General features: G+C 44.4%; 3 protein-coding genes across 7 annotated transcripts in view; all 3 read right to left on the bottom strand.

The window, feature by feature from the left end:
* il7r (interleukin 7 receptor) overlaps nt 1–627 on the bottom strand; it is a 9301-nt gene extending 8674 nt beyond the window's left edge. For 2 of the 3 annotated variants that reach the window (XM_061733520.1, XM_061733521.1), the window contains exon 1: nt 488–627. In XM_061733520.1, the coding sequence (XP_061589504.1) occupies nt 488–578 (91 nt within the window). In that variant the 5' untranslated portion in view covers nt 579–627. The remainder of the gene's footprint in view (nt 1–487) is intronic. The other variant, XM_061733522.1, reaches the window with a different exon arrangement.
* Nucleotides 628–36785: 36158 nt separating this feature from the next.
* Nucleotides 36786–121721, bottom strand: myo5b (myosin VB). Of its 3 annotated transcripts, none has more exons than XM_061734572.1 (39): nt 121640–121721; nt 96368–96478; nt 94916–95087; nt 94045–94189; nt 89800–89956; nt 87306–87449; nt 87151–87232; nt 85488–85595; nt 84749–84858; nt 84413–84678; nt 84254–84335; nt 83033–83173; nt 82825–82947; nt 80819–80902; nt 79709–79843; nt 79538–79635; nt 76520–76606; nt 76323–76434; nt 74250–74461; nt 72549–72705; nt 60269–60508; nt 59870–60106; nt 59644–59737; nt 57199–57329; nt 55285–55404; nt 55073–55207; nt 54894–54959; nt 52396–52635; nt 50245–50339; nt 47773–47971; nt 47592–47685; nt 46249–46386; nt 45799–45950; nt 45625–45711; nt 45398–45548; nt 43656–43950; nt 43393–43567; nt 41144–41224; nt 36786–39054 (listed from the first exon to the last, which is right to left on the bottom strand). In XM_061734572.1, exons 1-39 carry the CDS (start codon nt 121667–121669, stop codon nt 38902–38904), a joined length of 5439 nt encoding a protein of 1812 aa, XP_061590556.1. In that variant the 5' UTR covers nt 121670–121721; the 3' UTR covers nt 36786–38901. The 3 variants fall into 3 exon arrangements, with proteins under 3 accessions (XP_061590556.1, XP_061590557.1, XP_061590558.1); XM_061734573.1 differs by having other exon boundaries at nt 50245–50336; XM_061734574.1 differs by lacking the exon at nt 121640–121721 and adding an exon at nt 114551–114760.
* Nucleotides 121682–141689, bottom strand: LOC133454482 (adhesive plaque matrix protein-like). The gene is made up of 39 exons (XM_061733209.1): nt 141594–141689; nt 141372–141431; nt 131696–131755; nt 131466–131575; nt 131356–131415; nt 131196–131265; nt 131076–131135; nt 130896–130975; nt 130716–130785; nt 130526–130625; nt 130366–130425; nt 130236–130315; nt 130096–130165; nt 129926–129985; nt 129756–129815; nt 129576–129635; nt 129336–129455; nt 129176–129245; nt 129026–129045; nt 128826–128895; nt 128726–128735; nt 128486–128555; nt 128416–128435; nt 128336–128365; nt 128226–128285; nt 128066–128135; nt 127896–127955; nt 127726–127785; nt 127546–127605; nt 127306–127425; nt 127156–127215; nt 126996–127015; nt 126796–126855; nt 126696–126705; nt 126516–126525; nt 126446–126455; nt 126266–126385; nt 126150–126195; nt 121682–121878 (listed from the first exon to the last, which is right to left on the bottom strand). The coding sequence occupies exons 1-39, from the start codon at nt 141687–141689 to the stop codon at nt 121682–121684; spliced, it is 2529 nt and encodes an 842-aa protein (XP_061589193.1).
* Between the last annotated feature and the right edge of the window lie 2490 nt (nt 141690–144179).

Here is a 144179-nt window from a genome sequence, read left to right as displayed (position 1 = left end):
GGAGTAAAAAGTACAGATAATTGCATGAAAATGTAAGGAGTAAAAGTAAAAAGTCGTCGGAAAAATAATTACTCCAGTGAAGTATAGACAACCAAAATTTTTACTGGACAGAACTTGAGCTTTCAGACTGGTTTCCAGTCCTGCTGCTACAACATCCTCTCACATCCTCTCTGCTCTCAGAATGAAAAGACTTTCGTCTGAAACCAGACCACCGTTCATATGCGCTTTAACTCTCAACCTCTTTCTTATTGTTGATGACTCGCTGACTCCTGCAGAAGTGACGTCTTCAGACTTGACTTGATGACCTGTGGACCTGAGGGAACGATGTGACCCGACGACACCTGCAGACCTGACTGACTTACTGACTAGAAGCTGCAACTGCTGACAGCCAACATGTCAGGAATCTCTGAAAACGGCAAGTTTGATGTTGAAACTCTCTCAATATCTGTTGTCTGAAGGCCTACAACTTTCCCATGCTGAAATTTACCTGTCTTCTCACCTGAGTCCGAGTCTCCGCCCCCGCTCTGAGCCCCACATCCGACCACCAGTAGCAGCACGAGCAGCAGCTTGACCGCCATCCTCCGGCCAAACGGCACGCTCTCAGGGAGTTACTCACAATACTGTCGCTGTCAGCTGACAGCTGTTGTTTCAGCAGCCGAGCAGGAGGAGGAGGAGGAGGAGGAGGAGGAGGAGGAGGAGGAGGAGGAGGAGGAAGGAGGCGGGGCCAGCACGGGGAGGAAGGAGGGGAGGTGTTGGAGGGTTTGTGTCACAGGATGTTCTGTAAATCTGAAAACATGTCAGATCAGCACTCAGTTCCTGAGGCAGATTCAGAAATGCTTTTAGCCATCTGATTTTGTTTCACAGTTATCTCACATTAGATCATGAGTAGTAAAATAAATACAGTACTAAGTACCCCCTCTCTTCCCACATGATTGTTATTTATTTATTTAGTTGGGTTTGTTTTCAGGAAAATGAATCAGGGCCAAGTCCTGCAGGTCTGCTGTCCTGCAGAGGTGTCTTCAGTATTCACATTCATTACTCAGGTAGAAGTATAGATACTACAGTTTAAAAATACTCCTGTACAAGTTGAAGTATCAACTCAAGTTTTTTACTCAAAAGTATAGAAGTATAAAAGTAAAAGTAATGTAAGGGGGAAAAAAGCCATTAAGGACAAAAGCCATTGAAAATGAATGTATCTTAGTATAATGCAAATATATTAAAGAAGCATATATGTGTACTATTGAGCATTAACGTGTTTCAGAGAGCAGGAGATATGATGACTAGTTGCCTATAAGTATTGTAATGGTGCAAAAAGTCAAACTTCAGAGGCATGTTATCATTTATCCTAACCTTTATTGGAATGTACATCCAAGTTTAGTTACATATTAATACCAGTGTGGTGTTTATTGTTTACAGTCGTTTCATTTCCATGACTTTTTTTTCCTCTCCCATTTTTGTTTTTGTCACTTTTTAAGTTAAAAATGATAAAAAGGCAGACTCAAAGTAAAAGGGAGGATCGATCCGTCGATTTAACAAACACTTTATACATCAGATCTGCATCAGTCAAGCACAGAATATTCACAAAGAGTTACCAATAGGCTTTGGTTCAGTCAAACCACATTCACTCTATCCGGATGGAGCAATTTAACTGGATAGATTTATTTTAAAGGCTGAAATGAAATAGAGTAACGAGGCTGTTTTTAAAATGTAAGGAGTAAAAGTAAAAAGTGGTCTGAAAAATAATTACTCCAGTGAAGTATAGATAACCCAAATTTCTACTTAAAGGAGCTTGAGGCCGGATTGTGGCAAGATTTATGAAAAAAATCTGTATACATTTTAAGTTTTCTAGTAATAATGTCAGATGAAGCGTTCCAAACCCAAAAGAATGAGCCCTCTAGCGTATCTCTCCGTTGCCTTGAACAGGCTGTGTGCTGCAAAATGTGCTGCAATTCGGTCCCGAATTTCCCGCGCTGGGCTGCGGATGTGACGTCTCATGACGCTGCATGCACGTTCTCCCCGTTCTCCCGTGCCGGCTTCACTGTTGGCTGCAGTACCCCCAACGGCCGTCGTGGTGAAGGGTGGCGCTAGAGAGTCTCATTTCTTAAAAGGAGCCTCAAGCTCCTTTAAGTAAGGTAACAAAGTATTTGTACTTTGTTACTTGACACCTCTGCTGGAGGTTTAGATGTTTCCCAAATCCAACATGCCTGATGCAAATGAATTGATCACCATCAGCCGATCACCAGGATCTGATAAAGTATCCACTCATCCTTGCTTGAACATATAATCATTGTGTTTATTTATTTTTTTGACAATGTTTGCACCAGCTCTCCATCCTTGTTCCATCCTCGTATGTGATTCTGATTCAGAGTTGAGTCGGATTATGTTTTTTACGGTTGTTTCACTGCTCACAGCACTTAAGGTTACTAGAAGCAGCTGGAAAGGACCACCCCCCTCACAGTTCTCCAGTGTTTCCCAGTCCCCTGGCTGGAGGGAATGCTATGGCCCGCTGGCTGGACAGGGCCGTGTCCAGGGCCGTGTCCAGGGACATCCACACCCATCGGGGGAGGCCGGCCAAAAGGAATCTCAAAAGGACTGAGATTAGTTCTCCCCTTCATCCCTTCGTGGTCGCAAAAATGTTGATGTGAAAAAACGCTCTTTAATAGGTTCCTTCCAACCAGTTACCAATAATAAGACGTGAGAGATGACTCAGATTTCAGTAAATTTAATTAAACAGTTGCAAGTAAAAGGGTCAGAACATACATGAGGTGTCTCGATGCTGAATTACCATGAAACAAAGGAAGCATAATGATTTTAAGGGATAAAGGATAAATCATTCTTATGATTCGAGTAGACAAAAACATCTTTAAAGTCAGTGTCAATCTTTTTTTGAGCAGACTACCAGTCTGTACATTTAGGGCCTGATTTACTAAAGGTTTGCGTGTGTAAAAACGTGTGCAAACTTGACAGCACCCACAAACCAATGTGCAAGCTGATCTACTAACAGCGTGCAAAGAGGACTGCGCCTCTCAAATGCGCAAAATAGCACACGCAATTCATTTAGTACTTTTGCCCTGATGAATAATCAATATGGGGCGTATCCGCCAGAAATCGCTAAATACTGGGAGGGGAAGATGCAAATATCTCCATTTACCACACGCAATGAGATTTACCAAGCCAGAAAGTAATTGCGCGTATTGTGATTGCGTCTGTATTTAATACGTTTGAAAGGAAGGTGCTAATCTCCACATGCAAAAGGAGAAATATTTTATTTGAATGTTAAATCGAGTATTATTCAGCAAAAAGTTGCCACAGGAGGCACATTAATTTTTTTATTTGTGATAATAAATAAATCACGTGTTTTCATGGAGAAAAAGTGTTTCTTATTGTGCGCCTATACTTGTTCTGCAGTTGTCATACCCCGGTGTCGTGCAGTATTCAGCACCCCTGCCGTGAAAAGCACCCCCTCGTCTGACAAAAATGATATTCTCATTCCGTGTCACGTTCTGTTTAGCGTCCAGTTTTGTGTTAATGATTCATGTTTAAATGCGCTCATGGATTCCACAATAGTCATACTTTCACACAATCACAGTCACAAATAACAAAAATCGGGTAAATGGTTATTGATGTCATTAATTAATAGTCTGCTTACTGTGTTGTCTTCCATAATATTTGTAAATATATATAATATAAACTCCTAAGTATGTGTTTGTGTGAGTGTGTATATATAAACATATTGAAGTGTCAGTGTGTTGTTTTTTTTCTTGGTCTACTTATCATTGAATATACGAGGGGGTGCTTTTCACGGCAGGGGTGCTGAATACGGCACAACAATTTGCCTCTTCCACTAATATCTCTAACTCCAACTCGTCAAATTTCATTTTGCGCTTGTGACTATATCCTGCTTTCCATCCAGACTCTCCATGGCGCAAAGTTTGCGCCGCAAACCGTAAGACGCGCAACACCTCATTTAAATACTGCGGTTTGCACCTGTTATCAATTGCGCACGCAATCTTAATTGATCACCCGCAAACCACACAACAACAGCACGCGCAAACTTTTTCAGTGCACACGCAATTTAGTACTCTTTATTTAGGATCTTAGTAAATCGGGCCCTTAGTCGGGCCAAGGCTATATTTTACTGCTCTCAGCAGTTTTGGTTTAATCAAGTTGGCCAAGTTTTCCTTCACAAGAGTTAGCTGTTTAATCACAAATACGACTGGTTCCTGCAATCTGAAAGGACTGAAACCCTGAAAGGAGTCAGATGTGATGTCCCAGTGTTACTGGAGTGCTTGTGAACCAGACAGATGAGTGATGCTTCCATGCACATTTGTTTGGTAACGTTGTTTTTAAAATACAACTTTCCTGATTCAGCAGTGGTGACAGCAGCAGGGCCGATGCTGTAATGTACGAGCTGGCGGTAAATGTGACTGCTGGGTTGTTTTAAACTCCTGGCTGCAGAGCCGTGTTGTGTGCAGCCTCCGAGCAGCAGCAGCCGCCGGGTTTGTGTCAGGTTTCCTCTGTCACACGGCAACCGTGAGGCTCAGAGTCTAACCAGAAACCTACAAACCACTTCCTGTCTCCCCCAGATCATCAGGCTGCTTCTTAAATGAGGCCACTCTGTCTTGTTTACTACAACTTTTACGCTCAGCCAGGCGCCTGCCAACAACAGACTGTTACCTGTGACACGGTCACATGACCGTGGCAGAAGCACCTGCTGATCAACACACTCATCACATCTGAAGCACCTGCTGATCAACACACTCATCACATCTGACACACGTAGGTTTCGTTTTCCTTCAGACCCGTGTCGTTTCCACTGAACCTGTGAGGAAGGAGCATCAGTCCTGGTCTTTATCTACATCTATCTTCCTGTTTTGCACCATCAGCCCCCTCCACACGCACGCACGCACGCACGCACGCACGCACGCACGCACGCACGCACGCACGCACGCACGCACGCACGCACGCACGCACGCACGCACGCACGCACGCACGCACGCACGCACGCACGCACGCACGCACGCACGCACGCACGCACGCACACGCGCGCACACACACACACACACACACACACACACACACACAGGCCTCAGAGTGGTTAACTCATTTCCTTCACAGACAGTTTCAAGGTGCAGGAATGATTCTCGTAAAGATGCAGAATATGCTGGGAAATTATGATGAATTTGTTTGTGGTTCAGTCAACACTTTTTCATTTTTTCTTTTAGTCCTGAATAGTTACATGATGAATATTATCTGATTATAGTGGGTCTTGGACAAATAAAACCACAGATATCCCTAATTTTCACTGTGCTGTGATTCATTTTATAATTAATTTACTGTCGAATTTAAAATTCGACAGTCAGGTTAAGAAAATTTCCAAGAAGGTCAAACCAAATCTAAATTTATTTTGTTATATTCGAAGGAATTTGTCATGTCAAACTGCTTGATTATACATGCATGCAATGATCTTTTCACATTTGTCATATTGCATCACATCATGGTCATTTGCCTCTCCAACAACTCTAAAACCTATAATATCATTATACAAGGAGGCAATAAAAATGACGGATCAGAAACCTATGAGATGGCACCACTGTGAAATTTTAAGAAAACATAACCTTTTCACTTTTGAAAACTTTGTGAATCTTAAACTGGTTTTTAAAGGAGCTTGAGGCAGGATTGAGGCTTTATGAAAAAAAATTCGTAAACGTTTTAAGTTTTCTAGTAATAATGTCAGATGAAGCGTTCCAAACCAAAAAGAATGAGTCCTCTAGTCGTATCTCTCCTTTGCCTTGAACAGGCTGTGTGCTGCAAAATGTGCTGCAATTGTGGGGCCGAATTTCCCGCGCTGTCCTGCGGATGTGACGTCACATGACGCTGCATGCACGTTCTCCCCGTTCTCCCGTGCCGGCTTCGCTGTTGGCTGCAGTACCCCCGACGGCCGTCGTGGTGAAGGGTGGCGCTAGAGAGTCTCATTTCTTTTTTTTTTTTTTTTTTTTTTTTTTACCTTGTCTGCACACATATTATTGATTGATACCATGACGGTAGAAACCAAAAGTGTATATATGTGCATTATTACTATATGTAATATATACATATATATACGCACACATATGCGTACACATACATAAATATACACATACAAACCCAGTGTTTTTTTTTTGTTTTTTTTTTGGGGGTGGGGGGGGGGTGACGACATCCACTGCCAATCCAGGAAGCAGGAACACACGGAGACACACGTCAAGCACTGGAAATCTGCAACAAAAAACCACAAACAAAGCACGAAACCGGCACGGAGCCAACCAAAACACGAACAGCAATCGACCTAAATCTTGAGATCTGATCGCAGTCTGAGCTAAGCTATCGCTACCGCTACCTAAACCCAAAAACTAGAGAGCCAGCATGCAGGTGAACAAGCCAGTGTGTATGTCTATGTGTGTGTGTGTGTATGTATATGATCATGCGTGTGTGTGTGTGTGTGTGTGTGTGTGTGTGTGTGTGTCTGTGTGTGTGTGTGTATGCATGTGACTAAATGACTATATGTGTGTATGTGTGTGTGTGTGTGTGTGTGTGTGTGTGTGTGTGTGTGTGTGTGTGTGTGTGTGTGTGTGTGTAATAAACCAAACAAAGCTCCACCTGAAGTGTATCTATAGTGGGGGAGGGGGGGGAGCAACCCCACCACCCGCGAGACCAGAGGCCGACAAGGAAGAGCCCGGAACCCAGGCCACCGGCAACCCCACAGAGGGGAGAAGTAGGAGGGAGGCAACCCACCGCCTGCGAGGCCCCCCCCCCACCCGGCGGCGGCCGAGGGGGCCCGCGGGCGGGGCCCCCACGGCGCGGAAAGAAGCAGCCAGGGATCCCGCGGCGGCGGACCGCGACCCAGGCAATCCCCGGCCACCCGGTCCGGGCCGGACACGCGGCCAGGAGGCCCTCACCCTTCAGGCCAACGACCCCCACCCGGCAGGGGGCCAGCCTGCCCGGAGAGACAGAGCCGCCCCGGCCGCCGACGCGGGCAGGCGCACCCGTCCCCCACGAAAGTGGCCCTCCAAGACCAGAGGGGCGCCCCGCCGTAGAGGCAGCGGGGGGGACCGGAGACGGGCCCGGAGAGAGGGAACCCCCCAACAAGGCGACACTCGCGCAGGCCCGACAACGGAGGGCCCCAGACCCAGGCATCCCATTCATTCATCCATTCACCTATCCGATACCTATACTAATAATAATATAATATACTATACATAATAATAATAATAATACTAATAATAATACTAATAATAATAATAACCATCTTTGTATAATATAATATTGATAAATTATTAAGTTTTTGATGTCCTGCCAATGGAGGCTCAAATCCTCCATGGCAGGACCCTTCCATACCGCATTCTCACCGACACAGACATACAATCACGCACCGTTTCCCCCTCCCCGGGGGGGTCCAGCACCGCCAGAAGGCACCCCAGGCTGCACGGCGGGCCCCGCCAGGCCCGGGTAACCCGACCCACCTGTCCCAGGCCCAGGCCGGTGAGGGAACGCGGGTGATGTGGGACCCCCTCCCGCCCCTTGTGTTGAGTGCATGTGATTAATGCCATAAAAACAGGGAGGAGGGAGGGCCAAGTATCGATTGACACCGACCCCCCCCCCCTCCCGAACTACGTGTCCTTGTCAAGTGTATTTATAAAGTGTTGAATGTGCAGTGTCTAGTTTGCTGTTAAAACCGTGAGGCGGGGAGTGCCGGGCCACGCGGGACAGTGCCCCCCACGACCCGGACCCCCCGCCTTTCGCCTATGTGCGTATGAATCGTGTAGGGGGGGCAAGAGGGGGAGCGAAGGCCGAAGCCAGGAGGCAGGACCAGCAAAGCCGGCCCTGATAAGACACCCGCGTCCCCCCACCGGCCATCCAGTAGACGGGGGCCGGCCCTCCGAGCCGGGCCAGGGCCCCACCGTACCTCCACGGGCGCCCCCGGAGCCGCCGGAGCCCCCAGACGGAGGGGGAAACGGTCCAACATCCTCCCATTCATACTGACAACATAAGACATAGATACCTGGGAATGGCGCCACCCCGCCGCCGCGCCCGCCCGTGCACCCCCCGGTCAGGGGAGGCCCGATCCCCGGACCCTGCCCCACCCCCCCCCCCGAGGCCACCCCGGCGGACACCCCAAGGGTCACGGAGTCCCCACATCCGCAGGGGCACTTGGCCCCCGCCCAGCGACGGAGGACCAAGGCAGCAATGCCCCCCCAGCGCAGACAGCCACCCCCCACCCAGGCAGGACCGGGCCCTCCGGGTGGGACCCCCACGTCCACGGCCCAGCCCCTCCCGGGAGGCCCGGAGACGCCCAAGCCACCGCCCCCCCGCCCGAGCCCCCCCCACAGGCCCCCAAGGCCCCCACCGGCCAGGGACAGGACCCTGCGGCCCCACCCACCGCCCCCCAGGGGCCACCAGAGGCCCGCGCCCCAGACCCCCCAAGCCGACCCCCAACCCGACCCCCAACCCCAAGGGCCACGAGATCACCCCCCCCCCGCCCCCACTAGGTAACGAGGCCAATAATCGGGGACCACAGAGAGTGCAATTCAGCCGAGTGTTGTTCAGTGGAGGCAGACATTATCTCACTACTAATATGATCTGATAAAAGATTCCTAAAATGGTTAATACATAAACTGGATTTTTGTTTCCAATTTACTAGAATGGTTTTCTTTGCGATACATAAAGCAGTGAGAACCCGGTGTGTCCAATTAGGTTCTATTTGAATGTCTCCCAGCTGACCTAATATACATACCGTGGGGCACACTGGGATTCTGTGGTCGATCCATGTGGATAAATCCTCACAAATCTCCTTCCAGAACCTCTGTACCGGTGTACAGAACCATAAAGCATGCATATAATTATCTGGGGTGTTCTCTGTGCACTGTGAACAGATATTAGAGGTGACAAAGCCCATCTGGAACATCCTTTGTCCAGTATAATGTATTCTATGAAGAACTTTATACTGTATAAGTTGTAAGTTTGGGTTTTTAGTCATAGTAAACGTATTTAAGCATATTTGTGACCAAGAAAGCTGGTCGGTATTCAGAGAGAGATCCGCCTCCCACTTAGAGATCGGGAGAGAGACTGACTCGTCCAGTTTAGACACTAACCTGTAAAGTTTTGATAACAACTTTAAATTGCTTAGATTTAATAAATCTATTATCTTAGCGGGAAGTTGTAAGTCTAATTGTCTAATTTTGTATGTTTTATTTATTATGGCCTTGAGTTGTTGATACTCGTGCTGTAAATACCGTATTCCTTGATCTCTCCATTGAACGAAGTTAACCATCTTTTTATCATTTTTCACGATGTCTGGGTTGTTCCATATGGGTGTACGGTCACATGGAAAAAGTGAAATTTTAGCTACTTTAAGAAATTCCCACCAAGCTGATAAAGTTGTGCTAATATTAATGCTTTTGAAACATTGATGACGTTTGATACTTTGACTAATAAATGGTAACTCTGAGATTTCTAGTTCGTTGCAAAACACTTGCTCTGAGTCCAGCCATTGACTATCTAAAGGATGATCTTTTGACCATTTTACAATATACTGTAATTTATTGGCAAGGAAGTAATACTGAAAATTAGGTAGCTCTAAACCTCCATATTCTTTAGATTTCTGCAATGTCTTTAAACTAATGCGTGGAGTTTTATTTTTCCACAGAAATTTTGAAACACCTGAGTCCAGCGATTTAAACCAGGAAATAGGGGGTTTGAATGGTATCATTGAGAAAAAATAATTTACTTTTGGTAAAACCATCATTTTAATGGTGGCTATTCTACCCATGAGTGAAATGGGGAGAGAGCTCCATCTAGCAAGATCATCTTCTATTTTCTTTATAAGCTGAACATAATTTAATTTTATTAACTCTGACAGCCTAGGGGAGATGTTTATGCCTAAATATCTAATGTTCCCTGATTGTAATTGAGTATTGGATATATTCCTAAAATTGCAGTTCACGCACAAAACGGTGGAGAGTCTCATTTCTTAAAAGGAGCCTCATGCTCCTTTAAAGGAGCTGTATGTAAGAGCAATAATAAAACGAATCATAAAATGACCCCGATATGTCAACAGACATTTAAAAATCATGTTCATTTCAAATACTTATGTCACTGACAACAGCACTCAAGCCAGGATATTCCAGTTTAAAAAGAGGAGTTGCAGCCCTCAACTGATGTTTATGTTGTCATTTTTTGTTTTGGCCTGAAGCTCCACCCTCCACCTATCTCCCAATCACCAAGTCAGTATTGTTTCTGAAGCTCCACCCTCCACCTATCTCCCAATCACCAAGTCAGTATTGTTTCTGAAGCTCCACCCTCCACCTATCTCCCAATCACCAAGTCAGTATTGTTTCTGAAGCTCCACCCTCCACCTATCTCCCAATCACCAAGTCAGTATTGTTTCTGAAGCTCCACCCTCCACCTATCTCCCAATCACCAAGTCAGTATTGTTTCTGAAGCTCCACCCTCCACCTATCTCCCAATCACCAAGTCAGTATTGTTTCTGAAGCTCCACCCTCCACCTATCTCCCAATCACCAAGTCAGTAATGTTTCGGCATCCGGGTTGCCAGCTCGGCTCTAATTATCGCAGCCATGGCAGCCTACGTTCCTGCTGCATTCTGCAGCCTACCTGGCAACCTCTGGTCGGGGGGAGGAGGGGGAGGGTACACGCCGCTCAACAATATTTTGAAAGTGACTGCAGTACCAGTTTTGGCCATTTCTTACAGACGGCTCCTTTAAATGTTTCTATAATCATGTTTCTCCCCTGTTCTCTGAAGTCGTTGTGGCAGGGTGCGTGCCACGGGGGCCCGACCGAAGGACGGAGAGACCGAGAGTTTCGTGCAGAACCGTTTATTTAATAATCACCCACAGTGCACAAGCATCACAGCCTGACAGCAGCTCCTCCGAACCCCTTGCTGCTGTCCGGCTCCGCCTTATAAGGCAGGCAGGTGGAGAGAACCAGCCACTCAGGCGGATGGGACACAGGTGCGTGTCCCATCCACCTCTCCAACCTGCCACAGTTGTTATTAGGTAGAGTAACCACACGGGCCTCCACCAATGGTGATTGTCGTATCCCAAAGTATAAGACCTCTTTTGGTGAGTCTGTCTTTTCTGTGAAGGGTGCAAAACTCTGGAATTCTTTACCCACTAATTTAAAATTAGAAACACGTGGCAATATTTTCAACGGAGGACTCAAACCATGGCTCAAATCTAAACAACAGTGCCTACATGAATTCATGGGTATCAGCCACGTGACATTTTTTGTTGTCAGCGCCATCTTGAGGACCGACCGGGGACCATGGATCTATTATAAAACGCCGGGGACCTTCACGTCGCGCAGCCAATATGACGTCTCACCTAGGGTTGCCACCTTTCAGAAATAGAAATAAGGGACACCCCGATTTCAGCAGAGCAGGCACCAAAAAAAGGGACATCCCCAAAACTTCTAAAATGCATAAAAATGTATTTATTTTATATGAAAAAACAAAACGCTTTGATTTAAAGTTTAAAGTGCTTTAATAGCGGTGAACTTGCATGACTGTACAGACAGACAGCCGTACTAGCAACTGAAATATCCTCCTATGCTATGTATGTCCACATCGGCCAGGATGTAAAATATAGCCTACAGGTGAAGAATATGGTGTAAAAGTTAATTTATTTCAATAATTCAACTTAAAAGGTGAAACTAATACATGTATATTTATTACATAGTCTCATTACAGGCAAAGCAAGATATGTTAAGCCTTTATTTGTTTAATTTTGATGATTTAATTGTTTATTGATTTCATAATATATTCTATTTTTTTTAGATTTTTTATTTGGGTCCATTTGCATGTGCTCGCACAGGAAATCAACATCTCATCTTGTGTTTTTGGAATCTGATTTTCTGGACCCGTCCAGTGACTGCTGAGAAAGATCAGCTGACGACAGGGGAAAGTCCTTGTGACGGCATGGAGAGACAGCTGGCAGGAGGGAATAGACCCCAACGGGACAGTTCTGGGTTAGCTGCCCACCACTGTAGTCTCTCATGCTTTGCAGCACGTTAGAGACACCCCTCATTAGCTACGAAAAAGCAAACAAAGAGAACCCCCCCAGAGTCTGCGAGAGCGGGGGCGGAAGAAGACTCATCGGCTGACAAAATGGTAACGACTGGACCGGAAACGACTACGAGCAAAGATAGCACAGCGCAAAAGAACACCACAGCAACCAGCTCAGCAGCAGACCACAAGCTGCAGATATGTAGCTGCGGATGGAGGAAAGTAACATCTTTTCGGGGTTTGAGGATTCACCAGGGAAAGAAAAAGTGCTTGAGGGAAGAGAGTCAGGGACCTCGCATTGACTACTTCCTGCGGAAAGCGTCAAGTAAGTCGAATGAAGTTCACCAACTGGACGAAAACCATAGCTTGGAGAACATCAGCATCCCTGTCACGGAAGAGGAAAACTCAAGCACAGAACTAGTGGTGGAACAAACATCAGCGGTGGAACCCACCCAAACTCCCCGACCTGCAGTCGAGCGGAAACTCCAAAGCAACAGACTGCGTGTGAAGTGGCCCGGCGGTGCAGAGAAGAAGCTGTGGGAAACGGTGAATAATGACCTGTCCCTGTCCCTACAACAACTTCGAGGCACAGTGGAGAAGAAGTTGGAGACAATGGCAAACATCATCTATCAATACGGAGCAGAACGCTTTGGAGTATTGGAGGCGAAAGCAGCTAAACAGGCTCCCACTCCACTGGTCTCAAGGAGGCAACAGGAGATCAAGCGCCTCGTTCAAGAAAGGAGACAACTCAGGAAACTCTGGAAGAAGGCCTCGGAGGTGGAAAAGGAGGGCATAAGCGCCCTCCAAGCCGACATCAAAACACGCCTGGCATCCCTCCGCAGGGCAGAGAATTCACGGAAAAGAAGGAGAAACAAAGAACAAACACGAACACGGTTCTACAAAGAACCCTTCAAGTTCCTGAAGACTCTCTTCACCAAGGAGAAAAGCGGGGTTCTAACAACAACAAAGAACGACCTGGAGGAGCATTTGAGATCAACTCACTCGGACCCAAAGCGCTATGAACGCCTGGAAATCCCTCCAGACATCCCACCAATCGACCCCCCAGAACATCAATTTGAGACCGGTCCTCCAACGTGGAAAGAGGTGGAGAAGTTCGTCCATCGGTCGCGAACAGCATCAGCTCCTGGGCCAAACGGAGTCCCGTACAAAGTGTACAAGAACGCACCAGATGTCTGTAGGTATCTCTGGAGCCTCATGAGGACAGTGTGGCAGAAGAAGACCATACCCAAGGCGTGGCGTAGGGCAGGTGGGATCCTTATTCCAAAGGAGAAGGACGCAACAAACATCAGCCAGTTCCGCCCCATCGCCCTGCTTAACGTGGAGGGCAAGATCTTCTTTGGAGTCATTGCAAAAAGGATGGCCGAGTACCTGCACAAAAATGAGTACATCGATACATCTGTACAAAAGGCAGGAATATCGGGCTTCTCTGGGTGCCTAGAACATTCCAGCATGATCTGGCACCAGATCCAAATGGCAAAACTGGAGAAAAGGGATCTCCACGCGGTCTTCCTGGATCTGGCAAACGCCTTCGGTTCTGTGCCCCATGAGCTCCTATGGACCACCTTTGAGTTCTATAACATCCCGGATATCATCACAACCATGGTCAAAGACTACTTTCAGGACCTGCAATTCAGCTTCTCCACGCCTGAATTTACCACCTCATGGCAGTGCCTGGAAGTAGGCATCATGGCTGGATGCACCGTTTCTCCCCTGGCTTTTACCATGGCGATGGAGGTTATCATTCGAGCCTCGAAATGGGTCGTAGGCGGACAAAGACTCGGCTCCTGCCGGCGCCTCCCTCCCCTCAGAGCCTACATGGACGACATCACCACATTGACTACCACCGTCCCATGCACCAGGAGGCTACTCAGGAAGCTTGAGGAGAACATCAGCTGGGCCCGTATGAAGTTCAAACCATCTAAGTCACGCAGCATCTCAGTGGTCAAGGGAGTGCTTGTGGACGTGCAGTTCTTCATCGGTGATGACCCAATCCCCACTGTTTCTGAGCAGCCAGTCAAAAGCCTTGGAAGGCTCTACGATGCGAGCCTGAAAGACAAAGACCAGGTGGAGCAACTGCGGAATGACATCAGTGCAGGCCTAAAGGCGATTGACGACACTCAACTCCCTGGGAAGTTAAAGACCTGGTGCTTTCAGTTTGGTCTACTACCCCGGGTGTTGTGGCCCCTGTCAGTGTATGAGGTGCCCATCTCAACAGTAGAGAAGCTGGAGAGAAGAGTCACAGTCCACGTTAAGAAGTGGCTCGGAGTCCCTCGCTGCCTCACCACCATAGGCCTGTACGGAGACAGTGTCCTCAAGCTGCCCCTCACCAGCCTTACGGAGGAGTTCAAGTGTGCCAAAACACGACTGCAGATGACCTTGAACGAATCCAAAGATCCGGTGGTCAGGGAAAATGCACCAACCTTGGCTACTGGGCGCAAGTGGAGACCAGCAAGAGCAGTGGAGGAGGCAACAGCAGCTCTGAAACATGCTGACATCGTGGGGAATGTTCAGCAAAGAAGAGGAGGCCTTGGACTAACAACCAGCCGCCCGGCCTGGAGAAACGCCACTGCTCCAGCACGGAGGAAGATGGTGGTGGAGGAAGTGCGGCGCCAGGAGGAGATGGCAAGATCCGCCAAGGCAGTCTCCCTCGGCAAACAGGGCCTGTGGACACGGTGGGAAGGTGTCGAAAAGAGGAAGTTGAGCTGGAGGGATGTATGGGCTATGGAGGCAAGGAGGTTGAGCTTCGCCATCAGAGCCACCTACGACGTGCTCCCAACACCAACCAACCTCCACCAGTGGTTTGGCGAAGACCCAGGGTGCGTCCTGTGCTCCAGGTCAGCCTCCCTCCATCACATACTCACCGGGTGTAAAACCAGCCTCACCCAAGGACGATATACTTGGCGCCACAACCAAGTCTTAAAGAGCCTTGCTGCCACACTGGAGGAAAAACGATCCAGCATCAACACCCTATCTCTGCCAACAACTACCACCTCAACAACACCATGGGCAACGGCCTTTGTCCGTCAAGGGACTACAGCTACCAGGAGCAACTCCACACCATCGGAGAGAAGCCAGCTTTGCCTAGCACGTGATTGGAAGATGCTGGCAGACATTGGCAAACAGCTGGTCTTCCCCTCAGAGATCGCCACCACCACCTTGAGGCCTGACCTGGTGCTCTGGTCCCCCTCCCTAAAGAAGGTATACATCATCGAACTCACCGTACCCTGGGAAGATTCCATGGAGGAGGCATATGAGCGGAAGCATCTGCGGTATGCCGACTTAGCCGCAGAGGCAAAACACCGTGGCTGGAACGCGGAAGTCCGCCCAGTGGAGGTTGGGTGCCGGGGGTTTGTGGGAACATCCACCACAAAACTGCTGAGGGACTTGGGGGTTAAGGGCCAGAGCCAGCGCAGAGCCGTCAAAGCTGCATCAGAGGCGGCAGAAAGAAGCAGCCAGTGGCTCTGGCTGAAGAGAAAGGACCCCAGCTGGGCCCCAAAGTAATGTGCCAGGAGGTATGCGGTCAGTCTAGGCTTGACTCAGGGAATAGGACGCCCCTGCCACGCATAGTCCCCTGAGATGTCCACCACTAGACAATGGGTGACTCTCACGGCTAATTGGGCTCGGGACGCAAGCTGAGGTCTGATCATCCTACAGCTGGCCGCCTCTGGGGAGGGTGTATAGTGTAAAGGGCCGAAACACCCCATGACTCAGAGGAGCACTACTGATGATGCGTCCCACAATTTTTCAATTCTTCCCGATAATCTCCTTCCAGACTACATCCATCATTCACCGACAAGTCCATTTGCATGTGCTCGCACAGGAAATCAACATCTCATCTTGTGTTTTTGGAATCTATATCTTATGTCATCCTCTAATTTTATTGTATATTTTATTGTTTGTACTTTTTTAAAAGCCTCCTGTGGACAAGTGTTGTAAATTAGCATGTATGCTAAAACACTCAAACAGTGCATTTGGGTTGTCCTATGTAATTGTGATGTCCATACCAAATAAAGAAATAATAATAATAATTTAACAAAATCTTGCAATAGTAAGTACCCCCTTACCGACTACATAGGAACGTATTTGCAATCATGTAGCTGATCATCATCTTTGATGATCAGGGGCCTCATTCAAAATGGAGTGCGTAGGATTCATACTAAAAGTGCACGTACACCCAAAAGCCGAAAATGGCGGGCGCAAAAAAAAATCTGGATCTATAAAACCGCGTGCACGCACACTTGCAGGAAATGTTCGCTTTATAAATCACAGTCCAGCTGGAAGGTTGCGCAGCTGAATCCGCCTCATAGCCCGCCCTCTACACGCCCACTTTTTACCTTAAAAGCGTTATGCAAAGTAGTATTTGCATATGGATGAGCATGCGCAGTGGCTTCCTGCAGCCTGTTTGGCGTCAGAATGAATGAGAGGGTGACCAGCCACCGTGACACTGACTTTCACGGAGACTGAGATCTAGATGTTGTGGATGAGGGGACAGGAAAACGACATTATTTGGTGGTCACAGTAAAAGTTAGAATAAGTATATAAACAGTATGAAATAAAGCGAGTGAGTGGTAGCACGCCGTTGCTGCGCTAAACGCCGTGAGTTCCCCAGCGCAACAGGGGGACACACGTCCCCCCGTCTTTTCAAAATCATGTTTTTTTTCCCCTTACTTTTTACAGTTTAAAAACTAACGGTAGGCTCAGCCTTAGATCTAAATTATCAAGACACTGTATGAAAGCGATACGAGAACGGCCCCGCAGCCCCGCTTCACCCCCCCTCCCCCTCCTCCTCCCTCCCCTCAGAGCTGCTCAGGGCGGGTTTATGGTTCCGCGTCACACCAACGCAGAGCCTACGGCGTGGGTGAGCATCGCCGCGTACCCTACGCCGTAGGCTCTGCATCGTTTTAACGCGGGACCCTAATTTAGGCACCATACACCCGCACGTAAAGGTTTCACGTGCGCGTAAAACTCATTATATATATGAAAAAAAATCTGAGTCCCTTTAGGGGCTCCGTGGGGCTCCCTAAACGCAGCCCCTCATTTGTTCTGTCCTAAAGCGGTGGTTGAAGGAGGTTCCCGGCGTGTCACCGCGGCTGCAGCAGCACCAGAGTCCTGACTGACTGAGCTTCACACACAGAGGGACACGCTCAGCGCTATTTTATCATAAGTCTGATATATGTTGTGATATGTGATGACATTATTAAGAGTGTGACATGAATCTGGCTTCATTTCACCACCTCACAGCCTGCCTCGCCAGTTCCCCGTGTCTTAAGTAAATTCTTACGGGAGGGTCCGGGTTGCCGTAGGGATCCGCAGATTTTTCGGTTAGTTTTTTCTTTTTAGATCCGAGGCTTTGCGTAGATGGCGGCTTCCGCAACTTTCAGGCGCTTTATAGATGAGGCCCCTGATCATTAGCAGGTGTTCATCTAGAAAAAACTGTGTTTTGTCAGTCCGTGACAACGCAATTGGAAGAAGACGGAATTAGGACGGTTTGTTTGGAAGAGTTTTTTTTTTTTTCTAAAAAAAATTAATAACAAAATAAAAATAACAAAAAATAAATAAAATAAAAATAAAAAGGGTGCTGCCAGACAAGTGACCACAGAGAAAACACACAACAAAACAAGTCTCTTGCGAGTGGAAAAGAGAGTTAGATATCATGTCCCGCACTGAGCCAGAAAAGGACCCCAGACTCTCTCAAATCTATTTGGCCTGTCCGAGCCATGCAAGCGCAGTCTCTCCATCTGAATAGCTGACAGCATTTCAGTGAGCCATTGGGTATAGGTGGGTGGGGTGGCAGACTTCCAGTTCAATAAAATGCACTTTTTAGCCACGACCATCCCAAGTTGCAGAGCAAGCTGTGTTTCCTGTGGTAGAACAGACGTCTCAGTGGAGCATCCAAAGATGGCCAGTTCCTGGTTGGGCTGAATGAGTCCAGAGTAAGCCTTTGACAGCAGGTCAAATATGGCTAACCAAAAATTGTACAATTTAGGACAGAAACAAAACAGATGCGCTAGTGAACCCTCGGCAACATGACACTTATCACACATAGGAGACACAGATGGGAAAATATGATTTAGTTTTGTTTTGGAGTAATGCAATCTGTGAAGTACTTTATACTGAATTAACCTGTAGCGTGAGTTAATAGAACAACAGTGTATCTGAGACAGTGCTTCCTCCCAAAGTTCTGCTGATATTTCAGAGTTTAAATCTTTGGCCCAAGCTTCCCTGATAAAATCGGAAGAAACCGGATTAGTAAAGCAACTTACAAATTTGGACATCAACTTTTTGGAGTCCGGGGGGAGTAGAAGGGTCTCAAGGAAGGGATGGGTGATGGGAGTAGCAATAAAGTGTGTCCAGTTCTCCTTAATATAGTTTCTAACTTGGAGATAGCGGAAGAAGTGAGAGTTTGGAAGACTACATTTTTTGCTCAACTGAGCAAATGATGCTAGTTGACCGCTAATGTACAAATCTGAAAAGGTTTTAATTCCCCTCTCTCTCCATATTGTGAATACCCCATCCAACCGAGCAGGTAAGAAAGAGTTATTTTGACATATGGGCGCATGTATGGAGGCACTGGGAACCTGGCAAGCCACTTTTATTTGTTTTAAGATTCGCAAGGAGTTCTTCACGGTGAAGTTATTTCAAATTAATTTGGCTACTGGGGCAGACTCAGAAAACAAAAGAGCAGGAAGTGAAGACGTTGTAACTACAGCAGCTTCCAGTTGTAACCACGATGGACTCTCCTCCGTTTCATCACTTCCATTTTTCCAGTAGGTAAGGGCCCTGGAGTTGGCTGCCCAATAGTAGTGTTTAAAAACAGGCAATCCCAGACCACCATTTCTGGAGGATTTTTGAATGTGAACCTTGGATATCCTGTGTGACTTGTAGCCCCATACAAAAGTTAGTATTATAGAGTCAAGCTTCTTAAAGAAAGATGCATTTAAATATATAGGCAGGTTCTGAAAAAGGTATAGAAACCTGGGCAGACTCACCATCTTGATTGCATTTACCCGACCTATCATAGATAGGGGGAGTATTCTCCAAGACTCAGTATTATGTTTGAGTTTTTATACTGATTCGGAAAAGTTAGATTAGAAAAGATGCTTTGGATTTTTTGTCAGTTTAAGGCCTAAATAGGTGAAAAACTCCTTTGTCACTCTAAAAGGCAAATTTGTCAGGAAGTCGTCAGTAATTTGATCCGTTAAAGGCATGAACTCGCATTTTTTCCAGTTTATAGTGTAGCCAGAAATATTTCCGAAGGAAGTTATGTATTCCAGTAGGAAGGGTATGGAGACCGTTGGGTCAGCTAAACAGACCAAAAGGTCGTCCGCATAAAGAGTTACATGGGTCTCAGAATTACCTGATCTAATACCTTTAATGTGTGGATGTGCCCTAAGGCCAATAGCCAGGGGCTCCAGCGCTATATCAAACAACAGGGGGGACAATGGGTCCCCCTGACGGACTCCACGTTGCAAGGTAAATGGACCAGATCTGTCGCCATTAGTTCGAATGGAAGACTTCGGATTGCTATATAATATTTTTACCCATTCTATAAAAGTGTTGCCAAATTCAAATTTCTTCAGCGTTGCAAATAAATAAGGCCACTCAATCATATCAAATGCTTTATGAGCGTCTAAGGACAATATAGCTGCTCTATCATCCTCATGTTTGGAAGAGTTTCCAGGAGAAAAATGTCTTCTGTCTTAAAAGAACACAGAAGCTCGACTGAAGTCCACTAACCAGCAAACCTCTGGACAATGTACTATGGACAGATGAGACCAAAGTGGAGATGTTTGCTATTAATGTCCAGAACCATGTCTGGAGAAAACCAAACACAGCATTTCAGCAGAAACAGTTAATACCCACTGTTAAGCACGGTGGGGGAGGAATGATGGTCTGGGTCCTTGACACCTGTCAGTCACTGAGTGGACCATGAACTCCTTATCCAGAGATGAATAAGAGGACATCCATCTGACCAATAAGGAAATGATCCCAAGACAGCCGCAGATCTACATCACAAAGATGAAAAATAAAAGGATCAAGGTTGTGGAATGACCTGGTCAATGTCCAGACATGAAATTGGTTGAGATCATTTGGTGGGTCATTCAGACAGCAGAGTAGAAGGGATTGTCCAAAAACCCCAATTACATAAAGTAATGCTAGAAAGAGTAAAGGACCAGAATTCCTCAACAACCATAACAGACACCAATGAAGTAGGACAGGAAACATCCATAGAATTACTACTGCTTAAGGAAAAATGTATACAGAGTTCCTGCTGCCGAAAGAAACCTCTACTGAGAGTTGTTGCTGCTGAACGAAACATTTACAGAGTTCCTGCTGCCGAAGCAAACATCTAAAGAGTTCCTTCTTCTGAAGGAAACATCCACAGAGAATTCCTGCTGCTGAAGGAAACATCTACACCGTTCCTCCTACTGAAGGAATTATCTACAGAGAGTTCCTACTCAGTGGAGGCTGGTGATAAAACATTTTGGGGGGGGGCGCACTGGCAAGTGGGGATTACAACAAAACTATAAACTCTACTTGAACATAAATGTTTTTGTTATTTTTTATTACATATCACTACATATACTACATATACATATACTACATATACATGTAGCATATTTTACATAAACATATTTAAAATTTTGCAAGTAACAAAATAACATATTTGAATAATTTTTCTGATTTTTTCAGTTATTTTATAGAAATATTGACAGATATTATCTGAAAAATTGTGTGTGAAAAAATGTTATTTTGTTATTTGAAAAATTTTAGATTTGTTTTGTTGATGAGAAAATATGTTTCTCTATTTGTCTTATTTTTGTGAGGGGGATATATATTGTTTTTCGGCACTACCTTGTTCTCTATAGCTGATATAACATGAATTACTCCTATGTGGGATCAATAAAGTTCTTATTTTTGCCATCTGAGAAAATTAAATATATTATATTTGGTGCCTAACTGTTTCCCAAGTATATTAGCGTATGTGAATGAATAAATGAGACGTAAAACGTACATTTCTTTGTAGAAAGGCGCTTTATGAAAATAAGTCCATTTACTTGTATTAGTTTACAGCGCAGTCTTGAACATCCAATATGGCGACGTTGACGTATCACAGCAGCTCCATGGGAGGAGGAGGATAGATCATTCATGAGTGCAGCTCATGAATCAATCAGATTGGATGAAGAATGACAGAAAACACACTGATTGGCCAGGGGCGCAGAGAGCTGCGCCCGGAGGAGAATCTTTGAGTAACCAATTAGAGACCAGCATGAAGTCACATGGAAGAAAAGTTTAAGAACATACAATACACACTCATTTGGCCGGCGCCCCTCGCCATTGGAACCTATGTATTTCAGTCTGCACAAAAAACAACTCTGAATAAACCCAGCATGGGATGGGAAGGCTTGGAAAAATTAAAGGAGCTTGAGGCAGGATTGAGACAGGATTCATGTAAAAAATTCATATACGTTTTAAGTTTTCTAGTAATATTCAGATGAAGCGTTCCAAACCAAAAAGAATGATTCCTCTAGTGTATCTCTCCGTTGCCTTGAACAGGCTGTGTACTGCAAAATGTGCTGCAATTGTGCAGTTGCCTTAGGGAAAGGGAAATCTTTTTTTTTTTTTTTTGCATGACGCTGCATGCGCGTTCTCCCCGTTCTCCCGTGCCGGCTTCACTGTTGGCTGCAGTACCCCCAACGGCCGTCGTGGTGAAGGGTGGCGCTAGAGAGTCTCATTTCTTAAAAGGAGCCTCATGCTCCTTTAAGTCAGACACATTTTATGAGTGCACAGATGTGATAATTACTTTTTATTACATAATTTATGTGTACTGTGTTTATATATTTTTTTTCCCCCTGTAATTTTAAGGGAAAAAAAGCGCCCCCTATTGACAAGCCGCCACTGTTCCTACTTCCGAAGGAAACATCTATACGGATCTAAGAGCCGCTGGATCTTGGGATCTTGGGTTGCATCTGCTTAATACTGAGACCTGCTACTATCAGTAGATGGTCACTCGTTTTCTTTTTTTCACTCTCAAGCTCACAAGCTCCCCTGTCTTCTGCAGCACATGCCTGCTGTGGGTTGTGAGCATGGTGTTATGATCTGGTGGGAGGAACGAGGCCCGCTGGGCTCGTCGAGCTGTGAGCGTGGGCGGCCGCTGTGGTTAGCGGCTCGTTTTCAGCGTTCAGGCAGAGCGCAGAAAATCCTGGAAGAAAAGCAGGTCAACAAGGCGTCCTTGTACTTCAGAGAAAACCGTTGAACTTTTGTCTGTGAGACCATCACTGGGCTGAGGTCCTGCTCTGGACCAGCTCCGGACTTTAACACGATACGATGACGATAACACGCTCCTGCACATTCTCAGGGAGGAGGATCTCCCCCCGCCCCCCCGCCCCCTACCTCCGCTTCACCGCACGCCTGATGTTCCTATCTCCGTGCAGCCTCACAAAAACATCTTCAGCTGTGGTTTCATGTGTTTGGTCGCCGCCCTCTCAACTTGTGATGGGAATCTGAGCCACCTGCTTACAAGAGTGCTGTGGTTCAGGATCCTGGAGGGTTCGATGTAGCCTCGAGCCAGGAGCAAACATGAGAAACGGCAGCATCACTTGGAGCTCAGTGCTCGTCTCCTTCTCTTTATTTTGATTGGAGGTTCTCAGACACGGCTTTAAAAGCTTCATTTACCTCAAACACGCATGTTGGTAAAAAAGGAAGAAAAATCCAAGGCACTCGTCTTCAAATATAAAAAGCCTTTATTTAAATTGGCTATTTCATGTGGAAAGATTAAAAAGTGAGTTACAGCCCATGCGTTTCGGCCACAGCTTCCTCAGGGTGGAACACTCAATGCATTGATTCTCCTTAAATGGGATGATTGAAATCACCTGGGTAGGTGGGAGGACAAATACAAAACAAGAGAAATAACAGATAATGTCCAATAGATGGCTCCACCAATTATTAAACAATTAAATACTGGAGATAGGAGAAGAAAAGTAAAAAAAAAAGGACTGAAATCAATATCTTCATTTAAACCTGGGTGGATAGGGGCTTTCATTTGGTAAATGTAAAAGGTCTCTCTCTGCAGAAGTAATTTGAGTCTGTCACCACCTCTAATGTTTTTTTGAATACTTTTTAGGCCTTCAACCATAAGTGAACCAGGGTTGCTGTCATGTGCTTCAAAAAAGTGCTTAGCCATTGGGTAATCAAAATGTGCTTTTCTAATAGCATACTAATGCACAGAATCTCAAACCACGCTTAGTGCGGCAACCACAGGTAAACAACCACAGGTTGGTACCTTCCATTAATGGTCCCTCGAGAAAAGATGATAAAATAACGCACGCTTAGTGACATAGAAGTTTCTGAAACACGCAGTCTGGTGGAGAAACCTTCAGACCTCAGAGTGGAGCAGGATACCTGTCTCCGGGTGAACAGGTCTCACTGAGAGTTACACTCGTCACTGGACTGAAATTATTACGTCAGAAGGTTATGAAAATAGTATCTGATTTTCATTAGTTATCCTTCAGTAAGTTATTAGGGCCCGAGCACTTACAGTGCGAAGGCCCTATTGTAACTGTAGGAATTTTCTTTTCTTTTTTTCCCTCGTTTTTTTTTCTCCTTCTTCTGATGAAAGGAGGGCCTTTTTGCCCCCCTAATCGTGCCCCAAAAGTCACCAAATTTTGCACGCAAGCCAGGCCTGGCAAAAAATGTGATATTTAATGGTTTGCATTAATGGGCGTGGCTTAATGGCTCAACAGCGCCCCCTAGAAAACTTTGTGCCTCAAGCCCCACAATACGGTTTGACGTACATGCACGAAAATCGGTACACACCTGTATCATGTCGCAACTTAAAGAAAAGTCTCTTGGCGCCATGGCCGAAACCGAACAGGAAGTCGGCCATTTTCAATTAATCATGTAATTTTGGCGCAATTTATGCAATTTTTTCGGCCGTTAATGCGGCCCGAGGCGCAATGTGCACCCAGGTGTGTTATACATCAAAATGTGCGTCTAGATCCTGCGACGATGGGCATTACTTTTTTTCAGCGGAGTCGTGTTACCGTGGCGACGATTGATGCCAAAAAGCGCGCCCCCCCCTTCTTCTGATTGGTCTATATTTGATAGTTCCTACTTTCTGCCATAACTTTTGAATGGTTTGACATAAAGAGTCGTGGGGGGTGTCATTTCTGATATGCTTATGATGATAAGTTGAGTTTCATGTGAACAGCAAAGGCACTTTTTATAGTATTATTGACCTAGGAATGTGGGGGGAACCCGGGAGGCGGTGGCCATCGCTGCTTGCAGCTTTAATTATTATTATTATGCTTCTTTCTAACTGGGTACAAAAACATTTGTCCACATGTCTTCTCTGTTTGTCATGAAAGGAGACATTTTATCTCCTCTGTCAGACAGCAGGACGAGTTACACGTTGCTAACAGACACCTGAGGAACAGAATCAAAGCTGAAACTTGACATTATCAGGCTGAACTAAACCTTTGTCAGAGCTGATTTACATTATCAACACAACACTGATGTAAACAAAGGAAGACGCTGACGAGATCCTGTCTGATTAACAGGAAGACGGTGAAGAACAGAGGAAGCTGAAGATGTGAACGGGGCTGCTCCAGCAGTAAAGCTGTTGGTGCAAACATCTCATACACATTCAGGTTAGAATAAAATAGCCGAGTAAGTCGAACCACAGCTCCAAAAACATGTAAAACTGTGCAAAAATATAAATAAAAACACAATTCAGTTATCTGGAAATCTGATACATTTTTATTCACATTAGACATAGTAAACATATCAAATGTTTTAACCACACGTCAAACTCGACGTCTGTGAGTCAGAGAGGATTCGGAGAACGTTCATATAGTCGGTGTATAATCCAGGTCTGAGTCGCTTTAGAGACGTGGACCATAAAATACACGTACACCACTATATCAACATGTTATTACCTCAAATTAACATGATTCTTACAATTAAAGTTGCAATATGCAACTTCTGAGAGCTAGCAAGATTTGAAGTGGCACCTCCTCTAAGCCCCGCCCCCTCCTCCCCCTCCCGTCAGCGCTCCGTCCAAAGCCACGCCCCCACAAACTTTGGGGAACGCGCATTTGCAGGAGTCGAGTTTTCCAGGACATTTTGGACAGCACATTTTCAACAAAACTACCCCATGTCTCATTCACCTGTAAGTGAGGCCGGTTTTAGGGGGGGGCAGGGGTGGGCTGTGCCCACCCAAACGTGCATCCTGCCCACCGGCGTCTCCATCCCGGCGAGAGTGGAGAGCGGAGAGCGGGTGGCGGTGCGCCGTAGCCTACGGCGTCTACGCCGTAGCCTACGGCGCACCGCTCTCCACTCTTGCCGGGATGGAGACGCCTCCATCCCCACGGACCCCCATACAGCTTCCGAGCCAGCTGCTGCGGCACTTCATTGCGGCTGCTCGTGTCCCCGCGGGCTGCTGCTGCTGCTGCTGGGCGGAGAGTCCTGCAGCAGCAGCCCGGACTAACGGCGTGGTTTAAAATGAAGGCATCTGATTGGTTCTTTCCCTTCCTGCCAAGCCTCTGGTCTTCTGACCAATCCGTGCGCAAATAACTGATTGGTCAGAGTTTTTACAGGATTACAGCTTTCAGAGAGGATTGATTTTTTTCTTTCCTTTTTCTGAGCACATTATTCACTGGCTACTCTCAGGATGGAAGGACCATTTCACCCAGTATAACAATAAATGTTTTTGAATACGATTGCAATTAATACCTTTAAGTTCCACTGGACCAGCCAACATCTGCCTGTGGCTTCATCTGAGATATAAATGGGCTGAAAAATGGGGTCCTATCAGAATTCCTTTCAGTGGTTCTGGTCCAAGCAGCAGCATTACAACTTCCAGGTTAAATCAACAAGGAAATAAGAAAACCTGGAGTCAGTTCCTCTACTAACCACTATGGTCTGGATCCAGACCTGCAGTTCCTCTACTGACCACTATGATCTGGATCCAGACCTGCAGTTCCTCTACTAACCACTATGGTCTGGATCCAGACCTGCAGTTCCTCTACTAACCACTATGGTCTGGATCCAGACCTGTAAATCCTCTACTGACCACTATGGTCTGGATCCAGACCTGCAGTTCCTCTACTGACCACTATGGTCTGGATCCAGACCTGTAAATCCTCTACTGACCACTATGGTCTGGATCCAGACCTGCAGTTCCTCTACTGACCACTATGGTCTGGATCCAGACCTGTAAATCCTCTACTGACCACTATGGTCTGGATCCAGACCCTGGGCCATCAGGGTCTGGATCCAACAGTGAGTTCATCTCCATCGACCTTCATGTTAAAATGTCCAACTTTACAGCAGAAATAAACATATTTACAGTCTGGTACGAACAACAGTTTTGATCTCTGTGGTTAACTTTCAGTTCAATGATGAGTCTACAGGGGAATTTCATGTATTATCTGGTAAAAGTATATAAAACTACAAATTTTGGAATAATTTGGGCTTGGGAGCTTGTTGTTATCGCTTTAGCTTCTCAGCACTTAGAACTCGCTTTACTTCTGAGTTGTGAATAAACCCTGAACAGAACATGATTATTGTAAAGATAATACAAGGTTGTTTTTTTTATTTTTAACGTAACTGCACAAATAGACAGATTTGTTCTGGAAGGGTCCTAAACCCCCTCAATGTTGGTGCGAATCCTGGACCTCAACCAGAAGCAAGTGCTGAGTGATGGGTTATTGAGAGTCTACTATTATAACTTGTACAACATCAATATAATGAAGCCTGGTTACTTATGCAAAAGGAAACACCACGAACGATTATTTCAAAACAACATTTGTTCAGACCGGTCTCTGAAGCCACACAGGAACATCTGATGATCAGTAAACTCTGCTTTTGTCCCTCACAAGGTGTCCCTTTGCTTCCAATGGAGATTAAATGTAGGGTAAGTGATTTCTGGATGAGGTCACATCTTCATATTTGAACAAAACATTAACAAATGCTTGATATTCTCCTTCCAGTTGTCCCTGAGAATGAGCATGTTTTGTTTTGGTTGGGGGGCATGTGGTTTACAGAGTTCTGCATGAAGACTGAGGGTTGTTGTGTGGTGTCATGATCAGTACTGGAGTTGAGGGGGGATGAGGGGGGATGAGGGGGGGTGGCATCCCCCCCTGAAATAAAAACAGTCCAAATCACCCCCCTTGTAAAACTGCCATCCCCCCTTTCCATCCCTTATGTCATTTCATCAATGAATGTGGTTTTACTGCTATTTCAACATTTAGAGTCATCACCAGAAAAATAACACCAGAAAAATAACTTATTTGACAATTTTCACCTGTTTCAAGTAAATTTTCACTTGAAATAAGTAGGAAAATCTGTCAGTGGGACAAGATTTATCTTCTTATTACAAGCAAAAAAATCTTGTTCCACTGGCAGATTTTTCTACTTATTTCAAGTGAAAATCAACTTGAAATCTACTGAAAATTGAGTCTTGTTTTAAGTGTAATGAGATTTTGTTTTACTAAAATGAGACATTTTAACTAGAAATAAGACAAATATTCTTGTTAAGATTGTGAGTTTTTGCAGTGATCCATGTTACTTATCCTGTGAAGGACAGAGTCATATTGATAAGTTCAGAAAAGTGTTTTTTATTGTTGTGTTTTGATGTATTTCATGTAAGCCCAGTGGATATTTAAAGCTTACAGAAGGCTGCATTTAACTGCTGCTATGTCATTCCTGCAGTATTTCTGCAGGTGTTTTGGTCAGTGCTATTATTTGTAATATATTATATTATTTGTAATCAGCACAAATTATCTGTCCCCATATGATCAAATCCACCATCTCCCCTGATTTTTTTTTTACAACTCGAGTACTGGTCATGATGGACAGCTAGCAAATTCACTGAATGTGATTTTATATAACAGCATTTAATCATTTTTGTTGCTGATGGATTGGTAAGAGATTTTTATGTAATATGATAAAACACGTCAGAAAAAATCTCTTACCCAACCTTTAGTGGTGTCAGCGGGTTCTGAGTTTGTACCTGTTATCTCTGGAGCTCCTGCTTCAGAATGCACTGGTAATGTGGGCCAGAGCTGGGCCCACTCAAAACATTCAAATGTGGGGCTCCCTACCATCAGATGAGTTTTATTGCGTTTCTACAACAAAAATAGCTTTAAAAGTGGGATTACTGTCATGCTTCTGAGGAACGAGTTGCTTTTCTGTGATGCAACCAACTAGTCCTGTGAAGCAGAGACGCTCCAGAGTTAATGTCCCTCAGCTCGGTGAGCAGCTCCGGCTCAGCCTGCAGAGATGCTACAGCTATTTATGTCTCTACACCCAAACACCAAACCGCAGTGTCAAATCTCATCGTGCTGAATTTGAGTGAAGCCACACCAAAATCAGCGAGTCTTTGAAGCCGGGCCTCCAGTAGCCACATGAATGTCTTCTCTGTTTGCCCTCTCTACAAACATTGCTTCCTGCTGCTCCTCAGCTCTCGTTTATGCTGCTTTTGTATCTCCTGCTTGTCACGTCGGCCCCCACTAAGCCGGCAGAACCTTCTGTAGAAAGGTGTAGCTCGTTGTGCAAACAGGGTGAGGGTTGTTCAGAAATGACTTGTCACCACATCCTCTTCCTGGACACATAATCTGCTGACATTGTTTCACAATAACATGCATGTAGAAAGGCGTCAGATGTGAAGATGCTCAGGTGAAGCTGAAGAAACATGAAGCTAAAGAAACATCAGTTGGAGAAAAAAGAATCTGAAGATAAATGAAGGTGGAGAAACATGAAACTAAACAGACATGAAGCGAAAGAGGTATGAAGGTGGAGAAATATGAGGCTGAAAAATAATGGTGGAGAATCATGAAGCTAAAGAGACATGAAGTTAGAGAACCATGATGGTTGAGAAACATGAGGCGTAAAAAAAAAATGAAGAGGATGAAGAAACTGGAAGGTGGAAAAACCTAAAGCTGCTGAAACATGATAGTTTCCAAGATGTTGCCTCCTGCCAGACAGGAAGTCAGTGATCCACCTGCAGGTGGAGTCAGGCACGTTCAGCTGGGAGAGCTTGTCCTGGAGCAGAGCTGGGATGATGGTGTTAAAAGCAGAGCTGAAGTCCACGAACAGGATCCTGGCGTAGGTTCCTATGGAGTCCAGGTGCTGGAGGATGAGGTGCAGGGCCATGTGTAGCAAGGCTAGTGCTACGGGGGCCCGACCGACAGGATTGAGAGGACACGGAGTTTAGTGCAGAACCCTTTTTATTAACACCGCCACACGCCCAGGACACAGTGCACAAGCACCTCACACCAGCAGCACATCAGCAGATCAGATTCAGCTTCAGTCTCCCTTATAAGGCTGGCAGGGTGGAGAGGCTGACGGGCCACACCTGTGTCCCATCAGCCTGAGTGGCTGCAGCTCCTCCACCCTGCCACACCATGTTTACAGCATTGTCTACAGACCTGTTGGCTCTGTAGGAACTGCAGGGGATCCAGTAGTGGGTCGTTGATGTTCCTGAGGTGTGGCAGCACAAGGCGCTCAAAGGACTTCATAACCACAGAAGTCAGGGCGACGGGTCTGTAGTCGTTAAGTCCTGTGGTCCTTGGTTTTTTGGGGACAGGTATGATGGTGGAGGTTTTGAAGCAGGCTGGCACATGGCATGTCTCCAGGGAGGTGTTGAAGATGTCCGTGAACACCGGAGACAGCTGATCATGAAGCTGGGAAAACATGTTTCTGACCCCATGACCATCAGTACTGGATCCTCTCAAGGCTGTGTTCTCTCTCCTCTGCTCTTCTCCCTGTACACCAACAGCTGCACCTCCAGTCATCAGTCTGTCAAGCTCATGAAGTTTGCGGCCGACACCACCCTCATTGGACTCATCTCTGATGGTGATGAGTCCGCCTACAGGTGGGAGGTGGACCAGCTGGTGACCTGGTGCGGTCATAACAACCTAGAGCTCAACGCTCTAAAGACAGTGGAGATGATAGTGGACTACAGGAGGAACGCAGCCCCACCTGCCCCCCTGACCCTGTGTGACTCCCCAGCAGACACGGTGGAGTCTTACCGCTTCCTGGGGACCATCATAACCCAATTCAATTCAATTAAATTTTATTTATATAGCGCCTAATACAACAAAAGTTGTCTCTAGACGCTTTCCAGAGACCCAGAACTTGACCCCCGAGCAATTATTACATAAACAATGGAAGGTAAAAACTCCCCTAGTGGGAGAAAAGCCTTAAGCCAAACAGTGGCAAGAAAAAACTCCCCTTTTGGGAGGGAAGAAACCTGGACCAGGACCTGGATCATAAGGGGGGACCTCCTGCTGAAGACCAGACTGGGGGGTCAGGGACGGCAACAGCACAGCAGGCAGGTGGAAGCAGCAACGGGATGACCGGGGGTGGGGGCCGCAGGCAGGTGGAAGCAGCAACGGGATGACCAGGGGTGGGGACCACAGGCCAGCATGCAGCTCCCGAAGCCCAGGACCTCAAGTGGGAGCTGAACATCACCTCCCTCACCAGAAAAGCACAGCAAAGGATGTACTTCCTGCGGCAGCTGAAGAAGTTCAACCTGCCAAAGACAATGATGATGCAGTTCTACACGGCCATCATTGAGTCCATCCTCACCTAAGAAACTCTATTATCTTAACGGGAAGTTGCAGTTGTTGGGAAGTTTGTTGAAAAGGATAGGCAAAATAAGCCAAGAGGCTTCAGCCTATACCTTTTTGGTCAAAAAAAATGTGTACATATATATAATATATATATATATTTATACCTGTGTGTATACATATACAGTGTGTATATGCAAACATCTTAAAATGTAAATGACCAAAACAAAATAAACTAAACTAAAACTAAACTAAAATATTCTACACCCCCTCTCCAGTGGCTCCATGAAAGATGCCAACTGCAGGTTCACTCGGAGGTATCTGGGTTTACAGTTGTTTAAGTTCAATATAGTCCATAGGCCAGGGACACACATGTCTGTGGCTGACTTCCACTCGTGATGAGGAGTTGTTTTGACCCGATGGTGGTGGGTGTATCTGATGGTGGGGTGTGGTACCAGCTCAGGTGTAGGTCAGCTGTATCCAGTCTCCTAATCAACATCACTCCTTTAAAAACCCTGGCAGCTGGTGTCTCTGGAGAGCTGACGAGAACAATCTAATCCAGGGGTGTCAAACTCATTTTGCTTGGCGGGCCGGATTTGACCAATTTTTTTCTCGCGGGCCGCACGCTCAAAATAACAAAAACGGTGAGAAAATGTTTTTTTCAAATTCTTTTTTTTTTCTATTGTTATCTAATCCAATTTTTTTTTAGTTAATTTTAAAAGGAAATATGCACTTTTTTTTTTACACTCTAATTATGTAAAATATATTTCTTCAGGATTTTTTTTTTTTTTTTACCTTGTCTGCACAAATATTAATGATTGATACCATGACGGTAGAAACCAAAAGTATATATATGTGCATTATTACTATATTTAATATATACGCATACATATGCGTCTGGTCATCCCGCTGCTGCTTCCGCCTGCCTGCTGTGTGCTGCTGACTTCCCTGACCCACCAGTCTGGCCTTCGGCAGGAGGGTCCCCCCTTATGATCCTGGTCCTGCTCAAGGTTTCTTCCCTCCTAAAGGGGAGTTTTTCCTTCCACTGTTTGGCTTAAGGCTTTTCTCCCACTATGGGAGTTTTTACCTGCCATTGTTTATATAATAATTGCTCGGGGGTTTATGTTTATGTTCTGGATCTCTGGAAAGCGTCTAGAGACAACATCTGCTGTATTAGACGCTATATAAATAAAATTGAATTGAAATATGCGTACACATACATAAATATACACATACAAACCCAGTGTTTTGGCTTTTTTTGGGGTAGGGGGGGGTGACATCCACTGCCAATCCAGGAAGCAGGAACACACGGAAACACACGTCAAGCACTGGAAATCTGCAACAAAAAACCACAAACAGAACACGAAACCGGCACGGAGCCAACCAAAACAATAAGAGCAATCGACCCAAATCTTGAGATCTGATCGCAGTCTGAGCTAAGCTACCGCTACCTAACCTCAAAAACTAGAGAGCCAGCATGCAGGTGAACAAGCCAGTGTGTACGTGTGTGTGTATATGTTTGTGTGGCTGTGTATGTTTGCGTATATGTATGTGGCTATATGTGTGTGTGTGTGTGTGGATCTTTTCTTGAAACAGAAACAAGTATGTTTTTTTTTTTTATAGGAAATTTCATTAAAAGCAAAATCTTTCTTACATCCGAGAGTGTTTCTTTGTGATTTAGAGATTTTTCGAGTGTATTTATTTTAAAAAATTGGTGCGGATATTTACGCCAGTGTGCCTAAAAAGTCAGCACTTCTCTTTTAACTGTTTTACTTTGTCACTATCCTCGTATTCAAAACTGAAATTCTCCAAATAAATATCTTCTATCATCTTTTTTAGCAGTGATATTTTTCCTGTGAAAATATATAATAGTAGTCAGTTAATAAAAATAAACGACCGTCTACAAAGAAATAAAATTCGCAAATGCATTCTAGAAAACTAAAAAAATGTTGAAAACTGCTCTCTTTGTGGAATAACGATGGATTTGTAGAAGAAATATATAATCGGATATGCTGCGATTCATGGCAATTATTTATGCCTTCCTTTTTAGTAAATTAACATTCCGTTTTTTTGCGTCTCGTGGGCCGTATGAAAAGCTGATCTGATCACTCTGAAAAGAGTATCGAAATAAACAATGATTATTATGTCTGCTACAGCAATATTGTCTTCAGATGGGTGTTACGCTCCCATGCTGCAAGAGATTAAAGCTTGTCTTATAGAATATGGACGTGCTCCTGAGTTTGTATTCATTTTTCTAACATGCTGCAGTGTGTCATCAGGAAAACCAACCAGAAATGTGCAGCTGAAGTGGCTGTTGGCCCTGAGAACAGCAGGGGGACGGGATTCCCACAGCTGCTGTCTGACAGTTGTACCAGCTGTGAGCGCATGAGGCCGTCCGTGGTTTACCTGCCGCTCAGATGGCACAGAGCTTCAGAGCAGTCACCAGCCACAGACTGAAGCTTCAAACCCACCGTGGACCCCATCAGCTTCATGGTCAGGATCAACCACCAAGAGCCACCTTTGTTTTAGTAAAAAGTGTTGAGTCGGCTGAATTCTGCTGTCTGGAGTATAACCTGCCACTCTCAGATGAGTTTGTTCTATTCACGCTACTAATCTGAAGGTTCATTTATACTTTTAATTTTACTTGATTCAGTTAAATGAGACCTATTATGGCATCTAATACCTATTTTAAACAGGCCTTGAATGTCTTCAAAACAAGCTTTTGATTGTTTTTGCTAAATAAATTAGAAATTCAGCCTCTGAGTCATGTCTTTATCTTCCCATTCTCTAACCTCATTATCTATGCAGGATTCTGAGTGGGCGGGGCTATGATAATGAGGCTCTGTGCTGATTGGCTGCCTGAATGACTCGATACACCGCTACAAAAAAATGGCGGAAGCTCCAGCCGGCGGAGTTAGTTGTGGGCGCGGTTTCACGCATCGGAGGCCAACCGATGTAAATCACTCCCGTTGTTACGTAACGACAGAAGCAGAATCTTATTGGCTCGTAGATCCACATCACACTGGATCGCTCATCCGGGCGGCTGCACAGACATAGTGCGAATTACGGGGGGGTTTGGGGGGGTTGAAACATTTATCTGTCTTATCAGTGTCATAAATATTACAGTGTATTGTATTTTCCATATTCATGCCAGGAAGAGGGTTGTGGTGAAACACACACACCCCTAGAGTGGACTATACCATTTTTCAAGATAGATAACTCAGGCTCTCGTCCGATCTCAAAATGGGTGGCTGACCCTCTCTCTTAACAATAATCAAATTTCTTGGTCACAAATATGTTTAAATACTTTCACTATGACCAATAATTCAAATTTGCAACTTATACAGTACAAAGTTCTTTACAGAACACATTATACAGGACAAAGGATGTTCCAGATGGGTTTTGTCACCTCTAATATCTCCTCACAGTGCACAGAGAACACGTCTGATAATTATATGCATGCTTTATTGTTTTGTGTACCTGTGCAGAAATTATGGTTGTGAACATTTATCAATATGGCTCAATTACAGAATTCCTGTGTTCCCCGCATTATGCATACTATGTCACCTGGGTGACATCCAGATGGAACCTAACTTGGCTCACTTGGTTCTCACTGCCTTGTGTATTGCAAAGAAAACCATTCTAACGAACTAGAAACAAAAATCTAACCTACGTATTAATCAATTTATTATTATTAATACTGTACATGGAACAAGCAGTACAGTACCTGGTACTTGTGGTACAGTACCTGGTACTTGTGGACTCTTCGTTAGGCTGGTTTGAGATTGACCTGCTTCACGATCTCACGTCTGCTACAGTCATTGGCAAACTGAAGCGTCAATTTGCAGTCAATGGATCACCTCATACTCTAATATCAGACAATGGCAGGCAGTTTACAAGCCAATGTTTCAAAGACTTTGCCAATCAGTGGGACTTCACTCAGGTTACGAGTAGCCCTGAGTACCCTCAGTCCAATGGATTAGCCAGGAGAGCAGTCCGCAGTGCTGAGATGTCTTAGACACAAAACTGATGTTCTTCTCCACTTGTTGAACATGAGAAATATACTTTGTGACACCAAACTCGGATCTCCAGGGCAACGACTCATGTCAGAACAAACACACGCACAACGCTTCCTTTCTCCAAGAAGCTTCTCGTACCCGATATGTCGATCTGAGGAAGTCAGTGCTCAGTTTCTTAACAACAGTCTGGCACAGAAGGTGTTTTATGACAGGACAAGCCGACCTCTTCAGCCAACGATGGAAGGGCTAAAGAGCCTAGGTCTTATTTGGTTCAATCAGAAGAACAAACCTATAGGAGAATCATGAAACAGATTCTCCCTATGACTGAGCCTCCTCCAACTCTTCTGGATCCAAATGACTAAGTATCAGGATACTGGTCTCATCTCAGAAAAGCGCATCACCCTCACTGGACAAAAACACAACAGGAAATGGACTCTGAAAATGATAGGGTCCAAATTCCAGCTACTGGCCCATTGTTGATTACAAATGACAATCTCTACACAACACACTCAGGCCATGTCAGTAAACCCAACCCTAAATATAAGGATTAGGTCTCTGTGATTGTCTATTAAAGCAGCACAATGTAACTTTCAGCTTTTGTTGAGTTTGGCGGCTCCTTTGGACAAAAGGAGCCGCCTTGTAGCTTGCATTACGGAGCACAGGTCTTTCCCTGACCCTTTCCCTTCAACCCTTCCCCGACCCTGCACCCCAACCTGGGACTTGCTGATTGGGCCAGAGCTTCGGGAGCTGCGTGCTGGCCTGCGGTCCCCACCCCTGGTCATCCCGTTGCTGCTTCCACCTGCCTGCTGTGCTGTTGCCATCCCTGACCCACCAGTCTGGCCCTCGGCAGGAGGGTCCCCCCTGATGAGCCTGGTCCTGCTCAAGGTTTCTTCCCTCCTAAAGGGGAGTTTTTCCTTGCCACTGTTTGGCTTAAGGTTTTTCTCCCACTAGGGGAGTTTTTACCTGCCATTGTTTATGTAATAACTGCTCGGGGGTCATGTTCTGGGTATGGGTCTCTGGAAAGCGTCTAGAGACAACTCTGTTGTATTAGACGCTATATAAATAAAATTGAATTGAATTGAATTGAAAAGCGGTAGTGCTTTACCAGTAGTGTGGAAGGGTTCCTACCATCCACCTCAAAGTTACATAGTGCCAGTGAAGGTGATAAAGACCCCTCAGACCATGACAGAGGTTCATTAAACCTGTTGGAAGTTCATGTACCATCACAATGACTCTGGAAATATTATATTAAGGTGGAAAAGTTACATAGTGCTGCTTTAAAGGGCTATAATCAGGTTGCATTTACAATCTGTTACAACTTGAAAAAAACTGGTTGTAATTTCATTGTGTGCATTTATGGTGATGGTTTATGATGTATGTTGCTTATTACAGGTCCAGGAGTTTGCAGTTGAGACCATGATATCATTTTACTGCCTAATGTTTTGTGATTTTGGGCATGAGCTAAGGAGAGGGGGTGTAGAATATCAGGACAGAGTAGAGGATGGATGTATGGATTCCATCACAACCCAGGGGCAAGCTGGCCCGAGGGCCATCGCTCCGGCAACCAGTCAACAGAGGACTCCCATTCCCACCTTCACCTTGGATCATTCCAGGAACCGTTCACACCGACTAAAGGGACCATATAATAAACTGACGTTGCTCGGTCACGGATATGAGTTGACCCGTTAGTAACCGCAAGCAAACATCTGCATGAGAAGGTGGGCAAGTGCAGGTCTGAGCACAGTTCTAGTCCTGGTTTCAGTTCTACTTGTCCCAGTTTTAGTCCGTTAGTCCTGGTTTTAGATTTTATTATAGTGGCAGTCCATTAGTCCTGGTTTTGGATTTTATTTCAGTGGCAACACTTGAAATAAGGATGTTTGGACCGAATTTGATCAGGTTCTATGTAGCCTGTTGCTACCAGCATGAAAAAAAGGGCTCCAAAAGTAAAACATGCCACGGTGCAGGTGCACTATGCTTTCACTGTGGACTCCAGAAGCAAGCCCGTTAGCATTTAGCACCAATATGTTAGGATGTCGCTATTAGCTCCTTTTAGGTGTTTAACGAGACTGCACGACTGAAACAAATTATTCATAAAAAACAAAAAAGGAAAAACTTATCACAAATATTTGTCATTTATTTATTTCAAAAAACATACATTTATTGTTGTATTCAAGAAAGACAATCTCAAGGAAGAAATCTCTCATTGGAGCTTTACTCCAACATAACGGTCTCCAAGACAACCGAGGTGTCGGTGACGTTAGTGTGAACTTTCTCCCAAACAGTTCTGCGCTGACGTTCTCCAGACACCAAACAGAAGTAGTTTTACTTCATTTCTACTACAGTTTAACTTCATACAAATTTTTTTCCAGAATTAATTGAGTAAATGATATATGTAAGGGATAATGTGTACATCATCAGAAATATATGAACGATGCGAAGTCCATATATTTATGTTAATGTCACCTGGAAGGGCATTATCCCACTTATACCACGGTCACTTACCAAAAAACATAAATATTAAATCAGTTATTCATGCTTTAATGTGTTTTCAGTTGAAATCATTAGTTTTATAACAAGCCACAGCTGAGCGACTATTTAATCTCTCGTCTGCAGCCGTTGGAACCTGGTGAATTACAACGTTTTTTAACAAGCCATAACTTGTAGTCCGCTCAGCTCCGTTACTTTCTTTTCTCTCCTCTTCTGCATCCCAGTCATCAAAATTGTTAAATTCACCAAATAAATTAAAAGATGACAAAATCACTCATGTCTCCGTCCTGCGGTAGCCGGCTCTTCTTCTCTGAATCTCCGTTGCCGTGGTTACCACCTGGCAGTTGATCCAGAGCAATGATATTAAAGTAATCAGGCAATTTGACCAAACTTGTTTTCTAGGTGTAGGTTATCACTTATAACCTCCACCTGCCAGCCAATCAGAATGGAGTATTCACACAGACCGTGGTATAAAACATAATAACATGTAAAGCTCTTGTAATTGTCACATAATGGCACCATTGTTCAGAAACTGAGACACACTTTAGTTGGACATTAGTCTCTCCGACAGACAGTGAGATCTTTGTTTTGATATACAAATGATCTCATTTAAACATGAAAAAAAAAGTAATTTCACATAAATAAAAAGGCAAAAAGAAAATTAACTTTGAATGTTATAATTAGTGCTCTGCAATCGTCCAGTTACATGAAGAAAAGAGAGAATGAAGACGAGCAGCAAGTTTTTTTTGTTTGATTTCATTCCTACCAGCTCTCCAACAACCCGTTCATGAAAAACTTCACCCCCTTCCTTTCTTCACACCTTCACTCACCCATTTATATTCCAACATCCTCCTCGCAGACAGAAATTGGCAGATAAAAACAAGGTTTACACACGTGAAAACTTCACCAAGAATTGCAGTTTCTCTACAAATCCTCCAATTTGTTCATTTTTTCAAAAATTAGACAGCATCATCCTCTGAGAACCTGAGTCAGTAAATAATTGACGACTTTCTTGACGATCATCGGGCCAGTTTTCACTGGCTTTATGGATTATCTTCCCTCATGGTGACATCATCCCAACCTTGCTGTAGATATTTGGAATGCTAGGTATGTGCCAGCTGTTGGAGATGGCGCGGCGACGTCTCAGCGATTTGTTCTCGTATAACAACTAATTGCCAAAGGTCGACCACCAACTATTCACTGATTTGCCCTGCAGCCAGTCTGAACACTCGGTCACCTGGAAATCAGGCTTAAACTTTGTTGGCAGTTTTAGAGGAAGCAGTTTAAACCCTGAGAAGCATCACAGATCACCTGCTCACCTGCCGCCATGTTGGGGTTGGGGTAAGGGTTAGGAGTCATCTATGTAGCTCCAGTTTACCACTTGAATCATTAGATGTCGCCAGATCCCGCAAACAGTAAAGAAACTGCACTCGTTCATGTGGGTAAAATTGGAGATTCTCAAACGCGTGTAAATCTGAATTTATCGTCGAACCTCCTCCTGGAGCCTTAGGCAACTTGTCCCGGACCGATCAGCTCACCTCCTCTCACCTTCTTCAGGCTGCACCTGCTGTGACATCGTCAGTGGACTGCTTTACACACGGATAACAGAGATCCAAAGCTGTGATGAGTTACAGGACTCCAAGGGGGCCTGAACGCGGCTCACAGACAGTTGGACAGGCACTCCTCCGGGAATATTAAGACGTCTGAAAAAGGAGGCCGGTGTTGGGACGACCTCGGTCTGGTCACACCCTGGTGAGGAAGTCGAGGCCGAGGGAGGCGGGGATGTGCAGCGTGTCCAGGGTCAGGGCCGACGGGGAGTACGGGAAGTGGACGGGGAAGACGTGCTTGGTGTCCACCAGGAGCTGAGGACGCTCGGTCCTGTCCTGCAGGCATGTCTGCAGACGAAGACGACAACCAGGTCAGAGAGAAAACTAACAACAGTTGCAACCACTGGGTGACGATAATGCACTCAAACACTTCTCTATGTTTATATGATGTATACATTCATACCATTCATGATTATACTTAGACAAAGACAAACTATAGTAAGAGAACGGTGATGTACAGAGCTATGTATGAATGGAACTTACTTCCCAAACACTTTGAGCGAACTACTAGCATAAAATAATTCAAATTATTAGTAAAGAAACATCTCTTAAATAAATACATATAAAAGTTATTTAATTATTATTAAATGGCTATTGGTTTACTAAAAATGGTCATGGGTTCAAGTTACGATAAGTGATTATAACTTAAACGCATTTTCGATGACTATACATTGTTTGAATTGGTTGATGTTATTTAAAGAAGGTACTATTTTGTATTGTAAAAGCATTATATCTGTGAGTGTCAAAGGAGCACTGGTCTTATTTGACAGAAATCTAGAATATATTTTGTAGTAGAATTTCCTTTCCTTTTTTCTTTTTCTATACTACCTCTTTAGGTTTGCTTTTAATTTTTGTCTTGTATTGTATATTATGTGTCGGACCCCAGGAAGAATAGCTGCAGTTTTGCTGCAGCTAATGGGGATCCAAATAAAACTATAACTATAAACTATACTTTACTTTCTTCTCTGCAAATCTTGTATATGCAGATTTTTACTCTGGTTTCTCAAATCAGGTCCAACTTCTTTGCTGTCAGGTGTCTCTCATGTAAGTACTTGCTCCTGTTGAATCCTTTTTAGAAATACTTCTCTGTCTGGCCTGAGGAGATATTCAGGTTCACCGTAATCATCAGCTACTGTTGCAGGGACGGGTTCTTCTCTACGAGAGACAAGGTTTTCTCTGCCAGAGACACGTTCCTCTCCAGGGGCTTCATGACAAACTTGTTTGTAGCAGCTGGTCGCCGTGAATTCAAATTGTGAGTTTCTGCTTCATCTGCTTTTGAATCTGAGGGGATCATGAGGAACATAACCCCTTAAACCCTCTCAGGTTTGGTTATCCTACATCAAACTTTAGTTGAGCCATAGATCCTCTATAGAGAAGATCAGGCATTACCGTTACTGCCAATGATATGAAATGGTATCCACTTCCTGTCTCCTAAGTGGGCGTGGCCGCCGCTCTCCCCACATCGTTTTGGAAGTGTTGTGAACCTACAACAAACTTTCTTCCAAAAAGACTTAAATAATAAAAATAACAGTATTATTAAGCAAAGAAGCAAGTTTTAATTTCGTTTTAAACTTCATTTTATCCGATGGGAAAACGATGAGAGCCAAATCTGGCGAGAGTGTGTTGCTCAGACAGAGACAGGTCTCAAACAAAGTTCATTTTCTCCTAATCTGTCGGTCTGAAAATTGCTATTTTGGTGTCAGAATGTTCAGAAGGTTTGTGGCTTTTGAAAAATGGGTCCCATATTTCCTTAGGTTACTATGGGGCGAAGGAATTGGTAATAATCTGTGCTCACGTTCACTTTTCCCATAGGACTCAACAGACTCAGGACCTACTTCCTGTCTCCTAAAGGGGCGGGGCAGTCACGTGACACAGATACAGGAAACCGAACCGTAGTGGGCTGTAGAGTTTATTGAACCTCTCTGCCCTACATCAAACTTTAGTTGAACTGATTGGTATCCATGGAAACAAGACCTGGTTTAGCTTCATACAAGCATGACAGGCTTGCGTTGACCTTGACGACAAGCTGACGGAGATCAAGTCAGGTGTGATGGAGCAGGGAAACGTCTAAAACCTGCAGGGCAGGGGGATCAAAGAGCTAGCGGCTTTTTCTGTTGTTCTTCTGGACCTGGTTAGAGACTATGTTAAAAGACAGTTTTGCTTTCTTTCTGGGACGTTTGTTGTGTCTCCATGGATCATTCTGACTTTATATTAATCATTTCCATTTTTAAGATTTAGAGGAAGAATCTGATTTAAAAATGGTGAACAGTTGTGCAGGAGACACTTCAGAGGTTTGTTTTCCTTTTCAGATAGTTCAAACACATTTACTGTCCATGGTGTAGCTCGTCAGCAGAATGAAAGCTCCTGTGAGACTGACCTGGATGTTTCTGATGAAGGACACGGTGACTCGCTCTTCAAAGTCGTTCAGAGGGGTGTAGAGGTTCATGATCTTCACAATCTGCAGGACAACACATTATCTTTAGTCAATCAGCAGCAGGGTGCCGTTACATCTCTTAAAGCAGCACAATGTAACTTTCAGCTTTTGTTGAGTTTGGCGGCTCCTTTGGACAAAAGCGGTAGTGCTTTACCAGAAAGAACTACATTTCCCATGAGCACCAGCGCGTACTGCCGGAAAACTCCTGTCCCCGTCACTGCATTTGTTTTGATAATGAATGAAATAAGACGGGACGGACTTTCAAAACTACTTTTCTGTTTTCAGCGGTCGTTTGCAGGATGGATAGTGAAGAGGTAATTTATCTATTTTTGGCTAAACAATATAATATGACGATGTTGAAAATCACTAAGTTCAACTTGGTTTTATTAGTGAAGTCTCCCCCGCCCCCCGTCCTGTTTCAGAGTTTCTACTGCACCTTTTTCCTGTCACGTTTTTTTAGAGGGACTTCGTCATAAATTAGTAGTCCAACGTACTTACTGACAAAATAAATAAATACTTTATAACCTGTGAATAACTGAATGTCCATTCCTTATATTTAGCAGATCAGCCCTGCACAATTTTACATTCTCAGGAAAAATACTAGAACCCAAGAGGAATCCCCTGTATGTGAAAACATTCTAATTTAGATTCTTATTGAACATAGAACTACATTTACATTTGTATCATAACAATTCTGTCTCTCTTGTCGGACATCCCTCCTCGTCTTTCAGCTCACGCCAGCGAGTGAACGCCGGGACAATGTTTATTCTTGTCCGGGCATTTAGCTTGTTACTCTCCCGCTTTCTTTTTTTGCCTCCTCCGATAAAACTTTTATATTCTTGGGTTTTTCCGCTGCTTCGGCCATGACACCAGCTTCTGCTGAGCTCTGCACTCCACGCCCCGCCCAGCTTTGGTCTCCACTACGAATGGGGAAGGAGGGGGAAGTGACGTATGTCGTAAAGCAGTCAAAGCCGTAAAAATGTGTAGTTTTTTAGTGTGGCAGGGTTCCTACCATGCTCCTCAAAGTTACATAGTGCCAGTGAAGGAGATACAGACCCCTCAGACCATGACAGAGGTTCATTAAACCTGTTGGAAGTTGATGTTCCATCACAATAGGGGTGTAACGATACACTAATCTCACGATAACGATACTATAGCAGTATTTTTTTAACAACCTTGCATGAGGAACATATGACTGGAAAGAATTGTCTTTTATTTGAAAGACACAAAATACAAAACAATACTGTGCGTTTGCCCTATTGTTACAGTTTGTAATGCTTTATAACTGTTTAAGTTTTAAAGAGAAAGCCAGGCCAACCATTTTCCACAAACTGAACTCAAAGTAAATGTCAGGTTTGCATTATGATCTTCAGTTTCATACAAGTACAAATATTTTGTCACAGAATAGTTTCTCTCATGTATGATTTTACTTTTTTATTTTCCAGAAATGTAACAACTAAAATTAAATAAATAAATAAAAGTAAATAAATACATACAATTTTACATCCTAAAAAAGATTGATTCATGCTCACTTTATAAGTGTAAGAGGAGATTTATTTTTGTTAAGAAGGTTATTTTGGTAATTCAGGGTTGATTATTTTATAAATCTATTCTTTATATTGTGATGTAAATCAGGGACTATAATGACACTAGTCAGTGTATCTGTAGTGATTAGTGTGTTTTAGATTGGGCGGAGTGATACGCCACAGTACGGCACTAGGTGCTGTGTTGATGTTCTAAAATCCTACACTGTTGAGGGACATTAAAGTACACTGGAACTCAGCAGAAGTTGTCCCCGTGTTTATCCTACTCACGACCCCAAAAAGGTTTAATTTAATAAGGTAAGGCTTAACTCTACACCAGCCTTACATCAGTAAAAGTTCAGAGCTCAAAACCCTGCAAGAGTCCCGTGATCGGGACCAAAACGGTACTAGTTTCTTCTGAGCGGAGGAAGATTTTGGTCCGCGGGTCGAGGCGCGGTCGTTACTAGTCAACACAATAGATTAATATTAATAACCTAATATCGCGATACAGTTTGTCACCTCCACGACACGTATCGTGACGTTTTTGTATCGCAAAATTTCGTGGCACGATATATTGTTCCACCCCTACATCACAATGACTCTGGAAATATTAGATTAAGCTGGAAAAGTTACATAGTGCTGCTTTAGGACAACCAGAAAACTAGTCACCTGCTGCATGGTGAGAGCCGTGCACAGCGAGCAGATGGCCTCAGCGTCCTGGGACGTCTTCTTCTTGACCTGCAGCAGCTGAGCGGCCTGGATGATGGGCTCCAGAGTCTCGGCGGCGTTGCTCTGATACAGATTGTTTGCTCTGAGCCACTCTTCCATCTGACTGGTGTTGTACCTGAACACACACATGCACACAAAGAATCAGGAAGTGCCTGGCTCACAGACTGGGCCGGAGTGACAACACTGTGACATCATGGGGGTACCTGAGCTGCATGCCGGTGCTCCAGGAGCAGACATCTTTGCGCAGGAGCAGGTTGTTGAGGGTGTGGGCGTTGATGCAGCTGAAGAGCTGCCGGACCACCTGGCCCGTGATCTCGGGGTCCAGGCCGTGGTCCTGCATGATGCTGTGAAACTGTCCCAGCTGTCGGATCAGCGCCTGCAGGGTGTAGCTGGTGGGGCCGTCGGCGTCCGTGTCCATGCTGGACGAGCGGTTTCGGTAGCCCATCGGCTTCATGCCCGCCAGGCTCGGGATGCTCTCGCTCTCCAACATCGCCGACACTTGAGGGTAGCACAAAGAGATGGAAAACTGACTTCCAAACAAGCCCTTTTATCCAGACCAGTCAGTCTGGACAGCCCGGTTCATTATATGATACAGATAAACCATCTAAATACTTTCACTGCATTTCCATGCATCAATAACCCTTTTAAAACCCCAATATTGGCAATAACCCAAATTTGCACGGCCATGTAAACACCAATAACCCCTTTGAATAACCAGAATTTGCTCATATTCAGGTTTTTACAAACCCCAATATGACCCCTGGGTTATTCCTTTTAAAACCTGAATATTGGGTCATGTAAACGCCAAACAGAATATCCCCATCAAACGGAACAGGAATTTGTTTTCTGCACATGCTCTGTTCACAAGGAATCCTGGTCTTTTGAGTCCAGGAAGTTCTTCTAAACACGGAGAAACAAGACCAGGAGGAGACTAATCACTTCATAAATGTAATGAAGGATATGAACATTTCTGCATTTGTAGACGGTAGAAAGTACCGGGATAGAAGATTTACAAGAAGGTGAGAGAAAAGTTGTGTGAAGCAGCATTTGTTTTGAATTTGGATACAGGAAGAAGAAGCAGAAATGACGGGAATTGCGTCATGATGTTCTCCGTGCGTCACTGGTTTGATCCAAATATCCTGAATGATTAATTACCATGTAAACGGAAGATTCAGAATGTTTCAGTAACCAGAATATTAGCAATAACCCCAATTTTGACTGCATGTTAACGTAGTCTTGGATTTGGGTCCAAACATATAACACAAAACTTGCAAGGACATTTACCAACACAGTTCCAAGATGACTTCCCAAACCTCTCCGGTGCAGCAGTTCAGCGCCAGACGGACATATCACGTTTACTATTGATAACGTTTGCTTGAAGGAAAAGCCTGTGGCGTTTGACCCGCGAGTGTCTCTCTTCTCCTTGCTGAGTCAAGACTCCTCTCCCTGGCCCTGCCCCTTCTCAACCTTTCCCCGACCCTGCACCCCAACCTGGGACTTGCTGATTGGGCCGGAGCTTCAGGAGCTGTTTGCTGGCCTGCGGTCCCCACCCCCGGTCATCCCGTTGCTGCTTCCACCTGCCTGCTGTGCTGTTGCCGTCCCTGACTCCCCCAGTCTGGCCTTCGGCAGGAGGGTCCCCCCTTATGAGCCTGGTCCTGCTCAAGGTTTCTTCCTGAATAAAGGGGAGTTTTTCTTGCCACTGTTTGGCTTAAGGTTTTTCTCCCACTAGGGGAGTTTTTACCTGCCATTGTTTATGTAATAATTGCTCGGGGGTCATGTTCTGGGTCTTTGGAGACAACTTTTGTTGTATTAGACGCTATATAAATAAAATGGAATTCAAACGGAGGAACCTGGTGAGGAGCGTCCACTAAGAGAAACATCTACAGGCTGAGGATGCTTCTCTATCAGGGAAACAGGAACAGTGCAGTGGCTGCTGGGTACTCACCGATCATGGGCTGGATGATTCCCTCGGCCACTTTGACGAGCTGCTGGTAGATCTGGATGGACAGGTCGGACAGCACCTGGCGGTACTCAGTCAGGTCAAAGTTCTTCAGACAGTGTTCATTCTGCTTGTCGGTGTTCCGGGTCATGAAGGACTGCAGAGGAGAGCAGATCTGAGGTCAGAGGGGACGGCTGGACACTCAGACGTCACCTGGAAAGGACGGAGCTCACCTCCTCCCCGCTGTACTGCTTCAGGCAGTGCAGCAACCGGCTGGTGTTGGCCAGCCAGAACGACATCATCTCAAAGTCGTTGTTCTTCTGCGGAGGCGGAAAGAAGTCAGGTAAAACACAAAAACATGTGTTTGTGTGTGTGTTAGCGGACAGGCGTGTGGGTAGAAGACAGACCTTTAGGACCTTCTTGATGGCGTTGATGGTGGAGGTGAGCAGAGAACTCAACTTCTGGTCGTCATTGACGTAGTCAGTGTGGCGGATGCACATTAGGAGGATGTACGCCGGCAGACAGGGGACGGTGGCCGACACCATGCTGGGCCTGATGTCTGACAACACACACACACACACACACACACACTCACGTCACACAGCAGTCCTGGGATCAGCCCAGTTCCGTCAGGAGAACCTGCTTCACATCTAAACCCCGTCTGGACGAGTAAAGACTCATCGTATCATCGTTAGATAGAGCACTTTTTTCCATCGGTTTAATTTTGTTTGTTGATAAACATCAATTTTACATTTTAGACCTGCAACACATCTATATAAGGTTATAACGCTCATCTGGTCATTTGATCCATGGATGGTGGAGAACCTCAGTGTCACAAATCTCTGCTCAGGACTCACCTTTGACCAGAGTTTGGATGAGGCGTCCTTCCACCTCCTTGCTGTACTCCAGCATTCCTTCAAAGTCCTTCTCCTTCCTCTGCACCGTCACCTGGTGGGTCAGCTCCGGTTTGGAGGAGCTGCTCTGAGCAGCAGATGCTGAAGGGAGAAGGTGACAAATGCATACAGGGACTGTAAAACAGAGGGTTTCTCAATAGGGTTACAGTCCTACTGACCGGCACCATGCTGGTAGTAACTGCAACGCTTCAACAAGCAGGCCTGGAGGCCGCTGGGTTCCAGCTTATTAAAGCCTCCAGGCCTGGAAGTCTGGAGAACTGGGGCCAAAACATGTTTGCCAGCATGGTGACCAAATCATGGATACCCCAGTTACTAAAGCTGCCAGGATCCTGAAATGGTCGAGTGTGAAGGTCACTGAAGCAGAGGACCAGAGTAAGAAAACACACAGTTCCTCTACTGACCACCAGGGTCTGGATCCAGACCTGCAGGTCCTCTACTGACCACTAGAGTCTGGATCCAGACCTGCAGTTCCTCTACTGACCACTAGAGTCTGGATCCAGACCTGCAGTTCCTCTACTGACCACTAGAGTCTGGATCCAGACCTGCAGTTCCTCTACTGACCACTAGAGTCTGGATCCAGACCTGCAGTTCCTCTACTGACCACTAGAGTCTGGATCCAGACCTGCAGTTCCTCTACTGACCACTAGAGTCTGGATCCAGACCTGCAGGTCCTCTACTGACAGCTCTATGGCCAGTAGGAGAACGTGTACGCTCTCAAACCAACGCCCCCGCTGCAACGCACTGAACTGAAACCTTTCTGTTTAGTAAAGCCTATAGTTAATGTTTAGTAAACCTCTAGCTGGTGTTGGTAAATCTCTAGGTAGTGTAAACTCTAGTGTGTTAGAGTCAGTAGTCATAGTCGCAGCTTATAGAACAAGACTATAATAGTTAGTCTCAAACATATCTTGGTGGTAGATATGCTGCTATAGGCTTTTTTCTTTTTTCTCTTTTGTGCATGTTTGCAGGCTGGAGCCTCGGGAGCTGCGTTCTGGCCTGCGGTCCCGGTCCCCTTCCTCTGGTCATCCCGCTGCTGCTTCCACCTGCCTGCGGTCCCGCCCCCCCCATCCCCGGGCATCCAGCAGCTGCTTCCACCTGCCTGCTTGCCATGCTTCGACCGCGTAGGTGTGACCATATGATAACCTTAACTTTTTGATTTAGCATTGATTGAACTACAAATACCAGATGTTGCTTCTTTAAAACATCTGACACCTGACTGAACTCTGACTGACATGACTGATCTAAATTGCAGGTGACATCACGTGACCAGCTGCAGGTCTCTCGGTTACCTTCCAGCTCTTGGACCTTCTTCATGTAGATCCTCAGCTGCTTTTTCAGCTTCCGCTCATTCTTCTCCAGCTTCTCCACCAGCTCCTTGAGGTCCTACAAGCAGAAAGGCAGGTCAGAGAGGAAACCAGGAACCCTGCTGTAGGTCTGAGCCATGGCGGCGGCGGTGCAGGAATTCCTCACCAGGTTTTTGTTGGTGAGGCGTGTGATCTCCAGCTGGACGCTGTACTCCACCTTTGCCTCCGGGGACAGAGACTGGGTGTAGTTCAGCATCTCCTGCTTGCTCTCTATATCGGCCTTGAGAAGCTCAATCTGGGTGTGCAGGGCCTCCAGCTCGTCCTGGTTCTGCCTGGACTGGGTCTGCAGCTGGGCCTCCAGCAGCCTGATGGAGGTGGACCACCAGAAAACAAACCCATCAGAACCAGAACAACCAGCTTCAAACCCTCCAGCACACACTCACTCTACTAAACTAAAACCAGATTAACACAACCGGATTTAAAAGTTAATACGCCACCGTTGAATCACATTCTTCTGGATAAAACCAAAGTGAAATACCTGATCAGCTCAAGTACTAGACCACAATGGACCCACTACTGCAGTAGTTCCCAAACTGGGAACTACTAAAATTCTGTTAGGTACAAAAGGGGGGCCTGGCAAAAAAGGTTTGGGAACCACTGCACTACTGGATCATTGATGCACCTTTACTGGATTATTACTGGAGCAAGTGGCATTCACACCAGGCCTGTTTGGTCCGCTATAAACAGAACCAAGTTTGTTTGCTGGGAAATCCGTTTTTTTTAATGGGAAGTGTAAACATGAAATTGAGCTCTGATTTGAAGAACTTTACTGGACCATTATTGGACCATAAATGGTCCACAACCGGACTGCTGTGTTTGGTCTCCACGTCATGCAGGAAGGACTTCCATCACACAAACTCCAAACAGGAAGAACAGACAGATTCTGAGCTTTTAAAGTGTATTAAAGGTTCAGACTGAGAGCAAGCGCAGAGGAAGTGCACACACACAGAGACCTGGCCACTTGTTTGAGGCCCTCGTAAGCCAAACCCAGCTCCCCGTCTTCATTCAGGAGACACCAGTCCTGCAGGTTACTGGTGTCCAGCAGCAGACAGACAGAGGACAGACGAGAGCACAAAGCAGGTCAGAGACAGTGGAACCAGCAGAGAAAGGAGAAGTTATGCAAAGAGAGAAAAACACACAGTTAGCATGTTAGCGCAGAAGACAGAGATGCTCACATTCAGTCATGACGTCTCAAGCATTTAAGTGTTCCTACGTGAAATTTAAAACATGTATATCAAGGCAGTTGGATGCAGTGAGAGGAACAATGAGAGCACAGAGACAGCAGAAAGAAGAGCAGTGAGGAAGCTTCTGAAACAGGACCAGCTGCAGCAGCAACAGAGAAGCCAGAGACACCCATGAGAAGATAAAGTCAGAAACAGCTCAAGACTGTGTACTCTACTCCCTTCACTGGCTGCCTCTTCGTTTTAGAGTTGATTTTAAACTTTTAATGTTTGTTTTTAAAGCTCTGAACGGCCTTGCCCTCCTTATTTATCAGAGCTTTTAACGGTGTGTGAGCCTGGCAGAGCTCTGAGATCCTCCAACCAACATTTGTTGGAAGTGCCCAGTTCAAAGGTCAAGCTCTGGGGGGACCGAGCCTTTTCAGTTGCCCGGGCTCTGGAATCAGCTCCCTGTGAGCTACGCACCATCTCTGACCTGGGCCTTTTTAAATCTAAAATTAAAACTTATTTATTCAGGGTGGCTTTTAATACCCAGTGGTGTGGCCACACTTTTTTATACTTGATGTTTTATATGTTCATGGGTCAATGACGAATAAGGATTTTCAACAGGTCAATTTTAAAATTATAAAAAAAGAATATCCATTGCAGTAGTTCAAACATTAAGAATGTTGTGTACACATAAATTCATATAAAACTTTTAAATTAAGTGATTTCAGAGTTTTTTGTCAAGATGAATTGGCACTAGCCTTAAAAAAAGGTCATGTGGTGCAACCATGATTCATATTAAAATAAATTAATTTCCTTAACATCTTGACATGTTTTTTTTTTTTTTTTTTACAAGTTTTCCGTATTATACAAAATTTTTTGTTTTTTTAATGGTTGCGCCGCATGATATTTCATAAAATGGACATCAGTCAAACTTTGTTTGTATATTATGATGGAAATATAAATATAAATGTGTATAAATCTTATACACTACAAGATGCTTCAGAAATCATGCCAGATAGGGCAGAAGATTGATTTAAATACATTTAGAGTGATTTCAAAAAAAGTTTTCAAAACAACGTCCTGGTCAGACGGTCGCACCACATGACATTTTGACGCTTAAAACAACAACAAAATCCCAAATAACTAGTATTTTTTGTAAATTCAAGTGAGTCCATATGCGGGACAGGTAGGTCATATATATGGTATTTTCTTATCCATTTAAACCTTTTTTGAATTGAAAAAAAAAAAATCTGTTTTTCAGAAAATATAGGCTTCACGTCATTGACCCTCATATGTTTTATTTTGTTGTACAGTATGTTATGTAAAGCAATGTGGTTCACCTCTAGGTTGATGTAAGGTGCTATATAAATAAAGTACATTTACATTTAACTGGCTGAGCTGTTTTCACATACCTTTTGGACTCGGAGAGTCTGTGATAAGCTTGGAGAGCCTCTTCTTTGTCCAGCGGCTCCTTGCTGTTCAGTTCAGCTTCCTTCTCAGTTTCCTGCTTAAACACAGAAGACGGAGCTGTTTGGAACCTCAGCGTGAACACAGATCTCCACCTACAGCACCAGACTTTCCTCATCAGGACCAGAGGAAGGCATGGCATGAAACCAGCAGATGGATGTTCTTTTCCATCTGACTCGTTCTTCACCCGCCGCACTTCAGTGGCCTACACCTGAAATAATTACTCTACTGGTCACACCTGGTCCAGTCATCTTAGCATCAGTAAATTACAGGTGTCAGAGGTTAACCAAAAGTCTGTCATGGCTCATAATCCACATCCAGAGATTGTATTTTACCCTCTGTAATGCTAACAGAAATCAGAACAGTACATGGTGTACCACAGGGATCAAGTCTGAAGCTACTTCTTTTCAGTAGTTCAAAGCACAAACTTTATTTGATATAAAAGTCTTAGTATAAATTCAGGCAGATAAAGTCGTGACAGCACAGACAAAAGGTAAGAACCAATGCTCCTTCCTGTTTTCAGGTATTCCTGCACAGTTTTGGGATTTTTTTTTTTTGTGGCAAAATGGAATCCTATGACAAAGTACATTGTTACGGTGGGCGACAAGGGCCAAACGCACTGCAACGGCCTAATGCGTCTCAGTTAAGGAAAACGGCTTCAAGTACAGAAACGATTCAAATTCACAAACTCTAAACGAGGTACAAAAAGAGGAACGTGGTGCAAATGAAAAGACGTGCTGCAAAAAACAAAGACAAATGCAGCATCATCAAACGCTGCAAATAGAGAAACAATGCAAAACACAAAACGATATAAAACAAGAAACCATCTTCAAAAGAAAAACTCTTCATAACCGGTCACTACAACAGGAAGTGCTCCAAACCTGCAGGGGGCGCTCTCAGCGTAACAGCTCAATGGACAGACACACGGGATGTAGAGAGAGACCGAACAGCTGATTTTAACGTTAAAATATAATAAAGAAACGTCTCGTAATGTACAGCGTTGTACAGTGATATAAACATCGTGTAGTGACTCCAAACCAAAAAAAGGAAATCACTGAGAGGCTAAGTGAGGGAGCATGGTACTGCTGACGTGCTGCATAAACGACAAGCCATTTCCGTGTTGTTAAACCGTGTCCGCATTTATTCTCCTCCAACGCTGGACAAACAGCAAAAAGCAAGGCAAGGCAAGATGTTCACTCTCTGTCCGTATATTCAAAACGGTAATCAAGCGGCATTCATGCGGTCAACAAAAAATACACTCTCCCTACTCACCCCCTCGCCATGCAGCCGCCGCGGTGAACAGGTGAATATATGCCCATTCATTCATTGACCCAGATTACTACGCCTTGACCACACCCCCCCGTGACATGAGTGACAGGTGTCAAACTAACAGCTGATGCCAACATAAACATAAATATTTAGCATATGGCACCTACACATCGTATATAAATATAGTCAGATAAAAATCACATTACCGTTCCCGCTGTATGTTTAAACCATGGATGTAAACACTGAGGTTCAGTCAGAGCGCCCCCTGCAGGTTTGGAGCCCTTCCGGTTGTAGTGACCGGTTATGAAGCGTTTTTCTTTTGAAGATGGTTTCTTGTTTTATATCTTTTGTGCTTTGCAGCGTTTGATGATGCTGCATTTGTCTTTGTTTTTTGCAGCAGGTTTTTTTTAATTTGCACCACGTTCCTCTTTTTGTACCTCGTTTAGAGTTTGTGAATTTGAATCGTTTCTATACTTGAAGCCGTTTTCCTGAACTGAGACGCATTAGGCCGTTGCAGTGCGTTTGGCCCTTGTCGCCCACCGTACATTTTAGATTAGGGCCGACTCTTCGACCCAAATGACCTCTGGGTATGAGTGTGGTTCAGTTGGGTCATTGTGAACAAAGCCATTCCTACCAAGAGTTCCTTTGGGCTGATCTAAGTAGTGCCAGTGTGAAAACAACCTGACAATGCAGATAGTGGCAAACACAAACTTTTGTTTTATGCAAATGATGGTGCTGTTTATCTGGAAGAATTGCTCAGCTTCTTTTCCATGCTCTAATTGATTCTAAATGCCTGTTAATACCTTGTGGTACACCGTTGGACTTACCATTTGCTTGCTCCTCTCATGCAGCTCAGCGTTGCTCAGTATCTGAGTTCTCAGGATAAGGACCTCCTCCTTGCGGGCATCCATTTCCTCATTGGCTGCCTTCAGCTGACTGACCAGCAGGTTATAACTGTCCTGCAGCTGATTGGACGAGTTGTTCTGCGATGCGTGATCACCAATGGTCTTCCTCAGCTCATTCAGGTCATTCTTCAGCTTCTTGTTTTCTGATTCCAGCTCCTGTCTCTGCAGGGTTCACAGGATGCACAGCGTCTGTTATGACACCCAATTCTAGCCATTTTCATTGTTAATGTTGTGTTCAACCATCATGGTAACAGCCTGAAATGACAGCTGAACTTAAACCTAAACTTAAACTGGACATCTGCAGAAAAGCTAATACCCACGTTTAAGCCTTGTAACCCCCCAACAACTGTCAACTTGTTTATAACTCCATTAATCAACCTCTTAACACAGTAAACTATTTGATCTAATCCTGAATGTCTCAAATCTGATTCTCAGCCATGAAGCCCTAAAGGTTTGCACCTAAACAGAAACTATCCATCCATCCATCCATCCAGTTATTTCTAGACCGGGGGTCGGCAACCTGCGGCTCTAGAGCTGCATGCAGCTCTTCAGCACCGCCCTAGTGGCTCCCTGGAGCTTTTTCAAAAATGTTTGACCTTTTTTTTCTTTTTTTCTTCCCTTTTACTTTCCTTTTTAATTTCAACTTTTTTCTCGAAATTTTGACTTTTTTCCTCAATATTTCGACTTTTTTCCCGAGATTGTACTTCAACATTAATCTCGTCATTTCAACTTTTTTCTCAAAATTTCGACTTTTTTCTCAACATTTCGACTTTTTTCTCGAAATGCATAATGAAAAAAAAAAAATCTTCCCCCAGTTATAACTAATATAGAAACATGCAGCATGTGTTGCCTTCATTCTAAGGCTGATACAAGACTTTTCATTTTTTGCAGCTCCAGACATATTTGTGTTTTTGGTCCAATATGGCTCTTTCAACATTTTGGCTTGCCGACCCCTGATCTAAACTAACTGGGAGATCCAATCCCTCCAGTGTGTCCTGGGGTCTGCCTTGGAGCTTCGTCCTGGTAGGAGAAACGGATCTCACCTTAACCTCTCCCCTCTACTCCATCAAGACTGAACGGTACACATTTCTTTCATCTCCACCAAGGTTCAACACTGAGGCTCAGGTGGTCGTATTCACCAGACAATCACAATTAACTTTAAAGGAGCCAAATCTGCCCACGGTGAACACAACATCAGTCATACAGGCTTTTTATTATCGTCGTCCTCCTGGACCACTGCTTTCCTCCCAGGAATATAGTACATCCATACAAGTCAGTCGTAGTTCAGATTGGTAGTTTTTGTGGCTCTATGACGGTGGAACCAGGAACAGGAACCTCCTGATGACTCAGAGAACTGCTCCTCTCTAACACCACCAACATCTTAACATTCCTATTCCAACCATATCTTGCTGTATCCTAATTACACCAGCATTTCTAATCACACTGGGTGATGCAAACAGGGATGTCCCCACTCCCCAGGTCCACAGTTTTCTTCTATTTTCTACAGATTTGAACAGAAATCATCATCTACTTTCTCGGTAAAAGTCACTGCAAGAACTTGCAGAAGAAGACTTGATATATAGTCAGTACTGGAGTTGAGGGGGTTTGGCATCCCCCCCTGAAATAAAAATGGTCCAAATCATCCCCCCCCTGAAATAAAAATGGTCCATTTCATATATCCTGTAAAACTGCCATCCCTCCTTTCCATCCCTTATGTCATTTCATCAATGAATGTGGTTTTACTGCTATTTCAACATTTAGAGTCATCACCAGAAAAATAACTTATTTGACAATTTTCACCTGTTTCAAGTAAATTTTCACCTGAAATAAGTAGAAAATTCTGCCAGTGGGACAAGATTTATCTTCTTATTACAAGCAAAAAAAATCTTGTTCCACTGGCAGATTTTTCTACTTATTTTAAGTGAAAATCTACTTGAAACAGGTGAAAATTGTTGTTTTTTCCAGTGATGAGTCTTGTTTTAAGTGTATGAGATTTCTTTTTACTAAAATGAGACATTTTAACTAGAAATAAGACAAATATTCTTGTTAAGATTGTGAGTTTTTGCAGTGATCCATTTTACCTATCCTGTGAAGGACAGAGTCATATTGATAAGTTCAGAAAAGTGTTTTTTATTGTTGTGTTTTGATGTATTTGATGTAAGCCCAGTGGATATTTAAAGCTTACAGAAGGCTGCATTTAACTGCTGCTATGTCATTCCTGCAGTATTTCTGCAGCTGTTTTGGTCACTGCTATTATTTGTAATATATTATATTATTTGTAATCAGCACAAATTATCTGTCCCCATGTGATAAAATCCACCATCCCCCCTGATTTCTTTTTACAACTCGAGTACAGTATATAGTTAAGTGTAGCATTGTTTCCTCCAGGACAACAAAGATGCGACAGGGTCAGCTTGTACCTTGAGGTTGTTGTAGGCCAGATCTGCCATCTCCTGATCAGAAGAGGGACTCCTCGGCTCCGAGCCCTGATATGAAGGAAACACAGGGTGATCTGTGAAAAGATTCTGATCCAGGTGGTTGCACAGTTTCACCACAGTTTCGTCAACTTCAGCACCAGATCACTGCTCTGGAAATTCACCTTGTGCTTGGCCAGCTCTTCCATTTTGTCCAGGTTGACCTGCAGCTTCTTCCTCTCCTGCTCCAGCTCTCGGACCCTCTTCTGCAGCTTCATGAACAGACTGATGTCCATCGCTGCCTTCTCCACGCCCATCTCCTACAACCCAGAACCACCGGTTATTAACCGGGTTAAAACAGGACATACACACAGGTTCATCTAGTCCTCAGACTCACGTCCACCAGCTGAATGGAATCCTCGGTGTCTCCCACCTCAGAGGTGGAGATAGACGGGTAGTTGGAGTCTGACTCCAGGCTGCTCTGGTTGGACGTAGTCCTCCTGTGGCCGGGATGGAACTAGAGGACGAGTGAGAGGAAGCGTCACAGGTTAAGACACAATGTGATCAAGGCATGGAGCAGTCGTGAATACTTCTTTTTGCTGTTTTTCATGACTTAATAATAATAATAATAAACTTTATTTCTATAGCACCTTTCATACGAAAGTCGCAGCTCAAAGTGCTTCACAGTAACAGTACAAACATGTCAAGAACAATGAGAAATAGAGAAACAACAACAGCAAATAAAACAAAAAACACAAATATTTAAGTGCAGTGATATAATAAATAACCCTGACAAGATTCAGTTCCAAATTCCTCCACAGAACAACTACTAAGATAGGATAAAAGCAATGTTGAATATAAAAAGGTAAAAATACTGCACTGAGTTGTAGGCAAATGAAAAATAAAAAAAATCAACAAATAAGAGTACAAGATAAAAATGATCATATAAAAACATTTAAAAGTATAAAAGTAATGCAGACAGTAAAAATCAATGATATATAGGAAGGAAAGTGGCAACTAAGGCGCGGTTATCTCATGCTTAAATGCTGAAGAGGGAGGTTTTAATAGTTTTGGGGCGTAGTTAACCAAGGCTCCATCACCTTCACCATCTTCTTTTGACTGTTTCTGGGAGCTTCTAATAACCCAGATCTGACGACCGCAGGGTTCTTTTTGGAACATACTTTGTCAGGATGTTGGAGATGTAGCTCGGTCCTTGTCCATTTATGGCTTTGTATGTAAGGAGCAGGACCTTGAAGTCAATTCTGAATGTTACAGGGAGTCATTGCAGGGTAGCTAAGACTGGACTAATGAGCTCTCTCTTTTTGGTTTATAACAGTCGAGCTGCAGAAAAACCCAGTGAAGAATAACTGAGAACTTGCAGCTCGACTGGTAACTGTGGTACGACTGTTGGCAGGAATCCTGTGCAAAAAACCCCCTAAAAACAAACAGTTGGATTTGGTTAAAAGAGTAAAAAACCCTGCTGTGTGATTTTGAACTTCCGGCACTAGAATTGTGTTTTGATAGATCTCTTTAAAAAAATTACAGTTTATGTTAAGTATTATGTAAGAATTATATTTTTCCCTCCAGAATCTCCATCTCAGAGTGCAATGGTCTCCCAATACGATGTCTGAACCCGTCACCCAGAAACTTTCTGATTCAACCCCAGCTCATGCATTTATTCTACATCAAACCTCATGTTTGTGATAATCCTGGTTTTTTTCTCTCCAGACACGGACAGTAGTTTTATCTGAGCTCTGGAGTAGATGGCTGCATTGGGATTGGGTCTGTGGGAGCGGGAGGTTTGAACTTTGCAGCAGGCGGCTAAAAAAAAACCCTACGGGATCGGGATGTAGTCTAGCGACAAGATGGAAATTAATGAGGTGGAAAAGAACCTCTAACAAGGTCTTTACAAAACAAAGACAAAGCAAGTCGGATATTTGGAGAAACTGCGTTTAGTGTCTGTGGAACATCTTAACATTAAATCAGATGAATTTGTCTAGGACATTTCTCTGCATCTCTATAATTGTGTGGGCATGAATTCTCAGAGTTTTGCAGGAGCGGGTGGATATAAACAGTGCGGGAGCGGGCGGTAACGGTCAGAAATTCAGCGGGAGCAGGATGAAGAAAACAGTCCCGCTATAGCAGGGCTCTACTCTGGAGCTTTTGTCTGACCTGACAGGAATCACCACTGAGGTTACGGTTTGCTCTTTGATTATTGATTGTTTGGTGGAACTCGGGGCCACATGCCGCCACCTAGATGTGTCGTCGTTTCACAACCCGTTAAGGGCGAGCGTGAGGTTGGACGTCTCACCTTGTTCAGAGACACCTCCTCCTTCAGGTTGTCAAAGCGCTGCTCGAGCCGGCCGAACTCCTTCAGGAGGTTCTGGTAGCGCTCGCGCTCCGCGTCCAACTCCAACTGCAGCGACGCCCTGCTTGTCTCCTCTGAGTGGAGAACAGACAGGAAGCAGAGGGAGATGAGACGAAGCCTTGTGTTTCCTCAAACAATTCTAACTTGCATCCAGATCACATTCAATGAACAGTTTTTGCTTCTTAGACTCATGAACAAGTGCATTTATTGTGTTTGAGTGTTTTTATTTGTGATGAATAATCGTGTGATTCATGGATGTGTGTGAGAGTAAACATTTAAATCAGAAAATCAGTAAGAGGATAAGAAAATATATCTGGTTGGATACACCTATAAATTACAAATGCTAAACATTAAAGCATTTTTATGCTTTTTCATATTTAATTTTTCAAATCTTTAAATATTTTTTAATGTAAAAGAACCTCTATTCAAACAAAACCACATCTGACCACAGGGGGACAGTGCATCACTGTTCCTCTAGTGGACACACTGGTATTAGGAAGCGTGCTGGACCGCCCTCTCTCATTAACACAGTACGGATGGATCTACAGTATCTACACAGCAGGTCTTCATTACTACATATTAGGGCTGGGCGATATATCGAGATTTTAATATATATCGATATATTTTCAAACGCGATATGGTACGAGAAAATATCGTTTATATCGATTAAAAAAAAAAAAAAAAAAAAAAAGTTAAATTTTTTTTTTTTTTAATGATTTTGATATAGCTTAATTTGTGACAAATTGACTTGAATGTTTTATTTGAGATTTGCACAAATGTTTTGTTATTTGCACAACTGTCAACCTCAGTGGAAAAGTCTGCCTGTTACTGTCTACATTGTATTAATTGCACAGTGTATTTTAATTTAATTGTTATGCAGGAAAGGGATATTTGTTTTATTTTATTCAAGAAGCATTTTTATTCTATATATGCAGGCAGTTTATTTTTATTTCATTTGTTTTATACATTTTGATATTGTGCAGACCTCTGTTAATAAAGGAACCTGTGTGACATTTGGCACGAGGCTTTGTATTAAAACTGACTGTTTTTTTAAGGGTTTGCCTCAGAAAAAAATGAAGCTAACAGAGATGCTATGCTATAATGCTTTGGAAACCCCAATTATGGCACAGAAAAAATATCGAGATATATATCGAGTATCGCCATTCAGCTAGAAAATATCGAGATATGACTTTTGGTCCATATCGCCCAGCCCTACTACATATAGTGGCTTTAAAAGTAAAACTGTCACTGTTGCTACGTCGACACAACAGAATAATCCTCATCTTAAAGAGAAAATGTCTTCCATCGCAGAATACCCAGGATCCAGGGTGGATGGGAAGGTTTTGGATGAAAAGGGGCTTCAAAACCGTCCTCACAAAAGCTTCAGTGGTATCACAAAAGTCTCAAGCTGCGTGTAAACAGTCTATGGTTTTATGTGTCTTTATGCGTCACCGTGTCCTAACTGGATGCGACGCGAGCGAGCGTCAGCGACAAAAACAATTCCATTGCATTATTTTCTATTGGACTGTCCTAACTGGCCGCGAGCGGCGCAGCAGCGCAGCGCTGTGCAGCGCGATGCGGTGCGCTGCTTTGAGCTGAACATTTGTCGGATGTCCTGCTTCTATTTTCTTCCTGTCACTCGTGTTGAAAGCCGGTTGAAAGCGCTGTAGGAAACAGTCATTTCAATACAAGAACCTCAATAAAGTGGCAGCTGCTGGAGGGAGATGGACAGGGAGCTGGAAGGTTCTGATAAGATAAGATATAATATTTATAAGATAATATTTCTTTCTGCCACTTTATTGAGGTTTTTGTAGTGAAATGAGGAGGTATCATAGAGATAACTTCTCATTTCAACTAACTGGATCAGCCGTGCCGTACAGCGCTTTCAACCGGCTTTCAACGCGAGCGACAGGAAGAAAATAGAAGAACATTTAAATATCACAATATCAAGCTTGTTTTCTGTTTAGAAAGTACAAACGTAGGAAGATTACAAGTACTCGCCCATCTTTTACTTGTCTCTTTACTCTTTTAGGAGTTTCTTTCAGGAGCACACGGGCGGGTAGTGCGGTGAATAAAGGCTGATTTATGGTTCCGCGTAAAATCGACACCGTGCCCTACGCCTTAGGTCTGCGTTGGTGTAACGCGGAACCATAAATCAGCCTTTTAAAAAGCGAGTTTCAGCTGTCAATCAAATTAACGTGGGGGCCCATAACGGTTTCAGTGTGGACAGAGAGAGTCTGATGCCACGCAGTGCCACGCGATAGTTGGACGCTGGCGTGCTGCAGTTAGGACAGGCTGTTATTCCTACATTTATTTTTTTATTCCACAGGAGATAATCTTGTCCCGTCCCTCCTGTGAGCAGGTGTGTTCGTGCAGGTACCATCTCACCTTCAGAACTCCTGGAGTCCTGCAGGATCTGTTGGTTAATCTCCTCCTTCTCGGCCTTCAGCTGGGAGTTCTCTCTCTGCAGGTCCTCCACCCTCTGAGAACCAGACAGAACACTAGTGAGGGTAGGCCTCACCTGCTCAGGTGTCACACAACCCACTCAGGTGAGTTTCTACTGGACGACTGATGGTTTTCAGCAGTTTTATGCAGTTCAGTTGGATGAACTCACCTGTGTGAGCTCCAGCTTCTCACTACCGTGCTCCTCCTCCAGCTTCCTCCTGTGATTGTGCGCCTCCTGCAGCTCCTCTCGCAGCCTCTCCACCTCCTCCTGCAGCGACACCACGCGGCCGGTATCGCCCGGCTGGCTGTGGACCTGCTCCAGCTGCTTCTGCAGCCGGGTCAGCTCCGAGCCCAGCGTGGTGTTGGTTGACAGCAGCTGATTGTTCTGCGTTCGTAACTCTTTGGACTGAGGGACAAATGTGTTGTCAGCACTCTGCATGTGTGTTCAGGGGTGTGTGCAGGTGTGTGTGCAGGGGTGTGTGCAGGGGTGTGTGCAGGGGTGTGTGCAGGTGTGTGTGCAGGTGTGTGTGCAGGTGTGTGTGCAGGTGTGTGTGTGTGCGCAGTGCACCTGGTCATCCATCTTCCTCTGCAGCTGTACGATCTTGTTCTCCATGCCCGAGTTGAGGTTTTTCAGATGTTGTGCTGAGCGTGCTTCGATCTTCAGCTGCTTCAGCTGCCGCTTGGCGTGCATCCGTCTGAAGGCGCACTGGATGGTGATGGCGGCGTTGCGCGCTCGGATGAACTTCCTCCTCTGCAGCCAGCCGCGTACGTTCTTCTGGATGATCATGGCCTTGTGGTGCAGCATGAACTGCAGAGAAGACGTTAAACATTCATTCATCAAGCTCATTAAGGTCCGGATTCGACCACAAACAACCTCCTAACATTCAAATTAAAACCTTTTTAATGTTTGTAGATTTACAAATAAAAGAAATAAAAAATGTCCTGGTCACATTTTGTTTGGGAAAATAATGATTATGTTACTAAAACATCTCTGATCGAGTCTTTGGTAGACTGGGAAGTGTGGTTTGATTACTGCAGCAGCTCAGCAGGAACATGTTTTTACCAGGATTCAACCTTTGGTTCTTTGAAGTCAGACCAACCCAGGAGTCCAAAAAGCTGCAGCACCTTTATAGACTACCTCAGCTGGGAAGTGAGAGCTGACTCGATGCCGATTAGACATGCTGTAGATGATGTTTGGTCATCTAACATCCATTTTGTACGGTGTCCGTCAAGGGCCAAACGCACTGCAACGGCCTAATGCGTCTCAGTTCAGGAAAACGGCTTCAAGTACAGAAACGATTCAAATTAACAAACTCCAAACGAGGTACAAAAAGAGGAACGTGGTGCAAATGAAAAAACGTGCTGCAAAAAACAAAGACAAATGCAGCATCATCAAACGCGCTGCAAATAGAGAAACGATGCAAAGCACAAAACGATATAAAACAAGAAACCATCTTCAAAAGAAAAACGCTTCATAACCGGTCACTACAACCGGAAGTGCTCCAAACCTGCAGGGGGCGCTCTGACTGAACCTCAGTGTTTACATCCATGGTTTAAACTTACAGCCGGAACGGTAATGTGATTTTTATCTGACTATATTTATATACAATGTTTATATCACTGTACAACACTGCACATTACGAGACGTTTCTTTATTATATTTTAACATTAAAGTCAGCTGTTCGGTCTCTCTCTACATCCCGTGTGTCTGTCCATTGAGCTGTTACGCTGAGAGCGCCCCCTGCAGGTTTGGAGCACTTCCGGTTGTAGTGACCGGTTATGAAGCGTTTTTCTTTTGAAGATGGTTTCTTGTTTTATATAAATAAAAATATAACACTGGTATATTAACTCTCATCTTAAAGACGTCATTGTTCCATATATACCAGAACACTTGGGTCTCAGTCTGCTGGTTTACTAACAGTTCCCAGATGGTCCAAGTACAGAATGGGAGGCAGAACTTTTCATTTTCAAGTTTTATCGACCGGTCTGAGCCTGTCGTTGCTTTTTAAGTCTAAAACCTTCCTGTTTGAAAGAGTCTTTGGCTTATTTTTTTAATACTAGTTTTACTACACGTCTTAATTAATACTATACTTTTATAAGTAAAGATATTTTAACCTGGTTTAACCTTTGTTCAGTGTTATATGTACATGTATTGTGAGACATGTGAGGCCGACTCCAGAGACCTTAGTTAGGTGCATCCCGGGGGCCAGAGCGGGCGACATAGAAGCAAATTTGAAGCTACTGGCAAAGGGTAATCGTAAATATGGTAAAGTTATCATCAATGTCGGAGCTAATGACTCCCGTCTTCGCCAGTCGGAAGTAACCAGAATGAATATTGTCTCGGTGTGTAACTACGCCAAGACCATGTCGGACTCTGTAGGTTTTTCTGGCCCCCTCCCCAATCTGACCAGCGATGACATGTTTAGTCGCATGCTCTCGCTCCGCCGCTGGTTGTCTCAGTGGTGTTCAGAAAACGACGTGGACTTTATTGACAACTGGGAGACATTCTGGGGAAAGCCTGGTCTGATTAGAAGGGACGGCATTCATCCCACCCGGGATGGTGCAGCTCTTATGTCTAGAAATCTGGCCAATGTTATTAGACACTCCCCCTGACAATGCAGGGTCCAGGCCAGGATGCAGAGCTGTAGTTTAACACACTTCTCTGCTGCTTCTCGAGGACCAACGCCTGCCAACAAAACTATAGGATTGCATTATGTAATTAGCGACTCTAAAACTGTAGGATTACATGATATTGGCGACTCTGGCCAGGTGCCTAGCAAAATAGAAGTGGTTGCAGTTCCCCGCCCTCCAAAAGTTCACCAGGTGCAGCGTTATAGAGGCGTTAACCAAGATAACCTTGTAAAAATTAAAACCAATGTACATTTGGTACCAATTACAGACCGAAAAATTAGATGCGGACTACTAAATATACGATCATTAAGCTCCAAGTCTCTGTTAGTAAATGATATAACTACAGAGAGCAGGAGTGATATTTTCTGCTTAACAGAAACATGGTTACAGGAGGAAGAGTATGTTAGTTTGAATGAATCAACTCCGCCCGGCTACTTTAATCATCACATTCCTAGAAGCACGGGCCGAGGCGGAGGAGTCGCAGCAATTTATAACTCCGGTCTCCAAACAAAAATTGAACCTAAGTGCAACTATAATACATTTGAAAGCCTCATGCTTGGTCTGAAATTTCCGAGCTGGAAATCAGAGAAGCCAGTTGTGTTAGTGGTAGTGTACCGGCCCCCTGCTGGTGCGTATCTAGAGTTTTTGTCTGAATTTTCAGATTTCCTTTCTGGATTATTGATCAGCACAGATAAATTCATCATAGTGGGTGATTTTAACATTCATATGGATGTTGAAAGCGATAATCTTAAATTAGCCTTCGATTCTCTTCTAGAATCAATGGGTATCTCACAAAAAGTGGATAAACCGACGCACTGTTTTAATCATACTCTCGATCTCGTTCTCACCTACGGTGTTGAAACTGATGGTCTGTTGGTGTCACCTGTAAACTCCCTTTTATCCGACCATTACTTAATAACGTTTGAATTTAATTTTGTTGATGTTGAAGTGCAAAATAGGAGGTATTATTTTAGCAGATGTTTGTCTGATGAAGTTATTGTTAAATTTAGGGAGGCCATTGCTTATCTTACGACAGTGCGAAATAGTGATGTAATCGAGGCCAGTGACCTGGGTTCTACCTCTGCAGATGTTGATTTCCTTGCTAGTAACACTGCTGATTTGTTGCATTCAGCTTTAGATGAAGTTGCTCCTTTGAAAAGGAAGGTTTCTAGCCACAGGAGCTTAACTCCCTGGTATAATTCAGATATCCGCATGTTGAAACAAAACGTGCGTAAAATGGAAAGGAAGTGGTACTCTTGTAGGTCTGTAGACTCTTATCGTGAATGGAAAGATATTCTAATAGTATATAAAAAAGCCATTCGCAAAGCCAGAACAGCTTATTATTCAACGTTGATAGAGGATAACAAAAGTAACCCACGTTTTCTGTTCAGCACTGTAGCCAGGCTGACAAAGAGTCACAACTCTGTTGAGCCGTGCATTCCTGCAGCTCTCAGTAGTGAGGACTTTATGAGCTTCTTCAACAGTAAAATCGCGAGAATTAGAGAAGAAATCAACCAGCCGGTTGTGGGCGTTTCTTCAGCTTTAGCGACTTCCCTACGCTCTGACTTGCCTCTAGACTGTTTTGATCCTATAGACCTCCCTGAGCTGACCTCACTCGTCAATAGAGCTAAGTCAACCACATGTATGTTAGACCCCATCCCGACTCGACTATTCAAGCATATTTTTTCTCTTATTGGTACGACAATACTGGACCAAATTAACCTATCCCTAAGTTTAGGATATGTACCACAGGTTTTCAAAGTGGCAGTAATTAAACCTTTACTTAAAAAACCTTCTCTTGACCCAGACACCTTAGCTAATTATAGACCAATTTCCAACCTTCCATTTGTGTCTAAAATTCTGGAAAAGGCAGTTTCAAGCCAGTTATGTGACTATTTGTATAGAAATGATCTGTTTGAAGTCTTTCAGTCAGGGTTCAGAATGCATCATAGCACAGAGACAGCACTGGTTCGAGTCACGAATGACCTCCTTATGGCCTCAGATAAGGGATTAGTGTCCATACTGGTTCTACTGGACCTCAGTGCTGCTTTTGACACTATAGATCATGGCATTTTACTGCACAGGTTAGAGCATGTTGTTGGGATTAAAGGGACAGCTCTATGTTGGTTTAAATCATACCTATCTGACAGGTTCCAGTTTGTTCATGTACATGAGGTTTCTTCAGAACAGTCAAGGGTCTGTTATGGTGTTCCGCAGGGTTCAGTGCTAGGGCCAATCTTGTTCAGTTTATACATGCAGCCGTTGGGAAGTATAATCCAGAATCACGGCATACACTTTCATTGTTATGCTGATGATACGCAGCTCTACTTGTCTATGAAGCCGGATGAAACAGAACCGTTAGTTAAACTTCAGGCATGTCTTAGGGACATCAAGGACTGGATGTCCAGAAATTTCCTGCTTCTAAATTCAGATAAAACAGAGGTTATCATTCTTGGTCCAGAGCATCTTAGGAAGGGATTAGATGGTGTTGCGATGGCTTCCAGTGCAACTGTGAGAAACCTTGGTGTTATTTTCGATCAGGATTTGTCGTTTAAACCATATGTCAATCAGGTTTATAAAATAGCCTTTTTCCATCTCCGTAATATTGCAAAGATTAGGAAAATCCTCTCGCAGAGTGATGCAGAAAAACTAGTTCATGCGTTTGTATCTTCTAGACTAGATTACTGTAATGTGTTGTTAGCAGGATGTCCAAGTAATTTGCTGAATAGGCTCCAGCTGATCCAAAATGCAGCAGCACGAGTACTGACAGGAATTAGCAGGAGAGACCACGTCTCTCCAGTGTTAGCGTCGCTCCATTGGTTACCCGTAAAATTCAGAATCCAGTTTAAAATTCTATTACTTGCGTATAAAGCCCAAAACGGCTTAGCTCCGCATTATTTGCAAGACCTGATAGTGCCTTATGTTCCTGTCAGAGCTCTCCGTTCTCAGAGTGCAGGTTTACTCGTAGTTCCTAGAGTATCTAAATGTAGATTTGGAGGGCGGGCGTTCTGCTATCAGGCACCACTACTATGGAACCAACTTCCAATCTGGGTTAAGGAGGCTGACACCATCTCCACCTTTAAAACTAAACTTAAAACATTTCTGTTTAGTAAAGCCTATAGTTAGTGTTTAGTAAACCTCTAGCTGGTGTTGGTAAATCTCTAGGTAGTGTAAACTTTAGTGTGTCAGAGTCGCTCCTGTAGTTTCTTGTGCTGGCCCCCCCTTCTCCTCCCTTTTCTCTCTTTTGTCCATGTTGCAGCATCCTTTGCCGGACACCGGAACCTGCAGGTGGTCGTGGGTGGCTTGTAGCTTGCATTACGGAGCACAAGTCTTTCCCTGACCCTGCACCCCAAACTGGGACTTGCTGATTGGGCCGGAGCTTCGGGAGCTGCATGCTGGCCTGCGGTCCCCACCCCTGGTCATCCCGTTGCTGGCCCCCCCTTCTCCTCCCTTTTCTCTCTTTTGTCCTGCAGGTGGTTGTGGGTGGCTTGTAGCTTGCATTACGGAGCACAAGTCTTTCCCCGACCCTGCACCCCAACCTGGGACTTGCTGATTGGGCCGGAGCTTCGGGAGCTGCGTGCTGGCCTGCGGTCCCCACCCCTGGTCATCCCGTTGCTGGCCCCCCCTTCTCCTCCCTTTTCTCTCTTTTGTCCTGCAGGTGGTCGTGGGTGGCTTGTAGCTTGCATTACGGAGCACAAGTCTTTCCCTGACCCTGCACCCCAACCTGGGACTTGCTGATTGGGCCGGAGCTTCGGGAGCTGCGTGCTGGCCTGCGGTCCCCACCCCTGGTCATCCCGTTGCTGCTTCCACCTGCCTGCTGTGCTGTTGCCGTCCCTGACCCACCAGTCTGGCCCTCGGCAGGAGGGTCCCCCCTTATGAGCCTGGTCCTGCTCAAGGTTTCTTCCCTCCTAAAGGGGAGTTTTTCCTTGCCACTGTTTGGCTTAAGGTTTTTCTCCCACTAGGGGAGTTTTTACCTGCCATTGTTTATGTAATAACTGCTCGGGGGTCATGTTCTGGGTATGGGTCTCTGTAAAGCGTCTAGAGACAACTCTGTTGTATTAGACGCTATATAAATAAAATTGAATTGAATTGAATTATATCTGTCATTTTATGTTTCGTTTTATTCTGTAAAGCCCAATTTCAAAAATGTCCATTTTAACTTCCAGAGAAAGGTCCCAGAAACACTAAATCATTAATCCTCACACATCTTTAAAGTAAAGACTCCTGCTTTGAAGTGGGTCTGTGAGGTTATTTGGATCATTTGTTGTGATTATGAGGGCGAGACTGTTAAACTGTTTAGTGGTTGCTGTTTTTAAGATTATTTTTGATGATGTTTGCAAAACATTTAAATATGCTAGTTTTAATTTAAAAGGGAAGGTGAATCAGATGTTACTAAGCTACAGGGCTGTGTAGACCAGCTGCAGATCCTGGAGCAGCGTCAAGGGGGCGTGCTGCACCCTGCTGGCAGAAACCTTCACTGCTTCCCTTATATTTAAATCACATCAAACATACAGGACTGTCTCAGAAAATTAGAATATTGTGATTTTCTGTAATGCAATTACAAAAACAAAAATACAGCTTAAGAAAACTCAAATATCCTATCTCAAAAAATTTATATATTCTGTACTGTAAGCCATAATCAGCAATATTAAAAATAAAAAAAGGCTTGCAATATTTCAGTTGATTTGTAATGAATCCAGAATGTATGACTTTTTTTTTTTTTTTTTTTTTTTTAAAAATTGCATTACAGAAAATAAAGAACTTTATCACAATATTCAAATTTTCTGAGACAGTCCTGTATTTCTCTTTACCATGAACGAGGCATGTTGATCAGATTTTGACTGACTACCCAACCAGCTGTAGAGGCTGAACATTTCAGCAAAGTTTCAGATGTTTCCTTACAACCCTCATCAGTTGCTGTTCCTGGCCGTCTCAACACCACCTGGTTTTCATTAACGAGACTGATGTGAAACTTGTGATGCAGCATACTGCCAGCTTCAAGAAACCACTTCAGAGGTTCAAGAAAATAAAAATGAAATCTCTGAAACAACAACAACAACAACAGAGACCAGAGCAGACAGGACAGATGTATCTGCAGAACAAATAGTACCACAATCTGAATCTCTTATTCAGGTCCATGTGGAGCAGCAGTCTAATCGGAGAGGTCCAGACTCCCTTTCTCCATCCAACCCCTCAAGATCTTCTAGTCCAGGGGTCGGCAACCCACGGCTCCAGAGCCACATGCAGCTCTTTAGCGCCGCCCTAGTGGCTCCTGGAGCTTTTTCAAAAATTTTTGAACTTTTGTTTTCCTTTTTTCTTATTTTTCCCTTTTTTTCTTCTTTTTTCTTCCCTTTTCCTTTCCCTTATAATCTCGACATTTTGACTTTTTTCTCGACGTTTCGACTTTTTTCCTCAACATTTCGACTTTTTTCTCGAGATTGTACTTCAACATTAATCTTGACATTTCGACTTTTTTCTCGACATTTCAAGTTTTTTCTCTCGACATTTGAACTTTTTTCTCGAATTGCATAATTAAAAAAAAATCTTCTTCCTCTAAAATATTATTTTATTTTTCTCCTGCCTGGCCCTAATAGTCTTCCATAGATTCGTGTAACAAAAAGAGTCACCTGGAAAGACATTAGCGGCTACATTTGCAGCCGAGGACCCAGTTCTAACTAATATAGAAACATGCAGCATGTGTTGTCTTCATTCTAACGCTGATACAAGACTTCTCATTTTTGCGGCTCCAGACATATTTGTTTTTTGTGTTTTTGGTCCAATATGGCTCCTTCAATTTTTTGGGTTGCCGACCGCTGGTCTAGGATGACACAGAGATGAGAGATTCTCCAGAGTGGTTCTGGGTGTAGAGGAGCAGCAACTCTACTGCTTCCATCTTCCATCTGACTAAACCCTTCCAGAACAACTATGAATCCCCCAACCGTGAACCTGTGCAGACCAACCGTGAACCTGTCCAGACCAACCGTGAACCTGTGCAGACCAACCGTGAACCTGTGCAGACCAACCGTGAACCTGTGCAGACCAACCGTGAACCTGTGCAGACCAACCGTGAACCTGTGCAGACCAACCGTGAACCTGTCCAGACCAACCATGAACCTGTGCAGACCAACCGTGAACCTGTGCAGACCAACCGTGAACCTGTCCAGACCAACCGTGAACCTGTCCAGACCAACCGTGAACCTGTCCAGACCAACCGTGAACCTGTCCAGACCAACCGTGAACCTGTCCAGACCAACCGTGAACCTGTCCAGACCAACCGTGAACCTGTCCAGACCAACCGTGAACCTGTCCAGACCAACCGTGAACCTGTCCAGACCAACCGTGAACCTGTCCAGACCAACAGTGAACCTGTCCAGACCAACAGTGAACCTGTCCAGACCAACCGTGAACCTGTCCAGACCAAACGTGAACCTGTCCAGACCAACCGTGAACCTGTCCAGACTAACCGTGAACCTGTCCAGACCAACAGTGAACCTGTCCAGACCAACAGTGAACCTGTCCAGACCAACCGTGAACCTGTCCAGACCAACCATGAACCTGTCCAGACTAACCATGAACCTGTCCAGACCAACCGTGAACCTGTGCAGACTAACCGTGAACCTGTCCATTTAACCGTGAACCTGTCCAGTCTAACCATGAACCTGTCCAGACCAACCGTGAACCTGTGCAGACTAACCGTGAACCTGTCCAGACTAACCGTGAACCTGTCCAGACTAACAGTGAACCTGTGCAGACTAACCGTGAACCTGTCCAGACTAACCGTGAACCTGTGCAGACTAACCGTGAACCTGTGCAGACTAACCGTGAACCAGACCAGACTAACAGTGAACCTGTCCAGACTAACCGTGAACCTGTCCAGACTAACCGTGAACCTGTCCAGACTAACCGTGAACCTGTCCAGACTAACCGTGAACCTGTCCAGACTAACAGTGAACCTGTGCAGACTAACAGTGAACCTGTCCAGACTAACAGTGAACCTGTCCAGACTAACAGTGAACCTGTCCAGACTAACAGTGAACCTGTCCAGACTAACAGTGAACCTGTCCAGACTAACCGTGAACCTGTCCAGACTAACCGTGAACCTGTCCAGACCAACAGTGAACCTGTCCAGACTAACAGTGAACCTGTCCAGACTAACAGTGAACCTGTCCAGACCAACCGTGAACCTGTCCAGACCAACCGTGAACCTGTGCAGACTAACAGTGAACCTGTCCAGACCAACCGTGAACCTGTCCAGACCAACCGTGAACCTGTGCAGACTAACCGTGAACCAGACCAGACTAACAGTGAACCTGTGCAGACTAACAGTGAACCTGTCCAGACCAACAGTGAACCTGTCCAGACTAACAGTGAACCTGTCCAGACCAACCGTGAACCTGTCCAGACCAACAGTGAACCTGTCCAGACCAACCGTGAACCTGTCCAGACTAACAGTGAACCTGTCCAGACCAACCGTGAACCTGTCCAGACTAACAGTGAACCTGTCCAGACCAACAGTGAACCTGTCCAGACCAACAGTGAACCTGTCCAGACCAACCGTGAACCTGTGCAGACTAACAGTGAACCTGTCCAGACCAACCGTGAACCTGTCCAGACCAACCGTGAACCTGTGCAGACTAACCGTGAACCTGTCCAGACTAACCGTGAACCTGTGCAGACTAACAGTGAACCTGTCCAGACCAACCGTGAACCTGTCCAGACCAACCGTGAACCTGTGCAGACTAACCGTGAACCTGTGCAGACTAACCGTGAACCTGTCCAGACTAACCGTGAACCTGTGCAGACTAACAGTGAACCTGTCCAGACTAACCGTGAACCTGTGCACACTAACAGTGAACCTGTCCAGACTAACCATGAACCTGTCCAGACCAACAGTGAACCTGTCCAGACCAACAGTGAACCTGTGCAGACCAACCGTGAACCTGTCCAGACCAACCATGAACCTGTCCAGACTAACAGTGAACCTGTCCAGACCAACCGTGAACCTGTCCAGACTAACCCTATACCTTCCAGGCTCCCTGTGAACCCCATTAGGACCAACCATGAATCCTTCAAACCAACAATGAACCCATTCAGATCAACCCAGAACTTTCTAGATCAGGGGCCGGATTCACAAAACATTCTTAAGAAAAAAAATCTTCTTAAGTGTCATTTTTTTCTTAAGTTCAGTCTTGAGAAGAAAAAAAAAAGAAGTCATATTCTCCAAAAAAATTCTTAAGTATTTTCTCAACTTTCTTCTTAAGAAAAAACTTCTGAGAAATAAAAGTTCTCAAATTTGTTCTTGACTTTTTTCTTAACTTTAAGACAACCTTGACCTGTCTTAAAATTTCTTCTGTGTAAAAGGTGAGACTCTATTATCACCTTTTTCAACACATTTGCACAAACAAAGACTGGGATACTGCATACATACTGCTGTGTGAACGGTCTGCTGGAGCAGCTACTGAATCCTTCATTTAGTATGCAGTATACAGTACATACTGATGCAGTATGTAGCATGTAGTATGCAGTATGCCATTTCTGATACAGCCATATTTTAAGAAGTTCTTAAGTAGGAAAAATAAGAAATTCGTAAGAAATGACAGTTCTTAAGAAAATATTGAGGAATTGCACTTAAGAACTTTTTTATTCTTAATTTTAGATCTTAAGACATTTCTTAAGACGGTTCTTAAGAACATATTGGTGAATCCGGCCCCTGAACTAGTCTCAGCGATTGGTTTGTACAGTGAACAGAACAACACACGTTATCTTTAGGAATGATTATGATGGCTTTTCCCTCCACTAATATCTTTAACTATCTTTATGCTGCTGGTGAACTGTATGTAGTGCTTTGGGTCAGCGCCCACATCCAGAACAAGGGGAAGAACAAAATTAATAAGAACATTGAAGTACTTTAATGTGAACTGAGACTATGACTCAGATATGAACCCCCCGGTTAGGATCTAGAGGGCCCTTCTCACTATCTGTGAGTTTGTTAAGTATAAGTTATAAAACATGAAGAAGCTCCTCCTCTTTGCCAAATTCAGAGATACTCAAATAAATGTTTTCTCCTGCCCTCAGTGCTTCTGCTGGTGTTTGTGTGTGTGTGTGTTGATGAAGCGCTGCCATGCCGCCGTACCCAGTGGTGTAAAGTAACGAAGTACAAGTAGTTCGTTATTGTACTTAAGTAAGATTTTTGAGAATTTGTACTTTTATTGATACTTTCATTTTTCTGTACTTTTACTTTTACTTCGTTACATTTTCAAGGAAAAAAATCGTACTTTTAATCCGCTATATTTAAAATTGGACACGTCGTTACTCGCTACAAATTAAAGAACAGCACAGCGGGGGCTGATTTATGGTTCCGCGTTACACCGGCGCAGAGCTACGGCGTAGGGTACGCGGCGACGCACACCTTACGCCGTAGCCTACGGCGTAAGGTGTGCGTCGATTTAACGCGGAACCATAAGGGGGACGGGAAGGAAGGGGGGCGCGTGAATATACCGAGAAGGAGCCGCAGCTCCCGGGAGAGTTGCGCCGCAGAGGCGGGCCGGACGGCCGGAAGAACCGCCGTCGCGTCGAGTACCGATGAGGACTGAAGCCTGAATTATGGTTCCGCGTTAAATCGACGCAGAGCCTCGCCATAGGGTACCAGCGTTGGTGTAACGCGGAACCATAAATCAGCCTTGAGCGGCAGCTGACGCGTGTCCATGCGCACCATTCTTTGATTCCACCCCTTCTAAGGTGGTTTTGGCATTTAAAAGTTCAAAAGTCTCATCCTTTATCAGCTGGGGTTGCTTAATGTTGTCACTGCATACTACAGGCTGGGGGTGGACCTGTCAGCGGGTCAATGGGGTACAGCAGCAGTGATGAGCAAAGGGAGAAATTAAAATGGGGTAATGGAAACAAACGCTAAAGGGGTCAGAATAATATCACCATTATTTAGAGTTGTAAGCAAATTCTTGGATTCTTCATTTCTTTGCAATCCTTTTGAAAATAATTTCGTACTTTGAATTTTGTACTTTTTACTTTTGTACTTAAGTACATTTTACACCATGTACTTTTTGTACTTTATTATATTTAAGTTGAGGTACTTTTATACTTTTACTTAAGTAATTTTCTTAATGGGTACTTTTTACTTTTACTTAAGTAATTTTCAAGCAGAAAATTTGTACTTTTACTTAAGTACAATATTTTTGTACTTTTTCCACCTCTGGCCGTACCTCCCAGTAGATCCTGCGGGTGTACATCCCTCGGGTGTAGGCCTGGATGGTGACGACGGCCCATCTCACTCTCTGATAGGCTCGTCGTTCTCTCACCATGCGGTACTGTTTCTGGCAGATGAGGGCGGCCCGGCTCAGACGGAGGAACTCTGCGTGCCTGCGGGAGAACGGCACATGGAACCACCTTACAGAGAAACCTGCAGACTTAAGGTCCCATATTCTGCTGTTCCTGACTGTAATGGTTCAAAGTTGTCTTACGCTGTCACATATTCAGCTTTTAGGACAACTAGCAGGTATTTTAAGAGGTGCACAACTGATTAAACTGTAAATAAAAGTATAAAAGTGTTGAACACCAGATTAATTTTTTATAACTTCTTAGGAACAGAGTCTTGAAGCAGCGGACAAATAGACTCAAAAACACCTATTATCCCTGGGCCAATAGACTGTTAAATAATACGCAACATAACATAGCATAGCATAACATAACACGACAATACATAACAGGTGTATTTTCTGAATGATGTGGGAGTGATGTTTGGGTCACAGTTTGTTGCACTTTATCCATTCATTGTTTTATTGCTTTTATACTGTGCTTTTTATACTTATACTTATTCCTCTTATTTTGATTGCTTCCTTTGCACTTTAGTGGGAACATCCTAACCAATCTCATTGTAACCTGAGCACAATGACAATAAAGTCTATTCTATTTTCTGCTTCCACAAGCCTTTATTCAACTTACGCACTCTCTCTGACCTGGGCCTTTTTCAATCAAGACTTAAAATCTATTTATTTAGAATGGCTTTTAATACACAGTAGTGTGGTGACACTTTTTACTCTTTTATTCTATTCATTTTTTGCTCAGTCTTATGATTGTATGTTGTATTTCTGTATGTTTTGTTCTGTAAAGCACTTTGGCTGTAAAGGGCTATAGAAATAAAGTACATTTTACATTTATTTCCTCAACAGATTCCTGCTTTAACCCGTGTGCTGTCTTTGGGTCAAGGGAGGGTGAAGGGAGAAAAGATGGAAGGAAGGAAGGAAGGGAGAAAAGATGGAAGGAAGGAAAGGAGGAAGTAAGGAAGAAAGGAGGAAAGAGAGTAAGGATGGGAGAAAAGATGGAAGGGAGGAAAGAAGGAATGAAGGAAGGGAGAAAAGATGGTAGGAAGGAAAGAAGGGAGGAATGGAAGGAAGGGAGAAAGGAGAAAAGAAGGAAGGAAGTAGGAAAGGGAGTAAGGAAGGGAGAAAAGATGGAAGGGAGAAAGGAGAAAAGGTGGAAGGAAGGGAGAAAGGAAGGAAAGAAGGAAAGAAGGAAGGAAGTAGGAAAGGGCGTAAGGAAGGGAGAAAATATGGAAGGGAGGGAGGAAGGAAAAGCAAAGAAGGTAATAAAGGAACCAATGACGAAAGGGAGGTAGGAAGAAAAAGGAGTAAAGGAGGGTAAAAAAGGAGGAAAAGAGGAAAGGAAGAAGGAAGGAGAGAGCAGGAGAAAAGAAGGATAGAAGAATTGGGTCATTTTGACCCAAAGACAGTACAAGGGTTAAACTTCAATCTCAACTGTTGACTCAAACCCTCTGTGGGTTCAGGTTCTGGTGGAACCTCCTCCCACCTACTGTTCTGAAGCAGAAAACAAGGTGGTTTCTGACTGGAGCTCTAGTCAGTATGAGATCAGCGGCGCTGCTGCGCAGGTGGAACCAGAGGCCGTACCTGCGCGCCAGGTATCCACGGCCGTATCTCTGCAGGGTGATGGCCGACTTGCGGATCCTCCGGTACCGGAGCTTCTGCAGCCAGCCCCGGACCGTCTTCTGGATCTTGATGCAGGCCGAGCGGAACCTGTCGGCTCGCAGCTTCTCCAGGTACGCCACCTGACCGGCTCGGAAGAAGATCTTCGTCTTTCCAAACTGGAACATGTCCGGTTCCTGAACGGGATTAATTAAATGGTTTTAAAACCAGATAAAACATTGAAACTCAATCTCTTAAAGTCCGGGTTTTCTTAGTTTGCTTGAAGGGTCAGAACTTATTCTATATTCTCTTAAAAAAACAACATACCGTATTTTCTGGATTATAAGCCGCACCTGCTCTATTTTTAAAAAAACAATAAAAAAAAAAGATATACAATATAAGATTGTCTTAGTTTTGATTCTAATTCTGGTTAGAGCGCCCCGAGCGGTGGAAGAAAAATCCACAGAATAGGAAACCTTTGTGTAAGCCGCATGGTTGAAAACCTATGAAAAAAGTAGCGGCTTATAGTCCAGAAAATACAGTATATCTGAAATCAGTAATGAGCTGAAACAAACTCAAAGTTAGTCAATGATTGCACATGTTGCACATCTGGAAGAGAAAAGCTCCAGCATAAAACTGAGACACATGGAAGTACAAGAGGGTTATGCAATCCTGGTCCTTAAGTGCTGCTGTCCTGCATGTTTACGATGTCTCTGATTCCAGTTAATGGTCGTCATCAGGTCTTCATCAAGACCTGCAGAAGTCTGGTAACAGACAGTCATTTGTATCAGGGTGTGCTGAAGACGCTCAAGGATGTGGATTACCTAACACTAAACCCTGGATGAGCTCATAGTCCGACGAACGGAGACTCCAGTCCTCAACCAGCTGGTCCAGGTTCAGCTCCAACTGAACCAGTAACCAAGAGTTAGACGTTATTTTCATTTGTCAGTCCAGATGAGTTTCCCACGATGAAATGATGGTTAAGTCATGATGGATTCAGTCCTGGTAGGAATCAGTTCACAGTGGAAACATCACATTAACTGTGACTTAGTCATGTGATATGCTGTCATCTGTCCGCTACTCATCATGAACTTTAACTCCTACCTGACAAGAACACAGCAGAAATTAGACAAATCTGCCACTTTTAGAGCCGACATCTGGTGGGATTCATGTATTTAAAACCTAGACCCTCTAGAAATCCAGTCTGGAACATCTCACAAGACTTTTTAGAGGTTTTTGAAGAGGAACGTTTAGATCAGGGGTCCTCAACCCTGGTCCTCGAGGGCCGGTGTCCCTGCAGGTTTTAGATGTTTCCCTGCTTCATTGCACCGTGATACAAGTGACTGTGTCATCAACAGAATTGTGCAGCCCTGGATGAAAAGCTGATGACAATGATTAATTAGAATCAGGTGTGTTAAAGCAGGGAAACATCTAAAACATGCAGGACACCGGCCCTCGAGGACCAGGGTTGAGGACCCCTGGTTTAGATGGACTCATAACTGTCTACATGTGTCATTGAGACTTTTCAAGAACCAAACTATAAAACTGCTAAAACCTTGAGAGCCTCTGACCAGAACTTCTCTTCTTGGCTGCACCTTTGATGTACAGGACTGTCTCAGAAAATTAGAATATTGTGATTTTCTGTAATGCAATAAAAAAAAAAAAATGTCATACATTTTGGATTCATTACAAATCAACTGAAATATTGCAAGCCTTTTATTGTTTTAATATTGATGATCATGGCTTACAGTTTACCAAAAACTCAAATATCCTATCTCAAAAAATTAGAATATTCTGGGAATTTTAATCTTAAACTCAATCTGGAGTCCTGGCTTCAAACCACTGACAGACTAGTGGTGGAAGCATCTGGTCACTGGGGACGGTTTTCTGTGGTTGCATGTGATCTCTTAGCTGCTTGGTGTTGCGTTTTGTTTTCAACAGAGATGATCTTTACAGGATTAAATATGAGTTTCTTCCAGTTGGTGCTGTGTGTTTTTAATCGTAGGATGATTTGACCGATGTCTGTGTGGTCTCTGGTGGAGATCCAGCGTGTCTCACCTTTATCAGCGTCTCCAGTAGGTTTCTGCACACCGGTTTCTTATCCGTCGCCGTCATGTCCGACTTCTTCATCAGGACTCGATACCTGCTGAAGAAGTCCTGGTATGTCCACCTGCAGACATGCGAAACAACACGCGTCAGGCACGCTGCAGGTTCCCATCAGCACGTGGGCCCCTGGGATCAGAGCGAGGACACACCTGGACGGATACCCGGCTGCGCTGATCCGGATGGTCTCCAGCACTCCGCAGGCTCGGAGCTGCTGCACGGCTCGCCGAGAGTCAAACCTGTGACATCAGAGACACGGTTAAATCCTGTCCGTGTTGTGGTTTAAAGTTCAGTTTTAGCGTGTCGTCTCACCTCATCTTCCTGCTGGGCATCAAGCGGCTGATAACAGAGCGACTGGCTGACTGAGCAGCTGGAGAGACTAAAGGAGTGTCTGTCCCAGAGTCTGATCGCAAACATGTGACTCTCATTTCCAGAGAAACACGACAGGAACTCACAAACACACAATCCTGTTTGTGTGAGCAACTGAGCTGCGTCAATGACTCGGGTCATTGTGAGCTCTTCCACACTTATTTTTTGTGCTTTTAAGATGCAGTCAAACAGAAAAGATTTTTATTTTAAACATTAGAGAGCAAAACTAGACTCATGCTTTTAAAAATCCTGTTTTATTGGAGGGAACATCTGTATAATTTAAATGTCATAAATGCTTTGTTTAGAATTTGACCTTTTTTCCTGTTTGAGTAAGAGTTTTGTATGCAAATCTTATTTTGTGCTTAATGGGTTGAATTTTCTGGAGGAGATCCAAGTCATATGTGCGTACTGGTCAAATTGGACTGAAACAGTGTGCACATTCTTGATTTGACTGCTAGATTTATGAAATATTGTGCTTATTTCAAGAGCACACAGTTACGACATTGTAACTGGAACAGAAATAGCGAAGTGCTAACTGCAGTGGCAAGAGCCACGTGGTACCTGAAGCAATACAATGCACACATTCTACACTAATACACAAAGATTTACATAAGTCTTTTACTTTAGGGCAGGAAAAACAGAATGGGTATGCATGTGTGTTTAATATCTGTGTGTATGTTTTATATCTTTTATATCCGTTTCTTTTCTTATCCTATACTGAGGTTGAAACCTGGAAGTGCAACTACATCTTGTTGTAGTTTGTACAACAAAGTCTCTTAAACATCTGGATAAAGAAACGAAACCAGAAAAAACATTTACTGTTTAAATGTTTACATGAAGGTTCAGTTTCACGCTCAAACTTGTTTTTGATTTCAGGTTTTAAAGCAGCACAATGTAACTTTCATCTTTTGTTGAGTTTGGCGGCTCCTTTGGACAAAAGCGGTAGTGCTTTACCAGAAAGAACTACATTTGCCATGAGCACCAGCGCGTACTGCCGGAAAACCCCTGTCCCCGTCACTGCATTTGTCTCGATAGTGAATGAAATAAGACGGGACGGACTTTCAAAACTACTTTTCTGTTTTCAGGTCGTTTGCAGGATGGACTACCCAAACTACAAAACGCTCTGGTTTTGTTCTACTGCACCTTTTTCCTGTCACGTTTTTTAGAGGGACTTCGTCATAAATTAGTAGTCCAACATACTTACTGACAAAATAAAAAAATACTTTATAACGTTTGAATAACTGAATGTTTTGCAAATCAGCCCTGCACAATTTTACAGTTCTCAGGAAAAATACTAGAAATGTTCTATACATTTTCTTTGCATTGCATTCTTTCCTCTAGTGCTGTAATTCTATTCAATTGTATTATTATTTTATAAAGCTTCCTCATTGACAATTACACAATTTTATGATCACTATTATTATTCTGTGTCTGTTGTTGATATTGTGAGTAATTTTAGAATTACCAAAACCCAAGACGAATCCCCTGTATGTGAAAACATTCTATTCTTATTGAACATAGAACTCTACATTTACATTTGTATCATAATAATTCTGTCTCCCTTGTCGGACATCCCTCCTCGTCAGAGCCGCCTGGGAGATTTGCGAGGCCCTGTGCGAAATGGCTGGGGGAGCCCTCGCGCGTGAGCGTAGCGAGCGCCGCAAAATTGTTGAGTTTTTCGGGTCGGATCGGGTGTCTATATGCGCAATTTTAACTCTCCAATTATCAAAATACTGGATACCTTCCCCTGCCTCATCATCATCTGGGCTTGCCTCGACGCGGGGCCCCACGGCTGCTTGAGACCCGGTCGGATTGGTGATTTTTTTAACACATTTCTCAAACGAGCCTTTCAGAGAGGCATTAAACTCTTCCATTTTCTTTCGTTTTTTTCTTTTTTCATCCCCTGATGGAAATTTCCTGATCCTGTCTCGTTCTCTCGACATTGTGTGACAGTTTGTTCCAACTCCACCGTCTGGATCAGAGCAGCTTGTGTCTGCGCTTGGTCTGATCAGTTGTGTTGAACAACAGACACGCGCATCATTGCACATATATTTATTCATATGCACAGACTAGTACACATTTAGGTCTGTAATGGAACGTGACTGTTGATATTTATAAGGGAAAAAACGAAAAAAAAAAATTTTTGAAAAAAAAAAAAAAAAAAAAAAAAAAAAAAACCGCCCATAGCGCGAGGCCCCCTGGGGCGAGAGGCCCCGTGCGGTCGCACGGTTCGCACACCCCTTGCGGCGGCCCTGCTCCTCGTCTTTCAGCTCACGCCAGCGAGTGAACGCCGGGCCAATGTTTATTCTTGTCCGGGCATTTAGCTCTCTTTTTTTCGCCTCCTCCGATAAAACTTTTATTTTCTTTGGTTTTTCCGCTGCTTCGGCCATGACACCAGCTTCTGCTGTGCTCTGCGCTCCACGCCCCGCCCAGCTTTGGTCTGGACTACGAATGGGGAAGGAGGGGGAAGTGACGTATGCCGTAAAGCAGTCAAAGCCGTAAAAATGTGTAGTTTTTTAGTGTGGAAGAGTTCCTACCATGCTCCTCAAAGTTACATAGTGCCAGTGAAGGAGATACAGACCCCTCAGACCATGACAGAGGTTCATTAAACCTGTTGAAATTGATGTACCATCACAATGATGATGATGAAATATTAGATTAAGCTGGAAAAGTTACATAGTGCTGCTTTAATGAACCTGCAGAACCTTATCTGAAACTCTGAAAACCCTCATCCCGTAAAGCAAACCTCTGTTTCTGTTGGACCACAGCGCAGCTCTGAGAACATGAGGAAGTAAACTCACGAGAAGCACTCCTTTTCGTCGTTGGGCTTAATGCAGCGGACGTAGTGAGGAGACGTGGCATTCAGGGTCTCCATGAGGAGGTGCAGAGACGAGCGGAACTGAAACACATGGGAAGCGGTGAGCAGCGGCGGCCGGAGGCTCGGAGAAGGTAGAGCAGAGCGAGAGCCTCACCTGGTGGCCCACCGTCTTCCTGTGCTCCTTGTTGGGATATTTGGGGACAGTCTTGGCCGCTCGGACGTTCACTCTGGAGGACTTGGCGACGGGAGCGTCGCCCTGCTCATGAAACAGATCTGCAACCATCTGAAACTGAGAGGAATTGGGAGGCGGTTCAGCTGCTTCTATCAGTCACCACTTCTTCTGAGCTGGGCATCAAACTAGAAACACTTTCTGTTTCTAGTGGTTATGGATCACCATCAGCGGGTCATCAAGGTCCATTCAAATCTGTCAAGGTCCACTAATCACATCCAGGTGTGTTTGGAGCAGAGAAGCAACAGAGTTTCCTGAAGACCAGCTTTAACTCTTGTTAAAATGACAAAATTCTTCTATACTTCTTTCCTCCGGCCAGCTCTCTCCTTCCTTCTTCCTTTCCTCTTTTCCTCCTTTTTCTTCCTACCTCCCTTTCGTCATTCGTTCCTTTATTACCTTCTTTGCTTTTCCTTCCTTCTTTCCTTATTTTCTACATTTCCTTCTCTCCATTCCTTCCTCCCTCCTTTCTCCCTTACTTCCATCTTTTCTCCCTTCCTTCCTCCATTTCCTACTTCCTTCCTTCTTTTCTCCCCTCCTCCCTTCCATCCATTTTTTCTCCCTTTATTCCTCCCTTCCATCCTCCCTTTCCTACTTCTTCCTTCCATCTTTTCTCCCTCCCTTCCTCCCTTTCCTACTTCCTTCCTTCCTCCCTTTCCTACATCTTTTCTCCCTTCCTTTCCTACTTCCTTCCTTCTTTCTTTTCTCCCTTCCTTCCTCCCTTTCCTACATCTTTTCTCCCTTCCATCCTCCCTTTCCTATTTCCTTCCTTCTTTTATCCCTTCCTTCCATCTTTTCTCCCTTCCATCCTCCCTTCCTTTCCTACTTCCTTCCATCTTTTCTCCCTTCCCCCTCCCTTGACCCAAAGACAGCACAAGGGTTAAAGAACCACATCAGCGTGGTTTAGGACAGGTTTCCACACCAGATTCCTCTTTGTTTATGAGAACAAGGATTCCTCTGCACACGTCAGAGAGTTGGGCAGTGGATCTGAACCAGGCGGATCCTGATCCTGGTCCTGGTCCTGGTCCTATTTCCTACCTGGCTGGCCTTCAAGATGTTGATCTGCTCTTCGTAGACGGTGTCTCTGTTCTTCTCCAGAAAGCCTTCGCACTGATATTCCACCTGGACACAAGCGGCTGATCCGGTTAACAAAAGCAGCAGACTGGAACCCAAATGCTGCATTCAAGTGCAATGTGTAAAAACATCTTTATGAAGATAAAAACATCAAAGATGTGTCGGTCGACCCCCAAGACACAGATACTAATATCTGACCTTGGATATAAAGACAGTCGCTATGACAACAATGTGTCTATGAGTATAAATCTTCATCTGGCTTTCTTCTTGTTTTTCTCAAATGGTGATTTTTTTTAAATTTTTAATGAAAGTTTCCTCATCGGAACTGGTTTCAACCTGCATGCTGGCATTGGAGCACATGCAAGCTGACATCAGCCACAACTAGGGCTGAACGATTAATTGCATTTGCGATAATATCGCAATGTGATAAAACGAGATTTTCTAACCGCAAAGGCTGCGATTTGACCAGTTACGTGATCTGGTCACGTAATGTGCGAGTGAACAGAGCCGGCAGGGAAAACAAGTCAACAGTGTCCGCGTGTAACCCACTGTATCTACCATGGCCTCAGTGTTAGGGCTCGGCCAGACGGGGTTTTATAAATATATGGGCTTTATACATTTATTAAATATATGAGCGCGGGGGGCACGGTGATGCAGCTGGTAGTGCAGCCGTCTCACAGCAAGAAGGTCCTGGGTTCGATCCCGCCGGGGACGCTGTGGGCGCTGAAGTGCGTGTTAGTTCCCCCATGACTTCAGCGCCCACACCCTGGGTGGAGTTGGAGAAAGGATCTTTCTGTGTGGAGTTTGCATGTTCTCCACGTTCTCTCCCTCACAAAAACATGCAACAGTCCTGGTTATACATGCCCCCTCTGGCCAACCGGGGTTCCAGATGGGGTGGGAGGATCTGGCTGGAATAACGTGATCCTTCCACGCGCTACGTCCGGCCGGAGAAACCCCACCCTGTCTGGTGAAAAGAAGCTGCTCATTCCTCAGGTTAAGGAGGAGACCTGAGCTCAGTGCAGGAACTCCCGGGGTTGGTAGAGGATGGCAATGCCCAGGACTGTTAGGTAGGAGCACTGGGTGATAAAATGGGAAAAAACCAGGATAAAAATATTTAAAAAAAAATTATATATATATATATATATATATATATATATATATATATATATATATATATATATATATATATATATATATATGAGCGCGGAGTCGGCGTGGCGAGGGGTTGCGCGCGGCGACGAGCATGAGCCGGGCGCGCGCCGGCGGACAGTGGAGTCGCTCTGTGAAGCCTGAATTATGGTTCTGCGTTAAATTGACGCAGAGCTACGGCGTAGTGCGCGTGTCGCCGCGTACCCTATGGCGTAGGCTCTGCGTTGGTGAAACGCGGAATCATAAATCAGACTTAAACCACCTGCAGCCCGTCAGCTCATCAGGAGGAGAGGTTAAAGAGCGGGGCTGCAAGTTGTTCATTGCTGGTTGGTTTTGTTAACTCTGAGCTTTGTTGGTTTGTTTGTTAGTTTGCTGGTGGTTTTTTTCTCCCTGTGATTTTTGACTTATTTGTGATGAAGTTCTGAGTTCCCTGCGAGGAAGGTTTTTTGTTCCCTGTGGGAGTTTTTCTGTGTTTTTCTATTAAACTACACCTCGTTTTGGCTAAAGTTTAACCCGGTTTGGTGTCATGTGATTGGGTTCAGAGAGAACGACCCATAACACTCGTGTGTACAGACGTGTGTAGACGTGTTAAAGAGGTAAAGCCACAGATTTGTTTTCTTTATTGTTGTAATCTGTGCTTTATATAAATCTGACATTGTTTATCATAAAACAAACTGATTTATTGCTTGTGTAGTTGAAAAATACATGAGAACAGGACCTTGAAAAAATAATCGCATATTAAATCGCAATATTGAGGAAAAAAAAAAATCGCAATTAGATTATTTTCAAAAATCGTTCAGCCCTAGCCACGACTCACTCACCTTGTCAGCGAAGTGGATGATGATGAAAGACGTATTGGACATCCGGGGTTTCTGGAAGTGCGCGCTGCTGGAGTTCTGCTTGTAGAGCTTCTCTGCCCAGTTCTTATCTGTTCCCTTTGGCACCTGAAATACACCCAGAGGAGCAGCTGAAAGTGGAATCCTCTCCGTTGATGTCAGTGGGAGGCGGGTGGGCTCGGTGGGACCTTACTTTACACTCCTCATCCAGGAGGTCCAGGACTCCGAGTCGCGCTTCGATCAGGTCGATGCAGGGCTGGTTGTCGTAGAAGTCGATGAGCGTCCAGGGGATCAGCTCCTTCATGTACTCCTCCTGTTCCAGCTTGAAGACGTGCTGAGGACGCAGAGTGGTTTTGTGAGGACGACTGCCGACTAGGGATGGGAATTGATACGATTTTTCCGATTCTGCTTAACGATTCGATTCTTTATCGATTCTCATTTGGAAAAAAGGAGAACAAACAATTTTAGTATCAACTTTGTTTTATATTTTTGAACCAAAAAATATAAGTGAGGTGTTAAGACGCCCCCAGTTTCAGGCTCCTCGATTGTGCCAGGGGGGCCCCACAAAATGATTTGTAATATCAAATATGTATTTAATATAAAATAATAAATATTCTTCTGTAGAAATTAACTAAATACAACAAATTATTTTGTGGCAATTACACAAGAATGTCCAGTAACATGTTCAACACCACAAACTTAGTCACTGCTGGTGACATTCATCTATTCTGGCCTGATACTCTTCCGTGCCTTGATGAAAGGAGAAGCTAGCGGTGACTGCTCTTTAACTTCTCCATAGATGAGCTGACGAACTGCAGCTGTGTCAGGAGCGCCGGCTCGTCCTCGTGTCCGAGAGCGCAGCTCTTCTAAAGCATGATTTATGGTTCCGCGTTACACCAACGCAGAGCCTACGGCGTAGGGTACGCCGTACGGTGCGTGTCGCCGCGTAACCTACGCCGTAGGCTCTGCGTTGGTGTAACGCGGAACCATAAATCAGCCTTACCACACGCCGGCTGACTCCGCGCTCCCAGCGATTCAGCCGGCCGAGTCCTAACAGTTTCCCCCCTTTGTTGAAATGTCCACATTGCAAGAATTGTCGCCCTGTTGTCATCCTTTTTGGTAAAATGTAACCAAACTTCCGAGCGTTTATTCCGCTTTGTCCCTGTGTTTTCCTGCTGGGCGTGAATGCGCACGTTGCTCAACGTGCTTGGTGACGTCATTCGCGCACACTGGAATCGACAAGGGAATCATTTGCGAAAAAGGCAAACGATTCCAAGGAATTGAAACACTGGGAACCGGTTCTCAACAAGAACCGGTTTTTGTTGAGAACCGGTTCTCAACAAGACCCGGTTCTCGATTCCCATCCCTACTGCAGACACGAGAGAAGCGTCACGCAGTCGGAACGGCGACTCACCGAGTTGAACTGCTGCTGCAGCTTTTCGTTGGCGTAGTTGATGCAGAACTGTTCAAAGCTGTTCACCTCGAACGTCTCGAACCTGCGGACACACAAACAAAGTGGTCACAGGTGGAGCGGACACACCTGCAGCAGGTGGCGCTGCACCCGGCGCTGTACCCGTAGATGTCCAGGACCCCGATGAAGGAGTGCTGCTTGAAAGAGGTGTGCAGCGCCTTGTTGACATGCTCCACGATCCAGTCGAACAGGCGGGCGTAAATGTGCTTGGCGAGCGCGTTACGGGCGTTGAGCGCCTGCTTCAGGGACATGCTTTTCACGTAGGTTTCAGACGCCGTGGCCAGCTTCCTGTGGCAGAGCCAGTGCTTCATCTGCTGCAGCTCCACCCCCAGCAGCCTGCAGAAGTTCTGCAGATAGAGGTCGTCACTCTGCAACACAAAGAACCTCCGTCAGAGCGCAGCGGAAACCGCCGGAGCGGCGGCCGTCAGGTGGACGTACCGAGACTGAGCAGGACTCCTGATCTCGCTCCGGGGAAATCTCAATGTTGCCCAGATGGAGAATGGCGGCGATGATTTTGAAGATGCTGCTCTGGCTGGTCTCCTTCACACCTGCAGAGAACACGGGGAAGAATTGGACAAACTCCTCTGTGACTGCGTTTCCATGCATCAATAACCCTTTTAAAACGCGAATATTGGCAATAACCCGAATTTGCACGGCCATGTAAACACCAATAACCCCTTTGAATAACCAGAATTTGCTCATATTCCGGTTTTTACAAACCCGAATATGACCCCTGGGTTACTCCTTTTAAACCTGAATATTGGGTCATGTAAACGCCAAACTGAATATCCCCATCAAACGGAACAGGAATTTGTTTTCTGCACATGCTCTGTTCACAAGGAATCCTGGTCTTTTGAGTCCAGGAAGTTCTTATAAACACGGAGAAACCAAGACCAGGAGGAGACTAATCACTTCATAAATGTAATGAAGGATATGAACATTTCTGCATTTGTAGACGGTAGAAAGTACCGGGATAGAAGATTTACAAGAAGGTGAGAGAAAAGTTGGGCGAAGCAGCATTTGTTTTGAATTTGGATACAGGAAAGAGAAGTGGAAATGACGGTAATTGTGTCATGACGTTCTCCCTGCGTCGCTGGTTTGATCCAGATATCCCAAATGAATAATCACCATGTAAACAGGGATGTTACCAGTGGGTTTGTGTTCTGAGGTTTTTTACCCAGCAGCATGAAGGCCTCTCTGGTCTTCTTCAGCTCCTCAGCATCGTTCACGCTCTCAATGAAGATGTTCTCTCCTAAAGATGTGTAGATGAAGTCTTCAGCACTGGCTGAAAGAAAAAGCATTTTCCATTTTCAATTTAACAAAAAAAAAGAAAGGAAAAATTGAGCATTTTGGTGAAACAGTTGTGGGGACAGACCCCAGGCCTGGAGTAGGGACTTGTTTCATAGCACCTGGTGAGGGCTTAGCCTGAACCAAGATGCTGGGATCACCCTCCTGTCATCTAGAACTAGTCTGGGGAACCTTGGACTCGTCTGTGACCATTGTAATTTTACAATCTCGGAAACATCCTCTCTCCAACCGGGGTTCCAGATGGGGTGGGGAGGATCTGGCCGGAATAACGTGATCCTTCCATGCGCTACGTCCGGCCGGAGAAACCCCACCCTGTCTGGTGAAAAGAAGCTGCTCACTCCTCAGGTTAAGGAGGAGACCTGAGCTCAGTGCAGGACCTCCCGGGGTTGGTAGAGGGAGCAATGCCCAGGACTGACTCAGGTAGGAGCACAGGGTCGGGAAAGAAAAAAAAAAAAAAAAAAAAAAGGGAAAAAATATATATATTTTAAAAAAAAAAAGAAACATCCTCTCTCAAAGAGATACAGAACTACCGTTCATTCTTAGTTCTGGTGGAAGCAGCTCCAGATTTCATTTTTAAGAGGCAGTCATCCTCTTTTCCTGTAAAATTATGCTTCCAACTTTTCCTTTTAGTGTTTTCCTCACAGAGGGCTCAGGTCATCCTGGACCAACCTCTGGATTATATTTAGATCAAACTAAACTCTATCACCCTGAACTGATTGATCTTCATTACTTTATTTGTAAAGTGCTTCGGTGTGACTCCTGTTGTGGACTGGGGATGTACGTGGGTCAATGACGAATAAGGATTTTCAACAGGTCAATTTTAAAAAAATTTAAAAAAAAAAAGAATATCCATTGCAGTAGTTCAAACATTAAGAATGTTGTGTACACATATACATTCATATAAAAATTAAAAATTTTAAAAAGTTTTTTGTCAAGATGAATTGGCACTAGCCTTAAAAAAGGTAATGTGGTTCAACAATGATTCATATTAAAATTAATTAATTTCCTTAACATCTTGACATCTTTTTTTTATTTTTTTTTACAAGTTTTCAGTATTATACAAAAATGGTTGTTTTTTTAATGGTCGCGCCACATGATATTTCATAAAATGGACATCAGTCAAACTTTGTTTGTATATTATGATGGAAATATAAATACAAATGTGTTGCAATCTTACACACTACAAGACACTTCAGAAATCATGCCAGAAAGGGCAGAAGATTGATTTAAAAACATTTAGAATTTTCAAAACAAGAGTCATGGTCAGACGGTCGCACCACATGACATTTTGACGCTTAAAACAACAACAAAATCCCAAATAACTAGTATTTTTTGTAAAATTCAAGTGAGTCCATATGTGGAACAGGTAGGTCATATATATGGTATTTTTTTATCCATTTAAACCTATTTTGAATTGAAAAATAATCTGTTTTTCAGAAAATATAGGCTCCACGTCATTGATATAACCTGCAGTGAGTGGAGCAGCTCAGAAACAGGTTAAGGATCAGCATGAAGCAGACGGGGGGACTCACTGAGGCCGAGCTCCTGGAACTCTGGTAAACTGGCCGAGGCACACAGTTGGTAGAAGATGTGATAGTTCCTCTCGTCCTCGGCCTGCAACACAAACAACCAACGCTCAGCTGGCGCACTGACCAAACCCTGAGGAAGTCCACTGACTCGGGCTCACCTGGAAGACCACGCGGGACTTCTCCAGCAGGTACGTCCTCATGTTGGCCCCGATTATGTGGTAGTGTCTGCTGAAGCCGATCTGGATGTACTTCCCGAAGCGGCTGCTGTTGTCATTCCGGGTGGTTTTGGCGTTTCCGATGGCCTGATGGGCAGAGGAGGATTAAGGTAGTCATGGGCCCCTAGGCTAGTTTTCCTCTGGGCCCCCCTTATGCATCATGTTCTCCCAGAAAAAAGTGCACATGGCAGTAGCATTTACTATAACAGCCTTTAGTTGTAACAAAAATACTACAGAAAGCCATCTGCATCTGCAAGATGAACAAGCGTTAAGCTTTCTGAACCAAGACACATCTGCTGCAGCACAGACCACACACAAACACACACACACACACACACACCACCCTGTTCTACAGGACTGTCTCAGAAAACTAGAATATTGTGATACATTTTTTATTTTCTGTAATGCAATTAAAAAAAACAAAAACGTCATACATTCTGGATTCATTACAAATCAACTGAAATATTGCAAGCCTTTTATTATTTTAATATTGCTGATTATGGTTTACAGTTTAAGATTAGAAATAATAAAAAAAGGCTTGCAATATTTCAGTTGATTTGTAATGAATCCAGAATGTATGACATTTTTGTTTTTGTAATTGCATTACAGAAAATCACAATATTCTAATTTTCTGAGACAGTCCTGTACAGCAGAACACACTCTCACAGAGGCACAAATCAAGCAGTGGGGCAGAGTAATGCAATTTCAACAAAAACTGTAATACAGCAGCAGCACATACAGTGTGTGTGTGTGTGTGTGTGTGTGTGTGTGTGTGTGTGTGTGTGTGTGTGTGTGTGTGTGTGTGTGTGTGTGTGTGTGTGTGTGTGGCAGCAATGTAACAGAACTGCAGGGCTCTCTTTCTTGTTTTCCTGGATGAGAAGTCTTTGATGAGGCTGGTAAAATCCAGTTTTCTAAGAATATCACTCTCAATGCTCATCAAAGACGGTGATTGAGTCTGTTTTGGCCCATTGTGGATCAGTTTATTCAGTTTATTCTTCACAAGTCCAAGCTTTGAAAATGAACCCTCCCCACTGGCATTGGTAACAGGTAAAGTCAAAAAGAGTCTCAGTGCTATATCAACATTTGGAAACACTGACTGTAGTCAGCGTCATCCGCCTCCACATCTTGACCCTGACAACCACCAGACTTAAAATACCCTGTTAGCTTTGGAATCTTCATTAATAATTGCTTGTCCCTTTTAGGAATGGGCGATATTTTACCCTTCACGATATACCGTCAAAATAATTACCCAAGGTAAGAATTTATCATCTCGCGGTAAAAACAATAAATTCCCGTCAATGACGTTTTTGTGTAACAAACATGGCGGAAGGCGGATCTGAGAGCGAGGAGCTCGTTGTTAAACGAGGCTCCAGCTCCGTTGTCTGGAACTGGTTTGGATTTAAAGAGAGAGACGAGGAGCAAACATCATCTATTATGTGCAGAGTCTGCAAAAACAGAAGGAAATGGTTGTTACATTTTGATATAACGTTTGACTATTATGAAAAAAAATTGCAATAGTATCTAATTTGTGGCATGTTCCAACCACAGGTTGATTTGCACATTTTATTTATATTAGAAGACGTCATCACTGATAGGGTTTTATTTTCAGTGAACTTTTATTTATTTGTCCTGTTTCTTTATTTATCAGGTTGTATTTTTTTCTACCTTGTGATTTTATAAGCTAAGAAAACTTGAAGGACAAGGTACTTTAGCTGTTTGCTGTTATCCCACTGTTTAAGCCTTACAGTTTGAATAAATGTTGAATCTGTTCTTACATTTCAAACTTGTTTCATCTGAGTCATTACAGTTTTGCAGTACAGGTGTAACTAATTTAATTGGTTTTTATTAATTCAATTTAATTGGTGTAGTTTAGTAGTATTTAGTATTCTTTTAGAGCAGTGATTTGGGGGCTCCAAAGACTGAATGTGGTGATAGATTTATAGTTACAAAGGTGGAGTTGAATTGGTATTTTTTTTGTCGTCATTTTTATCGTTATCGGGATAAATGCCAGAAATTATCGTGATAAATTTTTTTAGTCCATACCGCCCATCCCTACTCCTTTTTCTTTCTCCCGCTGGACTCTACGTTTCTGAGCGCCACTGAGTTTCTTGTCGGACATTTTGCTGCTGTAAGATTGACAGGCGACAGCATTGTGAGGGAAGAACGACAAATCAAATCAATGAGCTGATTGGATAGAAGTGACCCATGTTGGCCCAATCAGTGCTTTTTTGCTTGTTTATCACCCCACGGACCATTGTAATGTTACATTTCTAATAGATAGTCTGACCAATCCGAGGGCCACTCCACACGTGGGCCCCTAGGCTGCAGCCTAGGGAAGCCTGTGCATTAATGATGGGACACAGGACGTGCCGGGTCACGGTGCAGAGCGCCCCCTGCTGTCCGTCTACATGTAAGCAGGCACCATGTCTGAACCCACCTCCATGATGGGATTGGACGCTAGAACCTTCTCCTCCACGTTGGTGTCGTTTGCAGAGCCGCCCACGGTGGCAAAGAAGCGCATGGCGTACTTGGCAGAAACCGTCTTCCCTGCTCCAGATTCTCCGCTGACGATGATGGATTGATTCCTCTCATCTCTGCAGAGATCAGTCAGTAGTGGGGTCAGTTTTAACGTCCCCTACACGTGCAGAAGAGTTCTGCTGACAAAGAAAGTCCCAACATCCATATAAAAGAAAAAAAAAACACAGCTTTTTTTGTCATAATGACACTAAATGCTTTTAAATTAGATCCAACTTATTTTCTTGAAATACTCATTTTCATAATGATCATATTTTGTCATGGTGGGACAACCCATTTACCCTCCGATTGATATCTTACCAGCATCCTTCACGTCCCTCTCAACTGTAACTGATGTTCTTTCACCAGGAGCTGCGACTAAGGATCAATGAGCATCACTGGAGAGTCTTCCAACATCTCTACCAAAACTAACACCGCTTTTCTCCTTTAACAATTTAAACCAACTTCAAGTACATGAAAGATGCTCATCACGTTATCATAATAAATATTTGTCCATACGAAGTTAAAAACTTCCATGTCCAGTCACACAAACATGGAAGAAAACGACTCTGTAACCAGCCAGGCGTGTGGAGTAAAAACCTCTGTAAATAGCCAGATTTATGAAATAAAAACTTCTGTAATCAGCCAGATGTTTGGAGTAAAAACCTCTATAACTAATAAAAACCTCCGTAATCTGCCAGATGTTTGGAGTTTACCTTGTAATCAGTCAGACCTGTCGGTAGAAGAAAAGTTCTGTCACCAGACAAATATCCAAAAAAACAAAGCCTTTAAGCCAGAAAATTAGAATATTGTGATAAAGTTCTTTATTTTCTGTAATGCAATTAAAAAAAACAAAAATGTCATACATTCTGGATTCATTACAAATCAACTGAAATATTGCAAGCCTTTTATTATTTTAATATTGCTGATTATGGCTTATGGATTCCCAGAATATTGTAGTTTTTTTGAGATAGGATATTTGAGTTTTTCTTAAGCTGTAAGCCATGATCAGCAATATTAAAGCGACACTATGTAACTTTTCCAGCTTAATATCATATTTCCAGAGTCATTGTGACTGTACATCAACTTCCAACAGGTTTAATGAACCTCTGTCATGGTCTGAGGGGTCTGTATCTCCTTCACTGGCACTATGTAACTTTGAGGAGCATGGTAGGAACCCTGCCACACTAAAAAACTACACATTTTTACGGCTTTGACTGCTTTACGGCATACGTCACTTCCCCCTCCTTCCCGATTCGTAGTGGAGACGAAAATGGGCGGGGCTTGTAGCGCAGCTCCCCAGAAGCTGGTAAGGAGTTGCTGCGTTGTGGCTGCAGCAGCTCCACACAACAGACGTGGGGAAAAGATCCTAATGGTTTAACTTTTCACCGCTTTCCTGCTCGGAGGCAGAACCACGGAGGCCGGCCAATTATCTGAGATAACAAATTAAAAGAGTAAAAGAGTCATCGGCTCGGTTGGATCGCGCCTGTAACGACCAAACATAACGTTCCTCAGTAAACAAACTAACACGCAAACAGACGGGCGTCGGATCAAAACACGGGTTTATTAAACCACAAACCAACACTCACAGACCGGGGTCGGATCATTCAAACAGGTTTTATTCCTCACTTCTCCAGCTAAACGCAGTTGTTGGCCAGCTCTCTGCGGTGCGATTAATTTTGTTGAGGGAAAAAATATTAACTATTTGATTTGTAGCTGCAGAGGAAAAAAATAATCTCACAAGGAAAAAAAAGTATTGCTCACGCCTCGGAGCCTCTTCAAAGCAGTCAAAAAAAAAGAAAAGAAAAGTAAGAGTAATACAAAACATGTACTGTATGTTGTACTATTATACTAATTTATTGAAACACATGGCGAGTCAAACATTTACCAAAGCAGCTGCCAAACACTCCTAAACAAGGTAGTAAGACGTGGGTTGTGCAGAACTGCGGCAGTAAATCCTTTCTAAAGAGTGGCGCTCCGACGAGGAGCTCCATTCTTTAGTAGGGATTTCATATGGATCCAGACCGTTAATAATCAATATTTTCTCCATATACCGCTCCCTGGCTTTCTTGTTTTAAGCCGGGCATACACTGTGCGATTATCGGCTCGTTTTGAGCCGATTTTCCAGTCGTGCGACTTTTTTTTGATCGGGCCCGATTTTGACCCAATCGTTGCTCGTGCCTCGTGCAGTGTATGTGGGGTAACGACGAGAGATTAACACCTCACGACGAGAGATTAACACCTCACGACGAGCTCCCGATCACAAATCGTGAGGTCGCAAGAAAATCAAGCGTGTTTGAAATCCTGGTCGCTCCTCACAGCTGAAGCAGCTACGACCCGATTTGCCTCATCCTTTCACAGAGAGCATGTACAATCTCTGATGTCACGTCAAAAACTATTATTTGCAGTTTAAGTGTTGCAAATTCACATTACAAATCATGTTTTAGTAGCAAAAAAAAGACTGCATTTCCCCGTACGGTGCGGGTCGCCGCGTACCCTACGCCGTAGGCTCTGCGTTGGTGTAACGCGGAACCATAAATCAGTCTTTAGTGTGTGCGCTGTCTGCTGTTCGGAACAACTCTTTTTTCTCTTCTCACTTTGCTGGGACGTCGGGTCTCTCCGCCGAGACACAACTTTTGCAGTATGCGTTCTTTATTGTGTCTAAAAATGATGCGCAGTGCCCGCCCAATCAGAAACGGTACAGATGTTTTGGGATTTTTTTAATATATATATAAAAAAATAAAATTATAAAAAAATAAAGTATCCCCATAACCTTTGATCGTGTGGGCAGGACGTACGTTTGGGTGGACACAGCCCACCCCTGCCCCAAAACCGGCCTCGAGTTCCAGTACAGAGGTCCGACGGGAGGATTATGAACGTATAGTGTGAGCAGACGGAGCATCAGAGCATCGGGTCGTACAGTGTGAGACCATAAATCGTGGACTGTGAACTTTTGAACTCCGCGATTTAGTCGTGCAGTGTGAGATGGGGGTGAATCAAACGATTTAAAATATCAGACAGTGTATACCCAGCTTAAGGAATCCCGGTAAATTCCAGTTCCTTTCCAGCAGTTTAACATCTTTTTTTTTGCGTTCCGTCTGTTCACTTGGTGAAACAGAAAAGCGTCCCGTCTTCTCTCAACACAAATGCACGCGACGGGACAGGAGTTTTCCAGCAGTACGCGCTGGTGCTCATGGGAAACGTAGTGTTCTTTCTGGTAAAACACTACCGCTTTTGTCCAAAGGAGCCGCCAAACTCAGAAAAGCTGAAAGTTATGTTGTGCTGCTTTAAAATAATAAAAGGCTTGCAATATTTCAGTTGATTTGTAATGAATCCAGAATGTATGACATTTTTGTTTTTGTAATGGCATTACAGAAAATCACAATATTCTAATTTCCTGAGACAGTCCTGTATAAAGTTAGAACCTCTGTACCCAGATATGCAGACCTCCAAAGCAGATCACACCGGTCCAGGGCAACTGAATAACACAACAAAATTAACCTTTTATGTCAAATCAAACTTCATTTATCCCCAGTTTTCATATACAAAGTGCTTGACCACTACAGTCACTCTGCTGTAGATTTTTCTGACATTCGTATATTTATATATTTTTTATACATAAGGACACATGCCCTGTTCATTTTTATTCTACTTTGTTCTTGTTCTATTTGAGATTTTCAACGTCTTGCTGCTCAGTTGCCATTGCAATTGCCCCTCGGGGATGAATAAAGTTTTCTGAATCTGACAGTAAAAACACACGAGCAGCCGAGTTCTGAAGTGGCTGAAAGCGTGAAATTTATTTTTTATGGGAAGACCAAAAAGCAGAGCAGTATGTTAGTCGATGCCACTTCACATAAAAGCATCAACATCTCAGTGGAAACACGTGTACTCTCGGTGTATTAAACTTGATAAAAAACAGTTTTAATCACGTGCTCAATGGGTGGAATCACGACCGGGTTCTTTACTTGATCAGATGTCTTTTAAGACGACGCAAGGCATGTTGACAAATGTTTCAGGGCCGATAGCTAAAATCTTGGTATCTGTGGTCCACAAAGTTGTCTGCCATCCTTCATGTAATATTTAAATGCAATAAAAACTGGCCATGCATCTCCAAGCCGTAAAAAAGAATGCCACATCTCCTAATGAAACTCCCCCCAGGTGAACGTACCTGGCCATCTGCTTGTACGCCTCCTCGGCCACAGCGAATATGTGGGGGTCCATGTCCCCCATGTTCTGCCCGCTGTAGGCATTGATCACCTCTTCTCCGTAAATCTGCAGCTGCTCGTACGGGTTAATGGCCACCAGAACAATGCCTGAAGCCGGAGAGGAAACCAGATCAGAACACACACACAACTTTTATCTGATTTATCTGATCAGTTTACACAGATCCCTGTCTGTGTAACGGTTTTTCTCAATACATGAGTCAAAATGTAAATTTGTTGTACAAAAAGCTACGAAAGAGACTAAAAAGGAGATGTATATCTATTGTGGGAGTTAAATTATGGAATGACGCTAACCTAGATTTACAAATCTCAAAACTCATTTTCAGTTTACAAAAAAAAGATTTGTAGAGCAATCTTTCAAAGCTACATAGGTTAATATTTATTTGTTTGCTGCTGTTAAAATATATATATATATATATATATATGTATATATATATATATACACATATAAAAATGTCTTTATTATAAATGTAAACCTTATTTGTCCTCCTTTTCTGGTTTAGTTTTGCTATAGTTTGTTTGTATGTAGGACAGGCATTAATATAAGCACTTTGCTTCTGCCTGTGCCTTTTCAGTCACTATTTTTCAATAATGTTTGTGTTTTATGTTTGTAGAGTGATGCGATTGAATAAAGAATTTCAATCAAAATCAATCAATCAAGTTTATGAACCAAATAAACGATGGAACCGTGTGTGACAGCTGCCAAACCTGCTAAAAGTACCAAAAACGTAAAAATTCAAAGAGTATGGAAAGAAAGTTGAGCAGTGTAAATAAAAGATTTGAAGAAAGGAAGGTAAGGAGTACGGAGTGACTGACCGCAGTAGGTGTAGATGTGGTTGGACTCCAGGAAGCGTACTCGCAGGTTGTGCAGCACTGCAGGTTCATGCAGGTAACTGAGAGCCGTCAGGTCGTTCTCGCCCACCAGGATGTCCGGGTTCCGCAGGAAAGGCAGGGGGTTCGCCTTTGGACCCACTGGGTACTCCAGAGTCTGCAACAGCAACACAAACAGGACCAGGCATGACACAGGCCACCATGCAAGATACAGCAGACGGCATCACAGACGGGGACACGGGTTAGGACTGAAACGGGACACTTGTTTCAGCAGCTCTGCTGTCTTTATTATCCTTTTCAGTTTCAGAGCCAAGCTTCATCTCTGGGACCATTCAGAAACATGCCGCGCTGCTTCAGATGAGACCGCAGTTTTCCAGACGGACGGCGGGACTGCATGAAATCAGAGCAGCTTCTCCTCAAACACCATGATGAAGTTAGAAAAACAACAAGTGACGGACTGAAACAGCCAACACTCAAGTATTATTTCATTTATAAGATGTTTTAAGGTCTAGTGGGTGTTACTAGCAGTACTCGAGTTGTAAAAAAAGAAATCAGGGGGGATGGTGGATTTTATCATATGGGGACAGATAATTTGTGCTGATTACAAATAATATAATATATTACAAATAATAGCAGTGACCTAAACACCTGCAGGAATGCGTTGCAGCAGTTAAATGCAGCCTTCTGTAAGCTTTAAATATCCACTGGGCTTACATCAAATACATCAAAACACAACAATAAAAAACACTTTTCTGAACTTATCAATATGACTCTGTCCTTCACAGGATAAGTAAAATGGATCACTGCAAAAACTCAAAATGTTAACAAGAATATTTGTCTTATTTCTAGTTAAAATGTCTCATTTTAGTAAAGAAATCTAATTACATTTAAAACAAGACTCATTGGAAAAAAAAAACAATTTTCACCAGTTTCAAGTAGATTTGCCAGTGGAACAAGATTTTTTTGCTTGTAATAAGAAGATAAATCTTGTCCCACTGGCAGATTTTTCTACTTATTTCAAGTAAAAATTTACTTGAAACAGGTGAAAATTGTCAAATAAGTTATTTTTCTGGTGATGACTCTAAATGTTGAAATAGCAGTAAAACCACATTCATTGATGAAATGACATAAGGGATGGAAAGGGGGGATGGCAGTTTTACAGGGGAGATGATTTGGATGTTTTTTTATTTCAGGGGGGGTGCCATCCCCCCCTCATCCCCCCTCAACTCCAGTACTGGTTACTAGGCCGGATGCAGCGCAGGCGGAGAGGGGGAAGGTAGGCAGCAGAGGTTTACACCTGGGCCGGCTCAACCAGGACCGTAGAGCACCCGTACAACCCTAAGAACTTTATCTGACTTATCAGAATGAAGAGCATGAAACTAACAATCTGAACGTGGGCCTGGCCTCTGTGTGCGTGTGTGTGTGTGTGTTACGCACCGCTTCATCCTCCAGCTTCAGGTGGAGGACAGGATCTCCCTCCTTGTAGTCTTTGGTGATCTCTGCAGCTTTCCACACATCGTCTGGGTCCGGGATCCACACCCGTGTGTACTAGAACACACACACACACAAATCAGAGAGAAGCATTTACTACCGTCTGAGTACAATCATGTGCAACTTCTTTTACCGTGTCATCATTTATTGGCTTATTTTGACAAGAACTGAAAAAAATAATACTAAAAAAAGTGGGAAATCTTAAGCATCCTCTTTCTAATTCAATAGCATTGAAGAACAAGTTGCAGCCATGAGCTGCTAATCATCTTCATAGTGGAACTGATCACCAGATGTGCAGACCTCGAGGAAAGCAGGCGTTTTGTTCGTCTGGAGTTAACACAATGCCAATGTTAGTGACGTTATTTTGTGGTCAACCATTGGGACAGCTGGTTGGTTGCAGGAGAGATGCAGTACAGAGCTCTGCCATCGACCCGGACCTCTGTCAGTCCAGTAACGTGGTGGTGGACTGTGAGGGACACTGCCAGTGTTAGCACACATGGAAACCAGGTATCTGTGTGCCCAAACATCATCCACACTGTCAGAGCTACGTTTTCTACTGCTGTGGACACTGTCAGCCAGAAGTTAAGTTTGCTAAGTTGTGGGATTTAAAGCTGCCTAGTATGCAGCACTGCATTAAACAATACTGATGTTACTTGTTTGCCAAATTCTTTTGTACTAAAATTATTTATTTGAACCAGTTTATAAAAAGGTGGCATTAACATCCACACGGAGCAGCTAGAGGAGATTGTGTGGTCCAGTTTAGGAAAAGTGCTTTTAGCCAGTCTGGAATTTCAATCAGGGCTGCTTGTGAGTGGAACTTCATACCAACTGAGATTAGAAACCAATCAAATTATGCTTCTTTTAAATTTTATCTAAAAAAGTGGTTAATTAGTGGCCAAGGCTGTCAACATTAAATTTTAGTGCTTCATTTTCCTGTCTTGCTGCCCTGACTGTCGGTGTTTGTCTGATCCACCTGTCACGTTGCCTATTAGTTTGTCTAGTTACACTGTTGCTTTTTATTCTGTGTTTAGTGCTTTTGTCTTGTTAGTTTTTGGCCTGTTAGTGTGTTACTGTGTCTCGTGTTATTAATGTTGATGTTACTGTTGCTGCTTCATGTTGTTTCTGTTTTCCTTTGTAGCAATTGTCTTTTGTTTCGCTTATGTTAGCCTGTGTGTGTTTATGTATTTTAGCTTAGTCTCTTACCTTTAATCTTTATTCTGATGTAGCATTCTTATTTGTTTTTTTTAAATGTTTTATTGATTATATCTTAATAACTTTTCTTTTAGGTTGACTATTTTACACCAGTCCAGGGACAGCAGATGCAAAATAGCCTTTTTGGCTAATTCTGGCATATTTTACATTTGTTTAAATGTATTATTAATGTGCATTGTCCCTGATAACTAAACCTTTAAATAAATAAACTTCTTGGAGTCAAATTACAAACAATGAAAAATAAAAAAGTCAACATTAGTATGGTAATGTGTTTATGTAATTCTTTACTCTTTACAATTAATTTCATAAAATTGATATAGAAAAAAGATTCTAAATTGCCCGTAGGTGTGAGCGTGAGTGTGATTGTGAGCATGGTTTGTGTGTCTATATGTGGCCCTGTGATGGACTGGTGACCTGTCCAGGGTGTAACCCTTGCCTCTCACCTAAAATAAGCTGGGATAGGCTCCAGCAGACCCCCGTGACCCCGCAAGGGATAAAGCGGGTAAGATAATGAATGAATGAATGAATGATATAGAAAAAAGTACCGTTCAGGAACCGGTATCAAAGTCAACATATCGGTACCGGTATCAACATTTTTTAAAAAGGTACCCAGCCCTAGTCCTCAGTCATCTGCCACCGTCATTGGTCCACCTGTGGCGGGCTGGTGGCTGCAGGCCACACTCAGTGGAGACGTGGTCGCTCACAGGTCCACTCAGCCTCAAAGCCCAGGTGACCAAGCAACGGTAGGTGGTGGTTCCTTTGGCAACAGGGATGGTTCCTGAAATGATCCTGGTGAAGGTTTCATCTCCACCGGAGGATCTGGACCCTGCAGGAGGGAGACACGGCCCAGCTAGTGTCCTCTGCTTAGTCCTGGCTTGCCCCAGAGCAACCTAGAACCTTCCAGACCAACCAGAACCGGTCTTGGTCTGAGCTATGCTTTCCCTCAGTCTTCTTCTCATTATAATTAGTTTATGAATTTGTTCAACTCCACTGCACAAAAACTACGGCTTCCTGCGGCTCTATCTTTGTTTACATCCGTATGTCACGCCGTCCTCCTGCACATGCAGGTCACGTCAAAACAGAATCCCCGATCCAGAAGTCTGATATGAGACACATTTTAAACACTGAGGTGAACAACCACAAAAACTATCAGATCTTGAGGGAAAGAAAGTTGAGCTTTACACAATAAAAACATCACAAAATACAAAATGAAATGAATCATTGTGGATGTGAAATCTAATAATGGAGAACAAAACTGTTTTTTTTGTATCAGACTGTAAATATTTGTATTTCTGCTGTAAAGTTGGACATTTTAACATGAAGGTCAATGGAGATAAATATATTGCTGGATCCAGACCCTGATGGTCAGTAGTAGAACTGCATGGCATGACCCAGATCCTCGAGGTCAGCGCACGTTTGAGATGATGCTTTGCTCTATTCAACTCCTGATCAATTTATTGATTGATGGTCAGCTTGTCATCAAGATCTACACAAGTCTGTTGATGGTCCAGTTATCTGATGCAGGCGTGTTTGAGCAGAGCAGCATCTGAAACATGCAGGACTATGGTGGCCGACAAGGGCCAAACGCACTGCAACGGCCTAATGCGTCTCAGTTAAGGAAAACGGCTTCAAGTACAGAAACAATTCAAATTCACAAACTCAAAACGAGGTACAAAAAGAGGAACGTGGTGCAAATGAAAAAACCTGCTGCAAAAAACTAAGACAAATGCAGCATCATCAAACGCTGCAAATAGAGAAACGATATAAAACAAGAAACCATCTTCAAAAGAAAAACGCTTCATAACCGGTCAGTACAACCGGAAGTGCTCCAAACCTGCAGGGGGCGCTCTGACTGAACCTCAGTGTTTACATCCATGGTTTAAACATACAGCGGGAACGGTAATGTGATTTTACTATGTGATTTGACTATATTTATATATGATGTTTATATCACTGTACAAAGCTGTACATTATGATACGTTTATTATATTTTACACCTGACGATACAATGTACAGCGTTGTACAGTGATATAAACAATGTATATAAATATAGTCAGATAAAAATCACATTACTGTTCCCGCTGTATGTTTAAACCATGGACGTAAACACTGTGGTTCAGTCAGCTTGAAGCCGTTTTCCTTAACTGAAACGCATTAGGCCGTTGCAGTGCGTTTGGCCCTTGTCGGCCACCGTACAGGACAGCAGGTCCCGAGGACCAGGGTTGAAGAACACTGCTATGGAGGGATGGGCTCTGAAGATGCTGTAAATGACATCTGGAGGACACATCATCACCACTCTGACCACATCTGTCCAGCTGAACCGAAACACTGACGCACCTCCTCACACCTGCGGAAGTGACATCACCATCCACCTGCTTTCATGCAAATGTGCTGCACAGAAACCAGCCACTCGTTTACATGCAGGTCACACGCTCCAGTGATGACGGCGCTAGATAGTCTGCCCCAATGAAGCTACCACACGCAAAATCACACAAGCACAAACATGAACACACTATCACACCAATCTTAGTTTTGTTTAAATTTATCTCTCATCACCCCGTTCATATTTAATCTGATTCAGACCATTTCCAATAAAACCGTTTTAACACCAAGCAGCTAAATGAACAAGAGACAACACAGAGAAGCAGAAACTGGAGTTGTTCTGGTTCTGATACCAGAATCAGAAAAACACATTGGTTCTGACAAAATGAACTGTTTCAGGATCTGAGAGTTTTTATGTCCATCTACCATCTGATAGCACTTTATGAACTAAAAAAAATACATGTTTACTTTCAGTTCAAATAATGAAGATAGTCATAGAAAATTTAATTTCAATCATCTATTTGCCCGAACAACTTTAGCAGATGAGCAGATGAGTGTTTCTGTTGTTGGAATTAAGTTATGGAATTCATTACATGATGATTTAAATGGCTGTATAAACATATTTCAGTTTAAAAAGAAAAATAATAGCAATGTATGGATGAAATAGTTAAAATTTATAATATATGTGTATGGAGACAGACAATCTATCTTTGATTGATTTTTTTTTTTTTTTTTTTTTTTTTTTTTTTTTAAATTGTGCAGACCATCTGTTATTATTGTTCAATGTTTTGAGGGAGGTGCAGGTATAATAAGATTTTCTTCTTCCTGCTCCTTTCTGGTTATGGAATATGCTTTGATTGTGTTGTCATTTTACTTGTTTGTTTTTTATGTTTGCATATTTCCATGATCGGAATAAATAAAAATTTAATTAAATAAAATAAATGCAAGTTCTTCTTTGTTGCTCTAAGGTAACCCGGACTCCTCGTTTTAACTTCATGCAAGTCTGATTCATTGGTCTGGAGTCTGGAGTAGACGGCTCCATCATGCAAAGAGGACACATGTGAACCCCACCCAGAAACAAGAATAAATAACGGGTTTATAAGATTTGCAGATCATTGCATCTACTTTTATTTACGCCTTACACAACGTCTCAAGTTTGTTGCAACCGGGTTGCGTTTTGATCCCACATACATTCAAGTAAAGCGGCTGAGACATCCTCTCATCCTCAGAATTGTGCCTTATTAGGAAAGACAAAGCTCCGCCCACATGACCTGACATCATACATGTGTCACACTGGCCAGCTGGAAGTTGCGGAACCGATGTCGAGACGGTTGATTGTTTTTGTTTCAGCCATGTTTCTTTGCAGGGTCAAGCTGAGTTTCAGCCAATCAGAGGAGCCCTCTGACATCACCAGCCTGTTTATCTGGGACACTGGGAGGACTGGGAGGACTGGGACTACACGGCTCTCTGCACACAGGAATGTGTTGTGGTTGGGGGAGGGGCCGTTCTGCACGCCTGCACTCACACACACAGTCCTGAGTAGTTTTGTGGACACCAGCAGGTGTGTCTGGTCCCTGCAGAGCATTTCCACTCAGGTGTGCCATGATGTCATCAACTGTGGGAGCTGAAGCAGGTGGAACAGCTGTGAGAGTGTGAAGTGGGGAGGGACTGCAGGTGGAGACACGCGCCAGGTCGCATAAGTCAAGTTTCAGCGGTGGGTGCGGGCTCACCTTGTAATCTTACGCATATGTTTTTCTCTTGTCCAGCCCTGACACATTTTGGCAAGTTTACTTCGACACCATGTCCAAGGTATTCTCAAAAACTATTGACGCCTCACCACACATTGGCATTTCTGGTCTTCCTGAGGAGTTTATACCCGATACTCTACTAAAGAATTGGAAGTAATGGCTTTCACCTCCGTGATTGCTAAACGCCACCTCCTTCTTAACTGGAAATCCACGACAGCTCCTTCCAGGACACATAGCCCTTTTACACCAAGCTGGTTCCAGGGCTGGTTCTGGGCTAGAGCCAGACTTAGCACCAGTTCTTTGGTTTTACACAGCCTAAGCACCGGCTCGCTTTACGTCGGGGGCTGGGGGCGGGGCTGGGGACGGAGTTACTGAACAACCAAAGCAGAATAAACACGGAAGAGCGCCGCTTTTAAACAACGGAGCGTTGGAGACGGCGGTTAAGTTAGCAGACTCTTTTATTATTACATCCATTTATTTAATAATGGATGTAAAACAGAAGCAGCAGTGGTCTACGGTACAATCTATCAACAGTAACGTCGGCGGGCTCCGTGCCCGCCAATGGAGCGGTAGCCTCGCGTCCGAGCCCGCGGGGGAAGCGTTCCAGCCCTGGGAAGGGCCATATTAACAGCGCTACAGCTGAAATTAAAACAGCTTTTGGCTCTCAGCTTCCTGATCAGGGTAGGGATGAAAACGAGGGGGAGTGGTGGTGACGTATACAGTAACGTAATGACGTGGCTCTCTGGCCAGCTGCAGGCCAGCACCAGCTTGTGTAAAAGCAAACGGTTCTTACTTAGAACCAACCGCGAACCGGCTCTAGCACCAGCACTAGCACCAGCCCTGGAACCAGCTTGGTGGAAAAGGGTACAGTGGATTAACGAGGTTATGTCCTTTTTACCTTTTTTTATTTATTTATTTTTTAGTTGGGTTTTTCTTTTTTTGTCTATCCTCATGTTTATGTGCCCAGTTAATTATTTCATACAGACTATGTCTATTTTATTGTATTGTTTATCTGGTCTTGTATTATCGTTATTTGTTCTTAAAAAAATATGTCAATTTAAATTCTCTGGTGCATACAACCATGTTCATTGCTGTCACCAATGTGCCCTGGCGTATGTAAGTGCCTTTGTTACTTTTGCATCAATAAAGAATATGAAACAGAAGTTTGAGCGGTGGGCAGGTGAGGCCCCGCCCCCCGCCCTGTCAGCAGGTGAGGCCCCGCCCCCCGCCCTGTCAGCAGGTGAGGCCCCGCCCCCCGCCCTGTCAGCAGGTGAGGCCCCGCCCCCCGCCCTGTCAGCAGGTGAGGCCCCGCCCCCCGCCCTGTCAGCAGGTGAGGCCCCGCCCCCCGCCCTGTCAGCACTGACATCAGCGTGAACTCTGGGAGTGTCAGACTGAAACCAGCCTGTCGAGGAACTTTGATCTGCAGAGACGCCAGGACAAAGATCAAACTGTAGCAGGTGTAACAGGTGAGATGTCTGACGGACAGGTGTGGCTTATTCACGCCACTCAAACCATTAACACCAGAGACAAATGATTTCCATGCCATCAGGAATTAGTACACTTTTGATTTTTTTTTGGTCAGTAGAGGTTTTGCTCAGGGCCAGTGATTACATCTATTCAGAATACTCAGGTGTCCCGTTTTCCTCCTGTAAGTAAAGGCATCACCACAAACCAGGTTTTCAGATGGAAATGTTCCTCTCCAACTACAAACATACTCACAAAAGATTTAAAAAAAAACAAAACAACTGTTACAGGGCTCAAACTCTGCAGTATTGATCCTTATTCACACTGATCAACACCCCAAAACCGTTGTTTTACTTTGATCCGGCTGATCAACTGTGCTCACGCAGAGACACTTTTTCTAAATTCTCATGTTATTTATGATTTGTTTTATTATAAAATCATGCAAATTATGTTCAGACCAAAATAAAAAATGCTCCCCGACTCAATACAGAGGTTTTTTTTCAATTCAGGAGACTCCGTATAATCTTAGAGGTGTCTCTTACTGTACTGTACAATACTGTTACTGTACAAAAAGCTAAAAAAGGTATGAAAAGGAGATGTGTCCCCATTACTGGAGTTAAAGGGGACCTATTATGGCATCTAATACCTATTTTAAACAGGCCTTGAATGTCTTAAAAACAAGCTTTTGATTGTTTTTGCTAAATAAATTAGAAATTCAGCCTCTGAGCCATGTCTTTATCTTCCCATTCTCTAACCTCATTATCTATGCCGGATTCTGAGTGGGCGGGGCTATGATAATGAGGCTCTGTGCTGATTGGCTGCCTGAATGACGCGATACACCGCTACGGAAAAAAATGGAGGAAGCTCCGGCCGGTGGAGTTAGTTGTGGGCGTAGTTTCACGCATCGGAGGCCAACCTATGTAAATCACGTTGTTCCGCAACGACGGGAGCAGAATCTTATTGGCTCGTAGAAGTCACATGACACTGGACGGCTCATCCGGGCGGCTGTACAGACACTGCAGAATTTGGTTGCTTTCCTCCTTCTCTGAGTTGGCAGGCTGAGGGGAGACCACTTTATATATGTTAAAGCAATAATAGGTCCCCTTTAAATTCTAGATTGATGCAAACATAAATTTAAAAACATGTAATTCTCTTAAGAAAATGGTTTGTAAAACTATTTTTGAAGCTTATAAGTGCGATTGACTATCTGTTAATGTTTCTTTGCTTTTCTGGTATTTCTTTGCTTTTCTGTTTTCTGGAGGTCAGTAGCCAAAAAGTTGGTAATATAGGATAGGCTTTTATAAGCAGTTTCGCTTCTGCCTATGCCTTTTCAGTCATTGTTCAACACATGGTTATTGGTTTTGTGTGAAAGGTCTATGGTGTGCACAATGTTTTTTTGGTGTCGTGTTGTTATGATTGAATAAACTTCATTCATTCATTATGCCAAAAAATTCCTTGGTCTGTTAGATCCTGCTTCCTGAATCTTCTATTTCTTATCTACTCTGGTGGGCATCATCCCTGTGTCCCCGGTTCCACCTCGGTTGATTCTGGTTACCTTTCTAAACCAATCAAAACCATCACGGATAATTTTCACGTTTGAACTGAATTTGGTCTAAGGTGGCATGGAGGCGACCAGACATAGGTGAATCTGCATCAAGAACCAACATTCAAATTTCAGAGTTGAGGTTTATGTGGAAAAAGGACACATTGAAGTTCCTCTACTGGGAGATTTGCGAGGCCCTGTGCGAAATGGTCGGGGGGGGGCTCACGCGCGCAAAATTTTTGGGTTTTTCGGATCGGGTGTTTATATGTGCAATTTTAACTCTCCAATTAGCAAAATACTGGATACCTGCCTCATCATCATCATCATCATCATCATCATCATTTGGCTTGCCTCGACGCGGGGCCCCACGGCTGCTTGAGACCCGGTCGGATCAGTGATTTTTGTAACAAATTTATCAAACAAGCCTTTCAGAGAGGCAATAAACTCTTCCATTTTCTTTAGTTTTTTTCTTTTTTCATCCCCTGATGGAAATTTCCTGAATCTGTCTCGTTCTCTCGACATCGTGTGACAGTTTGTTCCAACTCCACCGTCTGGATCAGAGCAGCTTGTGTCTGCGCTTGGTCTGATCAGTTGTATTGAACAGACACGCGCATCATTGCACATATATTTATTGATATGCACAGACTAGTACACATTTTGGTCTGTAATGGAACGTCACTGTTGATATTTATAAGGGAAAAAGGAAAAAAAAAAAAATTTGAAAAAAAAAAAAAAAACGGCCCACAGCGCGAGGCCCCTTGGGGGGCGAGGCCCCATGCGGTCGCACGGTTCGCACACCCCTTGCGGCGGCCCTGGTCTAGATGCAGACCTGCAGTTCATATACTGACCACTCTGGATCTAAAATTGAGACAACCTATTTTGACCTCTTGGTCAAATGTTCAACTTTATAGCAGAAAACAGTCTTGGTCTCCATATTTAGATTTCACATCCATGACACCTCTACAGGGGACATTTTTACATCCCTCATCAGATAAAAATGACTGGTGACTAGCCGTCATCATTTTAACTACTTATCACTGCATTGACTTCTGAACTGTGAATAGCGGGCTACACGAACAGTCATTCATGCTTTAAGGAGATCTGGAAGACACCAAGGACAAATCATAGCTAAAAAATGGGAGGTCCCCAGCAGCTAAACTACACAACCAGCATGGACAAGCTGAACGAAGAGCCTTCAAGAACCCTTCTCAGTGCAAGTCTGGTGAGGCCTGCATTCAACCAGCCTGTAAGTCCCAGGGTGACGCTGGAGAGCAGCAACAACAGGCCCATCACCAGTGCTAGTCCTGGTTGCAGATGTGGAAGCTCCTTGTATGGCTGCTCCTTCATTTACTGATGAATCAGTTGTGCATATCTGAATATAACATCTAGACAGCCTGAAAACTGGGTAAATGAGACTAAGTCAATTTTGAACCCTGGAAAGTCAAGAAAAAGGAATGTATTAACCCTGATTTAAGGTTCTGCGTTAAACCAACGCAGAGCGTACGCCGTTGCCGTGACGCCATTGTGAATCCTTCAGACTTCTCCGTCAATCCATTTCTCTGCGGTGCAATACCCCCCAGAGCGCTAGTTGATACTTTGTTTAGCTTCCGGCTTTTCCGGTCACAGTGAATCAAAGAGATAAAGACAACTATTGTGCAAAAAACACCAAAAACATAGTCACACGAAGAGTGCTGAAAGTTCACGACTGCTTCACGAACTGGAAATGCGTTGCTACCAAGCGAACCAATCACAGCCCTCTCGGTCTACGTTGGGTCTGCGTCGCCTCGACGCGTAGTTCCATTTTTTGGGAGGTCCACGTCAGGCTACGGAGGTTGATTTAACGCAGAACCATAAAACAGCCTTTAGATGTTTTAATATGAAAAAGGTGACGTATGGAAAACATGCAAGAACATCCTCTCTGAAAGTAGGCGACCTGAAAGCTCAGCTTCCCTCTAACCTCCTTTCTGAGACCTCCTTGAACACACACTTACATAGTCTCGTATCCTGCTTTTAACAGTAATTTAGCTCAACTCATGACAATATAACCGATTCTACTGTTTCAGGCATAACAGCTGGTAATGATGCATATCATCTTATTAACTCCAAATGTTAGCAATAATCCCCATCAGCCTTTATTTTATCACACCCCATAACCAGTACTCGAGTTGTAAAAAAATCAGGGGGATGGTGGATTTTATCATATGGGGACAGATAATTTGTGCTGATTACAAATAATATAATATATTACAAATAATAGCACTGGCCAAAACACCTGCAGAAATACTGCAGGAATGACATAGCAGCAGTTAAATGCAGCCTTCTGTAAGCTTTAAATATCCACTGGGCTTACATCAAATACATCAAAACAACAATAAAAAACACTTTTCTGAACTTATCAATATGACTCTGTCCTTCACAGGATAAGTAACATGGATCACTGCAAAAACTCACAATCTTAACAAGAATATTTGTCTTATTTCTAGTTAAAATGTCTAATTTTAGTAAAAAAAAAATCTCATTACACTTAAAACAAGACTCGTCACTGGAAAAAACAACAATTTTCACCTGTTTCAAGTAGATTTTCACTTGAAATAAGTAGAAAAATCTGCCAGTGGAACAAGATTTTTTTGCTTGTAATGAGAAGATAAATCTTGTCCCACTGGCAGATTTTCCTACTTATTTCAAGTGAAAATTTACTTGAAACAGGTGAAAATTGTCAAATAAGTAATTTTTCTGGTGTTATTTTTCTGGTGATGACTCTAAATGTTGAAATAGCAGTAAAACCACATTCATTGATGAAATGACATAAGGGATGGAAAGGGGGGATGGCAGTTTTACAGGGGGGATGATTTTGACCGTTTTATTTCAGGGGGGGATGCCGTCCCCCCTCATCTCCAGTACTGCCTGCCCTATAAAAACAAAAAAATGTTTTTGGTTCTGCTAGATACCAAAAAGATGTTGCAGTGGATGATGCTTCATAACTTCTCTGATGGAGAACATCCCACACTGCACACTGGGGGGGGGGGGGGGGGGGGGTCTAGACTGCTGGGAAGCCTCCCATGATGCACCTCTCCTCACTCTGTTCTCTTTAGCTCCAGCTCTTAATGACACCACGGTTGTTGTTATTGACCCGTGTTCCTGATCTGTTCTCTCCTCTTTCCTGTCCTCTCAACCTCCAACTGATCCAGGTCGATTGTTGTCTGCCGGATGTTTGTTCCTGTTAAGGGGAACTTTTCCTTGTCCTGTCCAAAGTCGCCATGTGCTGGCTCAGGACAGGGGATTGTATCGAAGAAAGATTCTGATGCAATCTGTTGGTTTGCTTAGGCAGTTTATTTATTTATTGTTGGCTTTGTATTTTTTATACTTTGGACTAATATGAAACAAGTTGAATTTTATTCTAAGTGCATCGAGATGACATTTGTAGTAATTTGGCACCGTTCAAACAATAGAGCTGAGTTTATATGAACTGAGTTGAATCAAATTAGTTGTTAGGACATCATGGACCTGTCAGTAATTCATCAGAAAACCTGTTAGGACACCAGGTGACTCATTACTAGACAGTGTTGGAATCAGCTGATTTTCTGGACATGAAGCAGATGGAGCTGCAGGATTGGACCCCCCCAGACCACCCCCAGCTGCAGGATTATGTCTCCAAGCGGGTGTGGGGATTAAAGTGACTCAATTAATGATGATGAATCCACACGCAAAGACATACACGTCTATCTCCTTATGGGGACTTCCAACATCCATTCAGTTTTTTAAAGTTTAATATTAATCTCATTCACGCCCGAGTTCCAACTCCAATCAGAACTACAGAAGTGATGTTCTGCCTCATTGTGACCTGGTTTTGGTCCCCTGGAAGTCCTCACGAGATACAGAAGAAGTCACAAGAACACACACCCACCCACACACGACCTTAATCGAACTAATATCTAATCCTCTCAAACAGGTCTGAAACTCCAACATATGGATGCTGCCCTGTTAAATCGGACCTACTGCTAATGAGAAGTCATTAATCTGCAAGGTTTTATCCTGAGCTCCTAAAAAACGATAGATTAAGGCCCTGTTTACACAGAGCAAAAACTGTGGCGTTTTCATGCGTTTTGGCCGTTAATTTACACGAAAACGGAGCTCAAAGTCACCAAAAACGATCATTTCTGAAAACTCCGGCCAAAGTGGAGATTTTCAAAAACTCAGTTTTCATGTTTGCTTGTAAACGGAGGGAAACGGAGATTTAGGCTTCAGAACGTCACATTATGCAACAGAAACGTCACCAGCTTCATTTGTGCGACCCGTGTTTACAATTTGTTTGGCCACCGTCAATATTTTCTTGTATTTTACCTGTTTTATATTCTAAAGTCACACTTAAAAGTAATTCCACTTCTCTGTCACTCCAAACGAAAGACTCGTTCCGTCTTGGAAGTAACTGGCAGTCAAGGCTGATTTATGGTTCCGCGTTACACCAACGCAGAGCCTACGGCGTAGGGTACGCGGCAACGCGCACCGTACGCAGGCTATGCCGTCGATTTAACGCGGAATCATATTATTCAGGCTTCACACGTGTCATTTGTTGACGTTTTTTTCCAGGATTCTGATTGGCTAGCATGACTTTATCTTCTCGTTACACTGCCCCCTGTAGGTTTGGCTGCTCATAGCAGCCAAACAGCGTAGTTATGCGGGTTCGTGTAAACGAGGATATTTTTCAAAACGTAGAGGGGGAAATATCAGTTTTTGTAAATACCCGGCTATGTGGAAACGTGGCCTAAAACGTCCAACACTATAATAAAATGTTGGTGACACAACATACATGAAAAAACACATTACGTTACATTAAGGGGGCACGGTGGCGCAGCAGCTAGTGCAGCCGTCTCACAGCAAGAAGGTCCTGGGTTCGATTCCCGCCGGGGACGCTGTGGGCGCTGAAGTGCATGTTAGTTCCCCTATGACTTCAGTGCCCACACCCTGGGTGGGGTTGGTGAAAGGATCTGTCTGTGTGGAGTTTGCATGTTCTCCCCGTGTTCCCCTGGGTAGCTAATGTGAGCTACCCTCACAAAAACATGCACACAGCTAAATGGAGTGATCTTGAGGGAGGAGCTTGTCTGAAGCTAAACATTGAAGGTGTGTTGTTCATTGTTGCCAGTGGAGATGCTCCACAGGTGGCCTGTTTAGAAGAGAAGGAGAAGTTCTGGAGAGAGGTAGATGGAGTGATGGAGGGCATCCTCAGAGGCAAGTGTGGTGACTGCAGAACATTTCAATGGACATATTGGTTCCAGGCAACAGAGGTGATGAGGAAGTGATGGGTTTGGTATCCAGGATAGGAACGCAGGAGGACAGTAGACTTTTCAAAAAGGCTGGAGATGGCTGTAGCAAATACTTTTGAAGAGGCAGAAACAGAGTGACTTCCAGCAACTAATGACATGAAAATGAATATATATATATATATATATATATATTATATTATTATGTTCAAATATATGTTAAAATCAGTTTCCGCAGAACAATGTCATTGTTTTTTAATCAAGCGTCATTATTTGTCATGAATTCTTTTTAGCTTTCTGATCCTTGTATGTGTTATGTTTGTTTGTTTCTTGTTTTGATATGTTTTTATTTTTTGGTAAAGTTACTTGTCCTTGTATGTATTTTCTTTTATATGAAACTGAATTTATTTTTCTGCTGCCATCTAGACCAGGACTCCCTGGCAGAAGAGAGATTGTATCTCAATGGGACTTTCCTGGATAAATAAAGGATACATTAAAAAAAAAAAAAATTATATTATTTATTTTATATTATTTTTTTTTAAAGATTTTTTGTGGCTCTAGTGGCCCTTTATTCAAGTTGTAGACAGGAAGGGAGTAGAAAGAGAGAACGGGGATGACATGCAGCAAAGGTGCGCAGGCCGGGATTCAAACCTGCGACCGCTGCAGGAGGACTGTAGCCTCAGTATATGAGCCGCTGCTTAACCCACTGTTGCACCGAGCAGCCCGACTATTTTTATAGTTGATTCATTGAAATGATTGAATGACTAGTTGGATCATGATTTCCGTATAACGCTTGTTAAAAACTTTCTGCTCTATCCATCCTCTAAAAACTACAGCTAGACGGCCTGAAAACTGGGACCCTAAATAGACCGATTTAAATCATCTATGTATGGAGTCTTTCTGGACAAACACCGATCGCTAAGAGAACCAGTGAGTGATACAGATCAGGACAAATCGTCAAGTCTGAAAAGAGCTTTTGGAACATGAGACTGAGAAGCAGGTTGGCCTCCTATATCAGAAGCTACAGCAGCATATTCAGCCGTTTTTTATCTGAAGACATGTCAATATCAAAGTTCTGAACAATGAAACTTCAGCCCCCCCAGAAACCCTGATGTAAGCATGAAACTGTCTAAAGGACAGAGTCCAGGTAGAACAGAGACAAGAGATAAATGTCAGAGGGAGTGTTAGGCCGCGTTCAGACTGACAGCCAATATCCGATTTTCAGCCCATCCAGATTGAAACTGGATGACTCTTTTGAAGTCTGAACAGTCCCAAACCGCATGAGATCCGATTTTTGCAAACCACCTCCGGGAGGTAGTTTCATATCGCATTCATATCGCATTTGGGCAGATGCGTCTCAGTCTGAACAGCTCCAAACATTCAGATTGGTTTTGACTGTCCGTGACATCACTCTACGCGACGCCAGACCAGACCCATGCGCCAAACCACCCGCCCATTTCCAGTTGTGGAGCTCCGTTACAGGTATGGAGCAGTCGGAAGATGCTGAAAACAGCAGTCCTTGGACAGAGGAAGAAACAAAATGCCTCATTAATCTGTGGTGAGCTGGCTCCGTCTTGTTATTGTTTTTGTTGTCGCAATTACATGACGGCACACAATACACGCGCTGGGTGACGCCTCCGCTCCGACGTCGTTGCTACGGCAACCCGTCAGATCAGTCAATGATGTGGCCCAGTCTGAACAGAGCCAGATGCGATTTGGACACTTGCTAGAAACAGTGTGGACAGTCAGCCCTGAAAATCAGATATGAGAAGGAATCAGATATGAATCAGATTTGCCTGCAGTCTGAACGCGGCCTCAGAGGCGATAAAGAAGGTCTTCCCTGAAGACCTGAGTCTTCAGGGCGATCTTGAGGATAAAGGATGTTCATTTAGCCTCTTCTGCTTTAGGGGCAATGGGCAGTTTTCAGAGTTATAGACACCAAAGCATCAAAACCAGAAACATAACATCTCCTCTTCAAACCGGCTGGATAATAACTGAAGTGATTCACGGATTCAAACGGTTGGGAGGTTCAGGAGAGGCTTCAACTTCTCATCTGAACGCCTCCGGTCCTTCCTGAGCTACAGCCTTAAACACAGCTCTGCTGCTGTTCCACAGACTGACCTGGCCAGCTGATACAAACGTGGTCAAACCCAATTACATTTCTGTTCTAACTGCAAACAACACTTTCCTTTGTTGCTAAGGATATTTCTAGAGACGTTTGTGAATTTAAATGGCTTCTTTAATATTCTTGAATTTAAAAAAACAATTTTCTCAAGAAAAGATACACTTGCACAATAATGAGTCACATAAAACTACATCTACAACAATATCCCACTGACAATGTGGTGAAGAATACAGATTAAGTGACGTCAACGACCGCTACTTAGTTTATTATTTTACTAAGTATATTAGTTTATAAAGCGCTACATGGGTTTGCACCAGAGTATATTTCAGATATGTTTTTATTCTATGAACCAGGAAGGTTCTTCCTTTTTAGCTGTTTCCACAGAGTAGAACTAAAACATTTGGTGATGCTGCTTTTAGGCACCAATATGCTCCAAAACTGTGGAACAGCCGGAGGATCTGAGAGGAGCTGGAAATGTGGACATTTTTAAACGTAGACTAGAAACTCATCTCTTTGGTCTGACTTATGTAGCATCAAATGTTTTAGTTTTATTCTGTGTTACATTTTTTTTTTTAAAAAGGTATTTATTTATTGTAATGTTTATATTTTATAGTTGTGGACTGATTATTTTTTAGACTTAATCCTTGAACTTTTATCATTATTTCATTTTAATTAACTATATTGCAGAGGTGGGTAGTAACGAGTTACATTTACTTGAGTAAGTTTTGGGAAATTTTGTACTTTTAGGAGTAGTTTTGAATCTCTATACTTTTTACTTTTACTTGAGTAGATTTGTGAAGAAGAAACTGTTCCTCTTACTCCGCTACATTAGGCTACGTTGAGCTGTTACTTTTCTTTTATTCCTTTTATCCACGTACGGGTCAATCTCATGACATCACTGGGTGATTCTTTGGGAAAAATGTTTGTTTTTGCCTGTTTTGTCACATTTACACAGACTCAAACACACACAGAGTTTCTATGAGTTCATGTTGTTCTAGTTCTGTCTGGTTAAAAAAAGAAAAGAACAAAGGCTTGAAATTTTGTGCTACTTGTGCTTAATTTATTTTTTTATTCTGTTAATATTTTATTTATTACAGTACTTGAATTGACTTTAAGATTATTTTAATTTAAGCTATTTTTTATTAATTTTAATTTATTGATTTAATTTGATTATTTTGTACTTTTTTCTGTTTGAATGGTTGTGTTAAAAAAATAAATCAGACGTTACTCAACAGTTACTCAGTACTTGAGTAGTTTTTTCACCAAGTACCTTTACTCAAGTAATTATTTGGATGACTACTTTTTACCTTTACTTGAGTCATATTATTCTGAAGTAACAGTACTTTTACTTGAGTACAATTTTTGGCTACTCTACCCACCTCTGCTATATTGTATCTACACATGTCAGTGTGCATTGGTCTCCCAGTTTTTATTTTTTTATTATGCTTATTTTTCAGTCAAAATGTCAAAGCACTTTGTATTTCATGTACCTGGATGAAAGGTGCTATACAAATAAAATGTGATTGATGATTCATTGCTACTTAGTTTACAGCCTCCAATCAAAGCTGCTATTGATTAATGATGATAGATAGATGGCGTTTGTCGGAGGGAAACAGGAAGTTGTCAACCATTCAACTGTTGCTTTTACATCTCAGAAATGAATCATCATTCAGCACGGACCTGTCCTGCGATGAGGCTGATTTTCCAGCCCAACGACACAAACGGTGCTGATTTCTGCAGAACCGGTCGCAGATCGGTTCACCTTTTCCCAAGGAGCGTCTCTGGCTCCTCCACCCGCGCACTCTGTCTGCCTGTCTGCCTATCTGTCTGCCGCAGCACTCGCTTACAAAAAGTTAAATAAAATAAATTGATTGGGGTGTTGTTGTTTTTTTAATATCCGGAGAAAATGTGTTATATTTTGGACGCCACCGAAAGAATACTGATATTCTCCTCAATTTCGGCTCACACAGAATAACGCCGCCTTCCATTTACCTCGGAAATCGGAACTGGGAACTGGGAATGGCAGCCATATTGGAATGGTAACTCGGGGGTGGTGAAGCTTCTCCCACTTTCCTAGTAGGAAATCCCACTACGAGGGGCGTTCCAGTTGAAAATTCCGACTGGGAACTGGGAAATTCCGACTTCGAGGACAAATGGAACGCGGCATTATGCCGCGTCCCATTTGTCCTCGGAAGTCGGAATTTCCCAGTCGGAATTTCCCAGTAAGAACCAGGTGAGACACTTCCGCACGCGCTGCTCCGCGCGGCGCTCAGGTGAGACACCTGAATCCCTCACAGGTGGCCCCTGCTGCAAATTTGGAGTAAAAATCACTCAGTTTTCCCCCGGGACGACCAGAAAGCAGCTTCTGGGTGTCTATCAGGGGAGCTCGGACCTGTTGTTTGTGCCGTTGACGCAGTTTGTGGGCGGAGTTTGTTTCGGCAGGTGAAGTGAACTCACCTTCGTGAAGAGCTCGTTCACAGACATCGTTCCTTCCTTCCTCTGCAGTTTTTTGGTTCTAACACATTCCCACTTCTACCATCAAGCATCCATCGGACTGCTCCGGTGCTGGTGTGTGGTTCGGGGGTTGGAGCCCCGGGTTAGGGTCCGAGTCCCGTGAGAAAAATCCCGAGCGAGCTCGAGCAACAGGTGCAGGCCGGCTCTTCCTGATGACTGTGTTCCCGCCGCTGATTGGCTGATCCCTAAATCCTGGCCAGGTTTCAGCTGCGCGCAGCCGCGCACGCGTGCCTGCACATGGAAATATCGACCGGGGCTTAAACCTGAGGTCCCCGGACCCACGGAGGTCGTGGGATCGATCTGACTGGCCCGAGCTGGATGGAAGAGGGATCTTGCTTTCCAAACTGCTGAAGGCAGTACTGGAGTTGAGTGGGGATGAGGGGGGATGGCATCCCCCCTGAAATAAAAACGGTCCAAATCATCCCCCTGTAAAACTGCCATCCCCCCTTTCATCCTTTACTGTATGTCATTTCATCAATGAATGTGGTTTTACTGCTATTTCAACATTTAGAGTCATCACTAGAAAAATAACTTATTTGACAATTTTCACCTGTTTCAAGTACATTTTCACTTGAAATAAGTAGAAAAATCTGCCAGTGGGACAAGATTTATCTTCTTATTACAAGCAAAAAAATCTTGTTCCAATCTTGTTCCAAGTGGAAATCTACTTGAAACAGGTAAAAAATTGTTGAGTCTTGTTTTAAGTGTAATGAGATTTTTTTTACTAAAATGAGACATTTTAACTAGAAATAAGACAAATATTCTTGTTAAGATTTAGAGTTTTTGCAGTGATCCATTTTACTTATCCTGTGAAGGACAGAGTCATATTGATAAGTTCAGAAAAGTGTTTTTTATTGTTGTGTTTTGATGTATTTGATGTAAGCCCAGTGGATATTTAAAGCTTACAGAAGGCTGCATTTAACTGCTGCTATGTCATTCCTGCAGTATTTCTGCAGCTGTTTTGGTCACTACTATTATTTGTAATATATTATATTATTTGTAATCAGCACAAATTATCTGTCCCCATATGATAAAATCCACCATCCCCCCTGATTTTTTTTTTATAACTTGAGTACTGAAGTGAAAAAAAAAATCATTCATATTAATTGAGTGTGAATGCACTTAGCATTCATTTCTTAACACGAATGGTGAATAATGTTGGTTTTTATGATCATACCAATTTATTATTCATCAAGTCAAAAGCACTCAAATTCATGGACCTGGTAGATCAGAAAACAGCTTTGCTTATGTTTAAAGCAAGAAAAAATCTACTTCCTCCCAACATACAAACCGTGTTCAGACAGAGAGAGGGGGGTTAATTCAACTGGAAACAACCGATCTGGAATACAGTTGCGAAAAGTAGGTGCATTTCTGTTTGTGGCGTGAGGTTATGGAATAACGCATTACCGGAAGAATTAAAATATAGCAAAAATATGTTGAATTAAAAAAAAAAAAAAGGTATAAAGACATGATGATGGATAAGTACAGACTTGTTCCCGGGTAATGGAATGATGTAATAAAGAAAGGAAACAAAAGGATGGGTACATTGAGTATTATTTTGATAAACATTTAAATAATCCTTTTTTTTAACATATGTGTGTACAGATACAGGCATGTATGTAAGTGTAAACATGTGTAATGTACATATGTATGTGGATATGTAATATGCTTGTATGTATGTTATATACATGTATGGATATATGTATATATATGTATGTACATGTATGGATATGTGTGTAGGTACGTCATAAGTAGATAGGTATGCATGTATATGTGCATATGCTTTTTGTTGTTGTTGTTAGTTATTATTCATTTGTGTTTATTTCATACAAGGAAAATGTCTCAAACATGCTTGGTGGTGACCATTCACCACCATTCATTCATTCATTCATTCATTCATTCATTCATTCATTCATTCATTCTTTCAAACATGATTGAAGCCAGACTGGCCTGGCCCCCTCCTTGCACAAGGAGATCTCAGTCCAGACGGGTCTCTCATGCCGTTCCTCATTAGTGGAAGAACTTACTAAAGCCGGGCAGACACTGTGTGATTATCGGCTCGTTTTGAGACGATTTTCCAGTCGTGCGACTATTTTTTGAATCGGGACGGATTTTGACCCAATCGTTGGTCGTGCCTCGTGCAGTAAACGTGGGGTAACAACGAGAGATTAACACCTCACGACGAGAGATTAACACCTCACGACGAGAGATTAACACCTCACGACGAGAGAGTAACACCTCACGACGAGAGAGTAACACCTCACGACCAGAGATTAACACCTCACGACCAGAGATTAACACCTCACGACGAGAGAGTAACACCTCACGACCAGAGATTAACACCTCACGACCAGAGATTAACACCTCACGACCAGAGAGTAACACCTCACGACCAGAGAGTAACACCTCACGACCAGAGAGTAACACCTCACGACCAGAGAGTAACACCTCACGACCAGAGAGTAACACCTCACGACCAGAGATTAACACCTCACGACCAGAGATTAACACCTCACGACCAGAGATTAACACCTCACGACCAGAGAGTAACACCTCACGACCAGAGATTAACACCTCACGATGAGAGATTAACACCTCACGACCAGAGATTAACACCTCACGACCAGAGATTAACACCTCACGACCAGAGATTAACACCTCACGACGAGAGAGTAACACCTCACGACGAGAGAGTAACACCTCACGACGAGCTCCCGATCACAAATCGTGAGGTCGCCAGAAAATCAAACGTGTTTGAAATCCTGGTCGCTCCTCGTGAAGGAATCGCACAGTTGAAGCAGCTACGACCCGATTTGCCTCATCCTTTCACAGAGAGCATGCGCAATCTCTGATGTCATGTCAAAAACTATTATTTGTGGTTTAAGTGTTGCAAATTAACATTACAAATCATGTTTTAATAGCAGAAAAAAAGACTGCATTTCCACGTACGGTGCGTGTCGCTGCGTACCCTACGCCGTAGGCTCTGCGTTGGTGTAACGCGGAACCATAAATTGGCCTTTAGTGTGCGCTCTGTGCTGTTCTGAACACAAAGAAGTGTTCATTTTGCCTCCGCCGAGACACAACTTTTGTGGTATGCGTTCATTGTTGTGTCTAAAAATGATGCACAGTGCACACCCAATCAGAAACAGTACAGATATTTTGGGATTTTTTTTTATATATATAAAAAAATAAAGGATCCCCATAACCTTTAATCGGGTGGGCAGGACACACGTTTGGGTGGACACAGCTCACCCCTGCCCCAGAACCGGCCTCGAGTTCCAGTACAGAGAGGTCCAACGTGAGGATTATGATCGTATAGTTTGAGCAGACGGGAGGATTATGATCGTATAGCGTGAGCAGATGGAGCATCCGAGCATCGGGTCGTACAGTGTGAGACCATAAATCGTGGACTGTGAACTTTTGAACTCCGCGATCTAGTTGTGCAGTGTGAGATGGGGCAGTCTTATACGATTTAAAATATCGCACAGTGTATGCCCAGCTTTAGAGAGATGATAGCAGTCGTGCCTTGAGACATTTAAGGTGTTAAAAACTGCCCTCTTCCAAGAACACCTTCTGTCAGGAGCTCTGCTCCCACTTTAACTTCCCAAACTGCACACAAATGCTATCATACATGCACTTATTTAAATACCGTCTTATCTGCACCTACTTTGTTATCTTTTATGTTATACTGTAGCTTGATTGTATTCCTTGGTTTTTAGTTGGTGGTTTGGATAAAGTGTTTGCGAAATGCAATGTAATGACTCTTTTGTTTAAGAGTTGTACTTTAAAATATTTTAACTCACATTCTTTACTGAATAAAAATAAAAAATGAAAAGTAAATAAACTACAGACTACTAGACTGAAGATGGTCCTAGACATCCCTTAACAATCAATATGCTACATCAAGTCTATGATACTGGTGTGAATATTGACTTAAATAAGTGAATATCAACACCCCAAAACATGGAAATGAACAAGTTACCAGTCATGCAGACCAGATGAAACCCTTCAAATTCAGCTGATATGAAATAAAATAAAGTGATTCCAAAGGGCTCCATCCAGTTTGTTAGACAGACTTAAAGGAGCATGAGGCTCCTTTTAAGAAATGAGACTCTCTAGCGCCACCCTTCACCATGACGGCAGTTGGGGGTACTGCAGCCAACAGTGAAGCCGGCACGGGAGAACGGGGAGAACGTGCATGCAGCGTCATGTGACGTCACATCCGCAGGAAAGCGCGGGAAATTCCGGTCCGGAATTGCAGCACATTTTGCAGCACACAGCCTGTTCAAGGCAACGGAGAGATACACTAGAGGAATCATTCTTTTTGGTTTGGAACGCTTCATCTGACATTATTACTAGAAAACTTAAAACGTATACAAATTTTTTTCATAAATCCTGCCTCCATCCTGCCTCAAGCTCCTTTAATCCTGGAAATCAAGAAAACTACAGTTGTTCTACTGATGTTCTTCTACCTCATATTGCTTCAACACTCCGCTGATGTGCAGCAACTCTTTTTTGCACATTGACTGATGTCGGAGCATTTCATTCTTTATCTGGGCTGTGTTCTGATATGACTGGTTTACAGTCTTATTCACACACTCCCACTCAATATAAGGGCTTTCACTACTTCAACGTCAGTCGGGAAGAATCAAGGAAATGCAGCAGGAACAAGTCCATAGATCCATACGTCTGAACATTTCTGTGTTCCTACGTTCCCAGATTTAAGCATACGACTTCTTTTAACACGAAAGCTTACACAGTTCTTTATACACGAGGCCCCTGGTCCAGCACAGCAGAGTCCCGACAGAGACAGATCTATCACAACAGATGCCCCTGGGGCAAACCAGGACATAGTAGACGGGTGCAGGATGCTGGCAGGTAAAGCACATAAGGAACACAAGCAGCAGGAACATCTGCACAGAGTATGGGTCAGAAGTCCCAAAGTCAAAGCAGGACATACATCCAAGAGCGGCGGAGAATGAAAGAGCAAACATCCTGTGGGACTTTGTCAAGAAAATAATAAAACCTCAGGAGGATGTCCAGAGTTTAATGTCCTGCAGCAAGCGAGCGTACACTCATCAGGAGAAAATAGTGCAACGCTCAAATGGTTAAAGTTGTTCTTTTATTCTCCTCCCACAATAACGAGACGCATCTGAACACCAACAAGACTCCAAGGACTTAGACGTTTAACTAATAAACATCACCTGTTTAATACATCATCCACGAGACCTGCATGAATAAGGTTCAACAGCAGCTCCGGGACGTCACACATCAGCTGAAAAAAGCTCAAAAAGCTACCTAAGAATATATGTCTTGTTTTCCATCAATATCTCTGCTAAAGCTTAACGACACCACACATGTTCCTATCACACTTCCAGATCAATAGGCTTGTGAGATATATATATATATATATATATGTATATATATATATATATATATATATATATATATATATATATATATATATATATATATATATATATATATATATATATATATATATATATATATATATATATATATATATACACATATACATACATACACACACACCACACAGGACTGTCTCAGAAAATTAGAATATTGTGATTTTCTGTAATGCAATTACAGAAACAAAAATGTCATACATTCTGGATTCATTACAAATCAACTGAAATATTGCAAGCCTTTTATTATTTTAATATTGCTGATTATGATTTACAGCTTAAGAAAACTCAAATATTCTATCTCAAAAAATGTGAATATTCTGGGAATCTTAATCTTAAACTGTAAACCATAATCAGCAATATTAAAATAATAAAAGGCTTGCAATATTTCAGTTGATTTGTAATGAATCCAGAATGTATGACATATTTGTTTTTTTAATTGCATTACAGAAAATAAAGAACTTTATCACAATATTCAAATTTTCTGAGACAGTCCTGTGTATATATATATATATATATATATATATATATATATATATATATATATATATATATATATATACCATCTCTGTAGTTTACATCACTGAAAATGTTCCCGAGGCTCTGCAGCATTTAATCATGTTTGTGGCCCAATTAACCGACAATTGTGAAGCAGAGGAATGTGAAACAACCTGAACCTGATGGACTGTGACGAGGAACACACCTGATGAAAACAAAGGCTGACAGATTCACAGAGGTGCCACGTCGCCAACCTCAATGTTGATGCACTATCACTGCAGCTTCTCAGTCTGGGGTTGTTGTGCTGCCGTACTCCCAGAAGTGAGAGTCCTGCCTCAGCTGCCTCAGGAGTATCCTTGAGATGTGAATAAACTAACGACGCAGCAATTACAGCTGATAAAACCAGCCCCTGACTCAGCTCTTAAGGTCTGGAGTGTCGGATATTTGAATGAAAATATGTAACTTTGGAAAAAAGTAGTATCATCAGTAGACATTTAAAATAATTATACACATGTACATGTCTCTGAAATGGGAAGTTCTCCAAAATTAAAACATCGCTGGGAGTTTGTATTGGTGCTTGCTGGGGATTTAAAGTGCAGTAGGTTCTGTAGTACTTTAACACCATAGTACTGGTACTTTTACTGCAGTTAAAGATCCAAGTATCAGCACACAACCGCTCAGGAACAGTGTGATGCAGAAAAACCAGAAAACCAACACAAAAGCTCCATAAGACTCCAAACAAACCGGGGTTCTGTCCCAGAGGATAACTTTCTTCAGCAGTATTTCCCAACTAAAACTAAAATTTCCCAAAAAAAAAGGTTAATATCAAACCAGGATGAATGGCGCTCATACTCTGAAATAATGAAATGCTGATTTCATCTGGAACCGACAACGATGGTTCTTTTTTTATGAAAAACCGGAGTCATTTTCATGTTTGAGCACCAATCAGAGCCGCTGAGTTCATCAGAGCTGTCTGTGAACCTGTCAGACAAAGTCTAAGAGTACTCTGGTCTAAAAGTACGTTTACGTTAGAGGCCCTGCAGCTGATCCTAGCCCAGGATCAGGTGCAGTGCCCCCAGACCCCCATCAGCCAGTCAGAGGACGTTACCTTGATGTACGGGTAGTAGTCGGTGGCCATCCTGCTGGCCGATCACTGGCTCGTCAGGCACAAGCTGCTGGCAGATCTCAGACCTGTCTGAGCACACCCAACACTCTGACTCAGGTAATGCTTCCCCTCCTGCACCACTCCCACCGCAGGTATGAGCTGCTCACCTGCCTTCCTCCCTCCACCCTCCACCCACAGAGCTGCAGGCTGATTCAGACAGGCTGGAGAACCATCCTCAAACGCTCCTCACAGGAAGAAACAAAGGTGTTAAAGGGACAGTTTCCTGCTGGGGAGAAGCTGAAAGAAAGAAAGAAAAAAAGGAGGGTTTTATTTCAACCAGGTAGCTTAACAATGGCAAAGCAGAATTCCTTTTAGATTCAGATTCAGACGACTTTATTAATCCCTTTGGGAGGGTCCCTCGGGGAAATTGACATCTCCATCTCACACACACAGCACTGTCATATACAAATCAAACACCCAAAAACCACACACCCATATAAAGATAAAACCATAAAAATTAAAAATAAAGATAAAAATAAAAAGTAAAAACAAAAACAAAAATAAAAATAAAAATTGCAGTGCCATAAAAAATAATTATATGGATAGAAAAGTGATAAGTTTCATGTAATATTGCACAAGTTATTGCACTGTCCTGGTTATTGCACAGTCCGGTTTTTTGTTGGTCAGACAGACTGACTGACCCCTCACAGTCCCTCTGTTCTTCACTTCTTCTTTATATTCTTTATATCTTTATATTTGATGGATATAGAGGAACTGGAATGGAGGAATAAAGATAAATATTTACTGAGAATATTACTGGTGGCTTGTAAGAAATCAATAACAAAGAAATGGCTGAAGAGGGAGGTCTAGTGTAGATGAATGGATGGATATTGTTACAGCATCTATGTAATGGAAATAATTACGTTTAATTTGAGAACACAAAAAGAGGCATTTATTGATAATTGGCAAAAGTGGATTACATATGTCTCTACCACAAGACCGGACTTCAGGTAATTTCAGACTGGAATATCAGAATATTTTTTATGTACGTACTTTTTTCCTTTTTTTGGAGGTGTTTACCAGTCCCCTTATGTACGCTTTTGCTTTCCCCTTGATACTTGTGTTTGGATTTATAGGTCTTCATGTTGTTTGTTTACATGTAAAATCAAAACCAATAAAAAGTAAATGACAAAAAAAAAAGAAAATCCCCAGGAGTTTATAGCAGATGTTGAACGATCTCAGCCTTCCCATGAAGAGAGTGTTTGAGGAGCAACGACAGAAAGAGGTCTTCACTTTGTGGCAGAATATTATTAACCCCTTTCCCAAAAAGGTCTGTTTTTTGTTTTAAACAAAGTAAACACATGTAAGTATAAGTACTGGCAGGGCCGGGCTAAATGAAGACAGAGCACAGCAGAAATATGACTAAATCCTCCAATTTTACCCTTCCTCCAATCAATTATCTTTGTGGAGGGGTTTTTTTGCCAGGAGCTTTGTTGTCCGGGCCACCTCCCCCTGGTTGGGTCTCCCAAGGTGAATCGGTCCTGGGGGGTGGGTTAAACTCAGAGATACTCCAGTCAGTGTGGTTACATGCACATTAAAATCAATCTATTGACAACAATCTAGCTAAAGATTAAACTGGAGTTTCTGAGAAATCCCAACTATTTATTGAGTGAAGTGCGTTCGACTCTGCAACGCTAGGTTGCGCCACATGCACTTTTGCATTGGCGTTCTTGCAGTAAGTTCTTTGTTGTTCGTCTTCTTCTTCTCGTATTGTGTTGATATTCTGGCTTTCACGGTGTCATCACTTCTGGAGGGGGGAGTCCCGGGGCAGTCACTAGCTAGTCACTAGCTTGGCTAAGCGTGGGTTGCGTATACATGGCAGAATAACTTGAATTAGAACTGCATTATCTGGCACTAATAGCTCAATCTTAAGTGCTTCAGTTTGGCCCAGCTAAGGTGTATACATGGCTTTTAAAAATTTGATATCAGTCGGAGGCAACAATTCGACTTTCTGTTAGTGCACGTAAACGTGAGACAGCTGAGGTGCTTCTTGGTGCCCCAACACCAGCTGGAGGGATCTGTCCTGGAAATGCCCTGGTATCCTCCTGGAAGAGCTGGAGAATATGGATGGAGAGAGGAAGGTTTGGACCAGGGGTCGGCAACCCACGGCTCTAGAGCCGCATACGGCTCTTTAGCGCCGCCCTAGTGGCTCCTGGAGCTTTTTCAAAAATGTTTGACCTTTTTTTTCCTTCTTTTTTCCTTCTTTTTTTCCTTTTTCCCTTTCTCTTTTTTTCTCCCTTTCCTTTTTAATCTAGACATTTCGACTTTTTTATCAAGATTGTACTTCAACATTAATCACGACATTTTGACTTTTTTCTTGAAATTTTGACTTTTTTCTCGAAGTTTTGACTTTTTTCTCAACATTTCATCTTTTTTATCAAGATTGTACTTCAACATTAATCTTGACATTTTGACTTTTTTCTCGAAATTTTGACTTTTTTCTCAAACTTTTTTCTCAACATTTCAACTTTTTTCTTGACATTCCGACTTTTTTCTCGACATTTCGACTGTACATAATGAAAAGTGCATAATGTGCATAATGAAAAAAAAAAATCTTCCCCCAGTTATAACTAATATAGATACATGCAGCATGTGTTGTTTTCATCCTAAGGTTTCTACAAGACCTTTCATTTTTTGCGGCTCCAGACACATTTGTTTTTTGTGTTTTTGATCCAATATGGCTCTTTCAACATTTTGGGTTGCAGACCCCTGGTCTGGACCTATGTGATGTCACTGCTACCCCAAGGACCTGGACTAAAGTCAAGCTTCAGTGGTGCTTACAGAAATGCAGAGGTTTGAATGTTTTTTTAAGGTTTTTGTGGCAGTAGTGGCCTTTATTGAGAAAGTAGGTAGACAGGAAATGGGTAGAAAGAGGGAGGGGGGGGGGTGCATTGCAGTATAGAGTGACAGGCCGGGACTCGAACCTGCGCTCCCCGCACAAGGACTATAGCCTCTACAAATGGCGCCCGCTCAACCCACTGAGCTATCCAGACCCCGATTTCTTCACGTCTTTTGCTCTTCATCGTCTTGTGTCCAGTCAGAGCCAAATAACAGCAGTTCCCAGCCCTCTAAAACCCGGTACAAAACAGGTTCCATTCTGGTCCACCACCACGACCCTGGATTCTGAATGTACAGTCCCTGTAAAAACTGCAACATGTCAGGTAAAAATTGAAATACTCACTCACTCACTCATCTTCTCCCGCTTTTCCGTTACCGGGTTGCGGGGGCAGCAGCCTCAGCAGGGATGCCCAGACTTCCCTCACCCCAGACACTTCCTCCAGCTCCTCCGGGGGGAGTCCGAGGCGTTCCCAGGCCAGCCGAGAGACATAGTCTCTCCAGCGTGTCCTGGGTCTTCCCTGGTGTCTCCTCACTCGTGAACAAGATCCCGAGATACTTGAACTCCTCCACCTGAGGCAGGACTTCTCCACCCACCCGGAGAAGGCATGCCACCCTTTTCCGGTCGAGAACCATGGCATCGGTCTTGGAGGTGCTAAAAATTGAAATAATTACATTAAATGAATTAAAAGATTAAAGATAAAGTCTGTCTCCATGTTGGGAGTGACGTTCAAGTGGAGGCGGTTTTAGTAACTCAGGGTCGTCTTCATGAGAAGAAGGGAGCATGAGATCTACAGCTTGATCAGCATCTGCAGTTACGTGGACTCTGTTGGTGGATCTGTGTTCCTCCCTTCACCTACGGTCACCAGCTGTGGTTAGCGACTAAATGCTAAACAACATCACACACTTTCAGTTGCGTGTGCAGAGTCTGACCTGCTGAGTCCAGGTTCAGCAGATTAATGCAGGGCTCCGCTGTGTTGTTAAATGTGTGCTCTTGCTCAAGACGACGCAAGAAAACTAACCAAAATGTACCAAAACCTACTCAACCAGATGAGTGGGACAAGTCTATGTGTCCTCATCACAGTCGTTTCTCCATCCGAGTCTCTGCTGTCTTTCCTGTTGCTCTTTATACTCAATAAAAGCCACTTATGGCTGAAAACATCCTTTAAATGTACCATAAACCACTCAAAATCCCCAAAATGTAATGGCAATCCCAAAAATGACAAAAAAAACAAGAAAAAGAGAAAGAAAAAGAGAACAACTACAAAATATTGAAAGCCACCAAGTTGGAAAAGTGACCTTGAAAAAATAAAATGCCCAAACTGATCGGCAACTCCAGGTGAGATGTGAACATCTGGTAGACAGTTTCAGGGAGGCTGAGTAATGTTCTCCGTGAAAACCTCAGAGTGTGTAATCACCATTTCCCAACCAAACAGAGGACTCTCCTTGACAGCGAGTACACAACGCCGGGATGAGGCGAGGACACTCCTTCATGTGTGAAGCAACCTGGTGCTTCTACATCACCGTTACTAAGGCTCATAGCATCATAACAAAAACAGTTTGGTGATCTAAGCTCTTTATCAAGTCAGTGATAAAACCTGCTCTCTAGAATACTAACCTGAATACACCTGAACCTGAGGACTCCTGGGGACACCTGGGGATACCTGAGGACACATGAGGATACCTGGGGACACCTGGGGATACCTGAGGACACCTGGGGACACCTGGGGATACCTGAGGACACCTGAGGATACCTGGGGACACCTGGGGATTCCTGGGGATACCTGAGGGCACATGAGGATACCTGAGGACACATGAGGATACCTGAGGACACTTGGGGATACCTGGGGATACCTGAGGACACATGAGGATACCTGAGGACACATGAGGATACCTGAGGACACTTGGGGATACCTGGGGATACCTGAGGACACATGAGGATACCTGAGGACACAGGAGGATACCTGAGGACACTTGGGGATACCTGGGGATACCTGAGGACACATGAGGATACCTGAGGACACTTGGGGATACCTGGGGATACCTGGGGATACCTGGGGATACCTGAGGATACCTGGGGATACCTGAGGATACCTGAGGATACCTGAAGATACCTGGGGATACCTGAGGATACCTGGGGATACCTGAGGACACTTGGGGATACCTGGGGATACCTGGGGACACATGAGGATACCTGAGGACACTTGGGGATACCTGGGGATACCTGAGGACACTTGGGGATACCTGGGGATACCTGGGGATACCTGAGGATACCTGGGGATACCTGAGGATACCTGAGGATACCTGAGGATACCTGGGGATACCTGGGGATACCTGAGGATACCTGGGGATACCTGAGGATACCTGGGGATACCTGAGGATACCTGAGGATACCTGGGGATACCTGAGGACACTTGGGGATACCTGGGGATACCTGAGGATACCTGGGGATACCTGGGGATACCTGAGGATACCTGGGGATACCTGAGGACACATGAGGATACCAGAGGACACTTGGGGATACCTGGGGATACCTGAGGATACCTGGGGATACCTGAGGATACCTGGGGATACCTGAGGATACCTGAGGATACCTGGGGATACCTGGGGATACCTGAGGATACCTGGGGATACCTGAGGACACATGAGGATACCTGAGGACACTTGGGGATACCTGGGGATACCTGAGGACACATGAGGATACCTGAGGACACTTGGGGATACCTGAGGACACTTGGGGATACCTGGGGATACCTGGGGATACCTGAGGATACCTGAGGATACCTGGGGATACCTGAGGACACATGATGATACCTGAGGACACTTGGGGATACCTGGGGATACCTGAGGACACATGAGGATACCTGAGGACACTTGGGGATACCTGGGGATACCTGAGGACACATGAGGATACCTGAGGACACTTGGGGATACCTGAGGACACTTGGGGATACCTGGGGATACCTGGGGATACCTGGGGACACCTGGGGATACCTGAGGATACCTGAGGATACCTGGGGATACCTGAGGACACATGAGGATATCTGAGGACACTTGGGGATACCTGGGGACACCTGAGGACACATGAGGATACCTGGGGATACCTGAGGATACCTGGGGATACCTGAGGACACTTGGGGATACCTGAGGACACTTGGGGATACCTGGGGATACCTGAGGATACCTGGGGATACCTGGGGATACCTGAGGACACATGAGGATACCTGAGGACACTTGGGGATACCTGGGGATACCTGAGGGCACATGAGGATACCTGGGGATACCTGGGGACACCTGGGGATACCTGAGGATACCTGAGGATACCTGGGGATACCTGGGGATACCTGAGGACACATGAGGATACCTGGGGATACCTGAGGGCACATGAGGATACCTGAGGACACTTGGGGATACCTGGGGATACCTGAGGGCACATGAGGATACCTGGGGATACCTGAGGACACCTGGGGATACCTGAGGACACTTGGGGATACCTGGGGATACCTGAGGGCACATGAGGATACCTGGGGATACCTGAGGACACCTGGGGATACCTGAGGACACATGAGGATACCTGAGGACACTTGGGGATACCTGGGGACACCTGAGGACACATGAGGATACCTGAGGACACTTGGGGATACCTGGGGACACCTGGGGATACCTGAGGATACCTGGGGATACCTGGGGATACCTGAGGGCACATGAGGATACCTGGGGATACCTGAGGATACCTGGGGATACCTGGGGATACCTGAGGGCACATGAGGATACCTGGGGATACCTGAGGATACCTGGGGATACCTGAGGGCACATGAGGATACCTGGGGATACCTGAGGGCACATGAGGATACCTGGGGATACCTGAGGGCACATGAGGATACCTGAGGACACTTGGGGATACCTGAGGACACATGAGGATACCTGAGGACACTTGGGGATACCTGGGGATACCTGAGGACACATGAGGATACCTGAGGACACAGGAGGATACCTGAGGACACTTGGGGATACCTGGGGATACCTGAGGACACATGAGGATACCTGAGGACACTTGGGGATACCTGGGGATACCTGGGGATACCTGGGGATACCTGAGGATACCTGGGGATACCTGAGGATACCTGAGGATACCTGAAGATACCTGGGGATACCTGAGGATACCTGGGGATACCTGAGGACACTTGGGGATACCTGGGGATACCTGGGGACACATGAGGATACCTGAGGACACTTGGGGATACCTGGGGATACCTGAGGACACTTGGGGATACCTGGGGATACCTGGGGATACCTGAGGATACCTGGGGATACCTGAGGATACCTGAGGATACCTGAGGATACCTGGGGATACCTGGGGATACCTGAGGATACCTGGGGATACCTGAGGATACCTGGGGATACCTGAGGATACCTGAGGATACCTGGGGATACCTGAGGACACTTGGGGATACCTGGGGATACCTGAGGATACCTGGGGATACCTGGGGATACCTGAGGATACCTGGGGATACCTGAGGACACATGAGGATACCAGAGGACACTTGGGGATACCTGGGGATACCTGAGGATACCTGGGGATACCTGAGGATACCTGGGGATACCTGAGGATACCTGAGGATACCTGGGGATACCTGGGGATACCTGAGGATACCTGGGGATACCTGAGGACACATGAGGATACCTGAGGACACTTGGGGATACCTGGGGATACCTGAGGACACATGAGGATACCTGAGGACACTTGGGGATACCTGAGGACACTTGGGGATACCTGGGGATACCTGGGGATACCTGAGGATACCTGAGGATACCTGGGGATACCTGAGGACACATGATGATACCTGAGGACACTTGGGGATACCTGGGGATACCTGAGGACACATGAGGATACCTGAGGACACTTGGGGATACCTGGGGATACCTGAGGACACATGAGGATACCTGAGGACACTTGGGGATACCTGAGGACACTTGGGGATACCTGGGGATACCTGGGGATACCTGGGGACACCTGGGGATACCTGAGGATACCTGAGGATACCTGGGGATACCTGAGGACACATGAGGATATCTGAGGACACTTGGGGATACCTGGGGACACCTGAGGACACATGAGGATACCTGGGGATACCTGAGGATACCTGGGGATACCTGAGGACACTTGGGGATACCTGAGGACACTTGGGGATACCTGGGGATACCTGAGGATACCTGGGGATACCTGGGGATACCTGAGGACACATGAGGATACCTGAGGACACTTGGGGATACCTGGGGATACCTGAGGGCACATGAGGATACCTGGGGATACCTGGGGACACCTGGGGATACCTGAGGATACCTGAGGATACCTGGGGATACCTGGGGATACCTGAGGACACATGAGGATACCTGGGGATACCTGAGGGCACATGAGGATACCTGAGGACACTTGGGGATACCTGGGGATACCTGAGGGCACATGAGGATACCTGGGGATACCTGAGGACACCTGGGGATACCTGAGGACACTTGGGGATACCTGGGGATACCTGAGGGCACATGAGGATACCTGGGGATACCTGAGGACACCTGGGGATACCTGAGGACACATGAGGATACCTGAGGACACTTGGGGATACCTGGGGACACCTGAGGACACATGAGGATACCTGAGGACACTTGGGGATACCTGGGGACACCTGGGGATACCTGAGGATACCTGGGGATACCTGGGGATACCTGAGGGCACATGAGGATACCTGGGGATACCTGAGGATACCTGGGGATACCTGGGGATACCTGAGGGCACATGAGGATACCTGGGGATACCTGAGGATACCTGGGGATACCTGAGGGCACATGAGGATACCTGGGGATACCTGAGGGCACATGAGGATACCTGGGGATACCTGAGGGCACATGAGGATACCTGAGGACACTTGGGGATACCTGAGGACACTTGGGGATACCTGGGGACACCTGGGGATACCTGGGGACACCTGGGGATACCTGAGGATACATGAGGATACCTGAGGACACTTGGGGATACCTGAGGACACTTGGGGATACCTGAGGACACCTGGGGATACCTGGGGACACCTGGGGATACCTGAGGACACATGAGGATACCTGAGGACACTTGGGGATACCTGGGGACACCTGAGGATACCTGGGGACACCTGGGGATACCTGAGGATACCTGAGGATACCTGGGGATACCTGAGGACACATGAGGATATCTGAGGACACTTGGGGATACCTGGGGACACCTGAGGACACATGAGGATACCTGGGGATACCTGAGGATACCTGAGGATACCTGGGGATACCTGAGGACACTTGGGGATACCTGAGGACACTTGGGGATACCTGGGGATACCTGAGGATACCTGGGGATACCTGAGGATACCTGAGGACACATGAGGATACCTGAGGACACTTGGGGATACCTGGGGATACCTGAGGGCACATGAGGATACCTGGGGATACCTGGGGACACCTGGGGATACCTGAGGATACCTGGGGATGCCTGGGGATACCTGAGGACACATGAGGATACCTGGGGATACCTGAGGGCACATGAGGATACCTGAGGACACTTGGGGATACCTGGGGATACCTGAGGACACATGAGGATACCTGAGGACACTTGGGGATACCTGGGGACACCTGGGGATACCTGAGGATACCTGGGGATACCTGAGGGCACATGAGGATACCTGGGGATACCTGGGGATACCTTGGGATACCTGAGGGCACATGAGGATACCTGGGGATACCTGAGGATACCTGGGGATACCTGAGGGCACATGAGGATACCTGGGGATACCTGGGGATACCTTGGGATATCTGAGGGCACATGAGGATACCTGGGGATACCTGAGGATACCTGGGGATACCTGAGGGCACATGAGGATACCTGGGGATACCTGAGGGCACATGAGGATACCTGGGGATACCTGAGGGCACATGAGGATACCCGAGGACACTTGGGGATACCTGAGGACACTTGGGGATACCTGGGGACACCTGGGGATACCTGGGGACACCTGGGGATACCTGAGGATACATGAGGATACCTGAGGACACTTGGGGATACCTGAGGACACTTGGGGATACCTGAGGACACCTGGGGATACCTGGGGACACCTGGGGATACCTGGGGACACCTGGGGATACCTGAGGACACATGAGGATACCTGAGGACACTTGGGGATACCTGGGGACACCTGAGGATACCTGAGGACACATGAGGATACCTGAGGACACCTGGGGATACATGGGGACACCTGAAGTGTTTTTGCTTTGGCGTCCTGACTGACGCTGTGCTTCAAACGCAGAGGGACACGATCAGCGCTATTATATTATAAGTCTGATATGTGATGACATTAACAGTATGACATGAATCTGGCTTCATTTCACCACCTCACCGCCTGCGTCGCCAGTTCCCCATATCTTCAACATGTTAGTGCGCTAGGATCAAAGTTGACGTGAAGATACGCACATTTTCCCGTTAAGTTTTTTTTTTTTTAAATCCAAACCTTTGCGTAGAAGGTGGCGTGTGCATCTTTCAAGCCCTGTTTTGTGCGCAAGCAAGCTTTATAAATGAGGCCCCTGGCATGACTCCGCTGTCAGTGTCAGCCTAAGGTCTGATAAATAAATAAATACAGCCCCCTAGCTGTTTGGAAGAAGAACTTACCAAAGAATAAAAATAAAATATGGCTCCTACAACTGGTCTCCACTAGTAATCCAGTATTGAGGAGCGAAATGAGAGAACCGTCTAGATCCGAATTGTGTGAGGAGTAAACAAGAACAATCTGTGTTCTTGCGAAGAGTGCAGTGCTCACGAAGGGGCGTAAACCTTTACAATCTAGTTCATACTCAAAGAACATTTTGTAGGCAAGTGACAGAAGTGTTTTACTGGAGCAGCCACAGGTAACCACTGAAGATCAATAGACAGAGGTGTGACTTGTACCCATCAGGGTTGATTAAAGTTCAGATGTGCTACTGCATTCTGGACCTAACCCCTAAACCTTTAAAATGTTGAGGTTTCTGGTGCATAGGCATGTGAGCAAGGTCAAAAATTCCAACTGATGTTTGGACCTTTCTTTGTTTTAGAAACTGTTGGTGCTTCCCCTGTGCCTCCCCAGGAGGGCAACTGATGGTTTGGGTAAGAGGGGCTCGGTGAGGGGGATGTTCAATCCGGTGAGTCAGACAAGCTTATGTGGGTTGATATGACCATGCGAACTCATTTTCCTGTGAGGGTGACTTGTACAGCCTGTTGAACTCTTTAGCTCATGCTTTATTTTTGTTCACCTCTGAGTTCTTTTCGGCAGTTTGATGCTTGAGTCGACAGCAGGCAAGGGCCTTTTCCCCTTGTGTTTCTTTTTTCCCAGTTTGGACCTATAGTCTCTATGATGGGGAACAAGATGCTGTCTCCACAGTTTGTGGTTAAATTCATTCAATATGACCACCTTTTCCAGGGACTTCATGTACAAAGAGCATAAAAAAGGGCATACGCCACTTTCTACGCTCACAGTTGGATGTTCAAAAAGTGATTTGAACGTGGAAAGTTGCGGTCCTTCACGCACACATCAAGGCTGGCGTACATGGGTTTTGTCCGTTGGCAACACTCACTGGTGATGCAGTGAAGTGCAGAATATGAGGAAATGTGACGTCAACAATAAGTTCATGACCACATGAAGGACACGACAGTCCCGACATCACCAGATAAGTTACACAAGAGTGGAGCTGCAACAATCGTCTGCAATGATGACAATGTCTCCAGGAGTGAGGCTTCTTAGTCAGGGCCGAAAATTGAAAAAGCCCCTTAGAAAACAACATAGTAGGCATTTTTGAGGAAAAGCACTTTCTCTATTGTTTCGGTAGGATTTTTTTGTGCTGAATCCATTTCTGCCGTATGCTAAGCTGTCAAAGTTATCGTTTAGTCATAATTATTGATTAATTAGCACAACTATTGATTTGTCGTCTAAAGTTAGAAATGGTGATCAGTTTCCTATTTGTCAATAGTAGATATATGATTGTTTGGTATCAATGTAAAGGGGACCTTCTCAGCTTTTATCTGAGCCCATGGTTGTGTTTTTCTGACAAACATATAGGTCACACGGCCTCCTTAAACCATAAATTACACACATTTCCATACAATTTTTCGCCTAAACTATCTAGTTAATTTTATCTTCTGGGATCAAGAGATATCAACGACCCAAAAGACAACAACCACAATACCCAATGGACTTTGAAGAGTCAGGAAATGTATGATATAACCATACTTTTTCTTTGTGAGAAGTTATTATAAGGCTTGAAATAGCTGTAACCAGCTCAGTCCCATTCACCACCATTCATTCTTTGGACCAGCATTTTGTAAAGACTACCACATTATTAGTAACTAACTAACTCTAACTCTAACTAACTCCTTTCTTTTAATTGTGATGTGAGCCCTGTTAGGGACGAGTGTTGCAAATTAGCATTCGCTATAAACACTATGATTCAGGCATCAGATAGCCATTTATGTCCGCCTATGTTTTCTGTATCTGTTCCTTCCAAATAAACAAATGAAATGAAATGTAAGCAATATTCAAAGGCCTGAGTGATTTTCATCAATTTAATTCATCAAAAATTTCACTGAACAATCACATTTTTCCCCTCCTTGAACCGCCACCTTACTGTGGTGGAGGGGTTTGTGTGCCCGAGTGATCCTAGGAGCTATGTTGTCGGGGGCATTACGCCCCTGGTAGGGACTCCCATGGCAAACGGCTCCTAGGTGACGGGCCAGACTCAGAGCGGTTCACGCCAATCATGGAGGAGAAAGAACAAAGGAAGGTAACGTCGCCCAGATCGGCGTCACCGGGGCCCCGCCCTGGATCCAGGCCTGGGGTTGGGGCTCGTAGGCAAGCGCCTGGTGGCCGGGTCTTTGCCCGTGGGACCCGGCCGGGCTCAGCCCGAAACGGCGAGCTTGTACGTGAGGTTGAGAGATACCAGCTAGAGGTAGTCGGGCTCACCTCCACACATAGCTTGGGCTCTGGAACCAGCTCCTTGAAAGGTTCTGGACCCTCCAGGACTCTGGAACCAGCTCCTTGAAAGGTTCTGGACCCTCCAGGACTCTGGAACCAGCTCCTTGAAAGGTTCTGGACCCTCCAGGACTCTGGAGTTGCCCAGGGTGAGAGGCGGCGGGCTGGTGTGGGCTTGGTTATAGCCCCCCAGCTCAGCCGCCATGTGTTGGAGTTCACCCCGGTGAACGAGAGGGTCGCTTCCCTGCGCCTTCGGGTCGGGAAAAGGTCTCTCACTGTTGTTTGTGCCTACGGGCCGAACAGCAGTGCGGAGTACCCGGCCTTCTTGGAGTCCCTGGGAGGAGTACTTGATGGTGCTCCAACTGGGGACTCCATTGTTCTACTGGGAGGAGTACTGGATAGTGCTCCAACTGGGGACTCCATGGTTCTACTGGGAGGAGTACTGGATAATGCCCCAACTGGAGACTCCATGGTTCTACTGGGAGGAGTACTGGATGGTGCTCCAACTGGGGACTCCATTGTTCTACTGGGAGGAGTACTGGATAGTGCTCCAACTGGGGACTCCATGGTTCTACTGGGAGGAGTACTGGATAGTGCTCCAACTGGGGACTCCATGGTTCTACTGGGAGGAGTACTGGATAGTGCTCCAACTGGGGACTCCATGGTTCTACTGGGAGGAGTACTGGATAGTGCTCCATGGACTCCATGGTTCTACTGGGGGACTTCAACGCTCACGTGGGCAATGACAGTCATACCTGGAAAGGCGTGATTGGGAGGAACGGCCTCCCCGATCTGAACCCGAGTGGTGTTTTGTTGTTGGACTTCTGTGCTAGTCACAGTTTGTCCATCACGAACACCATGTTCAGGCATAAGGGTATCCATCAGTGCACGTGGCACCAGGACACCCTAGGAGGTCAATGATCGACTTTGTTGTCGTTTCATCTGACCTTCGGCCGCATGTCTTGGACACTCGGGTGAAGAGAGGGGCTGAGCTGTCAACTGATCACCACCTGGTGGTGAGTTGGATGCGCTGACGGAGGAGGAGGTTGGACAGACCGGGCAGACCCAAACGGATTGTGAGGGTCTGTTGGGAACGTCTGGCCGAGCCCTCTGTCAGGGACATCTTCAACTCCCACCTCCGAGAGAACTTCTCTCGGATCCCGGGGGAGGCGGGGGACATCGAGTCCGAGTGGACCATGTTCTCTGCCTCCATTGTCGACGCGGCGGCTCGAAGCTGTGGACGCAAGGTCTCCGGTGCCTGTCGTGGCGGCAATCCTAGAACCCGGTGGTGGACATCGGAAGTACAGGATGCCGTCAGACTGAAGAAGGAGTCCTACCGGGCTATGTTGGCCTGTGGGACTCCTGTCGCAGTAGATAGGTACCGGCAGGCCAAGCGGGCCGCGGCTCGGGCAGTCCTGGAGGCAAAAACCCGGGTCTGGGAGGAGTTCGGGGAGGCCATGAATGAAGACTTTCGGTCGGCCTCGAGGAAATTCTGGAGGACCGTTCGGCGCCTCAGAAGGGGGAAGCAGTACTCTGCCGGCACCATTTATGGTGCTGGTGGGGAGCTGTTGACCTCGACTGGGGACATCGTCGGACGGTGGAAGGAATACTTCGAGGATCTCCTCAACCCGACTGACATGCCTTCCACTGAGGAAGCAGAGAGTGGATACTCTGGGGCGTGCTCATCCATCACCCAAGCCGAGGTCACTGAGGTAGTTCGTAAGCTCCTCGGTGGCAGGGCACCGGGGGTGGATGAGATTCGCCCTGAGTACCTCAAGTCTCTGCATGTCGTAGGGCTGTCTTGGTTGACACGCCTCTGCGACATTGCATGGAGGAAGGAGACAGTACCGCTGGGGTGGCAAACCGGGGTGGTGGTCCCTCTGTTTAAAAAGGGGGACCGGAGAGTGTGTTCCAACTACAGGGGGATCACACTTCTCAGCCTCCCGGGGAAAGTCTACGCCAGGGTACTGGAGAGGAGATTACGGCCGATAGTTGAACCTCGGATTCAGGAGGAACAATGCGGTTTTCGTCCCGGTCGTGGAACACCGGACCAGCTCTATACCCTCCGCAGGGTGCTTGAGGGTTCATGGGAATTTGCCCAACCAGTCTACATGTGTTTTGTGGATCTGGAGAAGGCATTTGACCGTGTCCCTCGTGCCATTCTGTGGGGGGTGCTGAGTGAGTATGGAGTCCGGGGCCCTCTACTAAGGGCTGTCTGGTCTCTGTATGATCGGAGCAGGAGTCTGGTTCGCATTGCCGGCAGTAAGTCAGACTTGTTCCCGGTGCATGTTGGACTCCGGCAGGGCTGCCCTTTGTCACCGGTCCTGTTCATAATTTTTATGGACAGGATTTCTAGGCGCAGCCAGGGGCCGGAGGGGATCCGGTTTGGGAACCTCAGGATTTCATCTCTGCTTTTTGTAGATGACGTTGTCCTGTTGGCTTCATCGGACCGGGACCTCCAGCATGTGCTGGGGCGGTTTGAGGCCGAGTGCGACGCGGCAGGGATGAGAATCAGCACCTCCAAGACCGAGGCCATGGTTCTCCACCGGGAAAGGGTGGCATGCCTTCTCCGGGTGGGTGGAGAAGTCCTGCCTCAGGTGGAGGAGTTCAAGTATCTCGGGGTCTTGCTGCAACTCGTCAGCTCATCTATGGAGAGTTAAAGAGCATCTACCACTAGCTTCTCCTTTCATCAAGGCAGGGAAGTGTATCAGGCCACTGATGAAGCATTTTGACCATTTGGCCCCCCTGCAGGGACATAACTACGCCTTGCAGATTGCTCTTGGCCTGTGCCCCCTTAAGACATAGACATGCAGGTTCCAGTTCCTGAAGACCCCTGCCGGGACATTGTCACGCAAGGTCCGGCGTCTTGCATCCCTGCCGAGACTTCCAGCCCCCACGGAGACAAAGACCATATACGGACTTCCTGATCCCTCAGGGGTGATCCCAAAGCTAAAGGCTCCCATCTCTGACTGGCTCTCACTGGGCCGGTTTATTCCTGTAACTTTTGTATAAAAACCCTTTGACTGAACCCATCTGGGTCGACACACCAAATACAGACTCGATCTGTGCTGGTCATGTCCACCGCCGGCTTACTGATTAAAAACTCTCTATACCACGAGCGGACTTCTGAACTGGTTTTGATAAATTCCTCAACACCACAATAGATGAATGTCTCCAGCAGTGACTAAGTTTGTGGTGTTGAACATGTTACTGGACATTCTTGTTCAATTGCTACAAAATAATTTGTTGGTTTTAGTTAATTTCTACAGAAGAATTTATTGTATTATTATTATTTTATATTAAATACATATTTTACTGTATATTACAAATCATCTTGTGGGGACCCCCTGGCACCATCGAGGAGCCCAAGGCTGGGGGCGTCTTAAGACCTCACTTATATTTTTTTGTTCAAAGATATAAAAGTTTTAAATCTTTGAACAAAAAAGATCAGAGAAACAAAGAAATTGAAACAAAGAAACAATTTTAGTATCAACTTTGTTTTTATAAAACAAAGTTGATACTAAAATTGTTTCTTCTCCTTTTTTCCAAATGAGAATCGATAAGAGAATCGATAAAGAATCGAATCGTTAAGCAGAATCGAAAATGGAATCGAAAAAATCTTATCAATTCCCATCCCTATCCAGCACACAATCACCCACAAGATAGAAATAATATGGTGATATTATACATTTTCTGAAACTGTATATGAAAGTGAGTATTGCTGTACTTGTTTTTTATGTCTCTGGTATTCCTAGGTGTCACAGAGTTAATACAAATAAAAATAACATAGGCGAAAATGGTGAAAAATTAACATTCTCTGGGGTTTCTGGAGCTCTATTGACCTCCAAGTATGTCAGAAAAGTTCAACTTTAGGTTTGAAAGACAGCTATAAATGTCTCCTTTAAAATGATACCAAACACAGTATTATTGGAACTTAGGAATTGCTTGATCTATGAGCCTAAACCAGGATAGGCAACAGCGTTTACAGTCCAATTTACCATAAAGGGTGGCCGTCTTGAATGTGGGAATATAGAAAACCAGGGGTCTAATTTTTTTGGCATACGGTGGATTCTGGTTTGGGACACACTGATCTTTCAAAAAATGCTGTATGCCATCTTTTCCTCAAAAATGCCTACAGGGTTACATGATTCTGAAGTTACAGCCCAGTCTATCTTCTCTCTTTGAACCATTTTTGTCTCTCTTGCATCACTGTTAAATAGATAGAGATAGAGATCCACCGCTTCCAAAAGAGGTCAGCTATATACTGAACTTGCCTCCATCTCCTTCTGATGTATAGATCCTTTTGTTCAAAAAGTCCAGGTGGTAATATTGGTTTTCCCTTTAAGAGAAGGATGTCATTAGGTGTTAAAGCCTCCAAATCCTCTTTCTTGGCTGTGGTCGTTTTTGCACTGTAGTTCTGAACTTGAATTTGTCTGAATCCACACACCACTGGAGTCCAAGTGCCCTCTCCAGTGGAAGGCTGTCTTTGTCCAAATCAAGCTCTTTCACTTCCTTTGCTCTGCTTTCCTCTGGAAATTTTGTTGGTGTTTGGTTTGTTTTTGGAAGGCTCTGTTTTCCTTTTTCCCTCCACCCCTTTCTCTCTCCCTGGCAGCATGAGCAGCAGAGGGCGTGATCAGACTGGCGTGCTCAACGAGGCACACCTGGTTCTCATCCCAGACATCTATATAGCCTGGCCAAGACACTACGCCTGTGCCAGATTATTCCCTCGCAGTAGTGGCTTCAGTTTCTTGTGACTTTAGTGTACAGTCTTTACTCTTAATCATTCCTGCAGATACCGGGGTTCCTCTCTGCCGTGCCTGATCACTCTGCGTGAGCTTCAGCGTCTACCCGTGCTCAGCCCTGTCCTCCGCCACCTTCACCTGCCTCGTCTCTCCACCTTTATCGAAGCTTATAGGGCAATTTCAGCACAATGTTTTTGATGTTTGATGGCAAGTCCAATTCCTTAATATACGTGATATTCTCTGTTGCATTGCAGCATCCACGAAGAAAGAGAGCAAAAGCCTGCAATGCTTGTGTCCAGCAGAAAACTTTGTCCATATAAGCATTGGAAATGTTTTGCTCATTTCCAAAATGTTCTCTGAGAAGATTTTTGGCTCATTGGTATCCTTGATCTGGAGGAAGATGTTGACAGCTTTGCACTATGTCTCGTGGCTGACCCCTGGTGTACTGCTCAAGATAGTGCAGGCAGTCACCAAAGTTGTTTGTTTTTACCTGTACTCCATTTTCAAATGCTCTCATGAAAACTTGATACTGCAGAGGATCTCCATTAAACAGTGGAATATCTCTTGGTGGGAGAGAAGATGAAAGATTTTGTTGTACCAGCAAAGTAGTGATGTCATTTTGTCTTTGCATGATACTGACAATATCACTTTGACTGTTATCACTCAGCATTGGAGTTTGAGAGTGAACATGCCCCACTGAGTTCTTCTGTGCGGAGTGCTCTCAGTTCAGAGCAAATTCTTTGTGTTGCGCTTCATTTTTTTGCCAACAGAAGTTTTCTTTACAACATTGGCGACGCAGAACACATTGGGAAAACAACTGTGTGTAGAGCCGTGAGGAAAGTGTCCCTTGCACTGGAACGCCTACTGCACGTATTGGTAGTGTTCCCTGGGCACAAACCTCTTTGGACCATCAAAGAGGAATTCCACAGGATTGCAGGTGAGTGATATAGAAATAATTCTGTTGAAGGTGATGATATTTCAAATGATATTCTGTTAATGACATTTTGCTGCTACCTCTGACTGGGATCAATAATTAGGTTTTATTTTGCAGGGCTTCCCAATGTGATAGGCTGCATCGATGGCACACATATTCCTATTCACTGCTCCTATTAATGAAGGAGACTATGTGAATAGGAAGTCCTTCCACAGCATTAATGTGCAGGTACATTGACTACTGTCTTACAATAACAGACTATACATCACAATATACTGCGACTGACGTCTCATTCTCTGCACTGCCAAGATCATATGGGATGTTGCACACATCACAAATGTTGAAGCCAAGTGGCCCGGCTCCGTGGATGACTCATGAATATATCGTGAGTGTACCCTGAGCAACAGATTTGCACATGGTAAGTAAAGCTTTGTACAGATATCATTCCCTTGTCTCCCTCTTTTAACACACTCAAAATGTATTCACTATATAATTACAGGAGAGTTTGATGGCTACCTGCATGGGTACCCTCTGTCCCCAAGCATGCCCTCTCTGTTGACCCCTGACCCTGAGCCGGGCCCCCAACAGCGCTCCAATGTGGCCCACTGCAGGACTAGAGCCCGGGTAGAAATGACATTAGGCATTTTAAAATCCCGGTTCCAGTGCCTGCGTAGACTCAGGGTATCCCCAGAGAGGGCTTGTGACATTATAGTGGCATGTGTTGTTCTCCATAATATTGCCCTTATTAGAGGAGAGCAACACCCTGCCATACAAATGGATGACCCAGAGGAAGACCAGCCCATCCACCCTGCAGATGTCCAGGATGGAAGAGTGGTCCGGGACACAATATAACACAACCATTTCAGGGATTAAGCTACAAGCTTCAAATAAAGACAACATTTCAACAACATTTAATTTCTTCTTTATTTCCTACAAATACAAATGCAACAGTCAGTATTCATAGGCCTATATTATTCCAACAATCTGCCGGTCTAAATATGACATTTCCTTGTCCGTTTTTGCCATATTTTTTATCAGATGCATTCTGTAAGCTCCTTTACTGGTAACTGTGGAACCAGATGACATAAGGATGACATTAAATGCTGCAGTTACATGCAGAATTACCCTGGTATATTTACTGATCATCTTACTGTGTCAATCTGTGCTGCAGATGTTGATGGACCCTCCTCCTGGTAGTGGCCAGCCACGCTCTGTTAAGAAGGATAAGAATGTGCAGGTTGTTTCATTATTTATTCACATCACCTCAGTGTACATGTCAAACTCCAACTTCCAAACAGGAATGTCAAGAAATGTGAATGGTAAGAGAACTATCAGTGGCTACCATACATAATATTGAGATGTATAGGGTGTACCTCTGTAGGCCTCTCCGTGGCGGCAGACACTGTGTCTTCATCATCTCCACCATCCTGTGATGAAGACAAGCATTCTGTTTCGGTATACTTCAACATGTGGCAAGATCTCTGGAGTATTGAATACTTACAACTGCAGGGAGGTCTGTTGTAGCAGGATGTTCAACGAGACGGATAACACCATCAGTAACTGTTGGGAAAAATGAAACACCCATAACAGACATGAACAGACATGAATGAAAAATAAAAAAAAATTATATATATAAATACACACACACACACACACTTACAACGTATGTAAGCACTTGTGTCGTGGGGGGTGAGTGGCTCAGATGAGCTCCCTCCAGGAGCCTTGAGCCACTGGACTTCCAGTGTTCTGGCTCAGGGCCAGCTCTTCGGCAAACGTCAGTGGAAGTTAGGGTTAACGGTTAACCCTCCACCCGTGTGGCGGTTAGGGTTAACGGTGAACCCTCCACCCGTGTTGGGGTTAACGGTTAACCCTCCACCCGTGTTGGGGTTAACGGTTAACCCTCCACCCGTGTTGGGGTTAATGGTTAACCCTCCACCCGTTTTGCGGTTAGGGTTAACGGTTAACCCTCCACCCGTTTTGCGGTTAGGGTTAACGGTTAACCCTCCACCCGTGTGGAGGTTAACCGTTAACCCTCCACCCGTTTTGCGGTTAGGGTTAACGGTTAACCCTCCACCCGTGTTGGGGTTAACGGTTAACCCTCCACCCGTGTTGGGGTTAACGGTTAACCCTCCACCCGTGTGGAGGTTAACCGTTAACCCTCCACCCGTTTTGCGGTTAGGGTTAACGGTTAACCCTCCACCCGTTTTGCGGTTAGGGTTAACGGTTAACCCTCCACCCGTGTGGGGGTTAACGGTTAACCCTCCACCCGTTTTGCGGTTAGGGTTAACGGTTAACCCTCCACCCGTGTGGTGGTTAGGGTTAACGGTTAACCCTCCACCCGTGTGGTGGTTAGGGTTAACGGTTAACCCTCCACCCGTGTGGAGGTTAGGGTTAACGGTTAACCCTCCACCCGTGTGGTGGTTAGGGTTAACCCTCCACCCGTGTGGTGGTTAGGGTTAACGGTTAACCCTCCACCCGTTTTGCGGTTAGGGTTAACGGTTAACCCTCCACCCGTTTTGCGGTTAGGGTTAACGGTTAACCCTCCACCCGTTTTGCGGTTAGGGTTAACGGTTAACCCTCCACCCGTTTTGGGGTTAACGGTTAACCCTCCACCCGTGTGGGGGTTAGGGTTAACGGTTAACCCTCCACCCGTGTGGAGGTTAGGGTTAACGGTTAACCCTCCACCCGTGTTGGGGTTAACGGTTAACCCTCCACCCGTGTGGGGGTTAGGGTTAATGGTTAACCCTCCACCCGTGTGGAGGTTAGGGTTAACGGTTAACCCTCCACCCGTATTAGGGTTAACGGTTAACCCTCCACCCGTGTGGAGGTTAGGGTTAACGGTTAACCCTCCACCCGTGTGGGGGTTAGGGTTAACGGTTAACCCTCCACCCTTGTGGTGGTTAGGGTTAACGGTTAACCCTCCACCCGTTTTGCGGTTAGGGTTAACGGTTAACCCTCCACCCGTTTTGCGTTTAGGGTTAACGGTTAACCCTCCACCTGTGTGGGGGTTAGGGTTAACGGTTAACCCTCCACCCTTGTGGTGGTTAGGGTTAACGGTTAACCCTCCACCCGTTTTGCGGTTAGGGTTAACGGTTAACCCTCCACCCGTGTGGGGGTTAGGGTTAACGGTTAACCCTCCACCCGTGTTAGGGTTAACGGTTAACCCTCCACCCGTGTGGGGGTTAGGGTTAATGGTTAACCCTCCACCCGTTTTGCGGTTAGGGTTAACGGTTAACCCTCCACCCGTGTGGCGGTTAGGGTTAACGGTTAACCCTCCACCCGTTTTGCGGGCCCCTGCCTTCTTTCTGTTGGCTGAGCAGAACTCAACTGTTAATCGGGGTGAAGCCACTATACATTGAAATGGCCACTGAATATGTATGTATGCTGAATATATCAAATATGATTAAAACTAAAGTGAGGTACAATCATAGGCCCAACCAAATTATGCCTTACCTGTCTGAATTATGTTTTTGTGTTTAATCTTCAACTGCTGCCAAGTGCGCTTTGCGCGTGTGGGGTTGCATCTAAATGACAATTAAATTTCATTCAATACCATTCCACCACTGTTTTCGTCTGTAATATTATAAGACAGTGTGCTTAAATGTTAAGTGAATACTGCATTCAAACGCATTGACTCGGGCAGAAATTGTCTCTCCTTTGCTGCTGCAGCTGTGTTGCTTTTTTTCTGAAATATGCTCTCATACTCGCCATACGCACGTATTAATACTTCTAACTCCAGTGGTGTGAAGTATGTGGATCTTTTGTTGTCGCCGGTTGCCATGGTGAATCGTTGTATCAGGGCTCTATTGATGATGGCTTTTTATTTTCTTCACGTAAGCGCTTAACTCAAGGTTAACAAACTCAGAGTTGATTGAACTAACTCATATCCTGTTCTGGAACCGAAAACTCTGAGTTTCCTATCTCAGGATAAGTCAACTCAGAGTTCAGGTTTAAACTCA

Source organism: Cololabis saira, chromosome 11 (assembly GCF_033807715.1).
Source record: "Cololabis saira isolate AMF1-May2022 chromosome 11, fColSai1.1, whole genome shotgun sequence".
NCBI lineage: Eukaryota > Metazoa > Chordata > Actinopteri > Beloniformes > Belonidae > Cololabis > Cololabis saira.
This window is presented reverse-complemented; position numbering and strand designations above follow the sequence as displayed.

What these genes read in the sequence shown, in the direction of transcription:
- myo5b (XM_061734572.1), bottom strand. Translation starts at nt 121,669, where the DNA reads ATGGCCACCGACTACTACCCGTACATCAAG. An exon ending in CCCGCAGGATCTACTGGGAG is followed by an intron (nt 60,509 to 72,548) that starts GTACGGCCAGAG and finishes TCTTCTCTGCAG; the next exon opens with TTCATGCTGCACCACAAGGC. An exon ending in AATCATCCAGCCCATGATCG is followed by an intron (nt 43,951 to 45,397) that starts GTGAGTACCCAG and finishes GCTACCCTCAAG; the next exon opens with TGTCGGCGATGTTGGAGAGC.
- LOC133454482 (XM_061733209.1), bottom strand. Translation starts at nt 141,689, where the DNA reads ATGTTGAAGTATACCGAAACAGAATGCTTGTCTTCATCACAGGATGGT. An exon ending in CCACGGAGAGGCCTACAGAG is followed by an intron (nt 141,432 to 141,593) that starts GTACACCCTATA and finishes CCTTCTTAACAG; the next exon opens with AGCGTGGCTGGCCACTACCA. An exon ending in GTATCCCCAGGTATCCTCAG is followed by an intron (nt 128,896 to 129,025) that starts GTATCCCCAGGT and finishes AGGTATCCTCAG; the next exon opens with GTATCCCCAGGTATCCCCAG.